The sequence below is a fragment of the Rhinolophus hipposideros genome (assembly GCF_964194185.1).
Source record: "Rhinolophus hipposideros genome assembly, chromosome: X".
NCBI classification, from domain to species: Eukaryota; Metazoa; Chordata; class Mammalia; order Chiroptera; family Rhinolophidae; genus Rhinolophus; species Rhinolophus hipposideros.
In genome coordinates this window covers 95,219,411-95,363,589 of record NC_138046.1, presented here as the reverse complement: position 1 = coordinate 95,363,589, position 144,179 = coordinate 95,219,411, and the positions used below count along the sequence as shown (strand labels likewise).

At 44.1% G+C, this 144,179-nt stretch overlaps 1 protein-coding gene and 1 long non-coding RNA gene across 2 annotated transcripts; one reads left to right on the top strand and one right to left on the bottom strand.

Moving 5' to 3' along the window:
* Positions 1-27,457: 27,457 nt before the first annotated feature.
* On the bottom strand, positions 27,458-106,516 carry LOC308495330. Its single transcript, XR_013992975.1, has 8 exons — positions 106,384-106,516; positions 81,684-81,907; positions 66,257-66,641; positions 37,034-37,197; positions 36,554-36,660; positions 31,098-31,298; positions 29,949-30,130; positions 27,458-29,010 (listed from the first exon to the last, which is right to left on the bottom strand). It is a non-coding gene; the product is annotated as an uncharacterized lncRNA (long non-coding RNA).
* ATP6AP2 (ATPase H+ transporting accessory protein 2) lies at positions 106,297-128,086 on the top strand. The gene is made up of 9 exons (XM_081043319.1): positions 106,297-106,828; positions 113,713-113,843; positions 115,548-115,679; positions 119,986-120,081; positions 120,235-120,372; positions 121,327-121,380; positions 122,296-122,445; positions 123,289-123,408; positions 127,005-128,086. Exons 1-9 carry the CDS (start codon positions 106,789-106,791, stop codon positions 127,197-127,199), a joined length of 1,056 nt encoding a protein of 351 aa, XP_080899445.1. The 5' UTR covers positions 106,297-106,788; the 3' UTR covers positions 127,200-128,086.
* Positions 128,087-144,179: the final 16,093 nt, after the last annotated feature.

The window sequence follows — 144,179 nt, the reverse complement described above, 5'->3', positions numbered from 1 at the left end:
GTTCCCTCCCAGCTGTGTTCCCTGCAGACAGCTGAGGTCATCCTCACCTGAGAAGGGAGGAGGGATGGGATTACCGCCCTCTCTGTTGCCCTGGGGCTCTGGGCCCGATGACGTGGGGCATCCTGGCGGAGGCTGGCCTGTGTTCACAGCTGCCTGCCGGGAGCCGGAGCCTGTCAGCTCAAGCGGCAGCGAGGGAAGACGTTTCTGACACAAAACCCCAGGGGAATCCGTGGAGGAGCTGGGCTGTCATTACTTATTAACAATGGGCCTGATCCCCAGCCAGGCAGGCCCAGGGAAATAGCCTGTAGGGAGGCCAGCCTCCCCACTGCGAGGTGGATTAACACTTTCTGGGCAGGAGGAAGCTGTCTGGGGGGTCAATTGTCACATTTTTGCATGTAAGAAGGGGCCTTTTTTTCTGTTTTAGATGCAGACACATTCTTTTCCTCATCTTCCCTTTCTTCTCTCTGCATCTGCATTCTTCTCTTCAGTTCTCCTGCCCCCTCAGGTTTTTAGCCGGTAAACCCACAGGATGTGGGAGACTGTGCTCATAGGGAAAGGAAGATTTGAGAATGCACACTGCCAGAAACGCCGGTCTAATGCCTTCAGAGAGGGCCTGCGGGGGTGGGAAGAGGGAGAGGCAGCTGGAGCTAAGGTCTAGGAAAGGTCTGCAAACTAGATGGTTATTTAAGCTGGTTATTGCCTCTTTTCTCCCCTCAAGGGATCCTGGACTCCAGTGTCAGCCCGATGTGTCCCAGCTCCACAACTGCAAGTGGGCAGAGTAACCCACCAGTGATGTTGCAGGTCGGGTTTCCTGGGGAAACAGATGCTGAGACGGAGATTAGCATACAGGACGTTTTCTTGGGGAGCATTTCTAGGATCAGCACCTGGAGAAGGGAGGGGCTGGAAGCTGAAGCAAGCATAGGAGGAAACTGAACTACAATGCCAGCCCGACAGAAGCCTCAGTGGACCCCTCGGAGTGCTCGGGAACTGGGGTGACCCTTCGGGGCAAGCTCCAGTAGCCTTGCAGGGATCAGCCCTTGGGCGTGGGCTGCTCCAGAAGCTGGCATAACCCTGGGCATGGCGGTTTCTTTGGCCTTGGGGAAGAGCTGAGAGCTGAGGGCAGGCTGCAGACAGCACTCTCGGCAGCAGGTGTAAGTCCTTCCTTCCTGAAGGGGGAGCCCAGCGAACACCACCCTGCCTCCTGGAGGATGGGCGAACTGAGGGTTGTCCAGTCACAAGAAGGGCATTCCTCAGGATTCCTGCCTCCTTTCCTGCTGCATGTCCTCCATCCTTCCTGCCACCCCTCCTCCCATTCCTCCCGTCACCTCTCTTCTCACCCTCCTCCCATCCCTTCTACCACCCTCCTGCCACTTCTCCTTCCATTCCTCCTGCCACAGCCACCTCCCACTCTCCTGACATCCCTCCTCCCACTTTCCTGCTACCCCTCCTCCCACCATCACAAACATCCCTTCTACCATCCCTCTTTTCTTCCCTCTTCCCTGAAGGGGCTACACAGAGGTTTTCAAAGTTTTAAAGGCTGTCCAATCTGGTAGGCCAGTGCAAGTTTACAAGGTAGCGGAAGTGCCCTAATTAAGGCGGAAGGCCAGGGAGCCCCTCCCTCTGGCCACTGTGGTCTTGCTATAAAACACTTTGTAATCTGTAAAGAGCTGGCTGGTTGAACAAGGAGCATTTTTTTCTCTCTAATTGGGCGGTTCCAAACTTCACTGCAGGGGGTGCTAAATTGTCATAGGCGCTTCTATTTTATTTGTGTCAACAGGGGCAGGAAACGGACAGTTGTGATGTGGTCTGTAATGTAAATTCCAGTGGGTCATTTGGCATGTGGGTATGTGTGTGGTAGCTTTCAATCTGCTTTAGGAGAAGGTAGTGGGCCTAATTGGGGACATGCACTTAGGAGTGTCACCATGACCTGGGCTTCAATCGTCACCAGAGGTTTTGTTCATTAGCATAAAGGGCCTTAGAGATAAGTTCTCACTGGGCATTGGAGAGGGGTGGACTGCCTAGGAATAGGAGCGGCATCCCAGCTCTTGCAGGCACAGAGTAGGAAAATCCCAGCATGCCCCAGGCTTTGTTCTGGTAGGAATGGCACCATGGGTATGATTCCTAAGTGGTTCTGTGAGTATCTGGCTGCTGATTTGGTGGGGTTTTGTGCCCCTGGAGTTGGACTAGAAGGTTAGAAAATCCCACTGCCCATATCCCTCAGGCAAACTTTCCTGCCAGGCACTGCTGGAGCTCTGAAAAGGACAGAGGGCTGGAACTTCATGGAATTTACCAAACAGGTTATAGCCCTGCTTGGCTCCGCTTGCTCAAAACTTGACTTGAGGATTTCCTTTCACAGTGGCCTGGTGGCACGCTGTGGGGAGGCGCCCTCCGCCCTCACCCTCTTCTAATTACTAATGGCTACACAGATTTGCCAAAAAGAACCTAATTGTTTTTGCAAGACGGAACTGGCTTAGGTCAATTTGTGACAGCTGAAAACCCCACCCCAGATCCTCTATAAAACCTTAACCAGCTGTGACTTCCCATCTCCCCACATCAATAACCACCACGTACCCCAATGTTTTCTCACGGGAATAATAGGGTTCTAATACTTGTGTCTTCTGTCATAAGAAGTTGTAAGGACTAAAAATATTATTTTCTGAAACCCTTCCAAAACAGACTGGATCCACAAATTGGAGATTGATGTCTTGGTGTGTGTGTGTGGGGGGGGTGTTGGGGGAGTTTTTTAGAAATCAGCGCTCAGAAGTGTCCACAGCTTTCCTAGTACTTGTCAACGTTACAGCAAGGAAACCCCTGGCATTCATTAATCAATAGAAGCATTTATTAAAGTTATGCTAGTATGCATGTGCCCTGGGACAGGCATAATACAGAGTGAATTGCACGGATATGCTCCCTCGTGTCTCCACGTTTACAGTTCGGGCTGGACAATGCTACGGTGAAGTTAGATTAGGAGCAGTCACCAACCATACACTCATCCTGCACACAATCAGGTAATCAACGCAAAACACATTGACCAGGAGATTAGATACATACCTCTGATGGCTTGGGATGCTGGTTGCCTACCGAGGAAGAGAACTAGGGCTGTGAGTTACATTCTCCATTTGGGTTAAATCTTCTCTCCCTATAGGCTGGCCCTGAGGGGTGGAGTCAAGGTGACTCAGTCAAAGGTTCTCAGCCAGCAGTAATTTGCTCACCTGTGTGAGGTAAACCCCAGTGCTCAAGACCTTAGAGCACAACATCGGTTCTGAGTGTCTTTCGGCCCTTTTAGTTGACAAAGCATTTTCAGTGTCAATATGACCTTTGCAGCTGCGGGAAATGAGGGATGCAGGATCTCCTTTGTTCCTTGCCAACGAAAGTCCAGATTTATTCTGATATCGGCTGGCAATGTGTTCATGGAAGGTGGGCTCAACCCCAGGAGGTGATTCATAATTACCTGAAGCCAATCAAGGTACAAACATTTTCTGATGATTTAGTTTAGGGACAACCCTGTCCTGGCCAATAGAACCCAACAGGGGTCCTGGTGGGGGATTTCTCAGAAATACTTTTCTTCCCATGAAAAGAGAAATGTTTAAGGAGATCACTGCCATCATCACCCATTTACATTCTTCCTGCCTTTGAATGTTGTTAAGGATATAAGATATTGAAGCAGCAGCCGCCATTTTGTAACTGTGAAGGGGATAATAGAACAGAAAGGTATTATAGAAAGAGCCTGAGTCTTTCATGACCTCTTTGGCCTCCGAACTCAAGACTACCTGCCTCTGGGCTTCTTGTCATATATATTAATATACCCCTACTGTTTAAAATTCTTTTGGTTGAATATTCTGCTGAGAGCATCCTTAGTGGGTACAATCCCCATTTAATAATTGGGAAAGCTAAGGCTCAGAGAGATCAGGTCATAGAGCTGATTAGTGGAAAAGAGGGGCTACAGTCCGGGGGTCCAATTTCATCCAGAGCGCTCTTCTCAGCCTCTGAACTCTACGGAATCTCAGAGAACTCCTGGGACCCCCTCAAGGGCAAGGGTGCCAATGATTGGACTCTGTGTGCCTGCCTCCCTTACCTCACCCAAATCAGAGCACGTGGCTTTTATCTGATTGACCTTATTGGCTTCTCACTACCATTCTGTTGGAAGCGAAAGGCTATGAGGCTTTAAAATTCTTTACAACCACTGTTTCATCTCGTACCCTTCAATTAATAACAGTAGCCAGCTCTTTAGCCCACCACAGGGGAAATTGTAAAGAAAATGTCTTTTCTAAGAGGAAATGTGGAGGGAGGCAGTATTTTATTTCCTAGGTTTAATACCAGAAAACTAATCACTCCCATGTTCACACACACTATCTGCAGATACACACACACAAATGCACTTTGGAAGCATATACATGCAGACGCCTCACTCACCAGCTTTTCGTTCTATTAGGCTCTCTGGGATTATCAGGCACAGAGACACAATGAGGCTAGCACAGGTGCTGGGGTTTACAGAAGCCCCTGGAGGGCTGAATGTGAGCAAGAGCTCCCGCCTTGGTTCTAGAGATGGCCAGCAGCCATGGGAGTACTTGTCATTTGACCTTGTCCGTGGCTGTTCCAGACTCCGGCTACCTCCATTCTCGAGATCCAGCTTCTCTCAGTTTCCATCATTCCCTCTCAATCGGGAACCTTCCCCCAGAGCAGATCTGATTGGGTGGGCTCCTACACTGCATGGCCCCACCAGCCTTGCTTGGGCTGCACAGAGTAAGCCAGGATGCCTCCTGTCTTTCCCAGGGTGCAGATTCCTGATCCAATCAATGGTAACAGGATCACCGAGTTGCATGACACAAAACAGGTGGCAACTTATGCAAAAGGAATCTGGCTCTCCTCAAAATGGAGTTATGAGATTTGCAAGTGCCTGCTATTTAATCAGCCGCATTGTAGCCTCTCGAGAACAACTGGGAAATGCCTTTCCTCTCCTCTATGTACCCCTTTCTTTTCTCCCCTCCTACCTTTCTCTTTCATTCAATAAACATTTCTTCAGTGCCCACTCTCCCTGTTATTTATTGTCGTGTAATAAATGATCCCAAAATCTAGTGATTTCAAAAGAAGACCATTTTATTATATCTCACAATTTTAGGAGTCAGAATTTGGGCAGGGCTTAACTGGGCAATCCTTTCCTCCTTATGGCATCTGCTGCCATCATTCAGTGGTATTCGCTGGCAGCCTGGCTGGTCTGGAAGGTCAAAGTGGATCATGTCTGATGCCTTGGCAGGAAAGCCTAGAAGGCTGGGCTCCCTGGGCTTTAGTCCCTCTTCATGTCCCTCAAGGCCTCTCCACCTAGTGTCTCTAGTGGGTGAGTGGGACTTTTTACATGGTGGCTGTCATGTGGGGTGACATGTGGAGCCTCTGGTCCTGCTCCCCACATAAGAATGCAGGATATGGTGAGGCCAGAAAGGAACATCCACGGAGCCATAGGTAGGGGAGTCACACCACTATAGTCTCGCTGGCGGATGGGGTGGAGACACAGGAGGCAGGAGCCACACTATCTGCAACCTGCCATCCACTTCTCTCTGCCAAACAATCTCACTTGCTAGCTGCCATCCGCGCTTGCTAGCTCAGCCACCATCTTCTTGCTAGGCCCCATTTTCTGCTAGCGTAGCCACATCAGTTATATTAGCGGCCAATGGCTCACTGGTTACAGCTGACGGCCAACTAGCCACAGCTGATGGCCATCCATCCACAGTTGATGGCCATTTACTACCTGAGCCAGCACCTTTCCACGTGAGGGCGAGAGCCCGGAAACTGCACTCCTGGCTCTGTCCCCATAGTGGCCCTAAGAGTGAGTGTTCCAAGAGACAGGAAGCAGAAGTAGAAGCTGGTAGCCTCTTAAGGCCTTGGCACCAAAATTGGCACAGCATCCCTTCTTCCATATTCAATTGGTCAAAGAAATCACAGAGCCCATCCAGATTTAAGGAAAGGGGGTGCCTAGACTCCCTCCTCTCAATAGGAGGCATGTGAAATCACTGGTAGCCATCTTTGATCTGCTACTTCTGCTGGGAATTGCTAGAGATGTGGTTAAATAAAAGAGTAAATAATAGGAGTACTGCCATTTTGTTCCCTTCTTACTTCCTCTGGGCTAAGTCCGTATCTGGGAGCAGGCTTTCACATTTCCTTAAGTTACAGGCAAAAATTGTTTGACGTTGTGATGGGCGTGAGAAGAGAGGCAGGATGGGAGACAGAATCTGGGCAGGGCAGGCCTGCTCTCAGAAGGTAACATTGACTGGGGGTGAGTCCAGGAGAAAAGAAACTGTAGCTCAGACTATTGGGGCTGGAGTGTGGGCAGAGAGCAAGGTGCTGTCAGGGGATTGTTCCCCCTAAAAGCAGAACATGAAATGAAGATTTAGGTGCAGGTAGTTAATTTGGGAGGTGACCCCAAGAAGCATGGGGAGAGGCTGAGGAAGTGAGACAGGGAGGGGAAGGAAACCAAAAAAGCGTATGCTGAGGAGCAGGTGGGCAGCTGGGGCTTGATTGTGCTGGAGCCCGGGAGACTCCAAGGGACCTACTCCGGCCCTGTCGCCTGAAGAGCAGCAAAGCGGTGCTGTTCATGTACCAACTTTCTCCCCTCATTGATCAAGAGTTTTTCCTAGGGTGTTGATCTCCCAGCACTTTTGCCCTACTCTGCACCAGTGACCACCCAAGGACAGTCATTATGTCTAGGAGCTGCCTGTTGGTGGCTTCCAGGGTGGCTCGGAGGATCTGGGCGGAGCCCTGACAGTGTCTGCTGAGACAGTTTATGATGAGAACTTTTATTCCCTTTGCAGTGGGATATGCACAGGACCTCTGCCTCACGCACCTCCAGGGGGCGCCTGTCATGTTGTATCCCATGTGAAAGATGCCCCTCCGGCTATGCAATGTAACCCACGTCCTCCACCTTCTCACAAATTCATCACTACAACCTGCATGGCCCAGGAATGCTTTGGGAGCCTGCAGATTCTCTCTGGGGTACTTGAAGAATGCTGAGTCCTAAGTCAAGGTCAGCTGTGGGCCAAAACAAAGTCACAAGCAGGGATAAGTGGCATGTGCAGTTACCCTGTACATATTTGTCTTCTTACAGACCAGAGACAGGAATAAGGGAAAGGAGGCACCCTCAGAAACATGAGGCCAACCTCTGGGACTCACTCTTGGGTCTTCCAAGGCGGGGGTCAAATATATGATGATGGAAAGAGAACTGACTCTGGGTGGTGAACACACAATGGGATTTATAGAGGATGTATTACAGAATTGTACACCTGAAATCTATGTAACTTTACTAACCACTGTCACCCCAATAAACTTTAATTTTTAAAAAAAGAAACACAAGGAGGTACTTGTGGTCCACTGAGGCCACCCGAAGGTAGCAGGGTTGTGCACCCTTTGTGGGATCCATTTTGTCAGCCAGCCCCATAGCCCTCCTGCCTCCTGACAATGTGGGGAGCAGCAGGGGCACTGGATGTCAAGCCCTGCACCCTAGTTTAGAAGGCTGCCTCTGCCATTCCCTAGCTGTATGACCCGGAGTAAGTAACTTGACCCCTCTGAGTTTCTGTCTCCCCATCTAGGATCATCGCTCAGGTCTCTTAAACCCTCGCAGGCTGTGATTTGTGAATCTGAGGCAAGAGTGAGATGATACGTTTGTCAGTGAACACTGAAGAGTGAAAAGCACTATACAAACTAAAAGCTTTCCCAGGACTGTGGCTGTTATGGCACTCCAGAGTGCTCTGTGGAAAACAGCCTGTTTCTTGGTTTATTGTCCTCACGTAGGAACTCCCTCCCCTGCCCTGACCCATGCACCCTTGCCCTGCACCCTCCCAACCCCCCAGCAGGATCTCCCTGTCCTTAGTTACTCCCTGAAACCTATGTTGAGAGACTGCTTTTTTAGTGGTTTCTTCTTGACAGGGGGAGGAGATGCCTCAGCCAGGAGTGGACACAACAGGGGATTGCCATTCACCAGTTCATGCCCACACCCTATTCTGTATAGACTCTGATGGGTGATTGTGTGTTGAGACAGGCAGGCCTTACTGCTCCAGCTGCCCTCAGTTGGGGGTGGGGGTGCTTTTCAACTGTTCTGGTTCTAAAATTATCTCTAGCCTGCCTCCTTAGAGTGCTTTTGGCTGCAAGTGACAGAAACCCCCAAGATGGTACTGCAAAGCTCCTCTCTTCTGTGATCCTCTCAGCTCTGCCTTTCTGGGTATGTGTGTTGGTTTCAGCCTCCAACTGGTCCCAAAAGGGCTGCTGTAATTCCAGGCATCACATGCAGACACACAACCTCTAGCAGCAAAGAACTGTCCCTTCCAGCCAGGGACAATATTTCAAAACATTCAGTAACCAGCACATCAGGGCACTGACCAGTCAGAAAAACTTTTCAAAACCGAACTCGTATTGGCCTGCTGAATATCAGGAGTGTTTCCAGGATTGCCTTCCCAAGAGTAAGGAAGCCCCCAACAGAATTAGCTTACACATCGCTTCTCGGCCTTTTGGCTAAGATCAAGTGTAGAATTAGCTCACAGCTCATTGGCCAGCACTGGATCCCATGACCTCATCCTCAGAACCAATTTCTGGGGGATTTCCACTGATTGGGTTGGAACAGTAAAGATTTGCTTCTGAATTGGGGATGGAGTCCTCTTTCTTAAGAGTGGACATGTGAATTAGATTCAGGTTCCTTTAGTAGGTTGGAAGTTGGGGAGCCCATCAATCTCATCCTCTTCCCAGGCTCCCATCTCCCCCGCCACACTCTGAATACATAGGCTCCTTATGCCAGTCTCAGATCTAGTGTTAAATCTGACCCGAGCATCTTGTTTTTGCCTCCTTGCTTCTTTTAGCAACTATAAGAGCTTTATGCCTTTTATGAAATCTATCTTTATATGAGATAAGTTCTATTTGGTTCAGTTAGGCCCATTTCATGGATGGACAAACTGACCATTTCTAAATGAATCTTTTGGGAGAGCCTAGGATAACGTCGTGACAAACCGGTACTTTATGCTCAACTGCCTGCCTGTTCCCCTCTCTTTCGCTCACACCCACTCTCCTCGAACTTAATTGATAGGCAAATTATTGAGGGGTGGCGTGGGGGGATGGAGGCTGTTTCTAGCCTGTAGATCTTGCCTTTTAGGTAAGGTGGGGATAAGGAGGCCAGAGCCATCAGATAATGGGCCTCTTCCAGAGACAAAGGCAATGGATTTTCCTCTGTCTTTGATATCTATGCTTTGGTTAGTTTGCATTTTATGCGGTGCCTTTCCTCTCGGCAACTCAAGGCCTTTTGCAGAGTCTTATGTAATGGAAAATAATTCTGCAAAGTAGGCAGACAGGACAAGGCCAGAATCCAGAAACCGCATTCCTTATAGACACGCGCAGCAACCCTGCTGGGGCCCATCTGTGCTGGGGCAGTGACATTTGTGGCACTTCGAGGCCATAAGAGAGCCCAGACACAGACAAAGGGGACACAATTGCCTTTGCTAAGCTCCAAGGAGGCCCCTCTCCCTGTGCTTCGTGACTGGCTTTTAAATAAGAAAAAGTGGGACTTTAAGAAAAAAAGAGGTAAGAGAGGGAGGAATGCAGCAGTGATTAAAAGGAAAAAGTCAGTACCGTGTTTCCCTGAAAATAAGACCGCGTCTTATATTAAGGTTTGCTCCAAAAGACGCATTAGGGCTTATGTTCAGGGGATGTCATACTGAAAAATCATGCTAGGGCTTATTTTCTGGTTAGGTCTTATTTTCGTGGAAACACGGTAAGTGCAAAAACAGGTGCTCAAGGACCTTGGTCTTCTGGGAAATGTAAATTCAAACCACTATGAGATAACGCTATGCCCAATAGAATGACTAATACATTAGAACAAACCAAAACTAAGAAAGTGCCGGTAAGGATGTGAAGCAACTGGGACTTCATATGCTGACGACGGGATGTAACTTAGCATAGCCATTATGGAAAGCTGTACAGTAACCACTAAAGCTGAACAGATGCTTACATTATGGCCCAGTAATTCCCCTCCAAGGTAAATACCCATAGATAGCACATATGTTCACCAAAAGACCTGCAAAATAATGTTCATCACACTATTTGATTTGCCAAAAACTAGGGACAACCTAAATATTTATCAGAAGTAGAGTGGATAAACAAATACTGGTACATTTATACTGTGGAATATTTTGCAGCCATGAAAAAGAACAAATGACTTCTTCGTACAATAAATAGACATACAGAATGTGGAGTGAAAGAAGGCAGACGCAAAAGAGTGCATTCTGTATAATTTCATCTATATACAGTCCAAACCAGGACTAAAGTAATTTATAATGATAGAAATCAGAAAAGCAGTCACCTACTGCTGGAAGGCAGAAACGTGCCATTTGGGGTGCTGGTAATGGCCTATATCATGATCTTGTTGCTGAATACACGTGAATTTATTTTGTAAAAATACAGAATTGTATACCTGAAATGTATGTAACTTTACTAGCAATTGTCACCCCAATAAACTTTAATTAAAAATAAATAAATATATAATTTTTAAAAATTCCATGAGCTGCACATTCATGATGTGTTCACTTTACCAGACATATGAGGTATAATCAACAACTATGGAGAATGCCTCTGCCTAGTGCCATCCAACAGAAAGGCAGGGAGCTTCAATATGGGAAGTGGCGTGTTGACCCTTAGTAAGTGTGTGACCAATTTCAACTTGTTCAGTGCAGTCAGTCGGGTGTGAGCTACGGTTGAGAGAAGGTGTGTTTTAAAGTGTGCTGTAAATCATGGATCACGAACAACGCATTAACATGAAATGGGCAACCAGTTTCATCCTCCATTATGATAATGCCCCGTGTCACACATCACTTCTGGTACAGCAATTTCTGTCAAATAAAAACATTACAGCGTGTCCTCATCCACCTTATTCACTGATCTGGCACCGTGCAACTTCTGGCTCTTTCCCAAAGTCAAAATGACCATGAAAGATAAATGTTTTGAATCGATTCAGGACATCAATGCAGCCACAACAGCGCAACTAAAGACACTCAAGAAAGAGGACTTCCAGCACTGCTTCAGAAAATGGCAAGAACGATGGGATAAGTGTGATCAAAGCGAGGGAGAGTATTTTGAAGGGGATTAATGGCAATGTGTCTTTTACTATAATACATTTTTTTAAAATTTAAACATTCACCATATGTTTTGACCACAATGAAGTAGGAATATTTTCCTGTGAGTCCCCAAATGATGTAAATGATGTTGGATCTGTCGACAGTTTCTGGGTGTGGGCTGGGATCGGTCTCGTGACGCTGAAAAACGGAATCATGGACTCAGGAGAGGCAAAGAGTTATAAAGGAGGATAGTTTATTAGAGGCAGGAGAAGAGGTTGTAGCTCCTGAGTGGGAGGGGGTTCCGAATGGGGGTGCCCGTGACTGAGGCAAAAGCTCTTGCTTTTATACCTTCCCTTGCCTGCTTGGGGAAGGGGGCTGGAGCCTTCTAATTGAATTCATCTATCAGGTCTGTCCTGTTTGCCCATCCTGAAGGGATTAATGAAATAACCCATTCCAATCTATCAAATTTGCTCCTTTGTCCAGCCGAAAGGGATTTGAGATAATTTATTCACCTCAAGGTGTATTCTCGTGTCCCTGTCCTGGAGTGAAGGAGACATTTCAGGACCTGGAGTTTCAGGATATGGCTGCTCTTTCGTTTATTCCGCCAGGGACCCCCCCCCACCACCACCACCTAGCAACATGCTAACTATCCTGTCTCAACACCTCCTATGTTACACTTCAAAAAAGATTTGTAATTAGGAGGGGAAGAGGAGGAGTAAGGGAAACACAAACATGCCTCAATTTGTGAACAGGTTGGATTCTGACTGTCCTTGAATCCATTTGTTCATTAATCCAAAAGGACCACCATGGATTGCAGATTAGTGCAGCCACTATGGAAAACAGTATGGAGGTATCTCAGGAATCTGAAAATGGAACTACCCTATGATCCAGTAATTCCACTCCTAGGCATCTACCCGGAGAAATCCAAAACTCCAATTCAAAAATCTGTATGCACTCCTATGTTTATTGCAGCACTTTACACAATAGCCAAGATATGGAAACAACCGAAATGCCCATCGGTAGATGACTGGATTAAGAAGCTGTGGTACATTTATACAATGGAGTATTACGCAGCCATAAAGAAGAAAGAAATCTTATCATTTGCAGCAACATGGATGGATCTAGAGAACATTATGTTAAGTGAAATAAGTCAGAAAGAGAAAGACAAGTACCATATGATCTCACTTATATATGGAATCTAAAGAAAAGACTATGTGAATAAACTAATCAGAAACAGTTTTGGGGACACAAAGGAAAAACCGAGAGTTGTTAGATGGGTGTGGGGGGGGGGGGTTGGGGATAAGGGGAAAGGTGAAGGGATTTGGAAGCAGCTGGTAACCACAAGATGGCCTCAGGGTTTTTTTGAAAATTAATTTGGGGAAGGTATTCAATAATGTTGTAAAGATTTTGTTGGGTATCCGATGGACATGCGTCCTATTTGGGAGACCACCTCAGGGATACTGTGGATACCTGATCATGGCATTGTACACCAGAAGCTAAACATTAATGAATGCCAACTATAATTTTATATATATAATGTGATGGTTCAGTGTGAGGTCGGAGGGATAGTGGATGGGGGGAGGGGGGTTCACAGTGTGAGGGATATAAATGATGAACGTCTAAGTATTACCTTGTCTTGTACACCTGAAACTAATAAATAAATAAATAAATAAATAAATAAATAAATAAAAATTAAAAAAAAAATAAAAAGAGTTCAAATAAAACAAAATGAAATCAAAATATTAAAAAAAAAAAAAAAAAAAAAAAGGACCACCATGCATTCCACCTGTTCATGGCAGCAGAGTTAGTGTCCATTTTTCTCTGGAGCTTAACTTTCCACAAAAATTTGTGGGCCGAAATTTCACAAGTAGAGAAGCTTCTATTCAGAGTCAGGCCAAAGGCATTAGAGATTTATAACTTCATTCGTTCACTCATTCGTTCATTCTTTAAGTCATCAAAGACAGGAAGAATTATTATTAATTTTTTTTGTTTATTTTTTTCCCAATTTTTAGGAAGAATTATTTATTATGTGATTCTAGAAAATTTTGGCCAGAACTATTTATTTCTAGATATTCTCTTATCAGCAACAGGACATTTCAGCCCTTTTTGGGGGAAAGTCAAAGCTGGAGTGGGGACCACCACTGCTATAAAAATTGCCTCCACTCCCTTTTCCCCTAGGTTCCTGGATAGGGGTGCTAATTTCTGCTAGAACGGAAAGCGACAGCCTTGACAGAGGGTGTATTACTTTCCCAGGGCTGCCATAACTAAGTACCATAAACTGGGTGGCATAAACAACAGAAATGTACTATCTCACAGTTCAGGGGGCTAGAAGTCCAAGAAAAGGTGTCGGCAGGGTTGGTTCTTTCTGAGGGCTGGAAGGGAGAGTCTGTTTCAGTCCTCTTCCCTAGCTTCTGGTGGTTTGTTGGCCATCTTTGGCAGACCTTGGCTTGTAAAAACATCACCTCAGTCTCTGTCTTCAGCTTCACGTGGCAGTCTGTGTGTGTGTGTGTCTGTCTCCAAATTTCCCTTTTTTTAAAAAAAAGCAAATTTTCAATTATAGTTCACGTACAATGTTATATTCGTTTCAGGTGTATAACAGTGATTAGACATTTATATACCTTACTATAAGTCTAATACTCCTCTGACACCATACATAGTTATTACAATATTATTGACTATATTCCTTATGCTATACCCGACATTCCCATGACTACTTTGTAACAACCAATTAATACTTCTCAATCCCTTCCCCTTTTTACCCATGCCCCCAACATCCTCCCATCTAGCAGCCATCAATTTGTTCTCTGTATCTGTGAGTTTGTTTCTTTTGTTTTTTAGATTCAACATGTAAGTGAAATCATATGGTATTTTTCTTTCTCAGTCTGACTTATTTCATTTAGCATAATGTTCTCTTGGTCCTTCCATGTTATCACAAAAAGATTTCATTCTTTTTTATGGCTGACTAATATTCCATTGTATATATGTACCACATCTTCTTTACCCATTTGTCCATCAATGAACAGCCAATTTCCCTTTTTATAAGGACACAAGTCACATTGGATTAGGGCCCACCCTAATGACCTCATTTTAATTTGTTTACCTCTGTAAAGACCCTATTTTCAAATAAGGTCATATTCTGAGGTACTGGAGGATTAGGACATCAACATATATTTTGGGGGGTACATAACTCTGCCCAAAACGAGAGGGGAATGACAACTCCAAGCTCTGTCTCCCCCCTACCACCACTGTGCCTGGGGCACATCAGCTAGAAAAGGCTGATGAGGGACCAGCAGCTTCTGAAGCACATCGGGAGGGGAAAGAAGTTGGCCTGAAGAAGAATTAAAGGTTTTCCCAAGATCGAAGAAGAAGCTATGGAAACATAATTGTGGCTGCCAGCACAGGCTCAGGAGACAGACAGATTTGGTTCAAATTCTGATTCCACCCCTGGACCCCCACTCTCATTGTATAACCTTGAGCAAGTTAAAGTTAGGTTCTTTAAGCCTCAGTTTCCCCGTCTTTAAATTTAGGACTTTAGTTCCCACCTTCCAGGGTTGTCATAGGGCTTGGCTTCAATAGTGCATGTAAAAGTGGATTGTGCTGTGCTTGGTGCGTGGACAGCACATAGGACATGTAAAAAATTATTGCTTGGTCTTGGAAGAAACTCACAGGGGCCAGAAACATTAAGTCAGAGTTTGAGTAGCTGTAGAGAGAACAGCTTTACAATGATTAACGAGTTTCTCAATTATTTCCGTCATATGTGAATATGGGTTTTTAAATGCAAACACTGTACACAGGTTCAAGGTGAAAAGTACCTCTCTGTGGTAATGCCCTAGGGCTCTAGGCCCACATCCCTAGAATTTTTTCAAACATATCTATAATATCTATATATTTGATTATTTTTGTATACACTCATGGGACCACAGCAGATGCTGCTGTAACCCCTCACATCACCTGCGCCACCCCACCCACCCCCAGAGGCACTTGCAGACATTTGGTTCAAAACTGACCTCTTCCTGAATCTCTCTGTATGAGCATGCTCTCTGGCCAAGGAGACACTCACTGGAACGCCATGCCAGCCAGAAGTGCCAGAAAATGAATGTCCCTCAACCAGTGAAGGGCCGGAGTTGGTAGATCAATTCCCCTGCCCCTTGGCAGCCTGAGGCATGCTACACACAGGCTTTCAGCGGGTCCTCAAGAGACTGAGCCCCAGTTGCCTACAGTGGGAACCCACTCACTGACAGCCTTTATTGGCCTCTGCCTTGCTCTGTCTCACTTCCTTTTCTTTCCCGTGCGCTTCCTGGATCACCTCCCAAATAATGACTTTCACCTGGATTCTTGTCTCAAGGTCTGCTTTGAGGGAAACCCAACTAACTGGGACAATACTGTCACACACTGCTGTGCACCGAACCTTTTATCAGCCAGCAGTAGGGCTCGCAGATCTTTTCCTATGGGCACGTATCGAAGCACTATATTATTCCACGCTCTGGGTGTGACATACTAAATTTAGTCAGTCCTCTTCTGGTGGACATTTAGGTTGCTTCCAGGTTTTTGCTGTTATGCACTGTGTAGCAAGGAGCAGCCTTGTGCTCATCCCTATCTGCAAATGTGCCAATAGAGCAGAAGGAGAACTTTCTAGAAATCCAATTGCTGGGTCAAAAGCTGAGGGAACAGTTTTGGTCAGGACCCAGGGGTGGCTCTGGAGCTCAAGATTGGAGGTGACAGGCATAGAGTGGCTGAAGCCTGAGGACACTCTTCGCAGTGAGGAGCCAGCATGCCTTAAGAGAGCCTACCCGCCCAGAAATTATAAACAGGAGCCTCTGTATTTGAGGGGCCCTTCTTGGTGCTCTGACTGTGTGCTGGGCAGACGCCCGACTGCATCAGAAGGGCCTTCCCCACAAAGTCACTGTCTTTAAGGAGAACCCTCACATTCCATTTCACATGCCCACACCCCGCTGCCACGTTTGTGCTATAGATGGTTGTTTTTCAAGCAAAAGTCTCCAATTTTCAGATGAAAACGAAATTGTTTTAAGAGTATGCACTCCTGAGATCTTTAGGCTCTTCCTCCAGGCTGACTGTTGAGAAGAAATTGATGTTTAGGGTAGGAGGACTTGATGAGGAAGCTGGGAACAGGTCCACGGTGTGAACAAGGAGTGTCTTCCCTGTTTTGGTTGCTCTCCTCGTTCATGGATACTTACAGTGTTCATTTGATCATTCAGCCCATTCCGAAAACAAATGTAAAAGCATTAAAATACGTCTTCGTTTCTCTCTCGAGTTATTTGTTGTCTTTTGGCTGCCTATTAGATATTACCTTAAGATGCAGAGAAAGGTGCTCTGACCTTGCTCGGGGCACTTGAACTATTGGGGAGATGAGATAACAAAGGCTGGAAGCAGCAATGGCGGCAACCACCCAGAAAGTCCAGGTTATTGACCAAAAGGAGGGAAGGGATTCTTCTTTCCCTTTCTTTTACTTTTTCCTCTTTCTCTTGCTTTCCCTTTGCATCTTATTTTCCCCTTGTCATTGGAGATGGGGATCAGGGGCAAAAACTCCACACACACACAAAGCACCAGTTCAGGATCTGAGCCTTATTGACCATCTGAAGCCCACACCCCATCTAACTCCAACTCCAAGGCTACCATGGGTATCAAGCCAGGAAAAGCAGGACAGTTTGTCAGCCACCTCAGCAACCACACTTCCGAGGGGTGGCTCAGGAAGAGGTCTGCCCTCCCTGCTGTTGGGGAGGGCTCAGGACTCACCTGGCCTCCGGGGGTGTTCTCTGGGCTGCATGGGGACAATCCCATTCCTGGAGGTATGAGTGATGGGGTCTGGAGAGAGATGTGGCAAAGGGCGCTGGTCCCCCCAGGCACCTCAGCAGAAGTAGGACGCTGAATTATGACCTTGTTGCAAAAGGTGTGCAATTCAAAGGAGGGATGTAGTCAGAAGCAATTAGAAGGAGTAGTGATGCTGACCAGTGTTCCCATTTATTGAGCACTTACCCCATGCCAGGCCTGGGTACAGATAGCCCCAAGGTCTCTTTCTTCATGTCCGGGTGAGGCTCCGGTGCCTGAAAAATGCATCTGAGGATTCTCAGACATGCATGGTATCCAGGTAACTGCAAATCACCTCCCTTCCCAGCTCCTATTGGCTCCATCCCCTCAGTACCTCCTGCCCATCCTTCACACTCCTGCTTCCCCGGTCTCAAGAAGCAGCATAACAGAGTAGCTGTGAGCAGGGACTCTGGAGCCAGAAGGCCTAGGCTGGCATCCCAGCACTCCCAGCTCTGAGACCTTGGACAAGTCACTTAACTGCTCTGTGCCTTGGTTTCCTCATCTGGTTGTTGAGAGAGTCAATATTTGGGAAGTGATTCTAATAGTGCCTGGTACATGGTCAGCACTGAATACATGTTTGTTAAATAAAAACGATTGCGTGCCTCCCTTGCCTATGGAAGGTAGCAGCCTTTTACTAGAGGTTTGGAAGTGATGGTGGATAATTATAGTCAGTTAAGGACAAGAAGCAACTTCAGGAGGCAGTCCAACATGGTGACATAGGAAGATCCTGAACTCACTTCCTCCCACAGACACACCAAATCTACATATACATATGGAACAATTTCCACTGAAAAAGACCTAAAAACTAGCTGAGCAGCTCCTTCACATCAGCAAATGAGAAAAAAAGCCACATCGAAACAGGAAGTAAAGGCTGAGACACGGTCTTACTATAAAACCCCACCCCCACCCCTCCAGCATGGTGACCCATAATCAGGAGGGAACTCAAAGCCATAAGCTACTCCCTGAGGAGCGAAAGATTTGAACCTCACCTTTTAAGACCTGCACCTGCGAGACCAACCCGCAAACATGTGGCTTTGAAAACCAACAGGGCTCATGTCCACAAGACCCAAAGGGCTATAGCAAACTGAGAAACACCTCTTTAAAGGGCTTGTGGTAAGAAGCAACTACAAATTGAACTTCCTACAATGTTCTGGCTGATTCCCCTCACTAGGCATCCATTCTGGCCTTCTCTCATCTAAGTCTCCAGGAGCCACCATTTTGCAATTTCCTTCTTCTCCCTCTTGAGACCTTTCCCCCTTTAATTCTCTTGCCCCAGTCTGGGGAATTCTCAGCCTGCCCATGGAAAACTTAAAATTCGTATTACTTTGTTCCCAGAGCCAGTTATCACCCTTTGTTCCAACCTTTCTATTCTGGATGCTGCCCTGCTGTAATCCTTCTTCGTGAAAACATTGATGTGTTTTCCTGAACAAAAGAACCATCTACTCTGGGTCTCCAACCTTTGCGACCTATATGTGATCTTAATTTAATCCTTAAACAGCCCTGTGAGCTGAGTATTGCTAGTACCCATTTCATAGCTGAGTAGATAATGTCCTCAAGAGATTGTCACAAACCAGTTGGTCTTGGAGCTGAGATTTGAATCCAGCTCTAACTCCTCCTAACCACTACCCCATACTGCCTTCACATACAAAAAAAAAAAAAAAAAGCTATTTTAAAGGAGACCAGAATTTCTGTGCCTTACTCTCTGAATGATCCTGCTCTAGGTTCAGCTAAAAACACTATTGCTTCTGCCACTATAGAAAACAGTATGGATGTTCCTCAAAGAATAAAAAATAGAGCTAGTGTATGATCCAGCAATCCCACTTTCGAATGTTTATCCCAAAGAATTGAAATCAGAGACTCGAAGAGATATTTTTGACACCCGTGTTCATAGCAGCATTATTCACAGTCTCCAAAAAGTGGAAGCAGCCTGACTGTCCATCAATGTATGAATGGATAAACAAATGTGGTATATACACGCAATGGAATATTATTCATCCTTAGAAAGGAGGGAAATTCTGACACATGCTACATCATGAATGAATCTCGAGGACATTATGTTAGTGAACTAAGCCAGTAACAAAAAGGCACATACTGCCTGATTCCACTTATATGAGGTCCCTAGAGTAATCAGACTCATAGAGACAGAACATGAAAGGGTGGTTCTGAGGGCTGGGGGAGGGGAAAAAGAGGAGTTGTTCTATGAGTACAGAGTTTTTGTTTTTGAGATGAAAAAATTCTGGAGATCTGTTGCATAACAATGTGAATATATTTAACACTACTGAATTGTACACTTAAAATACTTTAGATGGTCAATTATATATTGTGTGTGTTTTTAGTACCATTTAAAACTTTTAAAAATTAAAAATTTAAAAACACGATTGCTTCTGAAACGCTCACTGTTAAACCCACTCTCTGACCTTCCATGATTTTTAAATCTCCTTTGCAGAATATAAGCCCTGGACTGGTAGGTCCGACTCTACCAGGAAATTGCTAAAGCTTCCCCAAGCATCCCTAAGCAAGATGTTTCTTTATACCTCCTCTCCCTAACCATGTGGAGTTTAGAGACTCTTAATGCTTTGGAAGTCTCAGAACGCTTTTTAGAATCTGATAGAAGCTGCCATGCTCTCCCCACCTCCACACCTTGCACATATTCATTGACACAAATCATTTTCCTATGACTTGGAGGACTCCTAGATACCCTGGTCTCTAGTCCTCTCCATGGTCTTCCAAGGACCCCAGAATGAGATTCCCTATAGACTTCGAATAGCAGAGCTTCCCCTGATTGGCTGAAAGATTGTTGTTAGCCATCTGCTTTCCCTCCCAGGGAAATCAAGGAAAGGGAGAGCTTCTTATAAAAAGGCCACATGTGGTGCCTCATCCTACCAGAAGGCTGATATATGATCTGTGTGACAATTCACTCTAAAACATCTCTATATGTACAGAGTGGTGTGTGTGTGTGTGTGTGTGTGTGTGTGTGTGTGTGTGTGTGTGTGTGTGCTGACATGAGGGGCAATTAGTTAGCATTTGGAGGAAACTAATCAGGAACCCACACTCCAGAAGTGGTTACTCAAGTGCTTCAAATATCTTTATCTAAATCAACACCAGAGGGTCCCCTAACTAACACAGGTATCTTAGAAATAATCTTTAAGATACATGGTTTAAGATTATAGGCTCCTTGCCCGGGCAGGAATGAGGCCAGTGCAGACACCTGGCACTCTAATCTGGAGCTTTGTTTGGTCCTCTATCATCTCCCCATTTTCTGAGGACTGTGGTGCCTGATTTCCCCCAGAAGTTTGGCTGACCCTGTCAAGAGAACATCGCTACATCTCAGAGCAAACCCTGCATGCAAATTGCCTATCGGGGGGCCTGAGGATGGGGTCAGACACTATCAAGTCTATAGAAACAGGTTATATCACTGTCCTTGTACCTGCTTCCTAATAAATGATCACACAACTGTTTGGATTCCATCTGAGATTTGCTTTCATTCTAATATGCCACCTGGCAGTGGGTGGTGGGGAAGGACAGATAGAGTCCCAACCCATTTCCCTGGCAGCAGGATCAGCTCAGGAAGGCCCACAAGCCGTCCAAGTTGGATGAGGCTTTCCTGTATTCAGGAATTAAACTGTGTCATTTGCACTCACTTTCTCCCTCTTTCCTCTTGGCACTGATTTCATTCTTAGGCTCCCTGGTGATGGCAAGATGGCAGCAGCATCTCCTCATATTCAGTCTGGTTCAAGTTTGGCATGGAAAGTAAAGATCGTATCTTCCATAGAGCTCTAATACAAAGTCCCCAAAGTGAGTCTGATTACCATTTTGACCTCACTTGGATCATGTGACCATCTCTGATCCAATCACTGGCGCTGGGGAAAAGATGTTCTGATAGGCTAGGCGTGGGTCACATGCCACTCCAGGTAGAGGTGTCAGCTCCACCAAAACCACATGGCTTGAGAGTACTTAGGGGTGAATGGTGGATTCAAGATGGTGGCCACAAATTCTTTGCCATGCCTCCCATTGAGAAGTAGAGTCCATTTCCCCTCCTCTTGAACCTAGGGAAGCTTTGTGCCTAATTTTGATCAAAAAAAAAAACCCGGTAAAAAAAAATACGGTAGATATGGCACTGTGTAAATTTCAAGGCTGGACCTTAACAAATCTGTGGATTCTTCTTTTGTGTGCTTGGAACACAAACACACCCTCATGAAATGCTGAGGAAGCCCAAGCAGCCACGTGGAGAGGCCCATGCAGGGAAGAATCGAGGAACCCTGGCCAATACCCCTAGCTGATCTCCCAGCTGACACCCAGCGCTATCTGCCAGCTGTGTGGGTGGGGCCATCTTAGACAGTTCAGACCAACTGGGCCTCCAGACACCACGAGGAGTAGAAGAGTCACCTACCTGAGCCTGGTCAACTCACAGAACCGTAAGAAATAATGAATTGCTATTGTTTAAAGTCATGAAGTTTGGGGATAGTTTGTTACACGGCCATAGATAGGTAATACAGAGTGGCTTCCCAAATGAAAATCAGAAGGTTTTCCTGGAAATTAAATTAGTGAATACTACATAGACAACAACAGGAGTTCACCACAATCACCTACTGATAGCAGCTCAAGAAGGCACAGAGTTTTCTGTAGTAACATTCCAGTGTCCACTCAACAGTTTTGCCTGTGTCCAGAGGCAGCTTTCTTATTCCAGGCTCACAGATCTAGCAACAAGTTTTTAATCACAGCTACTCCATTGGTGGCACCTGGTCTTCCTGCATGTAGCAAAGATGGTGGCAACCCTGGCAGGCCAGTCCTGCAGGGTTCTGAGAGTCATTCCCGGAGACCCAGCCTAGAGTCTTCACAACAGCCCTTCTGTAGTGGGTTGAGTGGTGGCCTCTCAAAAGCTATGTCCACTTCCTAACCCCTGAAACCTGTCCATAGGGCCTTACTTGGCAAAAGTAAGATGTAATTAATTTAAGATCTTGAGAAGAGATCACCCTGAATTACCTACGTGGGCCGTAAATCCAATGACAAGTGTCTTTATAACAGACAGGAGAGGATAAAACACAGAAAGGAGAAGATTGTGTGAAGACCGAGGTCGAGACTGGAGTAATGCAGCCACAAACTGTACCGACAGCCACCAGAAGACGCAAGAGGCAGAGGAGTCTCCTCTAGAGCCTCCAGAGGGAACATGGCCTGACCTTGATTTCAGACTTTTGACCTCCAGAATGGTGAGAGAATCCATTTCTGTTTGTTTAAGCCACCCCGTTTGTGGTCATTAGTTATGGTGATCAGGGAACAAATACACTTTCCAATGATTCTGTAAGCACCGACTTCCCTGTATTAAATCCCTTTCTGCTTAAAATATCTGGAGCAGTTTCTGTATCTTGCACTGAACCCTGAATGGTACAACTCCTTTCCCACTCTGGAAATGGAAGACCAAGCAAGCCAGAACACATATTGCGAGTAGGACCCAGGGACATACTCAGATTTGAGGCTTATAAAATGGTACCATCCATGGTTCTGCTGTCAGCCTCACAAGCAGAAACACTGGTCCTGACAGTCTTCTTATTGCCAGTGTAGCAGCAAGAGTTTATTTTTACTTTAAGTTATTCTGCAGCCAGAACCCTGGCTCACCTCTGCCAAGAGCCCCTATCTCCACAGTCTGGGAACATGGAGTCAGGCAGGCCCCAGTGACACCCACCTCTTGTCCCTTTATCCCACAGAATCCAAAAAAAGAGCTGGAAATCACCAGACAGGATTGAGAATCTTGACCGCAATATTAGTGAGAGGCTCCTGGCATGGTCACTTCCGAAAGAACAGGTTGTCTTGGTCAGCTTTCTTTCTGCAAACCAGGATTCTACATTTTTATGGAGATGTGGGTGATGTATGTACATGGGTGTCTCTGAATCCATGTTTCTGTGTTTCCGTGTGTGTGTGTGTGTGTGTGCATTTCTGTTTGTGTTTGGTGTTTGGATGTGTGTGTGTGCGTTTCAGTGTATGTGTTTCTGTGTGTGATTTAATTGTGTGTGCGTATTTATGTGTGCGTGTGTATTTATATGTGTGTGAAGAGAGGGTGTCGGCAGAAGTGAAATGGCTGTGGTTATTGCTAATACCATAAACTTGAGCTATTGTTTTCATCTATAGGAGGCTGGAGACGGTCTCTTGCTGCTCTTACCACTGTGCTGTTGAAATGCTATCGCTGTGGAAGAATCCTTCTTTCATTCTGCAAGCGTAACCACATAAACCAGGATGGGTAAATTCTGCTCTACGGAAACCCAAGCGGGATCTGTTTCATCGGGGAGTTCCTAAGCCAGAGTGCTATAGCACCTCGTGGCCTTTGTGTTGGGAATCAAAATCAAAACCATGGAAATCTCTGCTAGTGAACAGTGACATCACCGCAGTGCTTCTTGATAAATTCCCGGTGGTGTCTGTGTTGATGGTTATTTTTCTTTTCTTTTCTTTTTTTTTAAAGATTTTATTGGGGAAGGGGAACAGGACATTATTGGGGAACAGTGTGTACTTCCAGGACTTTTTTCCAAGTCAAGTTGTCCTTTCAGTCTTAGTTGTGGAGGGTGCAGCTCAGCTCCAGGTCCAGTTGCCGTTGTTAGTTGCAGGGGACACAGCCCACCATCCCTGCGGGAGTCGAACCGACAACCTTGTGGTTGAGAGGACTCGCTCCAACCAACTGAGCCATTGGGGAGCTCAGCGGCAGCTCAGCTCAAGGTGCCATGTTCAATCTTTAGTTGCAGGGGGCGGAGCCCACCATCCCTTCGGGGACTCGAGGAGTTGAACCAGCACCCTTGTGGTTGAGAGCCCACTGGCCCATGTGGGAATCGAACCGGCAGCCTTCGGAGTTAGGAGCACGGAGCTCCAACTGCCTGAGCCACCAGGCCGGCCCCCTGATGGTTATTTATTAAGCATGCTGTGTACACCTGGAGCTGTTCCTACCACTGACTTTATGGAGAGAAGGCCATCCCCATTTGGGCCCTTGGGAAACTCTTGACCTGGCGCGATCAACATGGGGCAAGGCAGAGGACAGAGAGTCATGAAGCTGCTGGTGGCTCAGGCGTGCTGTGTCCCTCCTACCTTGAGTCCAGCTCTCTGGGAATGGGTCTTCATGACCAAGCCCCCACTTTGGACCTGGGACCCTGAACAAGTTCTGTTTCATTCCCTGGCAACTTCCAAACGGTCCACTTTCTGTGCGACTTCAGAATCCTGATCCTGGACCCCCTCATCAGGCCTGGGGCCCTGCTGCCACCCGCCCTTCTACTTCCCAGTGGGACACCCCTCCGTTGGCCAGGCCACGCCAGGCGCCTGACATCTGTCTGTCTGGCTGTCCCAGTGCTCACTGCTGAGGTGGTGGCTGAAAGTATCTAAAGCTTGGGGCCTGGCCACGCTCACTGTCCCATCTGGATACTCCCCAGCTCTGGTTCTGACAGCAACATTGGCAGAGGTTCGTATAAAACTTTAGCCTTCAGACTCCTTCAGACTCATGCCCACTAGCCATACTGCTCCCGAAAGGACAGTGTTGCCTGGAAAGCAGCCCCATGACCCCTGAGCATTACCCAGGACCGGGTGACCACCGTGACCCTGGAACTCAGCCAGGAGGTGGAGAAAAGCCAGAGTTTCCAAGGGAGTTCAGAGGAACAGAGGCAAAAAATAGAAGCCGAAAGCTCGGGTGGGGGTTGAGGAAGATGGGGGAGCCCACCTGGAGCACCCACAGCTCCCAGTCCTCCAGAACCTCACCTCCTGTGGGAAGGACCATTAGTGGCAGTGGCTTCGCTTGCCGACTGCTCAACGTGTATTAACTGCAGGATATGCAGCTTCACACCAGGCCTCACAACAGCGTGAGTTACTCTTGCTTGTGAGGTGAGGAAACTGAGACGTACAGCTTGAGTGACCTCCCCAGTTAGAAAATATGGTTTGATTCCCATGTGCTCCCTCAGACCACCGTGGCTGACGCTCCACTACAGGTGTCTCAGACCTGCTGATGGTGCGGGTCCCCCACTTACGTCTGGACTGATGGGGTGTGGGGACAAGCACAGACGGGTCTGTGCCTCTTCCACCTCGGTCTCCCCTCAGTGGCACCTGGGTTCCGGCCCTTTCTTACCTCCCTCCTTGAGGCTCGGAGCATTAAGGTCGCCATCAGGGCTAGGTGCCCCAGAGCCCCTGTGCTGATTCCTCTGCCATTCATCAGGGGCCTCTCTTGGACGTCTGTGTTGAGAAACAAATGTTCTGCCCCTTTAGTAAATGATGTGAAACATCACACCCAGGGACAGCTGGTTAGAACACAAGCTACCACTTTTCTACAAGGTGAGGAATTGAAGGCACAAAATGTATGCAGGGCTGAATATGGGCAGTGCCCAGCCTGCCAGCTCAGCACATCCTGGCTTCTCGGTGCGTGCCCCTCTGCCTCGGGCTCCAGGCCAACTGGGTTCCATGTCTCCCTCCCCAGTCCTTGAGGAACAAGGTCATCCTTCCGGCTGGGTACCTGGGCATAGGCAGGCTGGGCAGACACAGCTCCTCCAGGTGCCTCCTCAACACCTCAGCTTGATTGGCCTCTCTTTGCTGGTTCTTGAAACCAGAAATCTCACCAACGTGACTCTTGTCAGAAGCGGGGGGGAGCAGGGAAGAGTGGTGGATAAAGCAACACTGGGCTGTAGACTAATCACATTATAGCCCCTGCCCTTTGGAGTGCTCCGTTCTCTCTATCTTCAGGCTCCCAGACCCAGGCTCCCCTCCTAAGAAAACATACTGTTTGGAATAAACCTCATGTGAGTCATTTACACCTTAGTATGAATTTAAGTCAATGAAACAATTTTCTCTCCCAGGAGGATTTGCATTTAAATCTTTCTGGATGGAAATCATTATGCAATGAGAGACTGTCCCCATTAAGGGGATTTTGACGCATAATCTCATAAAGCAGAGAGGGATTTTAGGGGGTACAGTGCTTCCACAGACTGTAAATCCCACAACTTCATCCACCAGTCTTGTTTCTAAACTGTCAGTATAAGGCTATTTCTTCCTTCTATGTGCTCTTACTCTCTCCAGTCTAAAATGATCCCAGGGTTTGAGAGTTTCTGTTGACTCACCTTTATGATTCATCTAAGAATCATAAGATTTCAGGTCTGGTGGGAACTTGGAAATCAAATAATGCAGAGAGAGAGAGAGAGAGAGAGAGAGAGAGAGAGAGAGAGAGAGAGAGAGAGAGAGAGAGAGAGAGAGGATGCCCAAGATCCCACAGCAAGTTAAAGCAAAGCTGGGACCAAACCACAGATTTCCTGGCTCCTAGCAATGTCCTTTGCATTATGCCACACCAAGACCCATAAATAACTCTCAATCAAACACTAGCACTGTTTGCAAAGTGAAGTTCAAACAGAAGTTCTCTGCTTTGCTAAACTCAGAGCATGAACTTGTATGAGGGGTCTGGCCCTTCCAGGGTTAATAACACAGGCAGCCTTTGTGTAGCGTGGGAGTAATGTTCCTAGAAGCATTTGATCTAGAAACGGAGGTCCAGGGAGCTCCCCTTATGGCTACAGGGTCTGCAAGGTATAGAGGCTGAAGAGACCTGAGCAAAGCTTGCTGTTTTCACAGTCCAAACAAACGCCTTTCCTGAATTTTGCAACAAGAGGCTTTAGTTTTATTTTCCAAGCAGCCTGAAGCCCCTCATCCTTCAAAAGCAGAGCTAGCATTGACCATACCCACCAAGCCAACTTTCTTAGTTACTTCCCTCCCCAGCCAGCACAAGGGCTTCTTACCTATTTGAGATCAGCCTTTGTCTAAATTTGATCTGAATTTATCCCAGAAGTATAGGCCAAAGGCAAAGGACCAAAATCAATATGTGGTCTAGTATTAACGGGCACTGGAAACAGACTGCCTGGGTTCAACTCTCATCTCTGCTACCTCCCAGCTCTGTGTCTTTGGGATGTTTACTTAACCTCTCTGTGTCTCAGAATCCTCATTTGTCAGGTGGGGATAATTCTGGCACCTGCCTCCAGGATTGTTGTGACAGTTAAATGAAGTCAATACAAGGAAAATACTTAGAACAGTGGCTGTACATAGTAAGTGCTCACTTAAAGTTACCCATAATGCCATTGGCGCCTCCTTTCAGAATCTCCCAGATGTCTCTTCACCTCTCCCCCTGAAACTAAGCACTAAGACCTCTGGTTTAAAAAGGGGGTACATGGGGGTGGCCGGTTAGCTCAGTTGGTTGGAGCGTGGTGCTGATAGCACCATGGTTGATGGTTCGATCCCTGCATGGGCCACTGTGAGCTGCGCCCTCCTTAAAAAAATAAAAATAAAAAGGGGGTACATTAAAAAGACCATGTGTGGAAATTTCTGAAATTTATCTGAAAAGCTAAAATATACTGGTCATACCCACTTTAGCCTGACATCAGGCTAAATCAAACCATGAAAACTAGTAAGACAAAGTCCTAATGAGGGGTGTGTGTGTGTGTGTGTGTGTGTGTGTGTGTGTGTGTGTCAGAGAGAGTTGTGGGTTTCTCCCACCCTGCTTGAAATTAGCATTATTCTAGATCAGGTCATTATTCCATAATCTTTTTTTTTTTTTTACATGTTCTTTGTTTCTAACATATAGGTTAGTGTTGAGAAATAAAAAAATGAGGAAAAGAAAGTAGAATCCTCTGAGGGAGCCAATCCCACATAAATATTTCAACTTCCAAACAGACTTGAATTCTGTAGGTACCACTCTCTTCATTCTCACGCTATAAAGCACCAAATCTGTGTAGCTCTGACCTGGACACCAGCATGGCCCAGAAACATCCCCTCCTTCCCTTCTGCATCATCTCGGTACCGATTCTCAGTAATGGCTGAGTAACCACTTTGTGGAACCTGCTGTCCAGGATGCTTTTAGAATCCCAGTGGCTACAGTTTGGTGTTTATGGGCTCAGGGTAGACTGAACAGCCAGCTGTCTGCAGCAGGAAAAGTCCCTTGACCGAAAAATATATCCCCTACTGGCCTGTGGTAGATGCCTGAAATTCCACCATTAGCAATGCATTCCTTTGGTTATGCCACGCCATTCTCAGGCCACAATTTTCAAGTGAAAATGCCCCTCAGGGGAGTAACATGTGAAGACCGTGACACTTATGATGAATGAGTGTTTCAGATCATTCCTGAGAGAGGAGGTAAGCGTTGGCTGGGGGCAGGGGAGAAGGAGTTATGGAAGAAGGGGTGGGGGCATGGAGCGCTGAGGGCAAACTTGGACAGCTGGGCCATTGTAATGCTTTCAAAACATGGCTTTAATTTTTTCACACTCCTTCCAATGAAAGGTGGGGTTTATGGTCTCTCCCCTTGAATCTGGGTGGGCTTGTGACTGCTTCAACAACTAGAGGATGGATGAAGCACCCTATGTAATCTCTGAGGCATTATGGTCATAAAAGGCCATGCAGCTTCCGTCTGGTTCTCTGGAACACTCACTTTTAGAGCCCTGGATCATCACGTGAGAAGTACAACTACTCTGAGACTACATGCTGGAAAGACCACTCAGAGCTTTGCCTGCCAGCCATCCCTGTCAAGGTTCTAGACATGTGAGTGAAGCCTCCAGAACAATCCATCTGCCAGCTGAATACCACTGAAAGACCTCCCTCAATGCCTGGAGGAGCAGAAGAGTTGTACAGTCAAACACTGCCCGAATTCCTGACCTATGAAATTGCAAAATATAAGAAAATAGTTGTTTTAAGCCACTCAGGAATGAGGTCGTTTATTACGCAGAAATAGATAACTGGAACAGCCATGTGCCCAGAACTGGCCTCACAGATGGATGATATAGATACTTCTGGGAATTGGGGGTGGGCTTGGGAGGGGCTCTGAACTCCCAAGTAAAATAGGCTGATCCATAAGAAACAAACTACCTGAAGTCTCTGGGAATAATGCCCAGCCCACACGTGGGGTCTGCACGTCTGGCCCACCACAGGTCACTTATCTGCCAGCCCACAGCATCCTCCGTACATCCACAGTTGGAAGTAGAAGACTTCGGGGAGTCCTGCTCATCTTCCTTTACAGATAAGGACGCTGAGCTTCTGAGATGAAACTTGCAGCTCCGCTGGGGTCCAGGGCAGGTCCTGGTGTTCCACTCTTCCAATCCCTAAGGGGCAGTGTGAGGCTCTGTAAGAAAATCATGGGCATGGGCTCAGAAGCCAGCAAGGCCTGAGTTCAAGACCTGACTTCTTCATCTCTTGGCTTTGGTTGAATGACTCAGTTTCCTCATCTGTGAAATGGGGACAACAGATCCCCGTTCATCTGTTGGGGGCAGGGGAGAAGGAGTTATGGAAGAAGGGGTGGGGGCATGGAGCGCTGAGGGCAAACTTGGACAGCTGGGCCATTGTAACGCTTTCAAAACATGGCTTTAATTTTCCAAAATCTCTGTTTTGGAAAAACAGAGATTGTTCATAAGAGAGAGAGGGTTAATGTGAGAGTTACATGAGATGGCATAATGGGACAGCCCTGGCAAGCACAAGAGTCACCTTCACCCACTCCATGGCCATTTCCACCTCACCACACAGGACCCCCTCCAGGGAGTACCCTCTCAATCTCCCTCTCATACTTCCTCACGTTCTGTGCTGTTGCTGTGGTAGGGAGGTGGAATGAAGAGGCCTGTGGGAACACCGGAAATGAGGCTGAGTTACCCTTCTGGGTGCTCCCTGGGGTCCACGAGCTTCTCCTTGCTCATCCCCTAGCCCTGACCGGCTCCCTTCAAGTGCCCTCTTATCAAGAGCCACAGGGTACAGGCCTCTGATTGGCAGAATTAGCAAGTAGTGTTCTGGACTCTGGGTTTTCCATTTCTTCCCTGGGCCACCGCTGAAACAGTTGTCAGATGGGGCTAGGACAGGAAATAAAGTAAAGCAATCAAAAGTCCTTCAAACAAACCACAACCAATCTTGATGGTGGCCCCTTCAAATCTGTCCTCCAGATGGCCAAAGACCACAAATTGGGGAGGGCCCCTCTCGTGTAAGGAATCTAAAAATTCCAGATCTGTGAGAGGGTGGAGGGGTGGAGGGAGCAAGGAAGGGCCTGAACCATAGGGAAGGCCCTGTCTCCCCTACCTGCTGGGTGCCCACCCTGTCCCAGGCCCAGCCCAGGGGTGTCAGCAGTGTGTGGCAACCAGAGACACTTTCCAAGCTTTGCTGGGCAGGCAGGGTGGAATTGGGTGGGCCTGCCTGGAGGCCTGCTGTCATCAGGAAATCTTTTCACTCACAGATGGGTAAGTTCTGTCAGCACATTGTTCCTGTTTTGGAAAAACAGAGATTGTTCATAAGAGAGAGAGGGTGGAGTTAGGAGGTTGCCGATTTTTTTTCTTAAAGGAGACTTTGATGGACATGAACATAACACAACATTTTTTTTCTTCTGTGTAAGTGGTAGCCACCAGGTTTACGCTCTTCCTGGAGTGTTTTCCACTCCCCGTTTCCTTGTTTCCCCAGATCCTCCTTTCCATTCTGACCTAGTTTGGGCTCCCTCAGAAGTACACTCGGAGAACAAAATTTGAGCATAACAGGTTTATTTGGATGAAACACAGTGGAGTAGAGGAGGTGAGAGGGGAACGGGAAGGAAGCTTTATTAAGAAAGTTATCCCGCGCCATGCCTGTCTCAGTCTCTTAACCTGGGGGCAACGGAGCAGAGATAATTATCTTCAAACTCATGTCATCTCAGGCCGAGTCTGGCCTGCACGCAGGCCGCTAGCAAGCCCTCCAGCGGAGGTCACCTGAGCTCACAGTTGGACCTCGTGGGCACACACAGAAGCTGGGAGTGCCAGAGACATCTGCTGCAGGTTCCCACCCTTCAGACCTGTCTCTCTGCCTTTTCTCTCAGCTCTTTATTCACACATGATCAGCTGAGGAGTCACTTGCCACAATCGACATCCATTTCTCAAGAAACTCAAAATGAGCAAAAGTCGCCATAATCCCCCAGATTCTCCTTCTGAGTTGCTGGGAACAAAGGAATGGAATCAGCCTCCCTGCCTTGGAGAAGGCAGAAATAACTTAGAGAAGGGCAGACCGTTCCTTCTTGTTCGTGGATAGGACTCCCCTCTCTCCCCTGTTCCTGCCTTTAGAGGAGGCAGGCCCTGGCTGCAAGCTGCCCTTGGCTGTCTTTCCGGAACGTCCCTGCCCCATTCTGCATTCTCCCTGCATGCCCTACAGCCCTAGGGTGGGCTTGGCATTCCCTCAGCCTTCTCTTTGGCAGGCCCCAGACCTCACCTCGCTTTGTTAAGCCTCCACGCTCTGCCGAGTTGGGCCCAGCTGTCATTGCTGTGGCCAAGCCTTGACACGGAGCGGTGAGGTTTGTTTTTATTTTCCGTTTCCAAGGCTCCTTCTCTCCCAGGAGCAGGAGGTGCTGGGGAAGCCGTAATTTGCTAAACAGGCATTAATCTTCTCATCAATCCCGAGAGGCAGGTAGAGCTTTTCAGTCAAAACACACAGGGTTGTGATTAGATGAGGCTGGCAGGAGAATGCGCAGGGATTTGCACATCCCTGGCCAAGTTCTGGCTTTCAGAGGGCAGAGCTGTCTGACCTTGCCCCTGGGCTGTGGCCCACAGAGAACATTCTCTTTGCAGAAGGGCAAGAGAGCCAGGCATCAAGGGCCATTCTACTGCTCCCTGGGCTCCCTCAATCTCTCCCCAGCTTTCCCCTCTAGGACAGGATCTAGAGAAAGTGGCGTGACCTTGGAGGAAGACAGACCTGGGTTTGAATCCCTCTGTCACTTTTCTCCATTCAACAAACGTCAATGAGTCCCTATTATGTTCCTGGCACTTTTCGGTTCTGGGATACAGTGATAAATGTTGCGGTTTCAGGAGGGTCAATTAGAAACACTCCTTTCTTTTCTTCCCAACCAACTGAGAAGTACACATAGATGTCCAAAAGGTAGAGTTCAAAATGTCCTTTATTACAGAAAAGGTTGCATTGGCGGACGTGTCTCAAGATCTGTCACAACAATTGTCTTGCTGACACTTGACCCAGCATTGATCTGACCCACTCAGCTACAGGCAGAGCTGAGCACCGCAGGGAGCTGACATGATGTGCTTTTCCTGGGCAGGCTGCTTCCCCAAGGGGGTCCAGAAAGGGCTGAGCCCCCTGGGCCTGGATTCTTTGCCCCAGCTCATCAGACAAGCCACTTGTTTCATCTGGGTTCCTGAAGGGAGCCCCAGCGATAAGCTTGTGAGTGCAAGTGGGGTATTTGGGAGGGGATCCCAGGAAACATGTGGCCAGGAGCCCAGAGTCACAGTCTGGCAGGTACTAGGTGCTTAGTAAACAATCATTCTCGCTCACCCCTCATTCTGCAGGTAGAGATGGGTGATCCCGGGATGTGGCAGTTTGGCTGCCCCTTACTTGGGGGATGGGGTGGGGACAGGTGATATTTACTAGCAGTGGAGATGCCGGTACTTCGGCGCTCCCATCTCTAAACAACAGTGACATGGCAAAGCTGAAGGGAGAAGAACAAAAGTGAGGTGATCAGAAGGAAGCAGCCCAGGCTTGTGACTCGAGGGGGAAATAGAGATAGAGATACAAAATGACTCTAGGTTCCGCACTGCAATGTTTACCTCTAGTTCCTAGGCCTGGAGATTTCTGATTGTGGTCCAAGATTAGTCTTCTCTCAGTAGCAGAGATTTTAGTGTAGATGGGCGCACATGTGCACACACAAGTATATACAACTACAGACACATGCAAACTTATATGTACACACACACAACTATGTCTGCATACAACACACAAATTACCCACATTCACACATATGCAACACATTTTCACACATACACAAACACACAGGCACCCACACCCACACATATACATAGTCATTCACCCACACAAACTCATTTCTGCTGGGTTCTGTGACCCCATCTGGCAGGTAGGGTCTTAAAAGACAGCCCTGGGAATGTGACCTCTTCCACAAGAATCATCCTTGCCTGTGTGGAGGTCTGTACCCTCCCTTCTGTTCATGCCTCCTCCTTCTCACCCCCAAGAGCTCGTCAGGAGACCTGGCACTGGTTTGTCATCTCTGCTACAAATTTATAGCTCAGGAGGCATCCAAAGTGAGGGTTTTCCCCTGGAACATGACCCGGTGGCCCAGCGGTGGTGGTGGTCCCTTTCCTCCACATCAGGGGCTCTCCGCTTAAGAGGCAAAGGTGAGAAGCAGGCTCAGGGCCAGGCCTCTTCTGGGCTAGGGTGTGCTGCGAACTCCAGGCCAGTGCTCACCAACCACCTGTATACTTCTTCATAGGACATTCAGAGTTAACATGTGTGCCCACCAGACATGGACAGTGACGGTGGCTTTAGCACAGGCAAATGGTGCCAGGCACACACCCGCCTTATCCAATGGGTAGGTCAGCCTTGCTCAAAAAGCACCTGCGGCCCTTATTGTCAATTAGTCTTCAGTTCAGGCCAGAAATGGGCATTCTGCGGGCTGGCAGTTCTGCGGCTGGCCAAAGGTCAAAGGAAGAGATAGATCCTGGTAACTGAGAGGAAGAGAGGCGAAGGATAGTTGATTTAGGACCCTGGACGTTGGTGTCTCATCATAAATGAGAATGGAAGGAGCTGTCTTTTCTAGATCCAACTGTTCTAGGTTTCCTCCTATTGGATGGCCGCAGTGGGGGAACACTCTGTTTTTCAGGCTGACAGCCGGTGGAGAGTAGAGAGAGGGTCTAGAATGTGTCAGATTGGGCCACCTTGGGGCAAATGTCCATCAGGCCGGCAGAAGGGTAAGTCACCAGTCTGTGCACTGGTCCAATACCTGGCTGCCTCCCAGGGCAGAGGGTCTGCTCCATTGTTTGCATTAAACTCAACCCCAGGGCGGTGTCCCCATCCATTAAAATGAACTTACAATCTGGAGACTGACCTCAAATTAGAAATAAGAAGGTCAAAGGTTTTTGAGTCCCATTCATTAGTCCCCATCTTCAAAAAGCCCCCAACGGGAGTGGAAAGTGAACCTAGTTTTGCTGGCAGAGCTTCAGAGTCAAACGTGGGACCTGTTCTAGGCTGAGAAGCGGCCCACATAGCCCCACCAGAAGCTCAGGTTAGGGCTCTTCATGGGGACCACCAAAAGCTGAGACAGTGTGTCAGTAAACTTTGGTTGTGAAACAAAGCCCCCCAAAACTTAGTGGCTTAGAACAACCACCATCTGCTTGGCTCACGTGGCTATGATAGGTTATTTGGGCCGGACTCAGCAGGCTCCCTCAGGCAGAATGAGGGACAAGTGAGAAGGAGTGTTTACTGAGCACCTAGTATGTGCCAGACTCTGTGACTCTGGGACTGTGGCCTTTCTCTAGCTTCCAGGGCCTGGGTTAGTCTAATGGCGAGTTCATGGCCCCCAGGAACAGTCCTCAGTCAAGGACTGAAGGGAGTTGGGGGATACGTAGGCAACCCCTGAACCCCTTAGGGGGATAACTCTGAGGCATGAGGTCCTTTCTGTCCCCCAGGTGCCCCCAGTGGGGACCTGCTCAATGGTGTTTTCTTTATTGACTGCTTCCTATCCTGGTCCATGGCCCATGGTCAGTCAGAAAACTCTGCTTCTAGGGACTGCCTGTCGGGTGCAGCAAAGGGCTAACGGGGCCATGGCTGTCATCTCCAGCAGGGTGCCTGGGCTTGTTCACCTGCTGGGCAAAGATTCCAAGATCAGCAGGTGGCCCAGCACCTCCATGTAAGCCCTTTTCAAGCCTCTACTTATGTTTGTGAGTTGCCAAAGCAAGTCAATGGCCAAGTTCAAGGTCAGTGTGGGAGAACACGACCAAAGGGCAAGGAAGAATTTGAGACCGTTTTGCAATATACCACAGGCAGTGTGGCAGGCATTGCCACCCAGCTTGTCAAGGAGGGTCTGCTGGTACAGTCTTCCCTGAGCCACACCTCGGAGCAGGTTGTGGGCTGATACTGGACAGGGTCCTGTGGCACTTATATCCCCAGCCTCAGATCCGAGCACCAGGCAACCATATCGAAGAGGCTTGTCAAGTGTGAGAACGGACATTGAATACACATCACTTCTGGCAGCAAGGTGGGCAGCAAGAAGATTTCAGCTTCATCCTGACTCTCCAAAGCCCTCTGTGGCCTAGGGGGTTGGGGGGGGCCATCATCAGGTGTCCTTGTTCCAGACCAGGGACACCCAGGGCTCATGCCAACAAATGATTGCTTTCACCTCTCTCTTTTGAAAAATGGCCCATGTTTAAGGATTCATAAAACTTACAGAATGCATCACTGAGCCTATAACGCCGTGAGAGGCCCATGTAGAGAACAACTTAAAAAGAAGATTCATCAAACTAATTACTTCTTCCCCCACCCCCGCCCCTACCCGGCCCTCTTTCCACTTGGCCTGCTCAGAAAGATGTACAGCCTCAAAGGCTATACTGCGAAGCCAAACCCCCGGGGCCTGCTTGTGTGGGAGGGGCATGAAACACCCCGGGCCTCGATCTTTCTCCGACTTTCTGGGCAGACAAGAGTTTGTCCTGCTGATTCATTTATTCCAAAGGCTGAGGCAAGGCCAGGGTACCTAAGGAGTCAGGGGAGGGAAGAAAGGGAAGGAAATATTGGGACGCGGGAAGGCTCTCTGTCATCTATCTCTCTGAGGAAGATTCTACACAACCCCATATGTTGCCTCAAGCCTTGTTCCCTGGACCCGCCTCTGGGTTCACCCGCAGCTGCAGTGGACAGTTCCTGAGCCTGCTGACTGCTTCTCACATAAAGTGACTACCTATCCTTTTCTGACTTCCTGCCTGGGGCTTTCTGTGGATGCATGGGAGCTTGTTTGGTACAGGGCCAGGCTCAGTGCTAGGGTTTGCCACTGCTCGGGGCAACCCTAGCCAATGAGGGATGAGTGTCTGTGGGGAAATACTTCTGCCTCACATCTGTCATGGGTTGAATGGTGGCCCTCAAAAGATTTGTCAATCCAGAACCTATGAAGAGGACCTTATTTAGAATAAGGGTCTTTATAGACATAATCAAGTTAAGGATCTCCAGATGAGGTCACCCTGGATTATCCAAGTGGATCCTAAATCCAAAGATAAGTGTCCTTAAAAGAGAAGGGGAGAAGACACACAAAGGTGACATGAAGATGGAGGCAGAGATTCGAATGATGTGTCTACATCCAAGGAACACAAAGGATTGTCAACAGTCACCAGAAGCTGAGAGAGGCATGGAACGAATTTTCTCTCAAAGTCTCCAGAAGGAAGCCACCCTGCCGACACTTGGATTTTAGACTTCCATCTTCCACACCTGAGAGGCAATACATTCTGTTGTAAACCACCCCGTTGGTGGTACTTTGTTATAGCAACTCTAGGACACTTATACGTCTACCCTCAGTGGGGTGATTCTCAGATGTGTTCAGAACAGTTCCTAAGAGGGTCCCCAATGGGATTTTGCCCCAGTTTCCCACAGGAGCTACCAGGTTATTTATACACCTTTATTGGCTTTTTGCCCTTCTCTGTCTCACTTCCCCACTGCCCTACTGGGGATTCCTGGGAACACTACCAAGTAAATCACCTGTACCCAAGTCCTTGCCTGCTTTGGGGAGCACCCGAAAGAAGGGCACACTGTTCCATACCACTCGTTCCTTCATTAATTCATCCCATCACCATTTATAAGAGAGAAAGCACAGAGAGTTGCTGTAGTAGACCAAATAATGGGCCCCAAAGATATCCTCATCTTAATTCTCAGAACTTGCAAGTGGTACGCACCTTACATGGCAAAAGCGACTTTACAGACGTGATGAAGTTAAGGATCTTGAGATGCGGAGATCATTCTGGCTTATTCAAGTGAGCCCGATGTAATCGCCAGCGTCCTTCTAAGAGAGGCAGGAGGTCAGAGTGGTAGGAGGTCCTGTGACCATGGAAGCAGAGGATGGAGCAAAGCAGCCACGAGCCAAGGAATACCAGCAGCCCCCAGAAGCTGGGGGGAGCAAAGAGTAGATTCTCCCTTGGAACCTCCAGAAGGAACCAAGCTCTGCCAACACCTTCATGATAGCCCATCAGGTTAGTTTCAGACTTAGACCTCCAGAACTGTAAGATGAGACGTGTGTGTTGTTTTAAGCCATTAATTTGTGGTAATTTATTATAGCAGCCATTGAAACTCGTATAGTGGTTAAGAATACAAGTGTCGGGATTGGGCATGAGCAGGTTCTGCCATTCATTGCTATGGAGCTTGGGCAAGTTACTTACCCTCTGTAAGCATCAGTTTCCTCAGTTGTCAACTGAGGGTAGTCACGGAGTCGCTTCCTGAGGCAGCGCTGTATGTACCACAGGAGGCAGTGCAAGGGGACAGCGGTCAAATCAAAGCTGATAGCTCATCAGACAACTACTATTAGCCAGTCACTGTGCTCTACCTGTTGGAATACAAGGTCAAACAAGACACAATCCTTGCCTTTGGTACACAAAATACAATACTGGTCTTTAAAGAAATCATAGCCTAAAAGCATGAATGAGATAACCAATATCTGCAGAAAGGGGATTCCTGAGCCACTGCCCCAAATCGGACAAAGGTGCTCCTTGGCACCTTTGGCCACAACAGTTAGAGCCTCAGAACTGCAGCTCCTCCATACACAAACCCACCTGGGTGCGAAGGCTCAGGAGTGACAGTTGTCATAGTTGTGATAGCATGGTAACAGTAGTAATAGTTACTACAGCCACAACTCTGATAGCGCTAACGCCGCAGCCCTTGAGGTCCAGTGTTCTGGGAGATGCTTGGCCTCGCATCTCAGAAGACCTCCTTGTTGTTCCAGAGTCACTCAGAATTCCAGCTATTTGGAGTTCCTGAACCCAGTTCCAATGTGTGTGTGTATGTGTGGGGGGTCCCCTATATCACCAAAGATCAATGCTCCAGACACCAGCTGTGTGTCCTACAAGACAACTCAATTCGACACTATCTACCCAGAGAGAGCAGCAGATCCCACAGGTTAAGGGCTCGGTTCTACAAGACTGCCCCCTCCCCACTTCAGACACCAGTTGCAAGCCCTGTATTTCTGACCAGTGGCTATAAATCAAAGGTTCCTTCGACCTTCTCCTTCCTTGTGTTTGATTAATTTGCTAGAGCAGTTCACAGAACTCAGAGAAACATTTACTTACGAGATAACCGGTTTATTATAAAAGCATATGACTCAGAACAGACAGATGGAAGAGATGCTTAGGGCCAGGTGCTCGGAAGGGATGAGGAGCTTCCATGCCCTCTTCAGACGCGCCACTCTCCCCAACTCTCCACGTGTTTACCATCCTGGAAGCTCTCCGAACTCTTGGGTTTGTATAGAGGCTTCATTACATAGGCATGATTGATCAAATCATTGGACCTTGGGGATCGATTCAACCTCCAGCCTCTCTCCCCTCCCCAGAAGTTGGGCCTGAAAGTTCCAACAGTTTAATGGTATGATTGGTTATCCTGGCAACCAGCCCCCATCCCTATGGTTAGGTTACCTAAGGGCTTTCCAAAAGTCACCTCATATAACACAAGATACCTTTATCATCCTATCACAGGAAATTCCCAGGGTTGTAGAAACTCTGTGCCAGAAACAGGGTCAAAGATCAAATATATTTTTCTTATTATAAATCACAATATCAGAGCAACCATGCTCACTGCCAAGGCTGGACTCCCTAGAGCCCTTGAAACTCTGCCTTGGCTGGTGGATAAGCCCTGTGTGTGGTGTGGGGGGTACATAGAAGGTTCCAGATGGATTTTAGAGCTGTTCTTTCTCTCTCCTCCTTCCTGCTCTGGGTGAGATGTCCACCTCCTCCCTGAGTCTGCGATGTGGCTGGCCCCTTGGAGAGCTGGGCTTGGAAACTACAGGTTACAGAGTGATGTTTGCCTTTGGTAAATGAAATGTGATTGTCACCTTAGGAGCTAGATCAGCCTAGAAGCAGGAATAAGACAACCTCACCAGTGTGAAAAGGGGTTCCAAGGCCTAGGCCAGAGGGACCCCTTCTGTCTGGAATAGGGAAGGCTCCATGGAGGAAGTGGCATTAGCACCAGGAACACGCGGGAATGTTAGCTGGGGGATCTGAGGGAGAATTACAGAAACAGAGGCAGTGGCGGGAAGGAATTTGCAGAGTCCCAGTAAGGAGTTGTCTAGGTGACCTCCCTGTGTCTGGTCACAGAGGAAGGCCCCTTGTTACCAGTCCACAAGTGTGTGTGCCCAATGCTTCAAAAGGCCAAAACTGAAATGTCAGAGTTTGGAGTGAGGAAAGTTTTATTGATCACAAAGGAGCCAACCGAGAAGATGGGCACCCTAGTGGCTCCCCAAATCCATCTTACCAAAGTACAGAGTTCAGGCTTCTTTTATGTCAAGGGAAGGGGAAATGGGAGGGCAAGAGGTGATTGACCACCGCAGACATTGGGCGCCAGCAGGGGTCTGAGGGAGACTGTGCTAGTTGATGTGAGTCTGGTCACGAGCTTCCTGCAAATCTTTGATAAACAATTCATACTTCCCTTATCTCCTCAAGCCACAAGTAGAATTCCTCTAATGATTAGCATGTCAATACGCGCACGACTAAGCAGAAGCTATTAGTCTGTAGGCCATGGGAACAACGCAGGCTTGAACAAGATGGAGTCAGAGAGGCCGAGCATTTCACTCTGTTACAGCCTGAGCCCATCCCCAATGCTGGCCTTGCATGCCCAAAGCCCTGGCCATGCCCCACCATGGTGGCCCAGACAGGACAGTAGTAGGTCTGCAGGCCAGGAGGAGGACAGCACCCCAGGCAGCCACCTCCATTTTGCTTGGGGCTGGTCTGGCTTGCAGGGGCCAGCCAGGGAGGTCTTCAAGAAGGGGGAGACAGTGACTGGAGGACAGAAAGGAGACTGGAGGTGTGCCTGCTGCCCGTGTTCTTTTCCCTTCACCCTGGTGGGAGGGTAAATACACACGAGCTTTCTGGAGGGCAATTCGGCCATGGTTCAAAAGCTTTCAGATTAGCCCAGCAATTGTCAAAAGTCCTCACAGTGGATTACCTGACACAGGTGAGCTCATCACAGTGTAGTTTGTAATAGTGAAAACTTGCAAAAGACCTAAGTGAACCATAGGAGGTACATTTAATAAGCGAAAATGTTCTCATACAACAGAACACTGGGAAGCCATTAAAAAATTCAATGTAGATTTATTTTTATTTAGGAAAATACTCACAATCCATTGTTAAGTGAATAAAGCAGTTTCTGAATTAGCTCATATGGCATACCGTAATTTTATTTAAATAAATATGTTTATATGTATATTTGCAGAGGTTTAAATATGATTAAATTAAAGGGGAGCAGAGTTTGCCACCCCAAAATATGCCTCCTTTAGATATGATTTTAGATGGGTAAATTTTAAGAAATAGCAGACCTGGGAGAAGCTCTGAAAACCAGGTAGTAGTTACCCTTTGTAAAAGGACATTTAGATTTGTAAGGAAATCTCCATCTGTAAGAGTGTTTCCCTCCCTGTACCAGGCCTGCCTTCACCAACAATGGAGAAGGTGGGGACTAAATCTGCATAACAACCTGACCCTTGTTTACTGCGCTTTTCCTGGTCACCTCCCATAAGTGACTTTAGCTGAAGGTGGTATTTAAGGCGATGGCTTCCACCATTTTGGTGAGTTACTCAGTGTTCCTGGGTCTCTCCCATGTGTACAAGAGGTATAAATGTTATTAAACTTTAATTTGTTTTTCTCTTGCTAATCTGGTCTCATGTCGATTTGATTATTAGACCAGCCAGAGGAACTCAGAAGGGTGGGGTGAAAATTATTTTAATGGACCAACATTAACATGTCATTATTAACATATCATTAACATTATGTCATTTAAAAAGGAAATACATCACCTGTATTTCCTCACCCATGATATTATTTGGATTCTCCTATCTGGGCCTGCATGAGCTCCCTGGGAAGAAATGCCCACCGTGGGGACCCTGAGAGTCCTGGATTGACAAGATCTTTGGTCTGAACAGCCCATATAGACCACGAGACAAAGCCCTACAGTGTGTTTCCCAGAAAATAAGACCTAGCCGGACAATCAGCTCTACTGCTTCTTTTGGAGCAAAAACTAATATACGACCCAGTCTTATTTTACGCATTAGAACTGATTGTCTGGCTAGATCTTATTTTGGGGGAAACACAGTAGCTGTAGTGAAGGAGAGTCATGGTGGTCACTATTGTCTGAAGGGGAAGGCCGGGCTGAAAAGCACAGAAGTCACATTGACGAGCTTAAAACTGATTCCGCTCCCTTAAAGCAGATTGGTAATTAATACGATCCTTGAGTTATTTTACAGAGATGGTACTGAGCATGTGCCACCCCTATTCTCCATTTGCACCCAGAAGCAAAAACTCGCCCCTCCCCATGGAACCAAAGGATCTTGACATGACTGGAACTTGAGAACCCAAACCATTTCAGGTGAGGGGTCCGTTGTCCAGGAAAATCTGGTGCTGAAGCCCCTTACCATAAATGGCCAAGTTCCAAGGTCCTCCAATTAAAACTCGCCCCGCCAGCACTTCCACATACCTATTCTCCCTAACCCCCTAAAACTGATTGGAAGCCTTAAAGTTCAGACTTTAAGCACTACAGCTTCCAGTTCTCCTTGCTTAGCACTTGGAAGATGAAGCAATCCTAATTTCTCCATTGAAAAACTCGGTGTTCAGTGTCTGGCTCTGCTGTGTGTGTGTGTTTGTGGGGAGTGGGGGGGGGGGTGACAACAACGCTGAACTCTCTTTCTGCTCTATTGCAAAGCCATAAACTCAGAGGGAGTCCTAAGGGCAGAAGGTAGAGGCTATAAGGGAGGGCAGGGCAGGAGGACAGAGGCTGTGACCAACAGCGCGGGACAGAGGTCTCCACGTCGTGCCCAGGTTGCCCTGGGGAGCTGGAGGCTTCAAGCAGCCACACAGGCCTGGGCACAAAGAGCTGCTCCTTGCGGTTTGAGCCTGGCACCCTCTGTAACTCCAGGGTGAGAAAGAAGGAGTTAACATCCAGAATCTTCCAGTGGAAGCTGCTCGGAGCTCGAAGCTGCGTTTGTGAAAAATAGGCTCAATTTGATATTTGGAGAGCAATGAAATTGAAATCATTTCAAATTTTAAATGCCCAACATATTGACTCCCACCCTCTGATAGATCTTCCAAATTAGTTTGCAAGCTCTCCATGCCTAGCTCTAGGAGGGGATTCACTTCTTTGCCAAAAATGTTCCTCTCCTTGAGTTGGAAAACAAGAGGCTCCGCCAGGTTGGCGGGTCTCCCTGAGCCCGAGCCCTGGGTGCGCTACCGCAAGCCTTCTGCACGGAGCTGAGGAGGGGCGTGTTTTTCCTCCTCTCTTAGGTAATGAATTTGATCTACTGGGGCTGTCTTAATGACCAGATACCATGGTGATAGGCACCCCGTAAACACAGGTAGAGAGATATATAGAGGTGGGTATCCTTTGCTTTTAAGTGCCTTTTCACCAGTATAAATAAAGCAAGAGAATAAAGTTGTTGGAGACACTAATGTGAGGAGGAAATTAAGCACTAATTACAGCATTGAGGATAAATGAAAAGGCCCGCGCGGTTCATGTGCGCTAGGGGGCAGGGGTGGGAGAGTTGAGAGGAAAGGTCTGGGCCTGTATGGCTGCACCCATCTCCCGGATCTCTGCCCAGGAGGTCATCTGCTGGCAGACAAGTTATTCTATGGCTTCCTGTGTCTTTCTTCCAGAAGGCATCCCCCAGGCCAGGGAAGCATGCTTGGTGTGGGTTGGGGACTGGGAAGCAGGTTGTGTTAATGCCTCACGAGTTAGGAGTGACCCTCAACCAGTGAGGAATGGGAAGTGAAGGATAAATACCCCCAACTTCCTGGCCTCTCAGTAGAAGGATGTTTCCTGTATCTTCTACACAGTCCTTCGGAAGGCCCCAGGCAGCACTGCACCCCAGGCGCCTATTAACAGATCTGAACGGGCTTTTCCCATTTCCTTTTCTCACTTCCCCACCCTCAGATAACAACTTGCGCCTACATCCTTGTCTCAGGATCCCTGGTTTTTCGAGGGGAACTCAAATCAAGACAGGGAGTTTTACGCCAGCTGACCAGTGAGTTAGTCTAAAAGTACAGCTTGAAGCCCGCGGACAGTGTCACAAAAGCACAGGGTCCGCTCTCCGAAGGGCCCCATGCTTGGTTTAATGCTTTGCTGTCTGTCTGCAAATTCTTCATAATTTTACATATGAACCTGTGTTTCGTAAGTAACATCTGGTAGGACAATGGAGCATGCACGTGAGCAGCAGATACACTGGGTGGCAGCTTGGGCTCTGCACACAGTACAGCCAAAGCATTCCCTGGCAACCCAGGGCGCACATGCATGCCTGGGGCAGTCAGGGCAGCGCAGAACCCCAAGGCCCAGATTGGCAGTGGTCATGGCAGCAGAAGTAGCAGCTGAGGCGCAGGAGAGAGGAGTGGCTCCACATGGGGTTAGCACTGGGAGCCGCAGTGGGAGGCCAGCTTACCCATCAATGCCTGGACCCCATCCCTGTGACATCTGCACAAATATTAACTCTCCAGCCTGAGCGCCTGGACAGAAACTGCTGGAGCTCAGACAGTATACTTTTGTCAGGAAATTATTTTTAAAAATCAAAGCGTTGCAACAAAGCATATCAGGGAGTTGGTAGAGCTTTTCAGAGTTTAGAATCTTGGATTTTGAAACCTACAGCAACATTGCATGACAAATATCCACAGGCTTAGAAATGGGAATTAAATGTAAAGATCATCAAATTCAACTGAAAAGAACACTATTTTCATCGGAAGCTTCAGATGAACCAATTATTAACAAAGAAGACAATTTTTAAAATTGATTTTTCCTTGTAATTGAAGGTACAGTAATAGAATGCATAAGCGGGCATTTTGATTACATATAAATCATGAAGCCACTTTCAATTTCTTCTATGACCTCCACAAGTTATAGGAAATGTCAGAGAAAATATTTAAATGCCATTGTATAAATTTACATTTAAAATTAAATTCAGACTTACATGAAACTGATTTGTACAGTTAAATTTTTTTTAAATTGTTTCGTGAGAATCATTAGCTTCAGATATACTAAAAAATTTTAATTTCAAAACAATGTGTTTTAAAATAATCTGTTAGAAATTTATCCCAAGGTTGTCACAGCCTATAAAAATACTCTTAAGGGTGGCTGGATGGCTCAGTTCAGTTGGTTAGAGCACGAGCTCTCAACAAGGTTGCCGGTTCAATTCCCGCATGGGATGGTGGGCTGTGCCCCCTGCAACTAAAGACTGAAAACGGCGACTGGACTTGGAGCTGAGCTGCGCCCTCCACAGCTAGATTGAGGGACAACGACTTGGAGCTGATGGGTCCAGAAGAAACACACTGTCCCCCAACATGCCCCAATAAAATAAAATTAAAAAATACTCTTAATAGCTCTAATAACAGTTGCATCCTCAGAAAGAGCCTTTTCAAAATTAAACATTATCAAAGTTACCTGCAATCTTGCATTTGCCAAGAGCGACTGATGTCTCTTTCAATTTATATTGATTGAAAACTATTATAGATGATGCAATACAGAATTGTACACCTGAAATCTATGTAATTTCACTAACAATTGTCACCCCAATAAATTTAAAAAAAAAGAAAATTAAATTGCTAAAAGGATAAATTTTGATGACCTAATAAATGAATTTGTAGATAAGTGAATCAGAAAAAAGTGATCAAGACATCACATTAATAAAGTATTATTTATTGTATTACATAAAATAATAACACCAAAAATAATTCTTCTGCAATTTGTAACTTTCTGTTGTTATTCATGTATCACTATACCTCTATTGTGTTTTACAAGTAATTAAACATTTTTAAAGGAAAAAGCTTTATATTTTAGTACCGTGTTTCCACCAAAATAAGACCTAATGGAAAATAAGCCCTAGCATGACTTTTCAGGATGACATCCTCTGAACATAAGCCCTAATGCGTCTTTTGGAGCAAACCTTAATATAAGACCCGGTCTTCTTTTCGGGGAAACATGGTAGAGCAAAACGCTCCTAATACCAACATGGGCCAATGAGTTGTGTCCTCCACAACTAGCCTGAGAACAAAGGCTTGACTCGGAGTTGGGAGGAGGGGAGGGTGGGGGCGGGAAGAGACACAGGTGTGAGCCATCAGCAGCTGGGAGCTGTGTGGGTTGGCCCTGAAGAGGGATCTGGGTAATACATGACAGTGTCTACTGCAGTCCACCCCTTGCACCACTTCATTCACTTCCTTCTTGTAACAAGTTTATTCCACTTGAGAAGAGCTTGTTCAGGATTTTGGAGTCTTGTTTTCTGGGAAACTTCAAAGACACGGATTAGTTATAGCCCCTGTCACTGCTGCAGTGGATTTTGAAGCCATAATAGATACTCCTCCTCCACTACCTTTCTTAGATTCCCCTCCATTAGCACCCCTGTTATCTAGTTGCCTTTCCTGGTGAGGCGATAAAGAGACTTATCCCTGAAAGTTCTGAACCCAGGGTTGCCATGGCCTTCTTAGGCTGTGACTTATCCACTTCCCATTAACACTGGGCATTAAGAGAATCATTTGGGAACCAGATTCCTCATTGTCCCAGTTGTGTAGCAGGAGCTCTAGCTCCTCCTAATGATCAGAGGTCCATTACCACTGCCAGGATGGTGACTCCTTTCTTTGCCTTCTGGTCATTTGGCACAGGGAGCCCAAAGAGACTGGGGTGGGGGGTACTGAATCTTAAAGTATAATGAAAAACCTGCTGTATCCCCTAATGTTAGCAGTCGTCCTCTGAGAACAAATACTTGTAGATTCACATGACGGCGGCCAGAAGCACAAATTCCCCAAGTGGAGCCATGGGATTAATATTCATTGGGCCACTCCTATTTCTACCTCTTTGTTTCTGGATCCACATGTCCTACTATTGGGGCTGTAGCACCATATGATCATTGCTGATTTAGTGTATGTACAATATCGTGGAAGATGGCATCCCATCCTTACAGGATATTATCTCCAAGTTGGTGTGTCAGTGGCACCATTAACAGGCCATTTCTCCACTTTCTCATGCCAACAGCTCCTGAGTGGTGCAGTATGTGACAGAACCAGAGCATCCTGTGGTCATATGCCCACTGTCATGTCTCATTTGCTATAAAGAGGATCCTTGTGTCTGAGGAGATGTTATGTGAGATCACATGTTAGTGAATCTAGTGCTCTGTAAGCCCTGAGGGAGTGCTGCTAGCTGAGGCCCAGTGGACAGGAAAGGTAAACCCATACCATAAACATGTATTCATCCCAGTCAAGATGAATCATTGCCCTTTCCAGGGTGGAAATCAACTTGCTACCAAGTGGACAACTGGTCGCCTTGAGGAATGGTGCTATACTGGAAGTTCAGCATTGGTCTGTTAATGACAGAATGGACATTCAACAATTCCAGTAGCTAGATCAGCCTTAATGAGGGGGAGCCCATGTGGTTAGGCTCATGAGTAACCTCCATCACTGTTGCTGTGACTACTTCCTTCACATACCTATTATACCATTGTGCTTTGGGGTGGCCAATGACAGAGGATGGCTGATGTCAGTTGGCAGAGTCATTTTGTCGACGTGGTTGTTTAGTGCCTCTTCTGTACCAGCTGCTCTCTGGTGGATATTTACGTGTGACACAAAGATCTTCATACTTTGTGCGTACTCCCATAGGTCCCTCCATATGCCTCTTCCCCAGATGTTTGTCCCTGACCTTCTAATCTTTCTCCTTCCTGTTCCCTGACCAAACAGCCTAGCCATTTGCCACTGCCTTTGAGTCTATATATTTTATTACTTCAGACCATTCTCTTTCTGCACAAGGTAAATTATCATGTGCATCATCTAGATATCCACCCATAGAGAGCATTTCTCCTCAACTCTGTCTTTCAGGCCCATCTCCGATTGAGGCTGTAGTGTGGCAGCAATCCATTTTTGGCTTGCACCAACGTACCAAGTTTACCCATCTGTGATTCAAGCTCAGCCTTTCCCCTTATTCATCATGAGGGGGTCATGAGGGACCCCCCCAAAATGTCGCTATTTGAGGTCAGATGAAGGAAAGTTGCTGCTGCAACAGTGGTGGGTGACACGGGAATCTAGGCCACCTGTTTCTACAGCTTACTTGTACTCCCTGGTCCTACTTTTACCCAATCCAGAAGTACCATTTTCATCATACAATGGATTGCTGCTGAGCCTACCCAAACTTATGATTTGGTAGGTCTTACAGTTCCAGCTCATGATGGGCAGTTATGGTCACATGGTCACTTGATACCCCATATTTAGATGCTCCATGCAGAGAGCTGCTTTCTGAACAGCATGCATGGCCTTGCTCCAGAAGCTAGATTCAGGCAGCTACACTGTGATACTTCTATTCACATTGGGGCTTGCCATAAACTCCATCCAGTATCTTTTCCCACTTCACTTATCTCAAGTATTAGGCCACACAGCCCATGCCACAGGGCTGCTGGCACTACAACCAGGACTTTCTGCAGAGTTCTCTCCTGCTCTGGGCCCCACTCAAAGCTGGCGGCCTTCTGTATCACCCAGTTAACAGGTATCCCCAAGTGCAGAGCATGCTATTCCAAGACCCTGAGGAGGCTTACCAAAGACGGTGCTCCTTTTTTAGTGCTGGGATGAAATGCAGTAAGTTGTTTTTTTACTCAGTAGGGGATGTCCTAGCATGTCCCAGCCCACTGGGCCTCTCAAACCTTCATTGATGTGGTTGGGTCCTAATTTTCATAGGGTTTATCTCCCACTCCCTGACACTCATATGTCTTGTCAAGACCTCCAACACTTCTTGCTCATCTGGTCCGATTAACAGGATGCCATCAACCTGGTACATCCATGTGATGTTTTGCAGAATGTCCAGATGGTCCAGAGGCTTTTCGATTATGAGAGAGGGTGGGAAAGTTAACATAGCCCTGGAGCAAGACCATCCATGTCCACCATTGTCCAGCCCACAAAAATGCAAGCTACTAGAGATGGAAAAGAAAAGTATTTGCCAGATCCATGGCCACATGCCATGTGCCAGAAGCAAAGATACCACATTGGGCAAAGCAGCTATAATTGAGGCTTTTGCTTGACGAAGTGATCTACTTTCATTCACCATGATCTATCCAGTTCTTTTAGAGGCCAGACTGGTGAATTAAATGGGTATATGTTGGGGACCACCAACTCTGCATTTTTTACATCATTGAGGGAGGCCCTAATATCTGCCAACGCCCTAGGATGTGATACTGCTTAAGATTCACTCTCTTGGCTTGGTGTGTGACGAAGGTATTCCAAAAACTTCCGCTTCATCTTCTCTACGACGGTAGCCTTTACTCAATAGACCAAGGAACCAGTATGGATGGGGGTTCTGCTAATCACTAAGTGTGTCCATTCCAATAGACATTCAGGGACCAGAGAAATGACCACTTGGTAGGTTAGGTTCATGGACCCAATGGAATCACCACCATTTATTACCTGGCCCCCATGTGCTTCCCATCTTAATAAGGGGGCCCATGGTTTAGCATTGTGGCCCTGGTAGCCATGTCTGTACCAACAATCCTTGAAAAGTCTGCATAGTCTCATTTTTCTAAGGCTCTGTTACCCACACAAATGGCCATAGGACTCTTTGGAATACAAATGAGCCTTTACCAACAAGAGGTGGGAGTTGATGGCTAAGTACCCCAGCTTCCTTGATCATTTGGGAGAACATTCTGCTCCACATCATCTCCCAGAGAGTCCCCAGTGTGATTGTGCCCCAGTTGCCCACAGAGGTCGCCTGCTGTTTAGTTGACCCTTGACTGCCCTTCCTCCTTTCCCTGGCTCACTTCCCTAGTCCATCGCCACGCCTCTTGGGACCTCCTCCCAAGTGAACTACTTGTACCCACATCCTTGTCTCAGGGTCTGTGTCTTGGGAAACCCACATTAAGACAACAGTGAAGAAATAAGGTGACTTTAGAAGCCATCCCATCTCTTCTTAACTTTTGGGCACTTCCAGTCTGTTTGCACAGCTATGCGGAAAAGGTTCCAGCAGGCTCCATGGTAACTCAGTGTAACATTCAACTCTCATTGCCACACCTTGGTGTTTTGTTCTCAACCCTCGGTTCCTCCTGTTGGAATTTAAAACCACTTCATCATCTTATGATTTCGTTCTCTGAGAAATGGAGAATAGCTGACCACCAACTGCAGTGTGAGAACCACCTACATATTTAATCTTTACTTCTGCAGGCTGAATAATCCAGGTTCTTTTAAAGAGGGCCCATCAGTCCTGTTTTCCAAGCTTTTAATCATCTTCACAGCTGTGAGCTGTCACCCCCAGCTGCTCACTGTAGACCAGCCTGCAAGCTTCTGGAGACCACCAAATGCATGTTTTAACCCAAAGAAGTTCACAGGAGGGGAGGTGTCCCAGCTGCTGTAAATCACCCTTTCCCTTGCCTCCTTCCCAAAGCTGGAGAGAACAAGCCCTAGCTTGCTGTTGAAGACCATAAAACCTCTCTTCTTTAAAGGGCCTCTTTGTTGGGCATGTTCACTGTAGCAGGCGTGCAAGTCCACCAAGGGCCCATAAAACTTGCCCAGGCTTTGTGCAAATGACCCCACCGGCCTATGCCTTAGCAATCCCACCCTTAAGCCACAATGAAAATGTTGCTGGGTTCACCCAGAAACAGACCGGACTCAATTTGCCTTGTGATTTGTTTGTTAGCTTTACAAATGGCTTTTGAGGCCAGACAACCCTTCCTAACCCTGACTACTTGATCAGTGGAAGCTCAGGGACTTCTCAGGAAACTGGGGGGGGCTTTCGGATCTCCATGGAGATTGCAAAACAATTTACCTCAGGGGGAAAACTGTTGCTGTCCTTGAAGGGTGAGCCAGCATTCAGATGGAGCTGGGCTGTTCAGTCTCTGGTAGGCAAAGGTGATTTACCTCTTGCCCTCACCAGCATGGTCCAGGGCCCACTCCCTGAGAAACCTTGTCATGCAGGGTCTCAGCTCCCGCTGCCCGCACAAGAACGCAGGATATGGTGAGGCCAAAAAGGAACAATGGAGCCATAGACAGGAAAGTCATACTACTATATTCTCGATGGTGGCTGGTTGAGACACAAAAGCAAACACCCGCCAGTACCCCAACAGAGGGTCTCCCTGAACCCCAGTTTCGCTGGCGGCCAGGCGAGACACAGGAAGTAGGACCCACACGATCCGCAACCTGCCATTTGTGCTTGCCAACCCCACTTGGTAGCCACAATCCGCCATCCGCTTCTCTGCCAACCAACCAACCCCCAAGCCTAGCCACGGCAGTTATATTAGTGGCCAATGGCTAACTGGTTACAGCTGATGGCCATCTACTACCCGAGCCAGCACCTTTCCACGTGAGGTCGAGAGCCTAGAAACTGCTCTCTGGGACTCTGTCCCCACAAACCCCAAGGCCTTTGCCTGCTCCCTGATGATGAATCCATTCCAGCAATCCTACCAGTCTTGGTAAGTGTCATCCACACAAAGGGAATCAGCAAGAAAATGACACTGATGTCATACATAGAGTAGTGGTTAAGAGCACAGGCTTCAGGGGTGGCCCGTTAGCTCAGTTGGTTAGAGCGTGGTGCTAATAACACCAAGGTCGCTGGTTCGAGCCCAGCATGGGCCACACTGTAAGTTGTGCCCTCCTAAAAACAACAACAACAAGAGCACAGGCTTTAAACAACCCAAATGTCCATCCACCGTGGAATGGATATCATATAATGGGATACAAAAGAATAAAGCAGAAGAGTAGCTCTTAAATTCTCATCACAAGAAAAAAATTTTTGTAACTGTGTATGGTGACATGTTAGCTACACTTAATGCAGTGATCTTTCGCAATATATACAAACACCAAATCATTATGTTATACACCTGAAACTAATATGTTACATGTCAAGTATACCTCAATAAAAAAATTAAAACACTAAAAAAAGAACAAAGCATGGATACACAAAACCACATGGACTAATCACACAGACATTCTGCTAAATGAAAGAAGCCAGACATATAAAAGTAAGTACTACACCCTTTCATTTATATGAAGCTTAAAAACAGGCAAAACTTAATCTACGGCAGTAAAAGTCACAATAGCAGTTACCTCTGGGAAGCAAAGGGGATTGTATTGACTGGAAAGGGACACAAGAAAGCTCTCTGGGGGTGATAGAAATGTGTTCCATACCTTGATTTCAGTACTGATCACATAGGTATATACACAGAGAAAAAGGAATCGAGCTATCTACTTAAGATCTGTGCTCCTCCCTGCACGTAAATTATACTTTAGCATAGTATTGGGGGGAAAGCCCCAATTTCTGACCTGTAGAATTATGAGCAATAAGTGGCTGTTGTTTTAAGCGGCTAAATTTGTGATCTATTACAAAGCCCTAGAAAACTAATACATCTCAGTTCTAATATTGATCCTGCCTCCAATTAACTGTGTGACCAAGGGTATGTCCCTTTACCTCTCTGAGCTTCAGCTGCCACAGTTAATGAAAACAATAACTCATTTCCTGCCTGCAGAATTAATGTGAAAATCTAATCAGTTAATGTATGTGAAAGTGCTTGGAAAATTATAAAGTGGCTTATAAATGGAAATTTATTATTGTCATATTAAAAATAAGCCCCCAACTTTTGACCACAGGAAATGATTTTGAATCAACCAACCCAGGGCTGATAAGCTCCGATTATGTTATAGGCCCTCAGCTGTAATGTCAGCTGGAAGTGGGTGTGTTCCACACTGGATCTGGGGACCTTGGGGAATGAATGATGTCAAATACACTCCTTCTGAACACTGCCACCTGCATACCATTTTGTCTCTGTCATGAATTTGACACAGGCAGATGCCTTCACATTTATTTACTACTGTTTTTTTTTTCACCTCTGTGGGGACAGCATCCCAGGGAGCAGTTTCCAGGCTCTCGGCCTCACGTGGAAAGGTGCTGGCTCAGGTAGTAGATGGCCATCAGCTGTGACTAGTTGGCCATCAGCTGTTACCAGTTAGCCATTGGCCACTAATATAACTGCCATGGCTACACGGGGGTTGGTTGGTTGGTTGGTTGGTTGGTTGGCTGACGGAGCGGACGGCAGATTGCGCATCATGTGGAGCCTGCTTCCTGCATCTCCAACCCAGCTGCCAGTGAGAATATAGTGGTATGAACCCCCTATCTATGGCTCCGTGGGTGTTCCTTTTTGTCCTCGCCACACCCCGCGTTCTTATGCGGGGAGTGGGAGCTGAGACCCTGCATTACACCTTCCCAAAGTAAAACACATAGGAATTTTATTTTTCACTTCCTGTAAAGTTCCATGCCTTCTAGAGCCCTGCAGCTCTCCCTCTGACAGGGAAATATTGCTCTGTCCAGGAGACTCTGAGCTAGCCCCAAATCCTATGATTGCTGCCCTCTTAAAATATTATCAGTATATCTTTTTTTTTCACAAGTGTAATGCAGGGTCTCAGCTCCTACTCCCCGCACAAGAACGCAGAATATGGTGAGGCCAAAAAGGAACAGCAACGGAGCCACAGGTAGAGGGTTCATACCACTATATTCTTGATGGCGCTGGTTGAGACACAAAAGCAAACATCTGCCAGTACCCCAATGAGGGGTCTTCCTGCACCCCAGCCTTGGTGGCGGCCAGGCGAGACACAGGAAGTAGGATCAACACCATCCGCAATGTAATGCGCTTGCTAACCGCACTTGCTAGCCGAAATCCGCTAGCTGCTTCTCTGCCAACCAACCAACCAACCAACCCCCTTGCTAACTGCAATCCTTCCTTGCTAGCACGGCAGTTATATTAGTGGCTCAAATGGCTAACTGGTAACAGCTGACGGCCATCCAGCCACAGCGGATGGCCATCTAATAACCGAGCCAGCACCTTTCCACGTGAGGCCGAGAGCCTGGAAACTGCGCTCCTGGCTCTGTCCCCACACTCCACCCCTACAGGGTCTCGCCTCACAATGTACGTGGCAAGCATCTTCCACGAGGGGCCCTGTGTGAGGAGCCTGGAGGTGAATGCAATATCCAGGACACAGCCAGACTCTGGGCACAGCCAGGATTTCTCAGGGCACCACCAGTCCTTCTGGGCACAGCCAGACTTCCTGGGCTTCTTAGGGTACCACCAGTCTACTCCTGCCTTCCCAGCAGGCGGTACTGTCGCACTGTAACCATGCGCTGGGGCTGTGGCAACACTTGAGGAGGGTGGTGAGCATGCCCGCGTGTCACCGCTTTCACTACCCGGATCCAGAGACGGAACTCTCCTACCGACGTCTGTAAGCTGAGGCCATGTAGCACGTCCACCCCTAGAATATACTCCGGAACGGGGCGCTGGGGTGGGAGACATAAACCTTGTAGATACGAGGGGGAAGCCTTCCTATACCCAGTGGTAAGGAAACAGCTTTCACAGTCACAGTCTTTCCCCCATAGCCATCAATGCAGATTGCTGGTCTGGGGAACAGTTCTGGGTTCCCATAAACAAGACTGCAGTCTGCGCCAGTGTCAACTAGGGCCAAAACCCACTGCACATTAGGAGACCGATGTATGGACAGTTCCATGTGGGACCTCCAGTCCCTGCTCATCCCCTCTGACCGGGTACCTTGGCCCCGCCCCTAATCAAGCTGAAAGGAGTCGTCCTCAAGCAGCTGCATGAAGTCCTGGAGGGACACGGGTCGCACTTTCCCAGGCTTCTCCTTTAGGCTTCTCCAGAATTGCTGTTCCGTACACAACTGTTTCCAAAGTTCCAGCAGGAGTGCATTGGGTTGTCAGTCTATTTTCTCCTGATCAACCCCTGCTGCCACGAGATCACGCCACATCTGTGCGTGTATTACTCTCTGAGGCCCGCAACCTCGCCCCTTTACTTTTGATTTGGGCTTCCAGGTCTCCACTGCTCGGATCTCCTGTCTTAACTTCTTTTGCCTCTGGCTTTCAACATCCCCTCGGGTGGCCATGGCAATTGTAACTTCATGGATCCGCCGCCCCACATAGGGCATAAGAATGGCAACCAAGGATCCAAAAGCACTCACAGGTGCAGTATCCAAAACCAGATCTCTCATGCTGGCTGTAAAATGCTTGTCATCTTGCCCCCACATATTAGGGTTAAAAATAGCATGTCTCATACCCATTTCACGGATGATTTGAGTAAGTTCCGTGTATGACTGCCATTTACTCACAGTGTCTGGCAGCTCGCCAGCCTGTCCCCATACTGTGCGTACCGCAGCAGTGAGCCACTCCATTAGAGTGTGGTTGCCCTGGTCTTGAGTCAACCTATGGCAGTTCTGTAACCTTTGTCACAGCGATGGATGCACTGTCACAAAGGCTAGCTTTTCCATGTCGCCTGGGGTGCAGAGAATGCTGTCTGCCCCCTCATCCCATAAATGTAGTAGCCAAGCCGAGACTGGCTCTCCAGGGCGCTGTCTGTACCGCCTCCCCAGCTCCTGCAACTCAGTGGGAGTGTAAGGGGTGTAGGTTGTGAATTCAGTCACAGCTGGGATGCCGGCAGCAATGCCCCTGGGGCCCAAAGGTTGCTCACGTTTTAAGATTGGCCGGGCTTGGGGGTTGGGAGCTACACTGTCTCCACTCGCTTCCTCCGCCTCTGCCTCAGAGTCTGCACTGTGGGACCCCTCTTCTGACAGGCGGACCCGAGCTTCCAGCGCTTCCAACCGGGACACCTGGTACGGCACCTGGGCCATTTTAAGCACCTTTTCTGTGTTGAGACTCAAGGCTGTGAGGAACATCCAGCCCACGAGGCCAACTGTAGCCTTCGCCTCCTCTGACAACCGCTCAGCCAAAACCTGCAGGGCCCTCTCCACACTGGCCAGAGAGCCATCCATGTCCTCCCACCCCTCTTTGGGGGTCCAACTCCTGAGAACAGTGGCCACCAGGCACCATACACTGTGTGGGGGCCACCTGCCCTCCTGCCTACCTGGACGGAATCTTCCTTGCAGCGCCAGGCGTCCGATTGGGTGGAGGCCTCGGTGTAAGATGTCCGCAACCCTTGGAGCCTACAGCAGCAGTCTACCAAAAAGCTGGTGGTGCCTGCTATGGCCAACAGGGCGGCATGCCATTGCAGGGACTTGAGAGGCCCAGCAATTCACCGAGGGGTCATGTCTCTCCCAGGCAGACTGCGCTCCCCGTCTCTGGCGCTGCTCCTCATGGGCTTCGCGAGACTGAGTTTTCACACGCACAAACTGCTCTACCATTCGTCGGAGAGCTTTGGCCGGCGCCATACCCTGCTCGCTGCGCCATTTGTCGTGCGAGGCGGCCTGCGGGGCCTCTAGTCCCACTCCCCAAATAAGAACGCAGGATGTGGCTAGGCCAAAAAGGAACACCCACGTAGCCATAGATAGGGGAGCCATACCCCTATAGTCTCATTGTAGGCTGGAGCCACACGACCTGCAACCTGCTGTCCGCTTCTCTGCCTGCCAACCAACCGACTGACCAACCAATGCAGCCGCGGCAGTTATATCAGTGGCTAATTGGCTCACTGGTTACAGCTGGTGGCCAACTAGCCACAGCTGACGGCCACCTACTTCCCGAGTCAGCACCTTTCCACGTGAGGCCGAGAGCCTGGAAACTGCTCTCTGGAACTCTGTCCCTACAGCCACTTTATAACTTTCCAAGTGCTTTCACATACATTAACTGATTAGATTTTCACATTAATTCTGTAGGCAGAAAATGAGTTATTGTTTTCATTAACTGTGGCAGCTGAAGCTCAGAGAGGTAAAGGGACATACCCTTGGTCACACAGTTAATTGGAGGCAGGACCAATATTAGAACTGAGATGTATTAGTTTTCTAGGGCTATGTAACAGATCGCCACAAATTTAGCAGCTTAAAACAACAGCCATTCATTGCTCATAATTCTGTAGGTCAGAAGTCGGGGCCCTGTGTGATGGGATTCTCACCTCAGGTTCTCCCAAGGCTAAAATCAAAGTGTCGGCCAAGGCTACAATCACACCTGGAGTTCAGGGTCCCCTTTCAGGTTCATTCAGGTTGTTGTCAGGATTCAGTTCCTTGACATTGTGGGACTGAGGTGTCCATTTTCTTGCTGGCAATTGGTTAGGGGTCACTGTTAGCTCCTTGAGACGAGATCACTTTCAGGTCCTTGCCATGTGGCCCCCACCATTCAAAGCCAGGAATGGATAATCTCCCTGACACCAAATATGTCTCCGGTGTTGGGTCCTTTTCATTAGGAGGAAACTAGTCCCTTTAAAAGAATCACCTGATTAGGTCAGGCCCACCCAGGATAATTCCCTTTCTTCGAGTCAACTATGTAATACAGCATAACCTAATCACAGGAGTGTTATGCCACCATATTTATAAGTCCCCCTCACACTCAAAGAGAATGGAGTCTATGAAGTGTGGGGGACCCCGGGAGCCATCTCAGAATTCTGCCTACCACAGGGAATGTGCTGGAAAGTGCATTCTCCCCACCGTAGACAAGGCTTCCTTGACCACTCAATTTGAGAGCTCCATGCCCATCCCAGGTTATAAGAAAAAGACATATTCTAAAAATCTGCTTAAAGGGATTGCCTTTGGGCTGCTGCATTATAGCGAGGCTGTTGAGATTGTGGAATAGGTCTGCTTCAGCTCATTACAACAAAGATTTATAATATATTCTGGGTTCCTTTCTGGCGGTTGCAAATTTTGATAGCCTGAGTTTCTTAAAAGAATCATTCACCAGAATTAAGCCAGCCACAGAAAGACAAATACTGTATGATTCCACTCATACGAGGTATCTAGAGTCGTCAAATTAACAGAAATGGGAAGTAGAATATTGGTTGCCCCGGGGCTGGGAAGAGGGGGAATGGGAAATTACTGTTTAGTGGTATCCAGTTTCAGTTTTGCAAGATGAAAACAGTCTGAGATCTGTTGCATAACAATATGAATATACTTAGCACTACTGAACTGTACACTTAAAAATGGTTAAAATAGGAAACTTTATGTTATGTGTTCGGGTTTTTTTTTTTTTTTTTACCACAGTTAAAAATGAAAATAAAATAAATAAAAAAGGAATCACCAAAACTTTTTGTGATCTGAAGTACGAAAGAGCTCTTCAAAGCAGCCTTGGGGGTAGGAAGTTACTAGAATATTATAGTAAACATGGAGGATTTGCGCTCTTGACATCTGTCCTTCTCTGTGCCTTCTTATACTATGGAGCCTACAATGCTAGGGTTCTGCATGCCAATTGGATTTTACCAATAAGATGCTGTTGTGTGCGACTCGGAGGATGGCAGTGAGGCCGAGGCCATGTGCCATTGACGAGCGTGGTTTCTGCAGCAGTTTGCCAGTGCCCAAACTAGCCTCAGGGGTGTCAACTAGCTGTTGCAGTAACAGCATCAGTCTTCCTGAGCCCCGGATCACAGCTAAGGCAGCATGCTCTTGGTGCTACCAGTCCCCATCAAGCCTTCTAGAGTCCTACCTTCTTGGTGAACGTAGCAGTAGAGGAGCTGCCCTCAGCAGGCCAGTAGTTCTGTGGTGTCGCTCTGAGTCACTCCTGGAGGGTCAGCCCTAAGCCGGATCCTCCCATCCTTACAACAATTTTGCAAATACTCAATACCCTGAACTAAATCCCTTTCTACTTACAATAACTGGACTGATTTTTTTTTTCCTGCAACTGAACCCTGAGTGTTAATCATGCGTGATGGTCAGGCCAGTCAATGCTTTAGAATTTGATCATTTCATCATGGGACCTTTTGGTGGAAACTCCTAGAGCCCAGCCTCTTCAACTTTTTCTAGGGCTGTGCTGGGGCCTTTTGTGTAAACGGAGACTTTGGCAATTATTCCCATCTGCCCACTTTCACCCTGCCTCCATATGCTGGGCCTTGCACCCAACTGGACCCCTACTGCCGTTAGGCAATGCTCTTTTTCTCTCCTTCCCCTTTGACAGCTATTTGAAAACTGTTTCCCTCTACTTGAGCTCCCAACCTGACTATAGCAGACCCTAGGGCTGTCTACTGAAGGCACCCCCTCACCTCTTCCCTGCAAGAGAACCCAATTTTGTTTGGGTATTAGGCAAAGATCTCTTAATTTGGGGGAAGATGTTCTATGATGGGTTTGTGACCCACTCCTGGCTAATAAGGGAGCCTCCTTGGAAGCTTTTGAAGAGAATTTTCTTCCTGAGAAGAGGTGGGAATGGGGAGTTTTCTCATTGCCTGACTGTCCACGACTTCCTCTCCTAAAGCAGGTACTTGATGCCTAAAGCTACAGCAGCCATCTTGACATCATGAGGTGACAAGAAAGAGAAGAAAAGGATGGCAGAGCAGAGAGGCTGACAGAACCAGATTCTCCATGCAATTAATGAACCATGGACAAAACCTGGAACTGCCTGCCTCCAGACTTCTTGCTAGCTAAGCAGTAAAGGTCCTTAAGATTTAAACCACTATTGCTTGGATATTGGGGTACTTGAAGCCAAAAGCCTTCTTAACTGACACACCTAGCCCATTCCTGGTAACTCTCAGCAGATGCCCTTGCCTTCAACTTTGCAGGGAAAATGGAGTCAACTTCCTGCCCCTCGCTCCCCTGACACACACAAGTGTTCTCCTTCTCGTCTCACAGCCAATAGCCTCTTTTTTTTTTTTTTTTTTTTTTAAAGATTTTATTGGGGAAGAGGAACAGGACTTTATTGGGGAACAGTGTGTACTTCCAGGACTTTTTTCTCCAAGTCAAGTTGTTGTCCTTTCAGTCTTAGTTTGTGGAGGACGCAGCTCAGTTCCAGGTCCAGTTGCTATTGCTAGTTGCAGGGGGCACAGCCCACCATCCCTTGCAGGAGTCGAACCAGCAACCTTGTGGTTGAGGGGACGTGCTCCAACCAACTGAGCCATCTGGGAGCTCAGCGGCAGCTCAGCTCAAAGTGCCGTGTTCAATCTTAGTTGCAGGGGGCACTGCCCACCATCCCTTGCGGGACTCGAGGAATTGAACTGGCAACCTTGTGGTTGAGAGCCCACTGGCCCAGTGGGAATCGAACCGGCAGCCTTCGGAGTTAGGAGCATGGAGCTCCAACCGCCTGAACCACCGGGCGGGCCCCACCAATGGTCTCTTATCGGATCTGAGGCTTATCTCTCCCTTGCCTCCGGACACCAGCCCCGCCCCTATGCAGAGACCTCGGCAGTCATCTCCTTTCTCTCCTGCATCTTCCACTCTCCAGGGGCTCTTCCCCAACTGTGGTCTTGAGTTAACACCCAAGGCTGCGTGTACTGCACTGAGTGGACGTGTGGAGTCCTAATCATCATTGCATAGCTGCTTCTCAAGAGTCCATTCCCAGTGCCCTGGGCGAGCACCTGGAGGTGAAAAAAGCAAGAGGTTAAGGTCTTGGAACTACTCCCTGACCAGAGTCAGGGTTTGCCCAGGACTATGTGTGGGTACTCATGCCAAAGCCTGCTTTCCACTACAAGGCTTATTTTCCTTCTGCTTTTTCTCTTTATTTTCATTGAGGGCATATTTTCTTTAAGCCTTTTATAGCTTTGTATATCTGCCTCGTTTTGGTATATTCTGTTGTTATGATTTATGCTACTTTTACCGGCTCTTTACCCTAGCACATAAACATGTTTAAGTTTGCCACAACTTAAAAACCTGAAATAAAATAAAAACCCCTTCCTTGGCCCTGCGTTCTTGTTGAGTTTTGGCCTTTTCTCTCTCTCCCTTCTCTTCACCGTGAGCTCTTTGGAAATTGCCTGCACTCGTGGTATTTCTTCACATCCCACTCAATTCTGAACTCTCCACTCCAACACTAGAAGCTCAGCCCAGCTTCGCCTAGCCCAATGGGAATTTCACCGGCAGGATGCTGGGACTCTTACCCGATTGTGGGAAGAAAAGGAGAAAAGGGATGCAGCTGGGCCATCAGGACCCCTGGGATTTTTTTTCCCTTGGCCCCCATACTCTCCTCCCAGCTTCTCTCTTTGGAGTGATGTCATTCTTTCCATCACGTGACTCCCATCTGCTCCAGAGCCTCCTACCCAATGGTTCCCCTTAGCTCCAGTTTGAAAATTGAGGGGAGAATTCTGATTGGTCCAGCCTTGGTGAGGTCTCTTTCCATGGACCAGTCAGCCATAGCCACAGGAGGCAGTCATAAGGCAGAGACAAAGCCTCAGAGAGGGGATTACAGCTCAGCTTCCTCCTACACCTGACACATCCCAGGGGAACTCAGTCACTCCCCTGGAGTAGATCAAACACTACACAGGGATGACCCACAGTGTCTCCTACCCAGCTCTCTCTCTCTCTTGAGCTCTGGACTCAGATATCCAACTGCCTCCTGGCCTTCTCTACGTGGATGTCCCACAGATGCTTCAAATCAACATGGCAGGACTGAACTCATCATCTTTTTCTAAGCCAGCTTCTCTTCTTACATTCCTCTTCTCAGCAAATAGTATCACTGTTTGTTGTCTCCAAAGCCAGCTCTCTGGGATTCACCCAGCCTCCTACCTGTCTCCCCATCGCTACATTAGCACTTTCTTGTCCTGGTGCAAACCCAACCCCCACCGCCAATCAGTCTCCCCACTCCCAGGCTCTGCCCTCCACTAACCATGTGACCTTGAATAACTCATCGAATATCTCTTGGCCTCAGTTTCTAGTTCTGTAAAATGAGCTGTTAATAAAAGCACCTACTCTGTAGAGCTGCTGTGAGGGTTAAAAGATTTTGCACATATAAAATGCTTAGAAAAGTATATGGCACATAGTAAGTACTCAATGACTGTTAGCTTTTTATTATTGTTTTTGTTGTTGTTTATCTTTACCCTTCTTAAGGCTCTCATCAATTTCCGTCTTGTACTGTAGCTGCTTAGATGCTATCTTTAAATGCCCTCCTGGTCAGCAAGTTTCTTGGGGGCAGTGTTGTATCTTATTCATCTATCTTATCTGTTTATAACCAATGTCCTTTTATACCTACTTCCTGTCAGCCATACTTCCCCTCAGATCTAGTAGCATTGAAGCAGATAAGAGAATTTTTTTATATCCAGCTAAGGGGAAATTGAGTTAGGATCTATTTAATTTGGGTTTAGTGGGATATTTTGTGTTTGTCAGATGTTGCCAGCTATCCCAGTGTAAGAACAGCTTCCAGGAACACTCTCACCACCCATGGGCTGAGTCCCCAGATGACGTAACCTGGAGATTCAGGCCCAGAGGTTGTATTTCAATGTAAAAATGTCCTATGGTACTCGGAACCAGAAGCATATGAGTAGTGGAAGAGAAACAAGATTTGAAAGTTATGGAGTCAGAAGCTACTCTGTGGAAAATTCTTCCAATCATCAGACATGAAAAATTATAAACAGGGGATTTAGTTCTTATTCATCCCTAGACAAAGGAAATTCTCTCCTGTCAGGAATATATTCAGCAAAGCAATGTATCTGATTATGAATGTACCATATATTTCCTTTTTCTTTCTCATGGAATGTATGTGGAATAGAATTTATCAGAATTCCTGGGTTGTAGGGCACAAACCTATAACAGTATAACAAATAGTGAGTAGGTCTGTCTGTGAAGTCACGTGTTTTATCCACCCCAGTGAATTGGACCATATCTGTATCTGATGCCTCTTGTTCTGATGAAGTCTGGCAGTGCCAGACGAAACGGCAGGCAAAATTGCCACTGACACAGCAAAATACCCTGAAGAAGCATATTTATCAATGAGTCAATTTTTATCCCATAAGAGTAATTCGATTACATAATTATGTAGCCCAATACCATGTAGTGGCAATTTAAGAAGGCGTTTGAATTGCTCTCCTAATTTCAGATTAACTTTATATATATATATTTTTGGAATTATTGATCAAACCAAAAATCGATCACCGAGTATGCAGCCAAAAGTTGTAAGATAAAAAGTACTATAGAGGTGTGTTAAGCAGTTAAAAATATATATTATGTCACCTTGGCTGGATTTTCTGAAGTGTATTTATCAACTGTTTAAAATTCAGAATTTCTTATGATTTCTCATTATAGTAACTAATTTTGTACCTGTAATCTTATATTCTCTTACTTGACAGAGGGAAGAAAGGGCCAAGTAAAAAAGCTATGGTTCTATCATATAATAGAGCTGGGACTTGGAAATGAGAGAGGGGAAACGGTGGGACAAATTCAATCAGCCGACTCCCACTTTGGGGATTGAGGCACAGGGATGTTTGGCATATAGAAAAAGGCGGGGGGGAAGAAGACTCAGAGTATCCTGCAGTTCTGTGTTTAACCACGAGATGGAGGTAAAAGAGTGGTCCCTCCATTCAGCCAAAACTCATTAAGAGCTAATCAAGGTAAAGCAGGTTTTTCATGTTTCCCGCCGATGCCTTCTCCCCTTTGCCAAGCCTCAGTGCACTTACTATTGTTCCATTCTTTTTGGTTAAAGTCGTCACAAATCTGCATTTTTGTTTGTTAACTCAGCTGTAGCCCACAGTTCGTCTTCTAGACAACTTTTCCTGCTTCTTATGGTTAAGGGTTATGTTCTTATTAACTATTATTACAAGAATTTTCTGACTCAGAAGTTTCAGGACTTAAAGCTATAGTCTTAGCTCAATAATTGCCTGATTATTTGCTGCTGTGCTTGGAACTTTCATTACCTGGCTTCTATTTCACGTGCATTTCTCCATACCCCGAGTTAGCACTCTGCACGGAGCGCTGTCTGAGACACCACCCCCGACCCCATCTGTCTGAGAGAGATATGGTTCCATCTAGTTTTACTGGGGGCCCTGCAAAAGCTAAATTACTCCTATGTTAACCACAGGAGAGACTTGCATAAGAAAGACAGTGATCAAAACAGTCAGGCTTCCTGGATCCAATCCTCCATTTTCCAGGCTGACACTGGACACTGTCACCCTCCGCCCCTGCAAGGTTTTGGCAGGCCTTCAGACCTTTGGGCCAACACCATTAGCTCAGAACTTTGCACAGAAAGCACAGACAGTGACCAGAACTGATCACCTTCTTGACCTCTTTTGAGAACTTTGCCGTCACCAAGGGTCCTTGACCTGGACATGTACTTGGCATACTGGTGGGGGCTCTTGCTGGAAAACCATGCTGACAATGCCCAAGAGCCACCATGTCGCTATCCTGAGTGCTCAGATGCATGAGCGCCTGCTTCTCCAGCAATCGAGACTACAGTTTGTCTTTGAGGAGCGTAAGCTTGTCTTATAGTGATGACGCTGCTGGCTGAGGGTGGAGCGTACAGCTGTGTAACAGGATACGGCAAAGCTGACTGGCCCATCCTCACAGCAGCTTTTCGCTACACTCTTGGTAAATCACCCCTGTTCCTTGATGCTCCAGGATTGACATATCCCACGTGACAATGGGCACTGTTTTGAAGCGGGTAGAGGGAGAAGAATCAGAATCATGGCCTGTTTCCCCCGCAGAGTGTTTCTGGCTCCAGATCCTGGTTATTCTGTTTTGCTCTGTGGAAGAATCTCTCTCTGGTTGGGCAGAACAAGAGAACTAGTGCTGGACAAGGAATTAGGGGACCTAGATTCAGATGCCAGCTCCGTGACAGTGGCATCCCTGGAAAGCAGTTTCCAGGCTCTCGGCCTCACGTGGAAAGGTGCTGGCTCAGGTAGTAAATGGCCATCAACTGTGATTGGATGGCCGTCAGCTGTGGCTAGCTGGCTGTCAGCTGTAACCAGTGAGCCATTGGCCACTAATATAACTGCTGTGGCTACGCTAGCAGAGAATGGGGGCTAGCGAGAAGATGGGGGCTGAGCTGGCAAGTGGCGGAGTGTGGATTGCAGATTGCAGAGAAGCGGATTGCTAGCAAGTGAGATTGTCTGGCAGAGACAAGTGGATGGCGGGTTGTGGATCGTGTGGCTCCTGCCTCCTGTGTCTCCAACCCAGTGTCCAGCGAGACTATAGTGGTATGATGCCCCTATCTATGGCTCCGTGGGTGTTCCTTTTTGGCCTCTCCATGTCTTGCGTTCTTATGCGGGGAGCGGGACCAGAGACCCCGCAGGCCACCCCGCATGACACCTCTTTCCACACCCAGCCGTGGGGAGTGCCACCAACGGACAACCCCCAAGCTATCAGGCCCTCCACCCAAGGCTACTTCTTTTCCCAGAGTAGCCTACCTCCAATGACTGATTGACAAGGGGGTATTAAAGCCCCGCGCTTTCGGCTTACCTTGAGACAGCTCCAAAAGTAGGTCATTCTATCTGTCAAACTCCCATAGAATTGGTTAAGGCTTCCCTGAGGACTACAGTGCAGCTCCACGTCTCCCTCTGCCCACTCTTGTGTTCTCTGCTCCCTTCCTCAGGGGTGGATCCCAAGGGCTCTCCCTAAGAAACCTCCTGCACGCTAAGTTCCATCTCAGAGTCCTCTTCCTGGGGAGCCCAGCACGAGACAGTGATGTTGGAAAGGTAAATATGTTTTCTGAACCACGTCAGGCTATCCAAAGCCATGGAGCTATGTTTACCGCCACGCCCGTGCTCCCTTTGTGCTCATTTTTTGTAGCTGCCCGCTACAGGTTCTATCAGCTCTTGGCAACTACACTCAGCACACAACCCAAAGTGTTGGAAGCCTGAGAACCGATCACAAAGATATGTTCACACACGGAAGTGGCTGCTCCTGAGGCAGGCTAGCAAGCAGCGCTGGGATTCTGTAGCTCTCAACCCCAATTCAAAGAGTGCTGTTATAGTGGATTTTTGAGCCGACCTGCTGTTTAATTCTATGGAATAATTTCCCCACTCAGTCCCTCCATCCTGGAGACAGGCCCGGGAGGTTGTCCACTCCCATTAGAGGTTGTCCAATATTAACCTTTGCTATCTCTCTTCCTATAGGGCAACCTTGTCCAATAGAAAGAAAATTCAAGCCATATATGTCATCTTAAATTTTCTAATAGCCATGCACACAAAGGTAAAAAGAAACAGGGAAAATTGATTGCAATAATATACTTTACTTAACTCAATATATGCAAAATATTATCATCTCAACATGAAACCAATATAAAAATCATTAACCAGATGGTGTTTTTTTTAATTTTTATTGGGGAATATCGGGGAACAGTGTGTTTTTCTAGGACTCATCAGCTCCAAGTCAAGTCATTGTTTTCAATCTAGTGGTGGAGGGCACAGCTCACTGGCCCATGTGGGAATCGAACCGGTGACCTTGGTGTTCTGAGCACTGCGCTCTAAACAACTGAGCCAACCGGCGGCCCTAATCAGGTATTTTAAATTCATTTTGTTCATAATACGCCTTTGAACTCTGGCGTGTATTTGACATAACAACCTCTCAATTTGGACTCGTCACCCTGGAAGCATCCAGCAGCCACGGTGGTGACCGTACTGGACAGTGTAGGCACAGATTCTACGTGAAGAGAGTTGCAGAAGAAGGCATATGAGAGTCTGGGACTCTGAAGCTGAGCACTTCTGCTTCTAGGGCTGATGAGTTTAAGCCTGAACTCAAAGGTTCTTACTGGCACTCATCTCTCATTTCTCCATAAATTAGGGGGAATGCTGTACCAGCCTCATAACGCAAGCGTGAGACTATAACAAGGTAACATCCTTAAAGCCCCGGAGATGCCTGTAGGCTTGCCAAAAACAGTGGCTTTCGTACCATTCCCCCAAGCCCACCAGCAGTTAATGACATCAGCCAGATCTGAGGCTCATAATGTTCGAAAGCATTACCAAAGACATCTTTATTTCGAGTTGCATGTGTGTGTCTCGTACAAAGTCTTGACCAATTTCCTAATCCCAATCAGGAAAGGAAGCGTTTGGAGAGAGGTCTAATGCTACGTGTGTCTTTAGAATGTAAAACATTTAATTAAGTGCCAAGGATTGAAAATCTTGATTCAGAGCCTGAAATGGCTAATAAGGTTTTATTGTTGCTATTACTTAGAGTTTTTATAGAACTTTAGGCTGGCAGAGTGCTTTTCAATCACTTGAGAGAATCTAACTTTGTTAACAGCAAGATGAAGAAAAAGGTTCTATTCATCAGGAGAGACAACATATACACTAATATTTTAAGTATTTAAGAATTACGACCCTGCTGTGAGAACTACTGAACTTACCTGCTGCGTGGATGCAAGAGATTCTCGTTACAGGCTCAGGACATTAATGCAGACACCAAAGTTGTTACCCTGTTGAGAACACAGGGGCGAACTTCTGCCAGGAAACAGGGAAGTTTCTAAAACAAACATTAGCTGGCTCTAGCTACACATATGGGGCTTTTTGTCCACACGTGATTTTTGAACATTTTTCTAAAGGAACTCTTATGGTTTTATGGGTGATCGTATTATAAAATCATACACAGTTCCAATACAGCTTAATTTATGACTGCTCTGGGCCAGTGAAATCTCCCAGGATTCTGCTGTTGAGACCGCTGCAACTGGAGACAAATGTGCACAAACATTGTCAGTGGGCAGCATTGGCAGGAAAGCATATGAAAAATAGATTTCCCTTCCCATATGCACTAAAGTCAAATTCAGGCCCTCTCACCTTTTGGATATATCAGTTAGCTTTGGCTGCAACAATACTGCCTAACAACCAACTCAAAGCTCAGTGGCATACAACAATAAGTACTTACACATCCGGATGGCTGGCTAGGGAACTTGGCTGATCTCAGCTGGACTCACTCAGGGCTGGTTGGTGGCTGATCTAGGCTGGCCGTGGCTCCGCTCCGCTCTACATGTCTCTCAGGGTCCAGCAGGCTAGCCCGAGCATATTATCATGGAGATGGCAGATGCCCAAGAGAGAGCAAGCTCCAATACACAAGCCATTTCGAGCCTCTGCGTCACGCCTACTAATGGCCAGTCACGTGACTGAGCCAGTGTCCACAGCTGGGGTAGATCAACCCACACACTGGGAAGGCAGTGCAAAGTCACATGGCCAAGGGCACAGATGAAAGGAGGGGTGAGAATTGTGGCCATCTGTGTGGGCTACCACAGGTGAGAATGGATTAGAGTAATTTTCTGGAAAAGAAAGACAAAAACAATAAATGTCATCAATGCATACATCCACTTTGAGAGAAAAGGTTTTCAACTGGCAACACCAAGCTAATGTCAACTCACTTCCTATCTTCACCTCTTGGAACAGTTCCTAGGTCAAAGGTCATGGGAAATTTTTGACTAGCTCCAATGGGCAACTTTTGACAACAGTGTGAAGCAAGAATGCTTTTTTAAGCATATCCCTTTATAAACAACATATAGGTGGGTAGCCCACAGCACCCTCCTGCCTGTCTTCTTATGGTAACCTCCACTTACAGCCTGAAGCACTGTGCAGAATTCCACCTCATAAAGCAGAAGGACAGGAGTTACAGGCCCCTGTGGCCCTGCTTTGACCAGGTTTGGGTGGTGGCCACACATGCTGAGGAGAGACTCTGCTCTCTACCATTAGGCCGAGCAACAGCTGGCCCCATGCCAGGCTAGCATTCGTGCCCATCTGTCAGGGTGGCACCTGGCCCTCTTCTAGAAGCAGATGGTTTCAATTGATCTTTCCTTGCCAGTCTTTCCTGCATTAACACTCCAAACCTGCCCTGCTTCATCCTGGAACTTAGTGGAATCCTCACATGCTCTAGTTTCCTGTATCTTTTCCCTGGTTGCCAAATTCTTTTTCCTTTTTCTTTTTTAAGTTTTCAGTTTTCTGCAATAGTATGATTATAAATGGATTTGTATATACAGAGGTAAAAATCAATAGTCTGTATTTTTGAGGACAAAATATAACCTAGAAAGCACTGACAATTATAAAAAAAAATCATTTGTTTTTCCATTTCACTGATCTTCACATACAGCTCACCTCATAGTCCTAGACCAAACTGACTTTGGCCTTCCTGGATGTAGGAGACTTGGCCTAACAAAACCTCTCAAGGTGAGACAGAAAATATGAAGACCCACGACACCCGAAGGTTCAGGCTGACAATTTAGTGGCCCAGAGGTCAATACAGATTTTAAAGTTGTTTTGTTTTTAAAGGAAAGGCATGAGTTAGGGCATATCCCAAAAGCAAGACTGCACCTCGGCCCTGAGGCTCCAGCTGAGGAGGGGACAGGTGGCCCTGGTGACCTCTGGCCCAAGGACAAAAGGACATCTCCCCTTCCCCCACCCCCTATGCTGTGGCCTACTGATCTCTGCCTGTAACACAGCCGATGGAGGTTTAGCTTTGGCCAGTGGGGCTGCCCAACAGCACCCAGCAATGTACAAATCACAGCCTTGGTTGGGTGTTTCTCCTGCTATATTCTTGAGATGTCACCATTTCGGTAAATTAAAGGAGAAGGAAGATCTATAAGCAAACACTTCAATACGCATGGAACAGCTCTGGTCAATAGAAATATAGTGCAAACCACAGATATAATTCAAAATTTTTTTAGTAGCCACATTTAAAAAAAAGTAAGAAGAAAGAGGTGAAATTAATTTTAGTATTTTATTTAACACAGTATAAAAATATTATCATTTTAACATATAATCCATGGGAACAGTTATTAATGTCACATTTTACATTCTATTTTGTGTACCAAGTCTTCGATATCCAGTCTATATGTTATACTTATGGCACATCTCAATTCGGAATAGCCACATTTCAAGAGCTGAATAACATGTAGCTAGTAGCCACCATATTAGACAGTGCAGGCCTAAGGTATTTCCTGAAGAGGACTCCGGAAGCAGTTAACAGGGGTTGCCTCTCAGGAAGAGATCTAAGAGACGGGGGAATAGGGATGGCAACCTTACTTTTAACCATAAACCCTTTTCTATTGTTTGAATTATGTACCAAGTATATGGATTGCATATTTAAAAAAAGAAAGAAAGACCACATACCCTGGTAATTTTGGGTGATAATAAACAGGTGTTGGCAAGCAAAAGGAAACAAGGCACATCCCTATGCTACTGGTGGAAGTGTATGCCCACATCACTGTTCCTGGGGGGACTGGTGCTTTCTCTGGAGCACCAGAGAAACAGAACCAATAGGAGAATATTTCTTTAAATTACGTTTAAGATATCTGGTCAGGATGGCAGAATAGGTAAATGTTGTGCTTACCTCCTCTCACAACCACATCAAAACTACAACTAAACTACAAAACAACCATCACTGAAAATCACCAGAAGTCTAGCTGAACCAAAGCCCTACAACTAAAGACATACAGAAGAAGCCACCTCAAGACTGGTAGGAGGGACATAAACATGAACAGGCTGGTCCCACACCTGCATGTGACTGTTAAAAATTGGGATGGATAGGGGGCTGGCCCGGTGGCTCAGGCAGTTAGAGCTCCATGCTCCTAACTCCGAAGGCTGCCAGTTTGATTCCCACATGGGCCAGTGGGCTCTCAACCACAAGGTTGCCAGTTCGATTCCTTGACTCCCGCAAGGGATGGTGGGCATCACCCCCTGCAGCTAAAATTGAACACGGCACCTTGAGCTGAGCTGCCGCTGAGCTCCCCAATGGCTCAGTTGGTTGGAGCGCATCCTTTCAACCACAATGTTGCCAGTCTGATTCCTCGACTCCCGCAAGGGATAGTGTGCTGCGCCCCCTGCAACTAGCAACGGCAACTGGACCTGGAGCTGAGCTGCGCCCTCCACAACTAAGACTGAAAGGACAAACAACTTGAAGCTGAATGGCACCTTCCACAACTAAGATTGAAAGGACAACAACTTGACTTGGAAAAAAGTCCTGGAAGTACACACTGTTCCCCAATAAAGTCCTGTTCCCCTTCCCCAATAAAAAAAAAAAAATTAAACATAATGGCTAAATTAATTATCCTAAAAAAAAAATTGGGATGGACAGTTTGGCTGCAGAGGTTCCCACCCAGAGGAGCAAGGGATCCCAGCCTCACACCAGGCTCCCCAGCCCAGAGTTTCAGTACCAGGGAAAGGAATTCCCATAACTTCTAGCTGTGAAAAACAGTGGAGATTGTGGCTGAGTGAGACTAGAGCAGCTGCAGTTCTAGGCACTCCTCTTAAAGGGCCCACACATGGACTTATTCGCTGATAGTCTCACTCGATCTGAGCTCCAGCACTGGAGCAGCAGCTCAAAAGACACCAGGGACACATGGGGAGGAACTGAATTGTCTGGTTTCAGGGCGAGGGTTGGAGAGGCAGCTCTCTCCCAGAGGGAGGAGCTGGCAGAAGCCATTATTTGATTGTTGAGCCCTCCCCCTCCGGGCATACAGACATAGGTGGCCGCAATATCTGAGTCTCCATCTACTTAGCCAACACTGCTCATTTGCCCTGATTCCCTGAGACCACGCTACACCCAACTTTTGGTCCCACTGAAGACACTTCTACTGGCTTTTCTGTATAAATGGCCTGTCTTGGATCATACTACAGAATTTCCTAAAATCTCTCAAAGTTTCACAAAACCCAAATAGGCAACACTGCCTTTGGTGTAACCTGTAACTCTGGCTGAGCAGCCCTAAGCCGGGCACTAGTGATAGCTGGCCTTGGTTCATAGCTTGGCTTCTCAAGGCACCTCCAAGCCCAGTGCGGGTGGCAATCATCTGCAGATTGCTTTGTGGCTCATGCCAGCTGGCCCCAGGCAGGGCACAGGCTGTGGCTGAACTTACAGTGGGGCCCCTCCCAGAGGCCCTGGGGCTGGCTTGCCCAGTGGCCAGCTTTGGACCCAGCAGAAGCATCACTTGGTTGCCTTCAGGGATGACACCCCCAAAGGGCAGGCTAGGCAGGCATGAGAGCCCTGCTAATGCAAATCCTGCTCTGCAGGGTCAGCCCCTGCACAACAGTTCCTCCACTGTAGTCACGCCAGTCCTCACAACCAATCAGCCCGACGGTCAATGCCACTGATTGACATGCAAACAGCAACCAAAGCTCAACTACCACAGGAGGTCACACACAACACACACAAGGAACACACCTGGAGTACCCAATTCAGGTGAGCAGGAAGACTGAACCACTGAGCCCCACAACATACCTACTACATAAAGACACTCTACTAAGACCAGCAGACATAGAAGCCCTACCTAATACATAGAAACAAGTACAGAGAGACAATCAAAATGGGGAGACAAAGAAACATGCCCCAAATGAAAGAACAAAACTAAGCTCCAGAAAAAGAACTAAACAAAATGGAGATAAGCAATCTACCAGATGCAGAGTTCAAAACACTGGTGATAAGGATGCTCGATGATCTCAGGGAGAACTTTAACCAAAGAGATAGGAAACGTAACAATGGAGACAGAAAACATAAAAAGAACCAGTCAGAAATAAAGAATACAATAACCAAAATGAAGACTACATTAGAGAGAATCAATAGTAGATTAGATGAAGCAAAGGATCAAATCAATGACTTAAAAGATGAGGTAGCAGAAAACACCCAAACAGAACAGCAAAAAGAAAAAAGAATCCAGAAATGTGAGGATAGTTTATGGGGCCACTGGGACAACATCAAGCATACCAACATTTGAATCATAGGGGTACCAGAAGGAGAAGAGAGAGAGAGCAAGGAATTGAACACCTATTTGGAGAAATGGAAAACTTCCCTAACCTGGTGGAGGAAATAAATACACATGCCCAGGAAGCACAGAGTCCCACACAAGATGAACCCAAAGAGGCCCACACCAAGACACATCATAATTAAAATGCCAAAGTGTAAAGACAAAGAATATTAAAAATAGCAAAAGAAAAGCAGTTAGTTACTTACAAAGGTGCTCTCATAAGACTGTCAGCTGATTTTTCAACAGAAACTTTGCAGGCAAGAAAATATTTTATTGGCACAAAATATTCAAAGTGGTAAAAAGCAAGCCCTACAACAAAGATTACTCTATCCAGCAAAGCTATCATTTAGAATCAAAGGACAGATAAAGAGCTTCCCACACAAGATAAAGCCAAAGGAGTTCACCAACACCAAATCAGAATTACCAGGAATCTTAGAGAGACTTCTTTAAGACAAAAAAAAAAAAAAAAAGAGAGAGAGATAAAAAATATGAGTAATAAAATGGCAATAGCTACATATCTATCAACAATTACTTTCAATGCAAATGGATTAAATACTCCAATCAATAGATAGAGTGGTTGAATGGATATGAAGACAGACCCTTATATATGCTCCCTACAAGAGATTCACTTCAGATCGAAGGACACACACAACCTGAAAGCAAAGGAATAGAAAAATATACTTCATGAAAATGGGGGAAAAAAGCTGAGATAGCAATACTTATATGAGACAAAATGGACTTAAACACAAAGGCTATAATAAGAGACAAAGAAGGACCCAGTCACCCCACTTCTGGGAATTTATCTGAAGAAACCCAAAACGCTACTTTGAGGGGATGTGTGCAGCCATATGTTCATTGCAGCATTGTTTACCATGGCCAAGATGTGAAGGCAGCCTGCGTGTCCGTCAATGGATGAGTAGATAAAGAGTAGGTGGTACACATGTATAATGGAATATTGCTTGGCCATGGAAGGAAATGGGTTCTTACCATCTGCGGGGACATGGATGGACCTGAAGGGTATTGTGCTGAGTGGAGTATGTCAGACAGAGAAAGACAGATTCAATGTGACCTCGCTTATATGTGGAATCTAAAAAACAAAATAAACAAATGAAACAGAAACAAACTCATAGATACAGAGAACATTTTGATGGTTGCCAGATGGGAGGGGGTTGAGGGTGAGTGGAAAAGGGGAAGGAAATAAGAAGTACTAATTGGTTGTTACAAAGCAGTCATGGGGAGGTAGGGTATAGCATAAGGAATACAGTCAACAATATTGTAATAACTATGTATGGTGTCAGGTGGGTACTAGACTAGTTAGGGGTATCACTTCTTAAATTATATGTCTAACTAGTATGCTGTATACATGAAATTAACATAAAATAATATTGAATGTCAACTGTAATTGGAAAATTTAAAAAGGGGGGAAAAGATGAAGAGGAATAAGAGGTTCAAATTTCCAGGTATGAAACAAAGAAGTCATGGGATGTAATGTATCACATTGGGAATAGTTTTCAGTAATATTGTGATAGCATAGTACGGTGTCAGAAGGTTGCTGGGCTTATCATGGTGATCACTTCTTTAGGTATATAAATGTTGAATAACTACTGTGTATACCTGAAACTAGTATAATATTGAATGTTAGCTATATTTTAATAAAAATATTTTTAAAATGATTATCAGCTCTGTGATAATTGTTTTTTATTTCACAAAAACCTCAAGGTGGAAAGCGTTGTGGACTCCATTTTACAACATGGAAACCAAGACTCTGAGAGGTTAAGAAACTGGCCAGCTAGTAAGAGGTGGTACTTGAGTTTAAGCGGATTCTGTCTGACTTCAAAGCTAGCAAATAAAGAAATGAACACAGATGGTCCAATAAAAGAGATTGATTATAAGGAATTGGCTCATGATTCTGGAGGCTAAGTCTCACGATCTGCTGTCTGTAAGGTGGGGACCCAGGAGAGCCAGTGGTGTAAGTCCCAATCTAAGGGCAGGAAACTGATGTTTCAACCCAACAGTCAGGCAGAGAGCAAATTCTTCCTTCCCCCTCAACAGATTGGATGAGGCCCACCCACATGGGGGTGCGGGCAATCTGCTTTACTCAGTCCTCTAATCCAAATGTGAATCTCATTCGGAAACACCCTCATAGACACACCCAGAAATCATGTTTAACCAAGTGTCTGAGCATCCCAGGGCCCAGTCATGTTGACATGTAAGATTAACCATCACATCCACTTCTAGAAATCTATCCTAAAGAAGCGACTGGACAAGAGGGCCAGTGTGTTATGGAAAAGGATGTTCATCTCAGCATCTTCGTTCTTACTGGGAAATTGAAAACATCCTAAATGTTGTAAACAGATGTGCGGTGAAACGGTACCCTCTGGAGCGGGTGGCTCTAAACACAGGCAGTAAAAGGAAATCACCAATAGTCAAATCACCCTTGAAAATAATGTAGACAATAACATACTGGAAGCTCAGCACTACATCCTACCCAGCGGGGTCACCGTCTCTGGGGGGGGAACCCTGATGGAGTAGTTTACTTGCGTGTAGGGGTCACACTGTGTGAAAAACGCATGCCCTAGACACAAGTATCACTTAGCAAGATGGGAAAGACATTTGAATTGAAAGCAACTGAGGAAATAGAAGATTCATGGCTTCCATCTCACATTCATTCTTTGAGTAAACTAGGGGACAGAATCATCCCTGTTATTTAAATTGTTTTCTCTTGCTCTGCAAAGTGTAGATGGAGCCATCGACATAGTACTTTAAGGGACATATGGCGTGACCCTGCTGCATATTGACATGTGCATAGGGAGAATAAAGTATGTAAGGGTATGCCCCCAAATGTTATGTTTTTATCTCTAGTCAGGGTAACAGATTATTTTTTTTCTTTTGTCTTCTTTTCTTGTGTTTGAGCGTGCACACGTTTATTTCTCTTTTTATGTGTTTCTCCAATGGACAGCCCGGAGGTGAATTTGGCATTACTTCTGAAATATAAAAATAATTTTTTAAGCCAGTGCTAGCCCACCATGAGGCGACCCACCCAGGTCAGAAGAGTTGCAGGCCCCTCTGGACGCCCCCTTCTGGGGCACCCTAAAATGGGGAAATGGTGGGCTCTACTTCAAGCACAGGTGCATTTTCTCTGCCACCACATTGAAAGGGATTAGGGAAGCATTAGAGACAGTGCTGGTGCTTACAGAAAGCAGAGGTCCTGCTGGGGCCCCCTGAGGAGACACAGCTCCCCCAGACAGCTCACCTGCCCTCACTCGGCACCACTAACCCCTGGGGCTCAAAAAAAAATTAGAAATGTCTCCTGCAGAGACGGCTCCCTGCTAGGGGACAAAGCTTCCCCACCCCTTCCCTTCAGGGCTGCAGTGGGCTTCTCCGGCCACCCTGTAGATTGTCACACCACACACTGAGCAAGCACAGCTGAACTACCAGCCTTGGCACAGCAGGAGGGACTCTGGCAGACACAGGACACATTTCAGAGGAACAAGCGTGGCCTGGCAGCACTCAGTGAGGTGCAGGTTTAAAGCACGAAAACAATCCCTTGCAGCAATTTGCTGTCACTTCCAGTGAGCAAGGTCTAGCCCGTAAACATACTAATGAGACTCATTCCCCTGTCCTGGTGGCTCGCCCCGGACAGGACTATACAGACAGGCTCTCATTTCATCTGCATCACAAGCCTCCAGGAAGGTGTTGCCACAACTACGGCACAGATGAAGGAAGCCAGGTGTGGGGAGGCAAATGAACTCACCTAAATGTTCTCCCGGAAGACTCTGAGGCAGAGGTGAGCGTGCAGGATGTTTATTAAGTCCCCTTGGAAAGGAGAAAGAAGCAGGGAAGGGAGGGCAGAGGGCCAAGTCAGCTGTGACGTGGGCCTACTGACAGCCTCGGCCACCCCCACGGGAAGCTCTAGAGCAAGAACGGCCCTTCTGAGTTGTTCTGAGTTGCACCTCAATGGCCAGATTTTTACATTTCAGTAGCCATTGGTCAATGGATAGGGCCCACCACAGAAGGCCATGACCTCGGTGAGGTGCTCTCTGGAGCCAAGGCAGACCCTGAAGGGGCCGAGCGCTGAGGGCTGTCTGCCAATCCCATTGCTGATAGCATCACACTTCCCTGCCTCCCCCTTCCCCTGCATCTTGCAGTTAGGCAAGGCCATGTGATCAGTTCTGCCCACTGAGTTGTGAGCTAAAATGACAGGTGTCATTCCCCAGGGGGGCGAGACTCATTGGGCATCACCAAATGGCAGTCTACCACAATGGTCAAACAATCATTCATCTACTCCATGCATACATTCATTCATCAAATCCTTTTTGAGCACTTTGCATGAGCTCAGCACTGTGCTAGGTTCTTGGGATTAAAAGATGAATAAGCAGGGTCATTGCCCTCAACGTGTTCCACATGTCACAGAGGAGGTAGGTGCAAGCAAATAAATGCACTATACTGTCTTCATTTCTATAGAAGAGGGGAGCGCTGACTGGAGGAATCCAGAGAGGCTTCCTAGAGGAAGTGACATATGAGCTAGCTCTTAAAGGGCAAGTATGTGATTACCGGGCAGACAGGGGGTAGAAAAGCCTTTCAGACAGAGGAAGCGATACTCCCAAGGACATCAAACAGTGCAGAGGTTGTGGAGAGAGGTTCAGAGTAGCTGAAGCATACGGTGTGTGGAGTATGAATGACAGGCTAAGGTATTTTGATTTGATGCTCAAACCTAAAGAACCAAGGGAGGTTTTCCAGCAGAGAAGTAGTGAGAGACAAAGTCCTTCTAGGAGAATAACTCCCGTGGGAGGGCAGATATAAAGTGGCAGGGGAAAGATTAGAGGGAGACCAGGTAGAAGGGCATTGTGTGTGTCCCTGAAAAGGGACAATGAGGCTCAAACCAAGGCCTGGGGGTGAGGATTGAGGCCAGAGAACAGATTCAAGCAGAATTTTTAGGGCATAAGGGCTCGATGTTGGGATGGGGGCCTGCGGGTGACTAATTCTGGATGATTGGCCTGCGTTCTTTATAAGGAGGCCTTAAGTGAAGGACACCAATCTATTAGGCCTCTGTAGCTTGATGGAAATTTGTTCTAATTCTCTGCTTAATAAACAGTTTCTGGTCTATAGTTTGGTCTATGGAGGAGATCAATGCTCCTGGAAGAATGTCCTCTGCAGATCAAAGGCTTGTGTTCAGGACCCAGAGAGGGATATCTAGTCAAAAACACAGGCTTCTCTTCTCTCTTACTCTGCTGCTAAGGAATTGGGTCTCAATTTCACATTGTGGCTGATGTTCTTCCTTCTGGAACAGATGGGTGCATTTCTCTCCTCTACATATAAGATATAAGGGTAGAGGTGACATCATTTGCTGATACACGTGAATGTAAGGCATGAAGGAAAGAGCAAAGGTGAAGATAACACCAGGTTTTGGGTCTGAGCAACTGGAAAAAGGGAGTTACCATTTATTGAGATGGGGAAGCAGGGGGAGGAGCAGGTGGGGGGAAGTAGGAGTATAGTTTTAGACATGCTATAGGCGAGATCCTATTAGGTATGCAGGTGGAAACATGGAGACAGCGGTTAAATATATTAATACAAAGTTCCAAGAATGATCCAGAATGCAACAAAGAGAGATGAAAAATATAAAAGAGGGACTCACTGATATGGAGGATAGACTGAGCCAGTCTAGTAAATGTTTGACTGGTGTCTCTGAAGGAAAAAAAAAATGGAAGAAAGGCAATATTTGAGGCAATAATGGTTGACAATTTCCCAAAATTAATGAAATACATGAATCTTCAGATCCAGAGCCCAACAGATTCAAATAGGATAAAAACGAATCCACATCACACACAGTGAAGCTGTAGAAACCAAAGAAAAAAACAAAGATTCTAAAGCAGCCGGGGTAGGAGGGGAGCACAATTACCTATAAATGACAACTAGAATTTCAGCATAATTTCCAACAGCAATAGTGGAAACCAGAAGACAGCAAATGATTATATATATTCCACATACCATGCAATTCATTGTTTTAAAGTGTGCAATTAAGTGGCTCTTTGTATATTCACAAATTTGTGCAACATCACCACTATCTAATTCTGGAACATTTTCATAACCCCCAAAAGAAACCCACTACCCATTGGTAGTCACTCCCTATTCCCTTCTCCCCCCAGTCCCTGGCAAGCACTAACCTACTTTCTACTTCTATGGATTTTTCTCATTCTAAACATTTCATATAAATGGAATCGTACAATATGTGGTCCTTTGTGACTGGCTTCCTTCACTTAACGTAGTTTTCTAGGTCTATACACATTGTAGCATGTATCAGTGCGTCATTCTTTTTTTTGGCCAAATAATATTCCATTGTATGGATATACTACATTTTATTTACCCATTTGCCAGTTTTTGGTCATTTGGGTTGTTTCTACCTTTTGGCTGTTAGGAATAATGCTGTTATAAACATCCATGTGCAAGTTTTTGTGTGGACATATGTTTTTATTTCTCTTGGGTATATACCTAGGAATAGAATTGCTGGGTCATATGATAACTCTATGTTTAACATTTTGAGGAATTTCCAAACTGTTTTCCAGAGCAGCTGTACCATTTTACATTCTCACCACCAATGTCTGAGGGTTCCAATTTCTTCATATCCGTGTCAACACTTATTATCTGTCTTTTTTATTATAGCCATCCTAGTCGGTGTGAAGTAATATCTCATTGTGATTTGCATTTCCCTAATGGCTAAATATGTCTAGAATCTTTTCATATGCTATTGACCATTCGTATATATTCTTTGGAGAAATGTGTAGCCAATTCTTTTGCCCATTTCTAAATTGGGTTGTCTTTTTATTATTGAGTTGTAAGAGATCTTTATATATACTAGACCTTGATACTAGATACTAGACCCTTATCAAGTATATTATTCTCAAATACTTTATCCCTTTCTATATGTTGTCTTTTCATTTCATTGATGGTGTTCTCTGAAGCACCAAAGTTTTTAATTTTGACAAAGTTCAATTTATCTATTTTTTCTTTTGTTACTCACGTTTTGGTGTTATATCGAAGAATCCATTGCCAAATGCAAAGTCATGCAGATTCATCCCTACATTTTCCTCTAAGAGCTTTATAGTTTTAACTCTCACAGTTAGATTTTTAAATCTATTTTGAGTACTTTTTGTATATGGTAGTAGGTAGGAGTCCAACTTCATTCTTTTGCATATTGGTATACAATTGTCTCAGCACTATTTGTTGAAAAGACTTCTTCCCTCATTGAATTATCTTGTCACCGAATGCTATCTTTAAAGTGCTGAGAGAAAATACCCGTCAACTCGGAATTTTATGCCAAGATAAACTGTATTTCAAGAAAAAGGATGAAATAATGACATTTTCAGGAAAACAAAAAGTGAGAGGTTTTACCAGCAGCCAACCCTCACTTAAGGAACTCCTTAAGGGATGTACTTCCAGAAGAAGGAAGGAAAGTCAGAGATGCCCAAAGGAACATTTCAGCAGCAGCATCTCCCTATGATGCTGAAAGAGCAACCACAGCCACAGCATTGTGCAGCTTGCCTGGCAGTCACCCCCAGAGTCAGGTTCTCTGTGGCAAGGTGGAGGCTCTCTCTTTGGGCTGCACATATTCCTGGGTAATAACAGAAAACTTGAATGACCCCTGGCTAGCACACTACGGGATCACAAGGAGGATGGCCTGCAGAGGAAGCCTGACAAAGAACACCTAGCAAGGCACTTTTCTCCAGGGAGGCAAGAAAAATGGATCAATCAGAACCCTATAATCAGAGATGAATGCTGGGTGGCCTGCCCATCCATGCAAGCACACCCTTTGAGCCTTAAGTAGTTGTAAGGAGATGTGGCATCTCTCTCTTCTCCAAGCTGTCCTGATGTGCTCGGAATCAAGCCCCAGTTCCATTTCTGGATGGTGAGACACTGCCAAGCAGAAACCCTGTGTCTGTCACTCTCTCTCTTCCCATCCCCTCCTCTTTCTCTTCCTGCTTTCTTCCTTGTTTATGATACAACACTAAACATACTCTAATTGATCACAGAATTATTCACACACCTTTCTAAAACATTTTCCATGAAATCCAATGTAGTGGAGACCTTATACAGACAAAACCATGTGAGATTTCCAGAATTCAGTTGAATATCATTTTAATATCTGGAAGTATTGAGTGGTCCTGAGACCATGAAAAAATGCAGAATTCCTGTAAAGTTCAAAGGTCTTTAGACCTAGACAGGTACAATACCTTTTAAAAGTCAAAGAAATAAAGAATCATTTGGCAGGAAGGAGATTAGGCTTGAGGTAGTGAGCACACAATAGATTATACAGATGTCATATTATAAAGTTGTACACCTGAAATTTCCGTAATACAATTAACCAATGTTACCCCAATAACTTAAAAAAGAAAGAAGAATGGCTAAATTAAAATTTTCAGAAGAATCAATTGGCTTACTTAGCCTGTGTGGGTCTTGCAGACTTAAGTGAGAAGACTGAGGACTCAGGTAACGTCAGGGGCCCATGACCACCTCTTGAAGTTATAGAAGCATTGACATAGCAACTCTAAATGTCAATGTGGGTTTCTTTGCAACTTCGAGCAGGCTGAGAAGATGGTATAATGGTTTCCTTAGTGGGAATGAGAGGAATTGTTCGGCTCTCTGCACCTCCACAGCTCATGTGTGGCCAAAATTTCTGGTCAAAAGTAACTTCGTGTCACTGGGATGATAACCATATTCCTTGGCAGGTAACATCTTTTGACTCCGGAAAGATTTGTAATCAAATTTAGAAATGTTTAGGTGTGGCCCCTATTTTCTTGTAAAACATCTAAGCAAATTGGGTATATTATGTACTTGTAATGTTTAAGAAGATTTAGCCTATTCAAGTAACAGCCATGTGACTATATGTAACTGAGATTTTCCTGTCAAGATGTTGGAGTAGGTACGCTGTGCTTGCCTCCTCCTATGACCACATCAAAATTACAACTAAACTACAGAACAACCATCACTGAGAATCTCCTGAAGTCTCACTGAACTGAAGTCCTACAACTAAGGACATACAGAAGAAGCCACCTCAAGACTAACAGGAGGGGCAGAGACACAGAACAGGCTGGTCCCACACTCACATGGGACCATTAAAAATAGGGATGGATATCTTGGCTGCGGAGATAACCCCTGGATGAGCGAGGGGTCCCAGCCCCACACCAGGCTCCTCAGCCCAGGGTTTCAGTGCCAGGGAGAGAATTCCTCATAATTTCTGGCTGAGAAAACCAGTGGAGATTGTGGCTGAGTGAGACGAAGGGCAGCTAAAGTCCCAGGCATTCCTCTTAAAGGGCCCGCACATGGACATACTTGCTGACAGACTTGCTCTGAACTCTAGCACTGGGGTAGCAGCTCAAAAGGCACCAGGGACATACGGGGAGGAACTCAGTTGTCTGGCTACAGGGTGAGGGCGAGAGGGGCAGCTTTGTCTTGGAGGTATGAACTAGTGGAAGCCATTGTTTCTTTGTTGAGCCCTTCCCCAGCCCAGCGTACAGACACAGGCGGCCATCATATCTGACCTCCACTGATTTGGCTAACACTGTTCATTGGCTCTGATTCTCTGAGACCCTGCTCACCCAACTTTTGGGCCGACCCAAGCTACTTCTAGTGGCTTTTCTGCACAAACGGCCTGTCGTGGCTCATTTTGCAGACTTTCCTAAAATCTCTCAAAGGTTCACAAACCCTAAAAAAGTAGCATCTGGCTTCAGCATGTCCTGTACCTCTTGCTAAACAACCCCAAGCTTGGTGCTAGCAGTAGCCGGCCTCGATTTGCATCTTGGCCTCTTGAGGCACCTCTAAGCCAAGCACGGGTGGCAGCCATCTGCAGATTGCTTTGTGGCTCCTGCCAGGTGGCCCCAAACAGCGCATAGGCTATGGCTAAACTTGGCCTGTGGCAAGGCCCTTCCTAGGTGGCCCAGTGCCAGTGCTGGCATGTCTGGTGGCTGGTTCGGACCGAGCCGCAGCATCACCTGGCAGTGTCCAGGGACATCATCCCCAAAGGGCAGGCTGGGTAAGCACTAGCGACCTGCTAATGCGAACCCTGCTCCATAGGGTCAGCCCCGGCACAACAGCCCCTCCACTGTAGTCACGGCCAGTCCTCACAACCAATCAGCTGCAGAGTCACCACCTCCTACTGATGTGCAAACAGCAACCCAGGCTCAACTACAACAGGGACACACACAAGGGACACACCTGGAGCACATGGCTCATGTGACTAAGGAGACTGTACCACTGGACGCCACAGGACACCTACTATACAAGGCCACTCTATTAAGACTCAGAGACACAGCAGCGCTACCTAATACATAGAAACAAATACAGGGGGGCAGCCAAAATGGGGAGGCAAAGAAACATGCCCCAAATGAAAGAACAGAACAAAGCTCTAGAAAAAGAACTAAACAAAATAGGGACAAGCAATCTACCAGATGCAGAGTTCAAAACACTGGTGATAAGGATGCTCAATGATCTCAGGGAGAACTTTAACCAAGAGATAGGAAACATAAAAATGAGATAGAAAACATAAAGAACCATTCACAAATAAAGAATACAATACAATGGTACCTCGGTTTTTGAACATAATCTGTTCCGGAAGACCGTTCAAGTTCTGAAATGTTTGAAAACAGCCAACAGCTAGGACTCAGGGTCTTGCACTCAGCAGAAGCGGTGTGACATGTTCGACTTCTGAGGCGTGTTCGAAAACTGAAGCATTTGCTTCCAGGTTTACAGCGTTCGTAAACCGAAATGTTTGTCAACGGAGACGTTTGAAAACTGAGTTACTACTGTAACTGAAATGAAAAAAAAAATTACAGAGAATCAATAGTAGATTAGAAGAAGCAAAGGATCAAATCAGAGATTTAGAAGAAAGGTAGCAGAAAACACCCAAACAGGACAGCAAAAAGGAAAAAAGAATACAAAAAGTTAGCACAGTTTAGGTGCCTCTGGAACAACATCAAGCATAACAACATCCACATCATAGGCCTACCAGAAAGAAAAGAGAGAGAGCAAGGAATTGAAAACCTATTTGAAAAAATAATGATGGAAAATTTCCCTAATCTGGTAAGGAAATTAATATACAAGCCCAGGAAGTGCACAGAACCCCAAACAAGATAAACCCAAAGAGGCCCACACCAAGACACATCATAATTAAAATGCCAAAGGGTAAAGACAAAGAAAGAATCTTAAAAGCAGCAAGAGAAAAGCAGTTAGTTAGGGAGCATTCATAAGACTGTCAGCTGATTTCTCAACAGAAACTTTGCAGGCCAGAAGGAATTGGCACAAAATATACAAAGTGATGGAAAGCAAGGGCCTACAACCAAGATTACTCTACCCAGCAAAGCTATCAGTTAGAATCGAGGGACAGATAAAGAGCTTCCCAGACAAAAAAAAAGAAAAGCTAAAGGAGTTCACCAACACCAAACCAGAGTTACAAGGAATCTTAGAGGGACATTTTTAAGATTGAAAAAAAAGAGATAAAAAAACATGAATAAAATGACAATAGCTACATATCTACCAAGAACTACTTTCAGTGTAAATGGATTAAATACTCCAATCAACAGACAGGGTGGCTGAATGGATAAGAAAACAAGACCCTTACATTCGCTCCCTACAAGAGATTCATTTCAGATAGAAAGACTTGAAAGCAAAGGGATGGAAAAAGATACTTTATGAAAATGGAAACAAAACAAAACAAAAAAGCTGGGGTAGCAATACTTATACCAGACAAAATAGACTTAATAACAAAGGTTATAATAAGAGACAAAGAAGGACCCAGTAACCCACTTCTGAATTTATCTGAAGAAACCCAAAATGCTACTTCAAGGGGATGCATGCAGCCAATATGTCCATTGCAGCCTTGTTTACAATGGCCAAGATGTGGAGGCAGCCTGGGTGTCCATCAATGGATGAGTAGATAAAGAGGAGGTGGTACATATATACAAGGTGTGATCAAACAATATGGTAAATGTTTAAATAAAGAAATGTTTTACGGGCCAGCCCGGTGGCACACGTGGTTGGAGCACCATGCTCCTAATGCGAGGTCACCAGTTCGATTCCCACATGGGCCAGTGAGCTGCGCCCTCTACAGCTAAGATTGTGAAGGACGGCTCTCCCTGGAGCTGGGCTGCCATGAGGAGCCGCGGGCTACCGTGTGCTGCTACGGGCTGCTGTGTGCTGCGGTAGGCTACGGTGTGCTGCCAAGAGTGGCTGGTGGCCAGCATGAGTGGCCGGCAGCCGGTGAGAGCTGCCGTGAGCTGCTTTGAGCGGCAGACTGATGACTCGCAACCGCCTGCCTCAGCAGGGAGGAGCAAGACGCATAACACCAGCATGGGCCAGGGAGCTGTGTCCTACACAACTGGACTGACAAACAACGGCTTGAACCGGAGTGGGGGAGGCAAGCGGAAGAAGGAGAAAAAAAAAAGAAATATCTAACAGAAAAAAATGTATTACAGTAAAAGACACATTGTCATTAATCCCCCTCAAAATACTCCCCTCGCTTTGAACACACATCCCCACATTCTTGCCACTTTCTGAAGCAGTTTTGGAATTTTTTCGAGAGTGTCTTTAGTTATGCTGTTGTAGCTGCCTCAAGGTCCTGAATCGATTCAAAACGTTTACTTTTCATGGTCATTTTGACTTTGGGGAAGAGCCAGAAGTCACATGGTGCCAGATTCGGTGAATAAGATGGATAAGGACTCGCCGCAATGTTTTTGACAGTAACTGCCGTATACCAGAAGCAATGTGTGTGTGATACGGAGCCTTTCCATTGTGATAAAAAGAAAAAATGGTGAATGCTGCTGCCGAGTGCCATCCAACTGAAAGGCAGGGAGCTTCAACACGGGAAGCGGTGCTTCGAACATTAGTAACAGTATGTGACAAGTTTCAACTTGTTCGGTGCAATCAGTTGACTGTGCGCTACAGTCAAGAGAGAAGGTGTGTTTTGGGGCAGCCGGATGGCTCAGTTAGTTAGAGTGCGAGCTCTGGACAACAGGGTTGTTGGTTCGATTCCCACATGGGCCAGTGAGCTGCACTCTCCACAACTAGATTGAAGACAACAAGCTGCCACTGAGCTTCTGGTGGGGCGGCCAGATGGCTCAGTTGGTTAGAGCACAAGCTCTCAACAACAAGGTTGCCTGTTCAATTCCCACATGGGCCAGTGAGCTGCGTCCCCTACAACTAAAGACTGAAAACAGCAACTGGACTTGGAGCTGAGCTGCGCCCTCTACAACTAGACTGAAGGACAACGATTTGGAGCTGATGGGCCCTGGAGAAATACCATATTCCCCAATAAAAAACAAAAACAGAGAAGGTGTGTTTTAAAGTGTGCCATAAATCATGGATCACAAACAACGAATTAACATGAAATGGGCAAACAGTTTCATCCTCTATTATGACAACGCTCCGTGTCACACATCACTTCTGGTACGGCAAATAAAAACATTACAGTGTGTCCTCATTCACCTTATTCACTGGATCTGGCACCATGAGACTTCTGGCTCTTCCCCAAAGTCAAAATGACCATGAAAGGTAAACGTTTTCAATCTATTCAGGACATCAAGGCAGCCATGACAGTGCAACTAAAGACACTCATGAAAGAGGACTTCTAGAACTGCTTCAGAAAGTGGCAAGAATGATGGGATAAGTGTGTGCTCAAAGTGAGGGGGAGTATTTTGAGGGGGATTAATGGGAACGTGTCTTTTACTGTAATACTTTTTTATTTAAATATTCTCTGTATTTTTTTTAATCACACCTTGTACAATGGAATATTGCTTGTCCATTGAAGGAAATGGGTTCTTGCCATCTGGGGTAACAAGGATGGACCTGGAGGGTCTTGTGTTGAGTAGAGTATGTCAGACAGAGAAACACAGATGCAATGTGATTTTGCTTGTATGTGGAATCTAAAGAACAAAATAAACAAACAAATAAAACAGAAACAAACTCATAGATACAGAGAACATTTTGATGGTTGCCAGATGGGAGGGGTTTGGAGATGGCTGAAAAAGGGGAAGGGATTAAGAAGCACAAATTGGTTGTTATAGAGTAGTCATGGGGAGGTAGGGTATAGTATACAGAATATAGTCAACAATATTGTAATAACTATGTATGGTGTCAGGTGGGTACTAGACCAGTCAAGGGGATCACTTCTTAAATTATATAAATGTCTAACCACTATGCTGTACACCTGAAATTAACATAAAATAATATTAAATGTCAATTCTAATTGAAAAATTTAAAAACGGGGGGGAGGTGAAGGGGAATAAGAGGTTCAAATTTCCCGGTATAAAACAAACAAGTCTTGCCGATGCAATATACAGCATAGGGAATATAGTCAATAATACCGTGATAGTACGGACGGTGTCAGATGGCTGCTGGACTTATGTTGGTGATCACTTCTTTACGTATGTAAATGTTGAATAACTATGGTGTACCCCTGAAACTAATATATTGTATGTCAGCTATATTTTAATAAAAATCTTTAAAAAAAAATAAGTCATTGATATAGACTTAGGATTTTAAATTTAAATTATACTATCTATGTATGGTACCAGAATATTCAGGAGAATTTTAAGTTCACTAGATTTAAAAGTTTAATTTGTTCAATTTATGTTATTTAATAAATCTATTAATATTTGAGAGTTTTGTTCATTCAAACTGATGAAATATTTTTAAAAGAAAGGGAATATATTAAATTTTGCTGCACGTAGCAGTCTCTAGAGTGGGAGGTTATGATAGACATTACTGGTCCCTTACCCCACAGCCATTCTCTTACTTACTAAACCCAGATTTTGTTCAGTTATGAAGGGCATTGTGACTCAGGAGAGGCTGGGCCTTTCCCCAGCCAGAGGTGGAGCCTCGGGTGAATCCTGAGGAATCATAGCCAATTGCAATAATTCCATTCCCCCTTGCCAGTGATTGGTGCAGGAAAGGAAATGTGAGGTTTTGACCAAAGATTAAGATGGAGAAGTCTGCTGGGAGGCTTCAAGGAAGGTTTCCCTCTCAAAAAAGGAGCATGAGAGATATGATGCCTCCCTCTGACCTTGGGGTGTTATGTGAGGATGCGATGCCTGGAGCTGCTGCAGCCATACTGTAAGCATGAGGGGAGGCACTGACAACTGCGGATGGCAGAGCAGAAATGTGTAAAGAAGATGGGTCACTGAACCTCCAAATTAACCAACCATTATAGTGTTTAAATAATACATTTTCCTTATTGCTTTCTGTTTGTTTGTTTTCATACAATCCATGTTTTAGTACTCCTCTCCCTATTTTAAGGATTCCTTTTTGCTCATCATTAAATTAGTATTACATCTTCTCCTTCCTAGATAAAATATTTGCTTATTCTTGTTGATTTATGTGAGAGAAAGGATATTTTCAAATTTCCAAAAGGATAGAGTTATATGGGTTGTTTGTTCTTGTTATTTTCTAATTTTACTGTATTATGGTCAGATAACATGGCTTACATGATACCTTTTTTAAGAATATATTCAGATTTTCTTTGAAGGTCAAGTTGGTTCATTTTTATAAATTTTCCACAATTGTTTAAATAGAATATGTATTCTCTGTTGGGCACAACATTTTATATATTTTCTATTAAAGGCTGGGGCTAGGGACATCTTGAAGACTTCTTCACTTAGATGTCTAACGCCTGGGCTGAGAAGACTCGGCGCAGCTGGCAGCTGGCGTGACTGGCCTCCTTGGGTGTCCCTCTACCCCTCTACGGTCTCTGTATAGTGGCTGCAGGGTAACTGGACTTCTTATATGGAACTCAGGGCTCTAAAGACTTGTGTTCCAAAAGGGATAGAGTCAGGCAGAAGTCATACTGCCTTTTGTGATCCAGCCTTGAAAGTCACGCATCGCTTCCACCATATTCTATTCATTAGAAGCAAATCTCTAAGGCCTCCCATGTTCAAATGGAGAGGAATTAAACTGCATCTCTTGATGTGTCAAAGGATTTTCAAACCTGTTTTAAAAGCCACCACACCAGCCTATCATGTCTAGAACATAAAGAACATGGGCATGTGTTTATGTCCCCACCTCTAATCCCTTGGCTTTTCTTTGTAATTTCCCAGGCTTCCATATCACTTCTGTAGCCAACTCTGCCCTCATTCCGAAATTCTGCCCCCCTATAGTCATGCTTGTACACTCTAACCCTCCTACTGACCCAGTTTTGCTGAGTCCTGTTAATTCCCAGAACCATGAGGGATAATAAGGATTGCTGTTGTTTTAAATTACTAAATTTTGAGATTATTTGATAGGCAGTAAGTAATAGGTCACCAAAAACCACTTTCCTATTTCGAAGACTGATTTCCTAGCACAAAGGTCAGACTAGGGATGCTATCCTAGTCAATCAGAAGGGATGAAGTCCCAAGTTTGTGTGTGTGGTTGGCGGGTATCTAGGAAAGATAATATAGGTTTCTGCAAACAGTCTAGTGGAAGCCAAGCACCAGTGTATCTTCCATACTGAGAACCATATTGTAGCTATTATTATATTGTGGGGGTGAAAAAAATCTTTCATGCCCTGTGTTAAGTTCTTCTAGCTGGACTAATAATCAAATTAACAATTAGGTTAACAAGAGAAAATGCACAAAATGTATTATGAATGTACATGCAGGGGGTGTCATAGATATGAGACCCAAAATGCAGCGAGTAGTTGAGGCTTACCTCCCATGCTGGGCAAAGGAGAAAAGGGAATTTCAAAGGGGAAATCGGCAATTCACAGGTAGCTGAGAAAGAGCAGAACATATGGCAAACAAATTCCTGCTAGGCAATCCAGGAACAATGGGACAGAGGAGAAGAAACATGCTTTGCTAGATTTCTTCCTGTCCATGGCATATGTGCTAAAGTTAATGTGCTAAGGTTCCCTTCCTGAAGCAGGTTTTTTCCTCAGAACCTCTTTAGGCAGGAAAGGGGGAGGGTCAAAGGTTCTTTCTGAGTCTTTTGTTTCTTAATAACCAGATTAAAATTTTGGACAAAAAAGGGCCCACACACTAAACCTGACAAGCTCAGGGGAGGCCAGCATGGCGGGCCCTATGAACTCAAGGACCAGAAGTAACAACATAGGATGGTCTGAACATAAAAATTTCTAACTAAAAGCGGGTCATGTTTGGTTGTGAAGTCCTAGGCCTGTAGCTTCCTTGATAAAGGTCAATGTTTACTGTAAATGAGCCTGTCTATTGTCTTTTTGCATCTAAGATAACCTACTTTTGAAATGTCAAGTAATCTCTATTTCCAGACCCCTCAGGGCACACCCAACCACACCAGAGCAGACCACAGAACCCCTCATTGTTATCTTGTTCCCCCAATACCATCTCTATGTGCTGTAAATGTTAATTATTAACTATCCTGTACCCACCAATGTAAAAGAAGTGTGTATCTCTCCATTTTACTTTTAATCCAATCCCAGAGATGTCCCCACTTTGCTTTCTCCCGCTCCCTTAATCTACCACCAATGGATTTCATGCAACCTTCCTTACGTCTCTTCCTTTGATTCTAATGTATAAAATAAGATGCAAAACTGCCACTCTCTGGAGCATGTTCTCTATCCGTTGAGATTTTGCTTCCTGCCAATTGTCAGTTTGGCTCAGACTCAGAAATTTTCTACAGGTTTGGACATTTCTTATGGCGACAAAATAAATATCCTAACAGGTACATTTTGGGTGGCAAAACTTTAGTCTCCTCAATACCCACTGGTCCCCAAGTTTACCTAACATGATTCAGCCCCAAGAGCTGCATCCACTCTGGATAAACTGATAACATCACATTTGAGGGTTTCAAAGATACGGCCTGACCCACTCCAGCCTCTCTACCCAACTCCACCTGGGGTGGGTGGCCTCCCTGTGAAACTGCATTTTTTCAGCTGCAACATTTTGGCCAAGACTAAGAAAGCTTATGTTTGCAAAAGCTTTCTTAGCTCAACACTTTTGTGGTGCTTACTGCTTATTGCAAAACTTAAAGACGCACAGATTTCTGCCTGGAAGCTTTAAAGTTGAGCCTTTTTTAAAAAAAATTGTGATAAGAACACTTAACATGAGATGTATACTCTCAACAAAATTTTAAGTGCACAATACAGTATTGTTATTTAGGTACAATGCTGCACAGCAGAACTCTAGAATTTCTTTACCTTATATAACTAAAACTTAATACCCATTGATGAGAAACTCCTCATTTCTCTCTTCCCCCCAGGTTGAGTCTTAATTGAATTAATTTTTTTCTTAACAAAGTATGGGAGAAAAGTACATCCCCATTTTTATGTTGAACAAGTATCTCATCTTCTCAAAAATAAATTAGCTGAAAGTATAAACTTCACATTTCTCATTAAGAAATCCTTGAAGTTAGAGGCTATAGAATACCAATAAGTATATGCTAAATAATAAATTTTCAGAATGAATTCTTCTGGATGCCCATTATTATTGCAAATGAGACCCCAAATTAAATACGTTTAATCACAAAAAAGATGGCAAATTTTAACTAATTTCAAAATTTTATTAGAAAACTAAGGACCTTAGAAAACATTGAATACGTTTTTAAAATAAGACAAATTACAAAATTATAGATTTTGTAATCATACTATCTCACATACCTTTATTCATCCAGGCATTCATATTTCGTAAATACTCTTTGAGTGCCTAATATTAATAATGATAATAATAAGCATTTTTAGCCTTTTTATATATCAGGTACTATACTATTCTATATAATCTTGTTTAATCCTTTTAACAGCCTTTAAGGTATATTATTTTCTTTATTCCTGTTGCACAGATTGAGGAAACTGAGGCAGAGAGAAGCTGAGTAACTTGCCCAGTTACTAAGTGGCCACGCCCAAATGTGAGCTCCAGGCATTATGTCCAGTATTCTTCCTTTTTTTCTTTTTTATTAGTTTCAGGTGCACAAGACAAAGTACTACTTAGACGTTTATCATTTATATGCCTCACACTGTGTGGACCCCCCGCCCCCATCCACGGTCCCTCTGACATCGCACACAGCCATTACATTTCCACTGTCTCTATTCCTAATGCCGTACTCTGCTTCTTGTAAGTATATACATACATATATATATATAGATATATAAGGTATATAAAATTATAGTTGGCATTCATTATTGTTAAGTGAAATAAGTCAGACAGAGAAAGACAAATACCATATGATCTCACTCATATGTGGAATCTAAAGAAAAGAATAAGTGAATGAACTAATCAGAAACAGTTTGGGAGACAAAGAGGAAAAACTGAGGGTTGTTAGATGGGGGGGGGGGATAAGGGGGAAGGTGAGGGGATTAGAAAACAGTCGGTAACCACAAGATGGCCACGGGGTTTTGAAAACTCATTTGGGGAATGTAATCAATAATGTTGTAAAGATTTTGTAGGGTATCCGATGGACACGTCTCCCATTTGGGAGACCACCTCGGGGATGATGTGATCCCTGATCACGGCACTGTACACCTGAAGCCGAAGCTGAACAATAATGAATGCCAGTATTCTTCCTTTTAATCACTGTCCTCTGCTGCCTCCATGTGCTCAGCAAGAAATTGAAGCGCTGAAATGGAGAGATGTTTAAGACAAGCTCTGCACTTTAGGGAGTTGACACTAGAGTTGAAGAGATCAGTGGACCCCAGGAACAAATAGCACAGACATACTTGGTAGACAGATTTGATCAGTTTGGGGTTAAATAAGTTCACGTGGCCTTCTTTTCAAAACACTTTTTAAAACATTTAATGTTTTCAAACTTACACAAAGAGAGAGAGTAGTATAATAAACCCCCATGTACCCAACACCCAGTGTAACTAGTATCAATTTATGGCCAATCTCAGTTTATCTATATCCCACCCACTTTTTCCTTCCCCTACCTCCTCCCTACGGATTTTTTAAAATCTATTTTTTAAATTAGTTTCAGGCGTACAGAACAACATAGTGATCAGGCATTTATATAGCTGAAGTCATAACCCCAACAACTCTACTACCCACCAGACACGGTGCATAGTTATTAGAACATTACTGACTCCATTCCCTGTGCTGCACTACACATCCCCATGACTATTGTTTTTAATTATAATTGACATTCAACATTACTTTATATTAGTTTTAGGTGTACAGCGTACTGATTAGACATTTATACAATTTATGAAATGATCACCCAAATAAGTCTACCACCCTACCCATCTGACACTATGTATAGTTTTTACATTATTGACTATGTTCCCTATGCTGTACTTTACATCCCCATGACTATTTTGTAACTATCAATTTGTATTTCTTAATCCCTTCACCTTTCTCACCCAGCCCCTCAACCCTCCTCCCACTAGTAACAATCAGTGTGTTTTCTGTATATATGGGTCTGTTTCTGTTTTGTTCGTTTATTTTGTTCTTTAGATTCCACATATAAGTGAGATCATATGGTATTTGTCTTTCTCAGTCTGATTTATTTCACTAAGCATAATACCCTTAAGGTCCATCCATCCATGTTGTCACAAATGGTAAGAGTGCATTCTTTTTATGGCAGAGTAATATCCCATTGTATATGTGTACCACAATTTCTTTACCTAATCATCTACTGACGGGCATTTCAGTTGTTTCCACAACTTGGTACTGTAAATAGTGCTCCTACTGATTTTTTGAAACAAATACCAGCCATCATATTCTTTTATCCACAAATACTTTAGTATGTATCTTTTAAAGAGAAGGAATCCTTGTAGCCATAACTGCAATACCAATATCACCCCCAAAATAATTAACGATGATATCTTAATATAATTTAGTCTGTAAGAAAGGAAAAATAACTTCCCCTCTATTCTTCTAGGTTCTTGGCTAAGAACACCCCCCACACACACCCCGTTATAAAAGACAGATTAACAGGAGAAAAACAAACAGAAATTTAATAACATGTATACCTCCTATACACAAGGGAGAGACCCAGGAAAACTGAGTAACTTCCAGAAATGGCTGAAGCCACCACCTTACATACCACCTTCAGTTGAAGACAAAAGAGGTTGGAAGTGGGGAGCCAGTTACTGGGAGGTTATCAGGCAAAACACAATAAACAAGGGTAAGGTTATTAAGCAAATTTAGGTCCTCGCCTTCTCCCAGAATAAGAATTTCTACAGATTGAGTCATCCTCCTCTTTCTGTCCTGGTACAGAGAGGGAGACACCCTTACAAATGTTTCCCCTATACATGTAAATGTCCCTTACAGAAGACTAACTTCTACTCAGTTTTCAGAGCTTATCCTATGTCTACTGTTTCTGAAAAATAATCAGCCTAAAATAATCCTGTGCCAAAGAGGCGTATTTTGGGGTGGCAAATTCTGCTCCCCTTCAAATTAACCGCTTGAGGGTCCACATAACCCGGATTAATAAAAAGTCCAGTTTCTCTCCTGGGGCCCCTCGCCAGGTAAATTATCCAAAGTGCTGGTCCAACTCCATCCCAGTCCTGCTTCCAAACACCTGGAGGAGAAAGAACTAGAGAATCTGAGCAGTCTCCCAACAGGTCCCCTCTGTTTCTGCTGCCATGACTGCCCCTGAGTTTTGCTGATGAAAACCAGTGGTCTTGTTCGGTCCAACCACCCTAATTCACTGCTAATCCAGCACCTGTCTAGGCCCCAGTGGCTCTCCAAGGAAGGCCAACTCCCTATGTCTGGGGAAACCTGGGATAAGGTACTAAGAGCTGGGATGCCAAGTGTACGGCTTTTTACTCTGCCCTGAAACAGCCTTTGTTTCCACAACACCTGGGGGTGGGGCTTGCATGCCCAGCCGCACCCCTGGCCAGAATCCACCTTCATTAACATTCAACACCAAGGTATTGAGCCAAGCTTCTTCCTTTTTGGTGCATTTACCTCAGGGGTTCCCAATTCCCCTCTCTGGTCAGCAGACCCCCACCAGGATTCTCTCAACTCATCAAGGAAAGGAGATTCCTCAAACGTGAAGGACTTGGGCCCAGTTCCTTATAATCTTAGAAGTCTCTTTGTCCCCACACAAATTTACCTTGCGACAGTCACTGTATACCAAGGCCTACTGGGAGAGGCAAGCCACATCCAGCCACAAAGGAAGGTCTTATTATACCCCTCTCCTGGGCTGTCTGTCACTGTGCATTTTCATAGCTAAGAGAGGTGGCCCAAGGACCTCTCAGAACCAAGGTCAACTTCTAGGTAACCTGCTGCCTCTTCCTAGACAGCCAGTGTCATTGTTTTGCCTTCTTTGTGTTTGTTGTTTAATTTTCATTTTGTTCATTTATTTTTTTAAACACGTAATACATTTGCATAGTTCAAAATTCACAAGATACCAAAGGATATATAAAGTCTCCCTTCCACCCAGATCCTCTCCCCAAAAGCAACCAATTTTATCAGTTTCTTGTGTTTCCTTCAGAAATATTTTGTTTACACAAGCCAATACACATATAGAGGGTGACAAAGAAAGTGTACACACATTTTAAGAAAGGAAAAAACTGTATTAAAGTTGCAATACTGAATATATACCAATAAAAAGGGGTGAATACAAGTCACGCTTGACTTCTGCAATTACAAGAGGTGCTCAAAGTGGTTACCATCAGTGTCCAGACACTTCTGATTACGGCGAACTACTGCTTGAGCAACGTGGACCAAAGTGTCCACTTGTATATATTTTTTTGGCACCCCGGTATATCTACATATATTCTCCTCCTTTTTACCTATAAATGGTAGCATATAGAACACAATGTTCTGCTCCTTGATTTTTTTTTTAACTTAACAGTATATCTTTACAAATATAGGGTTTTCTGTTCTAATTACAGCTGTAGAATACTCCAAAGTATGAATGGACTGTGAATTATTTAACCGAAAGTTTTCTGTTGGTGGACTTTCCGGTTGTTTGCAATCTTTTCCAATTACAAATAACACTGCACTGGATAAACTTATAAACAGGACCCAGACAGCTTTTAACAAGCAACTTCTCTTGCCTAGAAACAAATTAAAATTCCAACTAAGGAGGCACCCTGCTGTATAAGATAAAGAATTATAAAGTACTCTGGAGGATCAGAAAAAATAGAACTTACTTTTGGCTGGCTGGGAGCAGGAGAGAAGAGATGTGTGGAGTGGGAAAGACTGAATCTGCAGGAGGGGAAATCGCAGATGAATTCATTTAGAAAAAATTGTTACATTGAACTATGTATAGAATGTTGGGTAGGGAGGGGGTGAGTTGTTATTTCAATTAAAAAAAAAAAAACTCCTCTAACTTAAAACTCCAGTATTAAAACGTCTTTATATATACTGCTTGCCTAGGAATGTAAATATCAGGCACTCGATAATAAATTACAGATATAATGCAAAATCTGACCCAGTTCTTAGGAACACAGACTATAAAACACTATAATGAAGGCAAAAATCCACATCAAAATCTCCATTGTCTCAGAAGATGGGATTTGAAAACGTTTTTCTCTGTTTAGTGGCATTATCACTGGTAAATTAGAATAATACTCTTCTTGCCCTTTATTATTAGTCTACTGCCACTTCTTGGCAAAGGTCTCTGGTTTGCTTTCTGGTTGGTGGGTGAAAGGGGAGTATAAGGCAGTTAAGGTAGCAAATTTTCCCACAAACAAGCAGTGTACACATAATATCTTTCCACACTGCACTTGATGCTCTGAATTATTAATTAGGATGTTAAATATATTTCTCAGTGCATGAGGTTATATTTAACTTCATATACTGACAATCTGAGCTTGGCACCTTCCTGGGTTTGAAAATTAGATTTGTAACAACAGGATTTCTTGTGTTTGTTCAGAAAATCATAGCTGTCACAAGGGTGGAGAATCATTTTCAGCTAACCCAGAGAGGTGAAAAAGTCAAGCGAGGTCTGCTATGGAGTCCCCAACCAAACAGGAACTGGGAAAAGAGCAACATCCACAATTAACTCCTGGTACTTTTACTCCCAGGTTCAATCTTCCCCAAAATTCTGTCTAGAAATATTGGGAAAGACCTGGGCTTTGGCCTCAAGCAGATCTGAGTTCAGATCTAGATTCTGCCAAAACCCACGATACAAAAATAGGGGATGAAATTAATAAATTAGGGTGCATCCACACAATGAAATATTATGCAGTTATTAAAAAGATGTATGCAGACATTTTGTGAAATGGATGGTACTACAGCATTTCATGTAAAAGCAAAACACTGGAAGCCTTTTAAATGTCTGTTGAAACAGGTTCGGAAAGTTAAATTATGATACATTCATAATGTTCACAAACTGACCAAGGCCTGTTTGATCCGGTATTCTTATGAGGCTCTCTGGTAGCTGCCAGTGGTCCCAGGTAGACGAGGCCAACTTGCTCCCCACCTTGCCACCAGGTGATAACGAAAGCAGTTCCCAGGTCCAAGTCCTCCAGGTATACATTAACAAGCAGGCCTAGCAACAGTGGTACGAGCTCTTCTGTGCATGCAAAGGAGTCTGAACTCTGTCCTCGTGTGCAAGGTTCATTTGAGGGGAAGGCTACAGAATTCTAGATCCAGGATCCCATTAGTCTTGTAGGTGGCATCGGGCAACTAGAATGTCCAAATTCATGGCTGGACAAAGGCCCCACTAGAGATCTAGCCCCAGGTGCCATTGAGCACAGGTTATATGTCTGTCTAAATTCAATCATTCTGTTTGTGCAAATGTGAGGAGTATCTCTGAAACAGTTCAGCCAGTCCATATACCTTGAATACTTCTCAAGTCAACAATAAAAGCCCATTTTGAATATCACTGTGCATATTCACTTGACCAATCATTATGGCAATTAGCGAAACATCTGATGTTGATTGGAGATAAAAGTGGATGAAGCATTTGGAGGGTGACTTTTCTGATTAAAATTAGCTGACCGCTCCTGGAGTGTGCATTCCTGTAAAGGACAACTGACTGGTAGCTGAAACTAAATAACATACACATTTCTAACACACTGCCCGTCTCAAATAAATCACAGACATCATAACACAGACAACAGAATACTATGCACCTATTAAAAAGAGTATGACACATCTCTACCTCCTGCCATGCAAGATAGGTGAGACATTTTAAAGTAAAATAAGCACAGTTACCCCCACATGTCAACAGTGATGGGACCCCTGGAGGTTGCCTGACCCCAGGGGGCTTCTCTGTTTCTCTCTTCCGTAAAGTTGGAATGTGAACACCAACACTGAGCTGCCTAGCTTGGGGGCATTAGACACCAGCTTCATTTTCTACCCTGTGTCCCAGCTTGCAGAGGATAGAAGAAGGACTCACTCAGAGAAAAGCAGGAAAGAGAGAGACCCTGTAGCCTTAAAAGAGAATGAGGGTGGGCCCGGTGGCTCAGGCGGTTAGAGCTCCATTCTCCTAATGCTGAAGGCTGCCAGTTCGATTCCCACATGGGCCAGTGCCAGATGGCTCAGGAGGTTGGAGTGCAGGCTCTCAACCACAATGTTGCCGGTTCAACTCCTCGATTTCCGCAAGGGACGGTGGGCTGCGCCCCCCTGCAACTAACAATGGCAACTGGACCTGGAGCTGAGCTGCGCCCTCCACAACTAAGATTGAAAGGACAACAACTTGACTTGGAAAAGTCCTGGAAGTACACAGTTCTCCAATAAAGTCCTGTTCACCTTCCCCAATAAAATCTTTAAAAAAAAAAAAAAAAAGAGAGAGGAAACTCCTTTCCAATTTTTCTTTCCTGTTTCTGATGCTTCTCCTACCCCTTGGTTCTTCCTTGAGATACCCTTATCATCATCCTCATCCTCACCATCATTATAGCTGAGGATAACTGAGCGCTCACTATGCCAAGCACTATTCTAAGTGCTGTATGTGTATTAACTGTAATCCTCACATAACCTATGCGGTTGACACCTTTATTGTCATTATCCCCATTTCACAGATGAAGAAACTGAGCCCTGAAAGGTAAAGTTACTTGTCCAAGGTCACACGGGTAGTTGGATAACTGAGTCAGCGCTCTTATGAGCTCCTTAGGCAACACCGTTGTTATATACCCTTAGGTCCTGCCAATACAGGATCCCTGTTTTTGTTAAGGTCTTAAGGTAAGTGAATGAGTCACTTGTAACCAAATTATTTCTGATTAAGCCAAGTATGTATCGAACTATTTCAGTTCGGTAGAAATTGACTTAACATGAGTACCAGAGGGAAGAACGCGACAGTTGCAGGAAACACTGTGACAGCACAGGGTGCGAGTGTGAGGTCAGAACTGCAGATGGCTGGGGATTCCAGGACTGAGAGGCTCCTCTGCTGGTGCTGCCATTGCGGGGGGGGGGGGGGGGGGGGCAGAGAGCACCATGCCCAGACCAAGGCAAGTTCAGGAGCAGAGAAAGGAAGGAAATGAATTAAAACTCCAGATGGATTAGGTAAAAACTGAGGGACTCTGAATAAAGTATGGGCTCTAGTTAATAATAATGCACTACTATCGGTTCATTCGTTATGACAAATATAAACCATACAAACATATTAACAATAGAGGAAACTGGGTATGGGGTATGTGGGAACTCTATACTGTCTTACAACTTGTCTGTAAGCCTGAAACTATTCTAAACTAAAAAGTGTATTACAACAAGCAAACAAGCAAACTGCAAGTGGAAGGCCGATCTGGGCACCAAGAGACAGTCTGACAATGGTCAAAGAGAACAAATGTCAGACCAGACTGAACAACAGGTGAGTTACCAACAGGAGGCTGAGTCTGTTCCAGGCTTCTTTCCTCAACCCCAGGCACAGGAAGCGGGAAGGGGGGGTGGGGGGGGGAATGCCAGCAACAGCCCAAAGCCAGACTGAGACGCTGCCCTCTCTGCTCTCACTAATCTCACTAATGGCTGGGTCAGTGCAAGGCGCCCCCACAGGCTGCCGTGTGCAGAGTTCCTGGGGTGGCTCTCCCAAGGGTAAGGGAGGGTATCTGGAGAAGGGAGATTTTCATTCATAAGAAGGGGAAGTAGCTGTCAGAGGTGATGAGAGAAGAGGGAGCACAGTTGGTTTCCTGATGCTGGTAATGGATCGGTAATCACCAATGCAGCTCCCAAGTGGAGACTCTTTCCCCTTAAGGTCAGCAGGATGGATGCCCAACAGCTGGCTGGGGCGAGGCATGTAGTCTCCTAAAGGGGGAGACGCGGATAGGGGCTTGAAGACATTGCCGGAAGCTTGAAATAGCTGTGGGGGCAGGGGAGGAAGGGAGGAGGCCGCGACAAGGTCAGGAGAAAGGATGGTCAGGAAGGTTTGGGGGCCCAGCTGAGAGCCAACCTGTGGGGATAGAGGCGTTTTCACAGCAGCAATCAGCAGCCTATTATAGGAAGAGAAAGTGGGCAGCCATATGGTTGCAGGATCAGGGTTTTGCCCAGTAATTCTAAGAGAAGACCTGAGAGAGAAGGGAATCAGGGTGTGGTTAAGAGAAAGAGTGGGTAGGCCATGGGGCCAAAGTGGGACGGGGAAGGCAGAAGACAGAAGGGGAGCTGATGGGGGAAGTAGAGGGCAGAGGGCCTGCTCAAATGACTCGGACTTAAAAACAGTTGGGGCTGAGGCATGGTCTTGCTCTGTTCTTGACCTTGTTATTATCTGGAAATTGAACTTACTGTGCTCACTTCACCAGCAGGTTCCCTCCATTTTGTTCTTCATGTATGAATAGAAGCCATCATTTGTTAATTTGTTCATTCATTCATTTGTTCATTGATGTATCTATCCAATGTGTGTTTACAATGTGCTCTGTGATCACTGGCCCCTTCTAACTTGGAGGTGAACCGTATGAAAAGAAGCTTTTCCCCTCTTTCTCCCCTCAAATGGGACATAAACGCTCAGCTCTTTTTTCGAGCTTCAGCTCTAAGTTAGCAGGGCCCAGAGTTCACAGAGCACATTGTAAACACACAACATTGGATACCTGAATGAATAAATCAGTGAGTGAATGGACAAACTAAAACACATGACGGCTTCTATTCATGTTAGTGTAAATATGCTCATCCACTAGGTGCAAATTGATAATACTCTACTTTTAAAACTTTTTAGGCGTAACTTGCATATGGTAAAATGTACGAATCTTAAGTGAACAGCTTGTGTTTTCATCTAGGTATATCCCTCCATGTAACCACCATCCAGATCAAGATACAGAACATTTCCATAACCTGAGAAAGTTCCCTTGTATCCCGTCTCAGTTTTCCTCCCTCACTCTCAGAGATACCAAATATTCTGGGTTCTATCATCATAGAGTCAGAGGACACTGTGCTTTTGATTGGGTTTCTGGTGGGGGGGGGGGTTGGAGAGAACTATCCCAAAGTCACAGAAGTCAGTATCCAGTGGCTCAGTGAGATAAAGTGCCCACTGAAACTTAAAAATAAGATTGCCCTCTGTCTCACTCAGGCTTTAATCAGGAAAAGAAACATGCCAGGGACCAGGGAAGCGACTGGGAAGCTCTCATGAATGGAGAGGTATATGCAGTCACCCCCAAAAAGTGGCTTATTCCCGTGCCCCGTCAGTCTGACACAAATATCCGGTCTGCCTGGGGTGGGGGAGTAGTTCCAGCGGTGCAGGTGCGTACAACAGAGCCTAACGCATTAAATATTTGCTCTGATTTTATACCCACCAAGTTAATTTCGAGTAAGTAGGATTCCCGTGTCACTTGCATTTGGGGAGACAATACACTGATTAGGTTGACATGAATATGTAGACTACCACATACTTATACAGCTCATCGTAAATTAACAAAATGCTCTTTGCAACATTAAGATCTTATGAGTTTATTGTTTTGGGTCAATGCCATGGAGTCAGAGTCACTCTAGGACCTGATGGACCTGGGGCTTTCCAACTGGAAGGCTGAGGCCTGGACGGTGCCCTGTGGTGAATTCCCATGGTAGATCCCATGCCTAAGATCTCTTGGAAGACAGCTGTTAACATGCCAACCACAACACTGGCCTTTGGACACTTCCACACTCACTGAAGACATGTTTTGTAAAACAAGATTCTCCAAACATAAAATGAAATCACATACAATAGTAGTCAAAGGGAGATATGCCTTCTCAGGATACAAAAAAACAAACTAGATTTTTAAAAACCTTATTGTAAAATATCACACACAATGAACATCAATGTTCAGAATATGGATAGTTATGAAATGAACACTAGGGTAATGACCACCACCTCCGCAATGACCAGCATTTCCAAACCTTTCTGCATGTCCCTTTCAGACACATCCCCCTTTCCGCCACCCCCCAGATTTTTATGGTAATCATTTCCTTGCTTTTCTGTATACTTTGACCACCTATGCTATAGCCATAAACAACATAGTTTCTTTTTGCCTGTTCTTGAACTTTATATAAATGGAATCACACTGTTCATTTCTTATTTATATTTATATATAACATATAATATATAAGTGACATATAGTATAATCGAGATGATATATAATGTATGTGGTATTATGTTATTTATACTTATTCCTTTTCATTGTTATAGTATCCCATTATATGAAATATACCGTAATTTATTATCCATCCTATTGTTAACGGACATTTAAATTTCTTCCAGTTTTTGGCTATTATGAACATTCTAGTACATGCATTCTGGCTCATGTAAGTGCATATTCCCGTACTCTTTATTCCAAGGAATGGAATTGCTGGGTTATAGAATATGTGTATCTTAAACTAATAAGCAATGCTTTCAGAAATTATTGTACCAATTTTTACTCCTACCAGCATGTTATGAAAGTTTCAGCTGATTCATACCCTTGCCTATACTTGGCATGGTCAGACTTTTGCCAGTCTAGTGGTGTGTTGTGGTATCTCATGGTTTCAAATTTGCATTCCCTTAACTACTAATGAGGTTAAGCATTTTTTTATATATTTACTGGCCTTCGGGATTTCCTCTTCTGTAAAGCACCTGTTCAAGTCTGCCACCATTTTTCTGTCAGGTTGTCTTTTTCTTATTGATTTGTAGGAGTGATTTATATATTCTGGACACAACTTGTCTTTTTCCATTTTGTGGCTTGTATTTTCACTTTATGGTACTTTTTTTAATTGACTGTTTTTTAGACTAGTTTTAGATTTACAGAAAAATTGAGAAGCTAGTACAGAGTTCCCGTATACCTCACACCCAGTTTTCCCTATCATTAACATTTATATATTAGTATGGTACATTTGTCACCATTAATGAACCAATGTTGATACATTATAATTAACTATAATAGAATCCATACTTTATTCAGATTTCCTTTTTCTGTTGCAGGACCCCATAGTACATTCAGTTGTCATGTCTCCTTAGGCCCCTCTTGGCTGCGACAGTTTCCCAGACTTCCCTTGTTTTTGATGAACTTGACAGTTTTGAGTACTCGTCAGATATTTTGTAGGATGCACCTCAAGTGGGATCTGTCTGATGTTTTTTTCATGATTAGACTGGGGTTATGGGCTTAGGGAGGAAGGCCACAGAGGTAAAGTGCCATTTTCATCACATCATATCCAGGGTACATACTATCAATATGGTTTGTCACTGTTGATGTTGACTTTGATCACCCAGCTGAGGTAGTGTTTGCTAGATTTCTCCACTGTCAAGTTACTCTCTCCTCCCCCTCACTTTTCCGTTCTGTATATGGTGTCTTTTGAAAAGAAATAATTTGAATTTTGAGTGGCAGCTGCATGGTCTGGGGGCATGACATGATCTTGGCCTCCACAGGACTTCCTGATGGCCAATTTGCAGGGACCAGGCTACCTTACCATGCTCTATCTGAGATCACTCAGAATTTACTGCTGGAATTAATGGGACGTAGGCAGGAGGAGAGTTAGGGAAGCAAACTGAATTATATACATATTCTTTCAGATCTTATATCTGAACCTCTGCTTTTGAATTCAAGAGCCAAGAATTTGACATTTTTGTTTTGGGGTTCTTGAGAGTCCTCCCCTCAGGGCAATGGATGGCTCAAGTCTTGACTATTTGGCTTAAGAGGAGAGGTGTGGTGAGGGTGGGGGAGGAGGCTTCTTTTAGGCTAACATATGGGTCATTCCTTCAAATATTATCCTGCCACACACATATCCACCTCTAAATGTTTCAAAGGAAAAGTTAACCACACATCACCAATTGTTTACTGAGAGCTGTAGAGTGAATCCAAATGGCTGCATTCATAAAGCAGAACTACTGATGATTCAGAATACGACTTTTTTTAGTTTTTATTTTTACGATGTTATTTATTTTTTTTCTTCAGTCTTGACATGGGTTATTCTGTATATCCTTAGTTACAGAATGTGACTTTGAGTACATATACCTTCCTCTAGGTTTCAATCTCTCAATCTATGAAATAAGGAGAAAGCTTCCTACAGTGTTTATCTTGCTGGAATCCAAGATTATAAAAAGCAACATTGCCCCTTTAAGACCTCAGGCAAAAAGGGGCTTTAGATTTAAACAATAAGCAATTCACCCTCAGCTCAGAAAAGGATGTTATTTCTCAGGACATAGAGTATGAAAGATTGTGAGATTTTGAAGTTTTCTTGGAGGGGAAAGAGGAGGGATTTATTTTTTTATTTTGTTTTTTCAACATAAATTTATTTATTCAATTTTATACAGTTCCCTCTTAATTATGAATAGATAATGTGTAATCTAGATTTCTTCAAATCACTGAGAAGTTTGTCTAATTTCAGAGGAGAGATTTATTTTATTCCAACCTATTTACAATATTTTTGTTCTTCTTCAAAATAACAATATCCTAGAACTCTCAAGAACAGAAAAATTCACTCCCTTCTGTTTCTTTAGGCTGGATGAAACTGCAGCTCTGCTCTACTTTTAGCTGATTATGCCCCTAAATAACGTTTATTTAGACAAGCTCTTTCAGGGCCTTTGGTCTAGAACCTGTTCTAGGATATGCGGCAAGATGGACAAAGAATGAAATTTTAGTTGATTTGAAGAGAAATGACTCTATCATGCTAAAAAATGAATTTTAAAAAAATGATTAAATTCTTGATATTTATTTTTTTCAAGCCAGTCATTTCAGAATTGATGTTTTGAAAATTAGCTGCTCGCTTTGTTTACGGTGGCCAAGACATGGAAACAACCAAAATGTCCTTCGATAGATGAATGGATAAAGAAGTTGTGGTACATATACACAATGGAATACTATTCGGCGTTAAGGAAAGATGATATAGGAGCATTTGTGACAACATGGATGGATCTTGAGAGTATAATGCTAAGCGAAATAAGTCAGACAGAAAAAGCAGAGAACCCTATGATTTCACTGATATGTGGTATATAAATGAAAAAGAACAAGACAAACAAATGAGAAACAAAAACTCATAGACACAGACAATAATTTAGTGGTTACCAGAGGGTAAGGGGGTGGGGGGTGGGTGATGAGGGTAAAGGGGATCAAATACATGGTGATGGAAGGAGAACTGACTCTGGGTGGTGAACACACAGTGTGACATATAGATGATGTAATACAGAATTGTACACCTGAAATCTATGTAAATTTACTAACAATTGTCACCCCAATAAATTTAATTAAAAAAAAAAAAAAAAAGAATGGGAAGGAAAAAAAAAAAAAAAAGAAAATTAGCTGCTCTTGGGCCAGCCCAGTGGCTCAGGTGGTTGCAGCGCCGTGCTCCTAGCGCTGAGGTCGCTGGTTCGATTCCCACATGGGCCAGTAAGCTGCGCCCTCTATAGCTAAGATTCTGAACAATGGCTCTCCCTGGAACTGGGCTGCCGTGGGCTGCCATGGGCTGCTGTGTGCTGCCAGGAGTGGCTGGTGGCCAGCGTGAGTGGCCAGCAGCCAGCGTGAGTGGCCGGCAGCCAGCGTGAGTGGCTGGCAGCCAACGTGGTCTGCTGTGAGCAGCCAACCGATGACTGGCGACCGACTGCCTCAGCCGGGGGGAAGCGCAAGACTCATAACACCAGCATGGGCCAGGAAGCTGTGTCCTACACAACTAGACTGAGAAACAACAGTTTGAACTGGACTGGGGAGAGGCGGAAGAAGGGGGGGGTAAGAAAATTAGCTGCTTTAGACATTTTTGGTAACCCAATAGTTTCACATTCCTAATGGAAAAAAATCCTTTCCCCTTTCAGATTTCTTTAGAGTCACATTTGTGCAAATTCTCCTCTGAAAGAACAAGTTTGAAGTTGAGTGAGGAAATTCAGATTCCATTCCTAAACTGAGAGTGGCTTTGGTGAGCACAGTAGGTTCTAGAAAGTTCAAACCTGAGTATTTGGGAAGTGTTCTTCTAATTCCATTTTTCAGTTGGGCAAGCTTTTGCTAGGATAGGTCTGCTATCTGAGAAACTCCTGGGGTCACTGTTTTCAACCCACTCTGCTTTTTCTCCCTCAGTTAATCCCAAGAAAATGGAGAGCGGAAACTGAGGAAACAGGGCATTCTTTCCCCAACAAGTCTTACATTTGTGCACTGAACAACGCTTAAACATCTTCAATGGCTCCCATTTTCCTACCAAATGAAGCGTAGTTTTTTTATGTAAAATTCAACATCCTCGAATTAGAGTTTTGGATTTCTCCGGGTAGATACCTAGGAGTAGAATTGCTGGATCATAAGGTAGTTCCATTTTCAGATTTTTGAGATACCTCCATACTGTTTTCCATAGTGGCTGCACTAATCTGCAATCCCACCAACAGTGCACTAGCGTTCCCTTTTCTCCACATCCGCGCCAGCATTTGTTGTTTGTTGATTTATTGATGATAGCCATTTTGACTGGAGTGAGGTGGTATCTCATTGTGGTTTTTATTTGCATTTCTGTAATGATTAGTGAGGTTGAGCACTTTTTCATATGTCTGTTTGCCATCTGTATTTCCTCTTTAGAAAAATGTCTCTTCATGTCCTCTGCCCATTTTTTAATTGGGTTGTTTGTTTTTTGGAGTTGAGTTGAGTGAGCACCCCTATGTTTATTGCAGCACTATACACAATAGCCAAGACATGGAAACAACCGAAATGCCCATCGGTAGATGACTGGATTAAGAAACTGTGGTACATTTATACAATGGAGTATTACTCAGCCATAAAGAATGAAATCTTACCATTTGCAACAACATGGGTGGACCTAAAGAACATTAAGTGAAATAAGCCAGACAGAGAAAGACAAATACCATATGATCTCACTCATATGTGGAATCTAAAGAAAAGAATAAATGAATGAACTAATCAGAAACAGTCTCCGAGACATAGAGGAAAAAGTGAGGGTTGCTAGATGGAAGGAAGGGTGGGGATAAGGGGGAAGGTGAGGGGATTAGAAAGCACTATCGGTAACCACAAGATTGCCACGGGGATACGAAAGTCAATGTGGGGAATGTAATCAATAATGTTGCAAAGATTTTATAGGGTATCCGATGGATACTTGTCTCATTAGGGACGTGTAGATGCCTGATCATCCTCAGGGAAGATGTAGATGCCTGATCACTGCACTGTACACCTGAAGCTGAAGCTGAACAACAATGAATGTCAACTACAATGCTGTACAAGAAGTGGAGTACAGCATTAGGAATGGAGGCAGTGGCAATGTAATGGCTGTGTGCGATGTAGTAGATTGGGGGGGTTTATCACTGTGTGAGGGATACAAATGATAAATGTTTAACTATTACATTGTTTTGTACAAGTGAAAAAAAAATTCAACATCCTCAATAAACATGTCCCTGATTGAAATTTTCAGCTTTATGTGCACCCTCCCCCATAAATCTCTTTTTTGGTGAAACAGTTAACCCTCAACCTGACAAGGCTTTCTCCGTGCCACAACTTTGTTTTTGCTACCATTGCCTATCCTTGCATATTGAAACCACATCCATTTTTCAAGGTCATCAGCTGGGGCATCACTTTCTGACCACAGATGCTATACTGTGTCACTTCATTCCTCAATCATGGGCAAAAAATGATGAGCTGTGGGAAGGGAGGATCCTGGTTTAATTAGTATGTCTAGCCCTCACATAACACTGAGTGAATCGATAGAAAAAGTAAGTAACTAATGTTCTTGTCACCTCACTCCTGGTAGATCGGAAAGTCTTAGGGGGTAGGGTTGCCAGATTTAGCAAATCAAAACACAGGACATACAGGTAGATTTGAATTTCAAACAACAAATACCTTTTTTGTTTTTTAGCATAAGTATGTACCATGAAATATTCACAATGTATTTATACTAAAACTTATTCGTCGTGCGCTACTCGGAGGGCAGGGGTTCCCCGAGGCGCCTGGCTTCCTCCCAGCACGTGCTCAGCATCAGTGTAGTTGTTAGAACGAAACTCAAACCAGCCTCGCAGCTTCCACAGCTACACTCGGGGCGGGGCGGAGCCACGCGACCGGGAAAGACAGACACCTCAGTTGGAGACCGTCACCCGAGACTGGCTAAAGGGTCCTTACCTGGGAGGCAGCCCCACTCTGCCGGGTCGCCGGACCCCTCGACAGGATCCATCTTCCCCCGCCCCCAACATCCGTCCTACCCTTCATCTCGTGACCGGTCGTCACTGGCCGCGGGGCGGCAGGGCCCGGCTCCGTAATCCTTGCCTATCGTTGGCAGGGCCTTCCATCCATCAGTTAGGCTCCGCCCCCCAGGCTGACGTTACCCTGGCTACGCCTCTCCCGCCGGCCGCGGCGTAGCTGGCGATTGGTGTAGAAGGCGGCAGCTGTCCCAGCGGAGGCGACGACGGGGCGGTCTCAGGGAGTCGGGACGAGCCAGAGCGCGTCACCCCCTGGTGCTGCGGTGGTCGCTCGTGTCTTGTGGGCCCATTCGGTGTTGCCCTGCACTGCTGCTGCCGCCGCGGAACCATGGCTGTGCTCGTCGTGCTGCTGTCCTTGTTGGTGGCGGGTGAGGACCCGGGGGCGGGCGGGGTGCGCTCCGAGAGGCCCTGAGCTGCAGGGCTCGGGGTCGGGGGCGGCAGTGGGGCGGGTGCCGCAGTGCGGTCAAGCGGCGGCAGCCTCGTCGCCTCCCTGGCGGCCTTCTCCCGACCGGCCCGTGGCGGCGGGGCCTGGCGGGGCCGGGCGGAGCTGGGCTGCGTGGGGGGCACCTGAGTCGGCTCCACCCTCCGCCTCTTCGTGGAAGGTGCGTCCGCCCGTCTTGCCTCCAGCCTCCGGTCAGCCCGGCCTCTTCCGGCTCCAGAGGCGCTTCGGAGGATGGGAATGCATTTCTCAATTATCTGTTGAACTGCAGCCCTCTGCAAAGAATGGAAGGCCGGTTTCTTAGCTGCCGTCAGCTGCTGCATGTCTTTGCATTTTTCTGGTGTCTTCGTTTCTAGCAGTTGTCATCAGTGATTGGTGAAATTCCCTCCCCTCCTTCTGTGTTTCAGGATACAAAAGTTGGAGGTGGAGTAATTGTTTTTGTAAGATTATTTCTAAAGGCGAATTCAAAGTACCTCTCAGTAGTTTGTCGTAGTTTCCCATTTTTAAGGATTTGGAAACTATAAGACGTGAGTCATGTCCTTAGGGTCACATGTCAAATAATGGAAGCTTTCTGAGTGGAACCTAGGTTCCCTAGCATTCAGCAAGGGGAGTGCAAGTCACCTAATTAATTGTTGACCTCTTCCTGTGTGTCATGCCATTCATTTAATTTTCCAGCAGTCCTTAGAGGATATCATCCTCTTTCTACAGAATGATCAAGCCTAAATAAATTACCTAACACCACACAAGTAGTAAGCAGCAAAGCTGGAGTTGAACCCAGATCAACTGGCTCCAAAGCATGGGCCTTTTCTATTAAATATGTTGTTTGAGGTATGGTGGAAATGCTACTCCTTTCTCAATGAGAATGTGGGAACGTTGGGGGCTAGGACGCGGGCACAGAGAGTGGCCAACAAGAAGCCAAGTTGAGAACAATTTGGAGGAATGGGACTTTTCCCCAGTGTGTTGGTTTAAAGCCTATAGGTTAAAAATGTATAGGAGGCCTGTGCCTCTGCTGTGTGAGGTGCTTGGATGTCCCGCTTTTGGACTGGTGGTTTAATTGTGCAAGGGGGTGTAGACCACTGACACTGAAATCTGCAGGTCTTCTCCAGCCCTGGGGTGCCCGTGTTATGTGTTGATGATATTTACACTTATTTTTATGCCCCCCCAAATTTTCGGGTTCTGTTCCTTCTGTTTTTGTCTCTGGAAAGTCATTCTGATCTAGGAAGTTACTTTGGGGGAATTTTTTAATTTTTTTAAATTCAGCTTTTGCAATTTAAAAATCTTCCCTTTGATACTGTGATTTAACTGAACATCTGCTGAAATTCCATGTTTCATGTTATGAGTGATATTATTTTGATTCAGTGAGGTGCAGGGGTTTTTGGTTTTGGTTTGGTACATGGTTTGAACACGCTTTCCTAACTAGAATAGTCTAGTTTGTCAAGACCAAGAATCTGATCCTGTCAGCTCTGCATTGCTTGGTCTCGTCAGCTGAGGTTACATTACTATTTTCCATGATGACTAAAAGTGATTTCATGGAAACCATCTTTAATGGACTTCTCTATTTGAGAAAAAGATGTAAGTCCTTTAAAATGGTGTTACCAAACCAGAGAGAGATTAGAGGAAGGGAACTAAGGTTATGAATACCATGCCATGAGGAGTATTTGAAAAAATGGTTTAGCCTGGGGAGGAAAGGCCAAGGGCAAACACGTGAAATTCGAAGGGATATCATGTTGAAGAGGGATTCAATTTGGGCACTGATGCCTCAGAGGTGAAAGGTACGACCTATTTATTTTGTCACTTATTGATTCCATCCATCATTCATACATCACTGCATAGTATGGTGGGAGCTCCCAAAGGGTGGTGGACTTAGCCTCTAGCCCAGACTGCAGAGGCTGTGAGAAATTTCCCCCGGGGATGGGGGTGCCTCATGGGACAAATGTGAAAGGGTGGGGTGGGAAGAAAAGGCATTTTCGACAGAACAGCATGTGTAAAAGCACAGAGATATGAGAGCAAAGAACAAAGAGTTTGGTGGGGCCAGAATGTATAGGGGTTAAGTTGGGAGATCTAGAAGTAGGGTTGCTGGGGTGCCTTGGCTGTTATGTTTTGGATTTTTGTCTCAAAGACTCTGGGCAACGAGTAAAGGTGGTTAAGCTGAAGGATGAATGAACAGAACTGTATTTTGAAAAGATGATAGGAAGGCTGGATCAGAGAGTAGCATGACGGGTCATAAGGTGGTAGGTCCAGCAAGCCTGGTGAGGGCCTTGATGAGTGTCCTGGACGTGGAGGGTAAAGAATTTGTGCGATAATTAGGAAAAAAGTTCAACAGAATTCAATGGTTGATGAGCTGTGCTGCTGAGGAAGGATTTACCAATTCGAGCAGCTGGGTGGAGGGTGGTGTCGTCCTTTGAGAGAGAGAATACAGGAGGAGCGTGTGGAAAGATGGTAAATTTAGTTCTGAACCTGTTGAGTTTGAAGGACACATGGGACTTAAAGGAAAAGCCCAGCCAACTGTTGGGCGTGTAGGTCTAAGGCTCAAGGGAAATCTAGGAGCCATCAATATGTTTGTGGTGTTTGCAGCCTTACGAGTAGATGGGCCCAGCCAGGGAGAGAGTTGTAGACAGTGCAGCTCAGGGATTGAGCCCTTAGGTGGCTGTAGTGTGGCATGTGCTAGGTGGTCTGCTGGGCTGCCGGAAGAAGGCATTAGAACCTCCATTTCTATCTATTTTTTTTTATTTTTTTTTAAAGATTTTATTGGGGAAGGGGAACAGGACTTTATTGGGGAACAGTGTGTACTTCCAGGACTTTTTTTTTTTCCCCAAGTCAAGTTGTTGTCCTTTCAGTCTTAGTTGTGGAGGGCGCAGCTCAGCTCCAGGTCCAGTTGCCATTGCTAGTTGCAGGGGGCAGAGCCCATCATCCCTTGCGGGAGTCGAACCGGCAACCTTGTGGTTGAGAGGATGCGCTCCAACCAACTGAGCCACTGGGGAGCTCAGCGGCGGCTCAGCTCAAGGTGCCGTGTTCAATCTTAGTTGCAGGGGGCACTGCCCACCATCCCTTGCGGGACTCGAGGAGTCAAACTGGCAACCTTGTGGTTGAGAGCCCACTGGCCCACGTGGGAATCGAACCGGCTGCCTTCAGAGTTAGGAGCACGGAGCTCCAACTGCCTGAGCCTCCGGGCTGGCCCCACTATCTATTTTTTAATCTTTCACTTTTGTGTTTTGTATGGTAATGTTCCTCAGTTTGGGTTTGTCTGATATTTTCTCATGATTAAATTGGGAAGAATACTACACAGGTATCTCATCCTTTTTAAAACTTTCTATTTTGTGTGCTTTGTAATATATCACGAATATATATAATCGATGATACTATACAAAGTGCATACAAGTATACTCGTACAAGTGTATACTTTATAGATAACTTTATGTATAGTGGGACTGCTTTCAAATTTTGTACTGAAAGAGTTGAAATCTAAAAGGTCGGGACATCACGGATTTCCAGGATGGGAGGGGAAAGAAACTGAGGAGAAGCAGCCAGGGGGATTAGAAGGAAAACCAGAGGGCTGGCCTCAGGAAGGCCAGGGCAGGAGATTTTCAAGGAGGGAGTTGCCAGTATCAGACGCTTTGGGAGGGTAAGTAAGTTAAGGGCTGACAATTGTCTTTTGGATTTGGTGAGTCGTTTCAGTGGCATGGTGGGGTCAGACGCTACGAGGTAGGTGGTAAGTGTGACATGATGTAGAGAAGCAAATAGGGCCGACTGCTCGGCCAGGAGTCTCCTTAAGAAGGGAAGCAGAGGCTGGTGGAGGTTAGGACCAAAGAAGGTTTTCTGTGGCGATGCTTTTAGAATGGGAGCACCCTCACCGCATTTTTATGCTGAAGTGAAAGAGCCAGTTGAGGGGGAAATTGTTAGTACAAGGTGTGGCTTCATTCATTCATTAGTTCGACAAGTATTTATTGAGTACCAGTGTGTCACTGATTGCTCTCCAGCCCTGCGACGTTCCAGGGTTTGTGTCTTGTGTGAACAAGACAAAGTGAAACCCCTGCCCTCATGGAGCTCGTGTTCTGCAGGGCTAGCTTTGTATGCCTACAACCATGTAGGCACCTAATTCTGGACAACGTTGTCTGTCCCAGAATAGTGGCTTGGTAAACATTAAATGCATAATTTAATAGGTGAATGAATGAATGTTCCTAAGAAGGCCGAGCCAGGGGATTGTTTTAGACTGGAGGAGGGGCACCTCTGCCAACATCTGGAGGGAGAGGAGATAAGGCTAGGGGTGGTGCAGATAATTGTGGTGGGGAGAGGAAGCAGGTAGCTGGAGGAATTCCTCTGTTTTCTCTTGAAGCAGGTTATCTGGTGAGACTGAGTCAGGAGTGATAAAACAGGAAGTTGAAAAAAATAAGGAAGCCCATTGCAGTTCACTACAAGGGGAAACTTTGTTCAAAGGACTACAGTGTTTGGACAGTGGGGATGGTTGCTGGCAAACATAGTGTTTGTAAGTTGAGGTGGTATCCCCCCTTTGCTGGTGTCCCCCTTTGCTGGTGTCCCCATTCAGGTAGAGGATGGGTGACTGTCTGCCAGGTATCCCGGAATACCTGCATTAAGCAGCAGTTTCTTGATATAGGAGTCCACGTCTGTAAGCTTTTCTAAGGCCCTAGACTCCTGAAGGACTTGTGCAGGCACGGAAGTGGAATCGAACTATAAAGTTGGGGCAAAGTAATTTAGTATAACTTTGCTGGGGTTGAGTGAGCAGGGCCATGTCTCAAAACAGGGCTGTCTCCAGATCCACATATGGTTCTTTAAATGTGGATGATACTTGGGAAGTATGTGTCTCTTGCCACCCCGTTTTCCTTAGAGTTTGCAATAACTACTACTTTAGTGAGCCAAGATGTCTATCGGTTACAAACGGCCGTTCCATTCTGCTAATTTTTTTTGGTCTGCCTTCAGCTAGAACAATGCGGAAATTCCTGCTCTGGCGGCCGTGCTGAATTGAAACTCATAACTCTTCATGTTGTATCAGCACCATCCTGAGGCCTTTTATTTACTGTCAATACTGCAACACCAAAACATTTACTGTTGCTTCTAACTTTATTCCCATACTCAGTAAGTGGTACTTTCCTTAGGTCAGGAGAATAACAGTGATGCTTTATTAAAGTCTAATTTCCCATACTAGGCATGAACAAGATTTGTTTTGGACTTGGAGCTTATCTTTCCGTAGGAACCCGAAAGTTTCCATTAGCTAGTTGTCCTTGTGTAGACATCATTGGGTTAACACAGGATGGGTGAAGAGGCCAGATAGCTCCTCCATAGCCTTGGAGGGCCCATAAAATAGTCCCCTTATTCTCATCCTTCACTTTTTAATCCCAGGACCCATACCCCTAGACTAGTAGACTTTATTATTACAGAATACCTTTTCTGACCCTCTTGATATGTCCATTGGAAATACTACTTCCTGGATTTCGTTTCTAAAGTCTGAAGTGTTTTATATTCTGACTGGTAACATGTACCCGGTTGACAGTCCTCACGTCCCTAGGTTTGCTTGTGGGATTCAAGGAAAGATATGGTCTAGCCTAAGATACAAGGTGTGATTAAAAAATCCGGTGAAGTTTTAAATAAAAAGATTTATTACAGTAAAAGCCACATTGCCATTAATCCCCTTCAAAATCCTCCCCCTCGCTTCAAACCCTCTTATCCCATGTTCCTGCCACTTTCTGAAGCAGTGCTGGAAGTCCTCTTTCGTGAGTGTCTTCAGTTGTGCTGTCGTGGCGGCCTCGATGTCCTGAATCGATTCAAAACATTTACCTTTCATGGTCATTTTGATTTTGGGGAAGAGCCAGAAGTTGCATAGTGCTAGATCTTGTAAATACGGTGGATGAGGACACATTGTAATGTTTTTATTTGACAGAAATTGCCGTACAAGAAGTGATGTGTGACACGGAGCTTTTCTGTTGCGATCACAAAATACAGTGAGCGCTGCTGCCAGGTGCCATCCAACAGAAAGGCAGGGATCTTCAATATGGGAAGTGGCACATCGAACCTTAGTAACAGTGTGTGACAAGTTTCAGCTTGTTGGGTGCAATCAGTTGGGTGGAGCTACGGTTGAGATGAGGTGTGTTTTTAATTGTGCTGTAAATCATCCTCCATCATGACAACACTCCATGTCACACATCGCTTCTGGTACAGCAATTTCTGTCAAATAACATTACAGGGTGTCCTCATCCACCTCATTCACTGGATCTCACAGCGTGTGACTTCTGGCTCTTCCCCAAAGTCAAAATGATTCAGGACATCATTGTATTACAGTCTTTTACTGTAATACTTTTTTTTATTTTATTTAAACATTCACACGTTGTACACTAACCTGCTAAAGTTTTGAAGTGAAATACTAGGAATTTTATGAATTTGTATTTTGAAGAGAGGGTCGATGGCAGAAATAATTTAGAGAGCTTAAGTTTCTTCCTTTTTGTAGTCTGTGACAGGGTTTTGGTTTTTAAATTCTGGAGAAATGCCACTGATTTCTAATTCTTGACAAATTGCCACATGCCTCTGTTTAAGGGCCTTTCGTAGGAAGGCAACTAGATCATTAGGAGAATTCTGTTTCATGGTTGTACCTTTGTTACAGCAGAAGGTATGGACTTAAATTCTTAAAGAGTGGTACCTTGAAAAAGAATTCATCGATGTTTATTTAGGATTCAGCATTTTGTCCAATCATAATTTAGTATGCTAATCAGTGGGAATCGGGAAACATTGTAGTTCATAATTTTCAACATGGATGCAAAAGATTTATGATGCTGTCATTTACTTACTAATCTGTTTTCTTCTCAGGTGTTTTGGGGAATGAGTTTAGTATATTAAGATCACCAGGGTCTGTTGTTTTCCGGGATGGAAATTGGCCTATACCCGGAGAGCGAATCCCAGACGTGGCTGCATTATCCATGGGCTTCTCTGTGAAAGAAGTACGTATATTTTTGAAAATAATATTTGGGGCTGCTTCTGAAAGCATTTGTGATGATTTCTGCTAATAGCCCAAGAAAGCAACAAGCAAAACATAGCTATATCTGGTACAGGTGTATCTGGTACAGATTACAAAAGTAAAAAATGCTCATTTGTAGTTTGGAGATTTTGGATAAGTGCTTCAAGCTTGGCTATGAAACCAAATCCTTATAAATCATTAACCGTGTAATAGTTTATTTATAGTAGTAGTGAAGTCCTTTGTATATAAGAGAATGCATTTGTCCTTTTAATAGGATGTATAATTTTGGCTTTTTTTTTTTTTTTTTTCAGTTACGCATGCTAGATTTGTGTCTTAGTTCAGGCTGCTATTACAAAGTACCATGGACTGGGTGGCTTATATACAACAGACATTTATTTCTCACCATTCTGGAGGCTGGCAGTCTGAAAGCAGGGTGCCAGCATGGTCAGGTTCTAGTGAGGGCCCTCTTCCAGGTTGCACACTGTCAACTTCTTGTGTGCTCACTGGTGGAGAGAGGGTAAGAGCTCTCTAGAATCCCTTTTATAAAGGCACTAACCTCATTCATGAGGGTTCCATCCTCAGGACCTAATTATCTTCCTAGGACCCCCATCTCCTAATACCATCACATTGGGGGTTAGGATTGCAACATATGAAATGGGAGGGGGGACACACAAACGTTCAGTCCATTACAATTTGTTGTAAATGATAAAATGTATATGCATCTTGCCTGAGTTTAGGAAGATAGTGTGGTCAGTAGCTGTGGGATCGCCTAGCACCTTGGTTTCCTACAGTTAAGGTGTAACCTGTTATACGGTAGTAACTGGCTGCTTGTGTGATGGAGCGGAAGAAGGCTAAATCCAGTCAGTATGTGAGAGATCTAAAGCTAAAGGTTAGAAGAAAGGGGATGCAGTTTGCTCTGTCTTCCTATCATTATCTCCTCCCGTTTTACAAATTTGGTGCTTTTGATATGGTCTCTAGATATCAGTCACTGCAAGGAATTTTCCTCCGAGGTCCTGATGCCCTTGAAACCAGAAGCAGTGCCAGGGACCTGTCTCTGTTGGGCCGATGGGAGAAGCCCCTGAGCTCCTGGCGTGAACTTGACTGGTTCTTTACATTTAAGGAGGAAATTTGTGCTTCGTTCTTTACAGACTTCAATTTGACTGCAAATGGCTGTTAAAATAACCTTTAGAAATAATTATTAGTAAACTAATATGAGTTACTTTCAGCAGGAGTTTTGTTTTAGTTATAAAGAGCTTAGTGTAAAGAGAAGGTTTTAGTGACAGTCTTGCTATGTCACTGAGAGAGAAGAGTGATGCTGTAAATCAGGGCAAACGATGGGGGAGAAGGCGTCCCGGGTACATGAAGACGAGAGTGTTGGTAATCCGGGGTTTGAAAAGTACCTATATTTTATGTTTACTTGCCTGCTTTTTACCATCAAAGGTATGAGATGACTTACTATTAAACTTCGTTATTCAAATCTGTAGAAGCTTAAGAAAAAGAAGGTAGAAATCTGCATCCTTGATGAGCAGATTGCAACTGCTGCCTTAAGTAAAACATTTGCTCTCCCTGTGAATTTTCATTGCCGGTGTCATCCCAGAGCTCCCTTAACTCTGCTATATTAGGTGTTCTGGGGGCATGAGGTCCTGAATTGATAATTCAGCACCATTTCCTGTTTTTTCATATTTAGGACCTTTCTTGGCCAGGACTAGCAGTGGGTAACCTGTTCCATCGTCCTCGGGCTACCATTATGGTAATGGTGAAGGGAGTGGACAAACTCGCTCTGCCCCCGGGCAGCGTCATTTCATACCCTTTGGAGAATGTGAGTATTTATTATAAAAAATTGAAGGGGTGCGTTTTTAATTTTGTTTTGTCAGCTGTCATTGTGAATTATGTTCTAAGCACACTTCTGTATTTCTTAAAAAAAGAATGTGGTTGTCAATTTATTGAGACTTGTCTGTTTCCTACGGATGGGAGTACTTTCTAAAGTGGAGAAATTGCCCCACTTTCAGAGTAGTCAGAGGATTGATAAAGAGAAACCAGTTGAGTGTATTCAGCTGACACTTTCCCGGGCATTATATTCTTACTTTCCCTTCAGAATTTTATGTCATTTTTGTGGAAGAAGAAGACTGAAGGCTGTCTGGCTGGCTCACTTACTCCTTCACTAGCCCTTCAAGCAGTCAGGCTGACAGAGTGATTGTGAGAGGCCCCCCTTCCCTGCAAGCCGATAGCAGTCAGCAAAACATTTTTATATGCATAACTCAACAAAAGCAAGGAAGGGATATACACAAGGGCCAGATTTGAATAGAGAACTCAAGAGCCACAGTGGTAAGCAGGAACAGAAGCTGGAATTGTGTTCCCTGCAGAATGCTGTCTTGTTCTTGAAAGGAGGACTAGTAAAACCCCAGCTGCCCCAGGGTTACCAGAGAGGAGCTGGCTGCGCGTTGGCTGTGGGACCCTTAGCTTCCCCTAGAGGAATCGGAACTACAGGCTTGTGTTGTGCTCCACGTTTACGTGACCCCCCCCATGTGGATACCTCCACAGCCCAGGTTCCTTTGGTAAGGAAACTGAAGACGAGTCGAATTTACAAAGCACTCTGAGGAAAAACTGCCACAAGAGTCGGCAGGTGCATTAAACAATTCATCCCTCTAGCATCACAGATAACAGACTAGTCTCAAAGAGATTTGAAAATACATACATTAAAATTGTGAGAGTTAAAGGAAGGCATAGAAACTGAGGCATTTTGATACGTGGTGCTTTCGTTGATATTCACTCGTAAATATTTCATCATTTATGTTCTGATTTCTTTAACCCGTGAGTTATTTAGAGGTGTTTAAAGTGTGGGTTATTTAAAATCTTTTTTAATTTTTCGATTTCTCTTTTCATTGCATTGTAAAACTGGTCTGTATGATGCTGATTTGGGGGGAATTTTTTTCAAACTTTCCTGTGGTCTAGTATAGATTATTTCTAAGCACACATGACATGCTTACAAAAAATGACCATGTACTAGGCCACAAGGTATATCTCAACAAATAATATACAATCAGTATCATATAAACCACCCGCTCTGACTACCATGCAGTTACATCTGAAAACAATAAGAAACGATAGCTTAACAATGTGTTAGGAAATGGTATTAAAAAAAAAAGAGAAAAAAAAGGACTTTTCTTTCAGGTTTACAGTGCACTGAACACCCGATAGGCTATGGCCAAATCAACACCTAGCCATATTGAAATTAAAGAATCATCAAGGACACTGAAAATCTTAAAAGCTTTTAGAGAAAAGACATTTGTCATTACAAAGGAATGAGAGTGGAATGATAGCAGATTTCTTATCTGTTGCCATTAAAAGACTAGAAGAGCAAGAACAGAAAAACAGTAATTTGTATAGTATAAGGCGAGGCTGAGAATACTGTTTACATAGTCATAATATTGAAATAATATTGATCTGGTGAAAATTATGACAACTGTTGGGAGGGTGGATAGAGAAATGGAGTGCGTGTATGGGGCTGTGGGAGAGCTAAATCCTCATTTTCTATAATTGGAGATAAATAGATAATGCCTAAAATTGAAAAATCAAGAGTTAGTAATATAACCATAGAGATGGTGGTAAAAGGAAAAGGGGACACAAAGGATTTGAAAGTGAGGACCAGGAATTGAGAGGAGGGACAAATTTACTTGTTTATAAAAAGCCTTTTTTTTTTCATTAGTTTCAGGTATAAAAAAGTCTTATAGAACTATTTGTCTCCTTAAACCGTGTGTATATATTAACTTTTTTTCTATGTAACTCTTGAAAAAATTTTTCGGAAAGATATTTGGAATCGATGCACTCCTAAGTAATTAATGGGTTGAGGAGAAAATCGCAGTGGAAGTTTCAAAATGATTTGGACCTGAATATCAATGAATGTACTGTGTATATATAAAAAAATTGTGGGGTGTAGCTAAAGTGGTAAGAAAAGGGAAATTTATAGCCTTCAGTGTACACGTTAGACAATTTAAAAGGTGGAAATTTATGAACTGAAGAAACCAGAAGAATTCAGAATAAATGGAAGGAAGGGAGCAAGACAGGTTTAAAAAAAATAGTTTTTTAAAATTTTCACAAGGATTATTTATCAAGTATGTGATTGTGTGATTTCTGAAAATCACTGTAGACAGTACCTTTAAAATAAGAATATAAAATTCCAAAATGTTAAGATTTTCATTAGTATACAATCCAAAACTAAACATTTTAAAACAGACTAGCCTCATTTTACCTGAGTAGAAGCTGTGAAAAGGCCTCATGTTGTTATAGCTTGACTCTGATTGACTGCTCCTAATACTTTTCTTGGCAGTAGGTGGTAAGTGAGATAAAAGGCTCAGAGGGCAAAAACCCCAAAATATTAAAAAAATTAGAATTCCACCTAGTGAAGCTTCTGTTTGATTAGCTAGCTGTTTTCATTATAATTTCAAGTCACACAGATACAGAAATTCCATTTTCTCCAGGACAAACAATGCGTATCCTTATAATACAGTGAGAAAAAAACCAATCACTAGATTTTAAGCAGCTGAGCTTTTTCGTTTTGGAGCTTAGCGGTCTATAGAATTTTTTCTTTTCCTTCATATTATAGTTTGATGCTCATCTGACTCAGTAGCTTCTCCAGTTTGATTGCTAGGGAAGTGTTACCTTTAATCTTCAACTTTCCTGCAATGAGTGCCATTTCACTAGCTGAAATGAGGCTGGAGAGTTTGTGTTACATGTTCTCCTATTCCTTCCAAAACCTGAGGAGGTGAACTGTATAATTGCAAAAGGAGTCTTGTGGTTGACTCAGGAAGCTGGTGATAGGTTTGTTTTTTTATATGATACTGATTGTATATTATTTTGCAAGTTTGAACTCTTTCCCCTTCTTCACTCATTAACTCATTTTAAGAGAATTTTGGGAAGAGTTAATATGCATTTTGAGTAAGAGAAGAAAATTGGTTTAATTTTATAGTATCATGAAATTGAGAAACTTTAATTTTGATGGTGATATTTCATCAGTAAGATTTATATAATCACATTAATTTCTGCCTGTACCATGTTAGCATTAATTGCTACTTATAAACATGAACCTTTTAATAGTTCTGAAAGGAAATTACTGAAAAAAAAGGGAATTACTGAAAGGGAAATACTGGGGGGAAAAATCTCTAAGAAATCTCTGTTACAACCATTACTATACTGCTTATTTTAATACAATATTGAGAATAAAATAATTTTTGAGGAGAAAAATTACCATAATTTATTGTTAAAAATAATGTGGGGTATGTAAATTTACTAACAATTGTTACCCCAATAAATTTAATTAAAAAAAATAATAATGTGGGGCAAAAACAGATCTATGGGGATAGAAATCAGAATTTTGGTTACCTTAGGGGTAGAGGGAGTGGATGGGGTGGTTTCTAGGGTTCTGATAATATTCTGTCTTGATCTGGATGGCTTATATGAGTGTCTCCATTTGTACACATTCCTTGAGCTGTTACGCCAAGATTTGTATGTTACACTTTAATAAAAAAACTCAAGGAAAAAATAGATTTAGCACAATTGGTAATTTCAGTTTAGTAATATCATGTGGTCCTAAGATAAAGGCTTCAAAATTCTGTGACATTTTATGCCTTGTCTAAGAGTCTTCAGCCTGTTTGAAGACAAACCCTAAATCTTATTAAACATTTTTAAATTTTAAAATGAAAAATGAGGTCTGTTTCAATTAAATTTAATTTTTCAAATTCTTCTGACCTCTTACATTCAAGTTAATACTTTATTGTAGAATGTACCTTCATTGTGGCATGTTTAATATTGAAACCAAATGTACTGCTGCTTAAAATGCACGAATGACCACCAGAAAATGATGGTTTGTGCAAGATAGTGGTGTGTCCTTCGTGTTTGCAACTTATTTCCTAGGTAGGCACGTTGGTGGACTGCTAGGAGGCTGTTTCGTCTTCTGGGCCCTCGAGAGGGCTCTTTGTGTTTGGATATGATTTGGGTCTTTGGAATTTCTATAGAAAATGCTGGTGCCTTTTTTTTTTTTTTTAAGTCTCCTTTTTAAATACTATCGGAATGATTTTTCTTCCTACTTTGGTTCAGGTAATAATTAAGGTCTTACTCTTAAATTTTAGGCAGTTCCTTTTAGTCTTGACAGCGTTGCAAATTCCATTCACTCCTTATTTTCTGAAGAAACTCCTGTGGTTTTGCAGTTGGCTCCCAGTGAGGAAGTAAGTGATACAGTTTTTATTTAAGATGCTTTGAAAATAAGCTTTCATTTTTAATGAAAATTTAAAACCAGTTATATGAAAAATGCTGTCAGACCTCTGTATATTGGAATTAATCTGTAGAATATAACTTATAATTTTGGATTCTTCTTGCAGAGAGTGTATATGGTGGGGAAGGCAAACTCAGTTTTTGAAGATCTTTCAGTAACATTACGACAGCTCCGCAATCGCCTATTTCAAGAAAACTCTGTGCTCAGTTCTCTTCCCCTCAATTCTCTGAGTCGGAACAATGAAGTAAGTACAGTTATTGAATGAATACATTAATATTACTAGTTTCCCATTTCTTGTGTTCCTGACTTTAGAGCAAACTTGTATTTTAAAAGATGACAAGCTTTACAGCTTTATTTCTGGAGTAGATTCTTTTTTCCCTTAGTGTAATTTTCTTATGACTCTCTTGAATACATTGACTCTTTGTGAGTTGAGCTATAGTAGTGTAAATAGTACTACATTCTGACATGAGCGTTGCCACCAGTTAATCCTGACAAACCAGAAATCACAGCATTTACTTGGTGGCTAGTGGAGCTCTGTTGATCTGTTATATTGGTGCAAAAGTAAATGTGGTTTTTGCAATTTAACCATTTAAACCGCAGTTACTTTTGCACCAACCTAATAGTAATGTGGGAGCTGTCGTTCACCGCCACTTCTGATGTGTTGCCTCATTTTTCTCGTTCATCCTTGACAGTACAGTGGAGGAAGCCACCCTTACTTTTGACTGGCAGCTTCACCACCTTACTCATGCACCCTCTTAACCACATGGCATGCCACCTTTCTGGCACCCTCCCTTCTACCTACTGTGGTTGTCCAGGACCACTGTCTTTTGGTCTCCAATGTGGAACATGTACAAAGGATGTGAGCAAACTAGGCCATTGACGACCTCACTGCAGTGTGCCAGAATATTCTGATGCCCTGAGGGAAAAAACACTGTAGAGTTTGGATGTTTTATCATAGCTTTACCGGGAATGTGGCTGTTGAGTGGTAGTCACTGCTGGGGAATGACCATCACCTTTTAGGAAAGAATGTTTTATATGCATTTTCAACTGAAATGAACCTACCAGATGGAGGACAGTTGTGGCATAAATTCACTTACGTGCTTAACATTTGTAATACCTTTGCCTTACTTGATACATGGAAAATATAGATCTCTGGTGCATATATAAAGTAATGCTCGTTTCTTTCCACGCTCTGCAGGTTGATCTGCTCTTTCTTTCTGAACTGCAAGTTCTACACGATATTTCAAGTTTGGTAAGTAGGCTGCTCTAATTTTTAAGTTCTATTTATTTTGGTTCCAGAAGACATTTCTAGAGAATCTTTGAATGATAGTGAAACCAACTGAAAAGTTTGATCAGGTATGTCCTAGATTTATGATCCCATGAAAGTTCAGGAATTAGTGATGGTGTTGGGAATTTTGAACTCGTCTCATGTTACAGTCAAATTATTTTGCATTTCTACTCGTAGGAAACAGTAAGTATATCCTCTAAGAATTCAGGCCTTGGGTGGACCACCCTAGCTGTAGCCCCAACTTGGCTGTTCATTTCCTATCAGACATTAAGACTTAACTCCTATATCTAAAATAGAAATAACAGTTTGGACTAATAATGCTATAGCCCAAGTCAGGAAGGGAATAAATCTGCCTGAAGGGGTTTTTTGGTTTTTTATTTCTGGTGAATTATTTAAAAAAAAAAAAATCCTCCTGTGACTGAAATAGAAAAGCTTACCGGTTTGCTCTCTACTGAAGTTGTTTCCCAACTTTTTCAGGGGGGTTGGTTTGGAAGTCGGGTAGCGCAGTGCTGGGGAAAGGCGAAGAGCTCTAGGGGGCATGTGGAAGGGGTCTGCTCTGAGCAGCAATGGCTCATGTTCTCCTGCTATCAGACTGGGCCAACCATCTGTTCTTTCTTACCCTGGCCTTTATCCGAAGTTTTTAAACTAAGGAATTTTTTTAAAAGCTTTTATTAAATATTCAGGGAGTCCTATAAGGGCTCTTAAAAATGAAATTGGTGTTGCATTTGTTGTATTGGAAACTTTCATTTGCCACCATTTGTAGACTATTTGTGGACTGTGGCGCACTGGTGTGGCTCTGCTCATCCTCGTTTAGTGAGGCATCAGACTTCAGCCGGCTGCATTTGACGTTATTTACTTCCTTTTGTTTGTTCTCTTAAGTTGTCTCGACATAAGCATCTAGCCAAGGATCATTCTCCTGATTTATATTCACTGGAGCTGGCGGGTTTGGATGAAATTGGAAAACATTATGGGGAAGACTCTGAACAACTCAGAGATGCCTCTAAGATCCTTGTTGATGTTCTGCAAAAGGTAAATTATTCATGGGTTATGAGAGGTTAGCGTATGACCATTTCACTTTCAGCTTCTTAATGGAAAAATCTACTTAGTGAAATACTATTGATTGAAGTCTTGCTCACTTCTTGGGAGGACCTGTGATTTTAGTGACCAAGAATGAAGTAGGCCAGTGATGTATGTTGGCATGTCTCTAGTGCTGGCAGAGGCAGCACAGGAAATGATGGATAACTCCAGCGCAATACTTTTTTCTTTTTATCATGGTAAAATATATATAACATAAAACTTACCATTTTAACCATTTTTAAGTGTACAGTTCTGTGGCATTATGTACACTGATGTTTTTGTGCAGCTATCACCACCATCTATTGCCAGAACTTTCATCTTCTATAACTGAAACTCTGTCCCCCTTAAACACTATAAAATAACCAAAGGGGAGCACCTAGCACAGTACCAGACATTTAGCAGATACGTAATAAATGATGATTTTCTCCTGTCTTTGAGGTTCTGACCTGCAACTCTTCACTGAGGACGTACAGTTAAATCTTTGTAGATGTTTGTGATTAAGCAGAGACTACTTAGGAAGGTTCGTTTCCCTTTCCTGCTTCCCATCTCCCAATTTATATGCCAACAAATCCAGGCTCTTCTGAGAGTAATTTTATGTCGAACATTTCGATGTTTGTTGATGCTTAACAGTTTTCTGAGTATTTTAATCAAAACCTTTAAGACTTGCCTATTTTAGGACAGTGTAGTTCATGAGTCAGCAGGGAAGTGTATGTCGTTCTTGTAGGTGCACAGAAGCTTTCCAAATAATTGTAATAAATAGGCATCTGCGATTCATAGTAATGCCAGTCACTTCAGTTTGCAGATGACATGTATAGTCTTTATGGTGGGAATGCAGTGGTGGAGCTGGTGACTGTCAGGTCATTTGACACGTCCCTGGTGAGGAAGACAAGGACTATCCTCGAGGCAAAGGACCAGGTGAGCACATTTGTCGATCTTGCTTTAAAATTGTGAAAATTAACTTTTTAAAAACCCAGTAAGTCCTGTGTCACCTATGGGCAGCATGAATGAGCAGTCAGGAAATCTGCCAAACCACGCCAGTTAAAACAAGCTTTCCTAGTCACGTAGGTGTGTGCGTTTTGCCAGTGCTGCTCAGTTCTGTGGGGATGCAGTCAGGTAACGCAGGGGTTCTGAGTTAGGATGAGAGCAAATCTGTCGAAGCCGGTAATGTAATTCAGATATTGGTGTTACAAGCCGCCATCCGAAGTGAATGTGACGGAGCGGTGCGGCGCTCTCAGCCTGCAGGTCTGCTTTTCCAGGAGGGAGCTGCTCTGTCTTTGTGTACAGCCCCTCAGTTTCCAAAATCCACTGTGTGCACTCTATCGTTTGATTTACTTCTACAATTTTTTGGCCTGGATCTTTCTTTGATTTTAAGCGTTTAGAGGATTATAAGCAAGGGTGCTGGCCATGGTTCAACACGTGTGTGTGTGTACACACGCACATACACAAGAGCGGCAATGTAGATACCCTAAAGCATCTTGAGGCAAACAAAGAATGTTGTTTATAGTTGGCCTCGCCTCTTGGAGCAGCTTCCCAATCATTTATACACACTCCCCTTTGGATCCATTTGCAGCCCCACCCTGCCCGGGTTTACTGGTTGCGGTATGGGACTTAGAATGAGACTGTCAAAGGTAATGCCTGCTCCAGATTATCCAGACGTGACTAGTTTGAGATTGTTTCGTTCTAAATTGGAGTGGAAGGACCATATCAGGCTAGACAACCTGAAAATTTTTCCTACTATAGAGCATCCAGAAATGCTGGATACAAATAAACACCCTTTTGAGTGCAGAGTTTATCTCTCTAGAAAGTAAGGGAAATTCTTGAGGAACTGGAAAACTGTAATAATGAGGCAGCCCTAGGGACATTTCTGTTTGGGTTATCAAATGACTGGAAACAAGGTCTTTGGTCCTTGAATGTGGTGGTGGTGAGGGATTTGGAACTGACACCTCCATATAAAGCTGGGACCGTGAAAGGAATGTGCCCTCAGTAAGAAAATAACCTGCCCACCAACAAAGGGAGACAGGCAGCGTGGGCTCTGTGTAGTCACAGTAGGTACTGGGGGTGGGAATGTCTCCCAGGAAATTCTTAACCACAGGACCACTCTTGTGTGGGTTTGGGGCCCAATTTTGAATTTCCTGCAAGTCCCAGGCCAAGAAATTAAACACATATCCTCCAACCCTGGTCCCAGGCTGGTAAGACCTGTGGTGCCCAGAAGTAAACATAAAACCTCTCTGGCTCCACACAAGCCAAAACCCTCAACCCTCCACACAAGCCATAGTGGAGAGGGGACCCCCACAGTCTCCCCAAATGTGAGCTCAGAACATTGTAAAACACAGGTAGAGCCAACTACCATGTGAGGTAGCTAAAGCATCAAATGGTAGAATTAGACCCCCAAGAAGTTCAAGTAATAGAATATGGGTATAGGGCATAAAATAATCATTTAAACCGATTTAAGAAATTAAAATGGAGTCAAATGAGGAAAAAGAACAAGATACAAATTTGAATTTAGCAGGATACTTTTATTAAACGTTAATACTAGATTCTTTCAACATTGACCGTGTTAGGGCTTGTAGTGTATGTGAAGTGACTCCAGAGGGAAGTGCAGCCGTCCGGAGAAGGTACCCTTGTTCTGGGAGTTTGACAAACCAGTTTTGCAGAGCTGAATTAGTTGGTCTTCTCAGGGGTGTCAGGTTGAATTTATGAATCAGCGGCTTTAATGGATAAGTTGAGTTTATTAGAAAGTTTCTGAAATTATTGTATGAGGTATGATCAAAGAACACAGCGAATGTTTAAGTAAAAATGCTTTGTTACAGTGAAAGACACATTGCCATTAATCCCCCTCAAAATACTCCCCCTCACTTCTAACCCATCGTTCTTGCCACTTTCTGAAGCAGTTGTGGAAGTCCTCTTTCGTGTCTTTAGCTCCCCACATATAAACGCACACGTCTGTGTAGCTGTCCTCTCCAGTTGAAATCACTGTCTTCCTTTAGTTTAAAGAGAAACAGGAAGTGCTTGCAGCATGCCAGGTGCTGGGGCTGTGGGGTTACAATCTCCTTCATACTCGCTGCCCTCATTTCTCTCACCTCACTAACTCAGCTCCCTGCTTTCCAGCCTGCCCTTCCAGATCCTTCCTGCACATGATCATCCAAGTTTTCTTATGACAAACCTGATCGTGTTACTTCCTGATTGAAACGTGGTCAATAGCTTCCTGTTGCCCATAGACTGAAGACCAGGTTCTCCATAGCTTCCCTGCCTCTAGCTTCAGCTCCTGCTATTTTCCTACTTGTTTTTACTTGAATGAACTAAGTTTCTCAAACACTGCCTTTGCCAGAAAGGATTACATTTCTCAGTGCCTTTGCATGGCCTGGAATCAGCTGCACCTCCACCAAGGCCCAGCACTTATCTTTTCAAAACAGAGATGTGGTTGACTGAGCCATCATTTGTTTCCCTTTTTAAAATGAAAGAAAAAACAATTTTAAGTAGATCATACATAAATACACTCATGCGCCACTTGACGACGATACGTCCTGAGAAATGCGTCATTAGGTGGTTTGGGCATTGTGCGAACGTCATGGAGTGCGCTATACAGACCTGGATGGCACAGCCTGCTGCTCCTAGGCTGCCAGCCTGTACGGCACGTTACTGTACTGGATACTGTAGGCTGTTGTACTGTGTTGTGCTCTGACGTTAAGACGGCTATGAGGTCACTAGGCAATAGGATTTTTTTCAGCATCGTTACAGTCTTACGGGACCACCATCGTATATGCCGTCCATTGCTGAGTGAAATGTCATTAGGCAGCACATGACTGTATAACATGTAATACTGATTAAAGAATAAAAAGAATTTGAACACTATATAGATGAAGAGAATACTTGTTCCTCTGAAGCTCTGTCTTCTCCGTCTACTCTCCCTGTCTAGAGATAATTGCTGTCCTGAATATTGTTAATCATTCGCTTGGTATTCTTTACAGTTGGGCTACATAACGTATTTGTCCCTAAACAGTGTTGTTTGCTTTTGCGTGTTACTTGAATTTTGTATCAATGGAATCACACTATATGCATGTTTTGTGTTCTTTGCTCAGTATTCTTTGTAAGAGTCCTGCAGACTGATAAACATCTGTAGCTCAGTCGTTTTCCAGCCACGTGTTCTGTTGCGTGGATGCGCCACAGCGATCCATTCTGTTGTACGTACATCCTTGACCATGTCTCGTGATGCACGTACGGAAGTTTCCCCTACGGTATGAACCTCCCGGATCATAGGATATGCACACGACACACCTTCAGCTTTGCTGGTATTGCCACATTCTCTCAGGCAGTTGAACTGGTTTATACTTCGCCAGCAGTACACATTATCTTCTCCATGAAGGCTGCCCTTCTCGATGCCTCCTAATAAAAGCTCTTATGCCACTTATGAATAAATGTTCGTTAGATAAATGAATCATAGCTACTACTTTGGGATAATTTCCTACCTTAAAATTCTTCCCTCTTGATTTTCTTCCTTTTCTTCATTGTAGAAGAACCCACCAAATCCCTATAACCTTGCATATAAGTATAATTTGGAGTATCCAGTGATTTTCAACATGGTACTTTGGATAATGATCGGCTTGGCCTTGGCTGTGATTATCACCTCCTACAATATTTGGAACATGGATCCTGGATATGATAGCATCATTTATAGGATGACAAACCAGAAGATTCGAATGGATTGAATTTTCCTTATGACTAAATTAGAAAAGGGGTTTGGAAATTGGCCGTTTTGTTAAAATAAAACTTTTAGTGTAGTTTAAAGTAAATAGTATACTTTAAATTTTTTTAAAGAAGTAAAGTTTGTTCTCTATTTTGTGTGTGCCTGTGAAGTTGTTTTAGAGTAAATTATGCTATTGACAGTAATTGATTTGTGTGGTGTAGATTCCATAATATGCTCAAATATTATGATATAACCATTTAATATAATTTCATTCCATTTAATATTTGGAAATCATGCACTGAAATAAATGTAAAACATTTAGAATAGCTTGTGTTATTTATGTTGGGAAAATGCACTGAATTTATTAGAGAAACATGAATGCTTAATTTCCTACACAGGATAGGTTAAAATGATATTTGAGCTGTTATATACTATTAACCATTTGTAAATGTCTTAATTTGATGTAAATATCTCTGAAACAAAAAGTTTTTAATTTAGAACAGCCCTAAAATATGAATGTGCATAGACGGTCGCTTAGATTGGCACTGCATATGATTGACAGAGGATAGCTCTTTTCTAACCTGTTCTGAAAGTTGGATGGTCTGAAATGGTCTAGTGTGACTATTGGTCTAATGGTCTAGTGTAAAAAGACTACATTGATCTAAGAAGGAACTAGCTTCGTGGAGTTGTAGATGCTCATAATTATACACACAAAAACAAATATTTGGGGGCTATCTTGGGGCATGGATATAAAAATCTTTTTATTTCAATAACTTTCCCCCCTGTGTAAGTTACTATGGTTTGTGGTACATCATTCTATAGAATATTAAGTGAAAGTAGATGCTCCCTACTTTTCATGTGGAAGTGGACCAATGTCTATAGAGTCACAAATAAAGTTAATGATTCCAAGTTTGTGTCATTTCAATATTACATCTATGTTGTAAAACCATCACTAAACAGGGTTTTATTTAATCAGAATTGTCTGTTTTGTTATACAACTGGTTTCATGCTTTTTAAAAAAATTGGTTGATTTTTCTGGTTATTTTTTAAAATAATTTTTAATTTGCCAATTACAGTTGACAAACAATATTATATTAGTTTCAGGTGTACCACATAGTGATTAGACATTTATGTGACTTATGAAATGATCACCCTGATAAATCTGGTTCCCCATCTGACACCACACATAGTTATTGCAATATATTCCTTATGCTATACTTTCCATCCCCATGATTACTTTGTAATTACCAATTTGTACTTCTGTATCCCTTGCCCTTTTTCACACCCCCCCCCCAAAAAAAGACCCCTCCCATCTGGCAACCATCAAAACGTTCTCTATGAGTCTCTTGTTTGTTCATTTATTTTGTTCTTTAGATTCCACATGTAAGTGAAACCATACGGCATTGGTCTTTCTCTGTCTCACTCCACTCAGCATAATACCCTCAGCACAGTCCATCCATGTTTTTGCAGATGGCAAGATTTCATTCTTTTTCATGGCTGAAGAATCTTCCAAGTATACATGTACCACCTCTTATTTATTCATTTATCCATTGATGGATGCTCAGGTTGTCTCCATGTCTTGGCTGTTGTAATAATGCTGCAATGAGCATATGGACACACACATCCCGTTGAAATAGTGTTTGGGATTTCTTTGGATAAATACCCAGAAGTGGGATTACTGGGTCCTTTGTCTCTTGTTATAGCTTTTGTTTTAAAGTCTATTTTGTCTGGTATGAGTATTGCTACCCCAGCCTTTTTTTTTTTTCATTTCCATGAAATACCTTTTTCCATCCCTTTACTTTGAGTCTGTGTCTTTTGATCTGAAGTGAGTCTCTTGTAGGCAGCATACGAATATGTAGGGTTTTGTTTTCTTACCCATTCAGCCACCCTGTGTCTTTTGTTTGGAGCATTTAATCCATTATCTTCTTAAAGAAGTTCCTTTAACATGTCTTGTAATGCTGGTTTGGTGGTTATGAACTCCTTTAGATTTATCTCGTCTGGGAAGTTGTTTACCTCTTCAATTTTAAATGATAGCTTTGCTGGGTAGAATAATGTTGGTTGTGGGTCCTTGCTTTTCATCACTTTGAATATTTCATGCTAATCCTTTCTGGCCTGCAAAGTTTCTGTTGAGAAATAAGCTGGCAGTCCTATGGGAGCTCCCTTGTAGGTAACTACCCCGTTTCCCTGAAAATAAGACCTAGCCGGACCATTAGCTCTAATGCGTCTTTTGGAGCAAAAATTAATGCAAGACCTAGTATTTTATATTATATATTATAGACCAGGTCTTATATTATAGTAAAATAAGACTGGCTCTTATAAGATTGCTGCTTTTAAGATTGTTTCTTTGTCTTTAAGCTTTGGTATTTTAATTATTGTGTGTCTTGGTGTGGGCCTGTTTGGATTCGTCTTGTTTGGGATGCACTTGTTGGGTTTGTATGTCTATTTCCTTCACCAGGTTGGGGGGACGTTTTCCATCATTATTTCTTCAAATAGGTTTTCAATTCCTTGCTCTCTCTTCTCCTAGTAGCTCTATGATGCGAATGTCAGTATGCTTGATGTCCCAGAGGCCCCTTAAAACTGTCTTTTTTTTTTAATTACTCTTTTTTCTTTTTTGCTGTTCTGGCTGGGTTTTTTCTGCTACCTTATCTTCTACATCACTGGTTGGATCCTCTGCTTCATCTAATCTCTTGATTCCCTGTAGTATATTCTTCGTTTCCATTATTGTATCCTTTGTTTCTGACTAGTTCTTTTTTGTGGTTTCTACCTCCATTTTTATGCTTCCTATCTTTTTTTCTGTTAAAGTTGTCCCAGAGATCATTGAGCATTCTTATAACCAGTGTTTGGAACTCTGTGTCTGATAGATTGCTGATCTCCATTTCGCTTAGTTCTTTTTCTGGAGCTTTGTTCTGTTCTTTCATTTGGGACACATCTGTCTCCTCATTTTGGCTGTTTCCCTGTGTTTGTTTCTGTGTTTTAGGGCTGCTATGTCACCCCATCTTAGTAGAGGGGCCTTATGTAGTGGGTGTCTTGTGGGGCCATGGCACAGTCTCACTGGTCACATGAGCCAGGTGCTCCAGGTGTGTCCTTTGTGTGGGTTGTGTGCCCACCTGTCATATTAGGGTGGTGCAAAAGTAATTGTGGTTTAAAAGGTTAAAAATGGCAAAAACCGCAACTACTTTTGCATCAACCCAATAGTTGAGCCTTGATTGCTGTTGGCATGTCAGTCAGAGGGACTGATCCTCGGGCTGAGTGATTTTGAGGACTGGTCATGAATACCGTGGAGGAGCTGTTGTACAGGGGTTGACACTGTGGAGCAGGATTTGCTTTAGCATGGCTTTGGTGCCTGCCCAGTGTGCCTTTGGGTGTATCATTTGTGGAGGTGGTTAGGTGGTGCTTTGGTGTGTTTGGAGGTGTGTTGGTTCTGGGGCCTCTTGGGAGTGACTCTGGTGCAGGCCAAGGTCAGCTACTGCCTCTGCCCTGTCCTGAGCCACTGTGTATGAGCTACAAACCATCTGAAGATGGTTGCCATTTTTGCTAGGCATGGAGGTACCTAGGAGAGGCTAAGCTGCTGAGGCCGGCTGCTGCTAGTGCCAGGCTTGGGGTTGCTTAGCAAGACGTATGGGGCATGCCGAGGCCGGATGCTGCTTGTTTGGGGTTTGTGAACCTCTGAGATTTTAGGAAAGTCTGCAACATGAGCGGCTTGGGTGGCCCGCAAGTTAGGTGGGGTGGAGGTCTCAGGGAATCACCAGGGTGGGGCGAATGGTGTTAGCTAGGTTGATGGAGACTCATGGTGCCCACCTCAATAAAAGAACATTAGCTTCTGCCAGCTCCTCTGTCCGGGAGAAAACTGCCCCTCCAGCCCTTACTCTGGAACCAGAAAACTCAGTTCCTCCCTGTTCCTGGCACCTTTCGAGCTGCTGCCTCAGTGCTGGAACTCAGAGCAAGTGAGTCCATCAGCAAGTATGTATGTATGCAGGCCCTTTAAGGAAAACACCTGGGACTCCAACAGCCCTCCGTCTCAGCCACAATCTCCTCTGGTTTGGTTTTCACAGCTAAAAGTTATGGGGACTTCTCTCCCTGACACTGGAACCCTGGGCTGGGAGCCTGGTGCAGGACAGGGATGCCTTGCGCCTCTGGGGGGACCTCTGAAGCTGAGATATCCCTCCCGATTTTTAATCACCACCCGTGGATGTGGGACCAGCCTGTTGTGTCTCCACCCCTACTATCAGTCTCAACATGGGTGCTTCTGTATGTCCTTAGTTGTAGATTTCAGTTCAGCTGGACTTGAAGCGATTCTCAATGATGATTCTGTAATTTAGTTGTAATTTTTTTTTTAACTTTCTCCCCTTGTTCCACTTCCCCCCCTCCAGCCCCCCACTCCAGTTCAAGCATTGTTTCTCAGTCTAATTGTGTAGGACACAGCTCCCTGGCCCATGCTGGTATTATGAGCCTTGCGCTCCCCCTGGCTGAGGCAGTTGGTTGCCGGTCATTGGTCAGCCTCTCACAGCAGCGGACAGCAGCTCTCGCAGGCTGCCGGCCGCTCACACTGGCTGCTGGCCACTCACGCTGGCCGCCGGTTGCTCATGGCAGCAGACAGCCACTCAAGCTGGCCACCAGCCGCTCCTGGCAGCACACGGTAGCCCACATTAGCCTGCGGTAGTTCACAACCTCCAGCTGCTCACGGCAGCCCAGCTCCAGGGAGAGCTGTTCACAATCTTAGCTGTAGAGGGCGTAGCTCACTGGCCCATGTGGGAATCGAACCGGTGACCTTGGGGTTAGAGCATGGTGCTCCAACCACCTGAGCCACTGGGCCAGCCCAATTTAGTTGTAATTTTGATGTAGTTGTGGGAGGAGGCTAACAGTGTTTACCTACTGCACCATCTGGACTGGAAGTCTCATGCTTTTTTTTTTTTTACCTTTGTTTATTCTCACTGCCTCCTGAGATTGTACCAAATAAACGGTAGACACTTTGGGGGCGGCTGGATGTCTCAGTTGGTTAGAGCACGAGCTCAATTCGATTCCCAAATGGGCCAGTGAGCTGCGCCCTCCACAACTAGATTGAAGATGAACTGCCACTGAGGCCAGATGGCTCAGTTGGTTAGAGCGCGAACTCTAAACAGTAAGGTTGCCAGTTCAATTCCTACATGGGATAATGGGCTGCACCCCCTGCAACTACAGATTGAAAATGTCAACTGGACTTGGAGCTGAGCTGCGCCCTCCCCAGCTAGATTGAAGGACAACAACTTGGAGGTGTGGGCCCTGGAGAAACACACTGTTCCCCAATAAAATAAAATAAAATAAAAAAGTAGACACTTTAATTACCACTCCTATTGAATTTATACAGAATATATGCTAAATTCACACTAAACTTTAAGTAGGAAAGGCTTAAATTTCCCTGTAGCATTTTAAAAGATGAATAAGCAACTAATTCATTAGAATATGAAGGACTATCTAAGGTAAAGGCTTAAAGGTGTTTCTCCTCGTAAAAGTTTACACATTAGAATTTAAAATTCCATGATTATGTAGCTAAATTATTTTAGTATGAGAATTGTGCTGCCCTGCCTCTAGGAACCCTGCTTGGGTTTACTATTAGCTGTTTCTGTGTCTTCTTTGGAAAGCTCATCAAATCATTTCTAAGTAACACTGAGGTTTGAGAAGACGGAGTCTGTTTAGCTGTGTTTTCTACCACTGTACTACAAGATACCCTTGACAATTACAGTATTAACATCCATAGAGGACATTTTTCTTTTCTTTTTGCCTCTCATTGAACTAAGTAATAGTGAAGCTGATAACTCCACAGGGAAGAAAAACAACACTGTTCTAAAATCATTCAAGTATTCTCCACAGCTACCCACTGCCAAGTTTATGGGGTCAGGGTTTTGCAGTTTCCTAGCCCCGAAACACTAACCCCCATAGAACCCAACAGGGCCTATGTTTGGGAAGCAGGAATCTAGAATGCTGCAGAGTGGTTAAAACTCATTCTTTCACAAGTTTCTTCTATAAACCTTGCCGTAAAAGTTAGATTGTTAAGATTAAATATGAAGTAAACCAATGCCTTTGTAATTTAAAATTGATGACACTTTAAGTTCTAGGGGAAGAAAAAAAATTAATTACACGACAACACTAATCCTTATAGGGTAAATGGCATCAGCACCCTTCTATCTACGTTAGACAGAAAGCAATTAATTAAAATAAATGTTCTGCCAAGATTATTATACCTGTTGCTGATGATTTGCTCTTAAATTAAGTCTAATTTGTTCAGGAACATAAATCACAGTGTGTGAGAGGCAGGAAAGCAAGACTCATGGCCTAGTATTCCACTGACATTGAAAGAGAAAACCCAATCACTTTATATCTAATTGGTAGAACATTCCAGGTTTATAAAATATCTGAGATTTTACATATGGTAGATAGTGCTTATGGCCTACTTCTATTAAGAATAATATAGAATCCATTTTTCTCTTGCTATGTGTTTTTTGAAAGATGATGTTCTCAGTCCATTTTCATTGGTGCCAAATAATGTGGAAGCCATGATCTTACTTTTTAATGGATGATCAATAATTTCCAAAGTACGTAGGAAGTGGGGTCAGTGACCACGCCGTGGCATCAAGCCTTCTAATCTTAGCCTTAGGCAAACTTTCTTTCTAGCCTTCTCATGATGGAATGACTATGCAGTGGTTTCTTGGAAAAAATAGAGTTGTTGGAGAAGGCCCATTAGTAAGAAGCACTATAACTAAAATGCATCAAATCATACAAATGAATTCAGTTCACTGCTTCACCATTTACTGGCTGAATAGTCTTGGGCAACTCCCTTAATCTCTCTGAATCAAAGGTTTTAATTTGTATAATGGGGATGGTAATACTCCAGGTTTGTAAAAATTAGCATTCAATGGGTAACACGTTCTAAGGTTTGTGAAAGCTTAACATGAACTATAATAACAGAACTAAATTCAAGGAACTCTGCTTGGATCCATCACTGTGCTATTAATGTATACTAGCCCGTTTCTTTGTTGCAAACATTAGTAACAAAATTTGGTTAAATTATGTTAATTGTCCTGCTAATGACCTTTTACTGGATCAAGATCCAATTCAGGAGCTCACGTTGCATTTAGTTGTCTCCTTAGTCTCCTTTAATTTAGGACAGTTCTCTTTCAAAGAGTAAAGGCCAATTATAGAATGTCCCTCAATTTGGGTTTGTTTGGTACTTGCTCATGATGAAATTCAGGTTATGTGTTTTGGAAAGAATACCACGGAAGTGGTGTGTCCATCTCAGCACCTCCTTATCAGGAGGCATATGTCAGTATGTCTCATTTTCGTGATGGTAAGTAGTTAAGGTGGTACCTGCCAGGTTTCTCCCCTATAATTATTTTTTCTTTTGTAATTAGACACTTTAAGACTATATTTATATTCCATTTTTCAACCTACTTTCACCCATTCATTTTAAAAGCATCCATTTATGATTCTTGCCTGAAATAATTATTACTGTGGTGTTTGCCAAATGATGATTTTTCTCATTCCATTAGTCCTTGTATATTTATTAATTGGAATTCTGTAAAGAGCTTTCCCTTCTCTCCAATTAATTTATTCCATTATTTATATCACATGAACTCATGGATGTTTGTTTTAGTCTCTGTGTTATAATCCATTACCATCATTTATTTTGTCTCTCAGTTGTCCCAGATTTGACCAATGGGAGCCCCTTTTGTTGGTTCCAGTGTCCTTTTGACATGTCCCCATCATTTTTTGAGCAGTTGTTTACTTTCTGGCACCACATGATATTTATGGACTAAAATTTCAAGTTAACCACCTTTATGTGATATCTTTATTATGATACCTTTATGTGATGGGGGAAAGATCGGTGGGGGTTGGGCAGGTAAGGAAAGAAAAAGTGGTATCATTTGAAATATATAAACACAATACATGACAAAATGAGGAAGGAATTAGGGGTAAATGTTCTTGTCACTTCAAAAGATAACAAGGTCATGGTTGGTTATTATGAGTTTTTTGTCTACCACTCCTTCAATGTTCCATTGACCTTCAGCTGTCTCTGAAGATTGAAGGAGTCTTCCAGCAACTTGCCAGTGGACCAAGTAGGCTGATCACAGACTGGTGCCAGTTTGTGGACTGTTATCAGTCTGCAATGTGACTGACAAGTACAAAAATCGAGATCAGTGTTGAGAAATTTTTATAGCAATTTGACATTACATGGTATCCAAACACATGGTCAATACACTCATCTCATGAAAAAGGCACAGACCAGTTTGGGTGTTGCAAGGCTTTTGTGGTGAGTCACATATAGAACAAGTTGTGTGCTAGTCATGCGCAACAAAACCATATCATAATAGGATATAGTTTAAGGTGAGTTTGCCAGCTGTTACCCAAAAGTATATAAAATTCAGAATTTATATCTAACTTTACATCATAAATTGTTAGAACATGTTGGAAATAAATCATCACTTTTATTTTGGATGAAAATTAAAAATGAATATCCTGAGCTTGCTGAATTACTTTAAAATATCTCCTTCCTTTCCTGTCAACATAACTCTGTGAGACTAGTTTCTCTATTATAAATGTTCTTAAGACAAAAGATAGAAGTATTAATAGTTTAGCTATATATCATCCCCTACATGTAGCACTCTTAACAATTCAACCTCAATGAGCTAGGTTAACAAGCAAGCAAGCTTATTTGTCACGTTTAAAGCTTTAAATATCAATATACACGGTTTTTGTTCAAAGTGTGCATATAGGCATTTAATGTGGGGGACTGCTTTGACTCGTAACTTTTTATTTAGTTACAATTGTGGAATGATAGTTATGAATATAGTAGTGTTTACTAATTGCCTATCTATTCACTTTCAATGAATGCATAGTTTTTATAAATTTTTCTTATGTTTCTTATTATAATTGATTAAAATGCAATTTTATCTGTTAAATATAAAACAATTGGGCTTATAGTTTTTGTCACTAAAAAAATTCATTTTCATTGTATTTTACAAGAATACTGGTCCACCATGGATTTGAAATTAATTAAAAGCTGGTCCTTTAACCACAGCACAGAGGCACTCCCAGAGGGGCTCCCCAGTGGAGCCCCTACCCATCCCTCCACCCCACTCCCATCTTGTGTGTCAACAACGCTGTTTATTCTTTGGGAAGAAGAAAAAGGTGTTATTGAACTAGGAACTCTACCCACAAAATGCCTCGGAGTAGGAAAAAAAAAAACTAACTCAATGCAAAACTACTTTAAGAAGAAAACAGAAAATAAAAATCAGCTAACGAAAATTCTCCCCATAAAAGCCAACCATGAAAAATCAAACTGAATTAAATCCACATAAACACAGTTTTTAATATAAAAAAATCCTAAAATCAGAAATGTAAAATCTAAGAATGGAAGTGGACAAACAGGTAGAAATGTAAGAGAGTTGACTACTCAGGAAATAAACTGAAGTCAGAGTAAAAGACAACCATGAATAAATGAATTACAAGACACCCAAGGGAGAATCAGTTCAAATAAAATTTTAATAAAGGATACTGCATAAAGATGGGAAAAACCGAAAAAGTGAAAAGCAGGTAAAGAACTAAAAAGGGCTGAGAAAAAAGTGGTTGAAATGAAAAATATGCAAGAAAATTCCAACACAGATATAATTTGAGTCTTGAAGAAAAGCAACAATGGAAGAGAGCTAATTTTTAGAAACTAATCCAAGAAAACTTTCCAGAAATAAGAAAAATGTACATATTGAAAGGGCCCACCACGTACTTGGGAAAATTGACCTGAATCTATCAACTCAGACATATCTTAATAAAATTTTAGACTTCAGAGACAAAGAAGATCTTCAGGGCTTCCAGGCGAAGGTCAAGTTACTTATATGAAAAAGTAAATTGCCTGGCATCAGACCTCAAGAATAATACACAAAGTATTCCAAGAGTGGAACAGCATTTTCAAGAGACCCAAGGAAAGAAAATGCAAGCCAAGAATTTTATATCTAGCCTGGCTGCCCTTTAAGAATAATATATGTAGAAAACACATTTCAACTTTGAAACACTCCTAAAAGACACAAAAATAGGCTTGGCAAATGAAAGACATCTTTTTGAATATGAAAATAACATATATAGCAGTCAGTGTGCTCCGAGAGATGGATATATGTGTGTGTGTGTGTGTATGTGTGTGTGTCCATTTATTTTAAGGAATTGGTTCATGGGATTGTGGGGGCAGGCCCCAGGCTGGAAATTCAGGCAATATTTGTTACAGTCTTGAGGTAGAATTCCTTCTGATAAGAACAAATCATATTGGATTAAGGACCCACCCTACCAGTATGACCTCATCTCAACTACATAATTACATCTGCAATGACCCTATTCCCAAATAAGGTCACATTCTTTAGTACCAGGGGTTAGAACTTCAATATACCTTTTTGGTGGATGAAATTCAACCCACAACAACATCATAAGAATGTCCGTTCTCCCCAAGTTAATTATCAAATTTAATGTCATCCCAATGAAAATAAAAATGTTTATTGAGCTGGACAAGTTGATCCTAAAGTTAATATGTGGAAAACGAAGAAAACACTGAAAAGGAAAGGTTACATGGGTGAACTAGCCCTACCAGATATTAAAACAGTCTCTCTGATTAAAACAGTATGGTACTGGTGCATTAAGACAGATGTATACCAATGGAATAGAATAAAGTCCAGAAATAGACTGAATGAAGTCCATTAGAAATTTAGTATATGATAAAGGTGGCTTCTCAAATCACTGGGCAAAGTCAGACTTTTTAATAATGTTGGGGCAACAGGATACCCACGTGGGAAAAGATAAAACTTGATCCCTATCTCCCAGCACACACAAGAATACAAATGGATGAGAGATCTCGATTTGAAAGAAAGAAACCATACAAATACTAGAAGAAAACAGGGTGAATTATTTTATAGTCTGAGTGTGGGGAACAGCTTTTCTAACTTGACTCAAAGTTCAGATGCAATAAAATAAAATGTTGATAAATTTGACTTAAAACTTTTAATATTTTTGTGGAAGAATATTTTAGATATCATATAATGTATCCATTTCAATGATGTTTTAGTCAATTTACCAAGTTGTGCAAGGTCACCATAAACCAGTTTAGAACATTGTCTTCAGCCCAGTAAGATCCCTCATGCATATTTACTGTTAATCTCGTTTACCACCAGCCCCCAGGCCCGGGCAACCACTAATCTACTGTCTCTACAGATTTGCCTTTTCTGGACATTTGATATAAATGACACCATACAGTATGTTGTCTCTTGTGTCTGACTTCTTTCACTGGGCATAATGTTTTTGAGGTTCCTTTACGTCATAGCATGTTTCCACAGTTCGTTCCTTTTTACTGTTGAATACTATTCCTTGTATGGATATATTCCTCGTATGGACCACATATTGTCTGTCCATTCACAATTTGGTACTATTATGAGTAATGATGCTAAAAACGCCATAAAAATGTCAAAAGACAAATGACAACTAGGAGGAAATATTTGCAACATATATCACAGATAAAGTACTAATATCTCTAATATATAAAGAGCTTTCGAAATTTGAAAGAAGTCCAAAATTTGTGTTTAGAAATAAGCCAAAGATATGAATACAGTTCATCTAAAAAGATATTAAAATGGTCCTTAAATACATGAAAAGATGTTCAAATTCATTCACAAAAATGCAAATTAAAACTATACTGAGAACACTGACTAGCGTGGCTATAATAAAAGACAGATAATAACAAGTGTTAGTGAGGAGGTGGAGAAATTAGAAGCCTCATTTCTGGTGGGAATGTAAAATGTTGCAGCCACTTTGGAAGACGGTGTCTGGCAGTTCCTCCAAAAAATTAAACACAGTTATGTGGCCCAGACATTCTGCTCCTAGGTATTTACCCAAGAGAAATGAAAACATACAGCCATACAAAAACTTGTACATGACTGTTCATGACAGCATTATTCATAATAGCCAAAAATAGAAACAACCCAAATGTCCATCAACTGATGAGTGAATAAACAAAATGTGCATTCACGTGGTGGAATAGTATTCCATCATAAAAAGGACTGAGGCGCTGATACATGCTATGCCATGGATGAAGCCTGAAAACATGCTAAGTGAAATACTTTTTAATAAATGTTAGACACAAAACGTCATGTTGTATGATTTCATTTATATGAAATGTCCATAAGAGGCAACTCTTTTAGAGTCAGAAAGTACTTTTGAGGTTGCCACGTGCTTCGGAGAGGGGAGAATGAGGAATGACTACTAATGGGTACAGGGTTTCTTTTGGGGGTGATGAAAATCTTCTAGAATTGATTGTAGTGATGGTTGCACAGCTCTGTGAATATACTAAGAACCACTGAATTGTATACTTTAATTGGGTGAATTGTATGATATGTGAATTATACCTTGATACAGCTGTTATTAAAAAACTAGTGAGATACCATTTCTCATCTATCAGATAAGCAGACTAGCAATAAAAAAAATATAGAAGATCTCTACGAAGTGAAATGGGGTGGTTTCTAGGATATATTGTAAAGTGAAAAAGTATAAATAGTCTGTTTTCATTTGCGTAACAAAGGGGAAATTAGTAAATATGCACATGCCTCCTTATTTTTGCAAAAGCAAACACAGGAAGGATGAACCAGAAAAGAATGAAGTTAATTGCTTATAAGGTGTGTGTGTGTTAGGAGAGGAGGGGTGGAAAGCATGGAATAAATCGAGGAGGAAACAGCCCTCGCAGGCTATATTTGTTTGTGTAGTTTAATCCTGAAAGGTCAGAGGAGACAGCTTCAAGGGGTTCCCGCTGTCCAAATATGGGCCAATTGGAGCATCAAAATTTTGAGGACAATAAAGGATTATCCCACTGAATAAACCAGAAATCCATGAGACCGCATTAATAATAAGTAGGTAAGTATATCAATGGGAAGAAGGGAGGTTCTTTCTTACAGCAATGCTGACTGACATATATGGAAGGACTAGTAGAACTGGAAAATTGTTGCTTTGCATCCATCACAGTAAATATTGATTTGGAATTAATCAGATGCTAAATCTACAGGAGAGAAAGTCTGATAAGAAGCAAGATATTTATATAGTCTTAAAGTATCTATACGGATCGTCTATTGGCTGCCAGGGGCAGGGCTCTAACTCTACACTGGAGAAACCGGACAATGCCTTGACTAGGTGATCAAAAGCTACATACAGATAGACGTGTACTTCTGAATGTGTCCCTCTGAGAAGGGCACAGATCACTTTGAGAGTATTTTGGCTGAGAAAATATAACCTGAACCTAATTGTGAGGAAGTATCAGACAAACTCCAACTGAAGAACATTCTATAAAATAACTGGCCAGTTCTCTTCAAAATAATCAATATCATGAAAAACAAAGGAACTGTTCTGAGCTGAGAAACTGTTCCAGGTGAAAGGGGATGGAGAAATACCCTGCACGATACTGGACTGGAACCTTACTCAGGAAAAGGAAATGCTGTAATGGACATTGGGATAACTGACAAAATTGAAATATGGATTATAACTACATAAAGTATTGTATACAATGTTCTATCACTGATAAGTACTGTGGTTACATCAGAATATCTCTGTTCTTAGGAAATACATACTGAAGTAGTAAGGTGTGAAGAAGAAGGTATGCAACCTACTCTCAAATGGTTCCGATAAAATAAATAGTAATATGTGTTTGGAGATACATGTATACTGGACGTGCCAAAAACATGTATACACATTTTGAGAGATGTTATCTGTATATTACTTTTCGAAGCTGAATTGAACTACAGTAGCAATGTGTATCTAGTATGTTTGCTCACAAGATGGCGTTAATCAAATGAATGCTAGCGTCATTCGTTGTATTACATTTCAATAGTTTTTTCCTTTCTTAAAATGTGTATGCATTTTTTGGCACCCTCTGTATATCCGTATCCCTCAGAGTTATTGCGAGTTCAGTTGTAGACCACTGTAATAAAGTGAGTATTGTAACAAAGTGAGTCACATGAGTTTTTTGGTTTCCCAGTACATATAAAAGTTACGTGTATTAAGTGTAAAAGTTACAGTGTATTAAGTATGTGATAAGATAGCATTGTCTTAAAAAAACAATGTAAATACCTTAATTTAAAAATATTTTATTGCTAAAAAATGCTAACCATCATCTGAGCCTTCAGCGAGTCGTAATCTTTTTTTTTTTTTTTTAAAGATTTTATTGGGGAAGGGAAACAGAACATTATTGGGGAACAGTGTGTATTTCCAGGACTTTTTTCCAAGTCAAGTTGTTGTCTTTCAATCTTAGTTGTGGAGGGTGCCATTCAGCTTCAAGTTGTCCTTTCAGTCTTAGTTGTGGAGGGCGCAGCTCAGCTCCAGGTCCAGTTGCCGTTGCTAGTTGCAGGGGGCGCAGCCCACCATCCCTTGCAGGAGTCGAACGTGCAACCTTGTGGTTGAGAGCCCACTGGCCCATGTGGGAATCCAACCGGCAGCCTTCGGAGTTAGGAGCATGGAGCTCCAACCACCTGAGCCACCGGGCCGGCCCCGAGTCGTATCCTTTTTGCTGGTGCAGGGTCTTACCTTCAATTTGTAAAAAAACGCACTATAAAGTGCAATAAAGTGAAGCGCCATAAAATGAGGTGTGTCTGTATATTACACAGTAAATAGATACACACGTACATATTACATATATGGGCACACACATATACATACTTATGTACATAACATACACATATACATCTATAAAGAGAACGATAAACATGGCAAAGTATAAAATTGGTAGCAGTGGTTTGTACTGGCAGCCGGGCTGAGCTGGAACCATGCTTCCCAGAATTTCCTCCCCCTCATGGCTCCAGGTAAGAGTTGGCTCAGAGGTTATTCTAAGAGATTTGGCACTCGACTCTCAGAAGGCACTCAGCATTAAATGCAGTGGAAGACGGAGGCAGAGATGTTGGCAGATTCTCTGCTCCGTGGCCAGCTCTTCTTCCCGACTGCTGGTCTTACTGACCAGCAGTGCCCCCTCCCCAGGCCCATCACCAGACTCTTGACTGCAGGGATCTCAAAGGCAACCCCCCCAACACACCCCAACCTCCACCACCAACCTCTCCGCCAGTCTCCCTTGGGCCCCAGGCCCCACTCTGGCTGCTAAATGGGCCTGGCTCCTCACATTGACTTGTTGGTGACTCTTTTTACCCTCCAGCTTCTCTTTCAGACACCATCAACTTCCCAGCACCCTCCACAGCTCTGTTCCCTCTATTCCCTGTAACAAATCTTTCTCACTCACACTGGCCCTGCTTCTCTCACAGAATCCTGACATTTGTGAATCTGAGGAAAGAGTATATGAGAGTTCTCTGTATTCTTACAACTTTTCTGTAACTGTAAAACATTTTCAAAATAAAGTTGTAAAAAGACAAAGTTCTAGATTTTTATATATTTTTCTACATTTATATGTATTTTTATGTATTTTATAAATTTATGTTATAGATTTTAAATATTGGATGATGCTCTCACTAAAAGGTTTTTTTTTTAAGTTTTTTTTTTTCCTGGTACAAAAACTAAGGAGGAGGAGTAGGCACTGACCTATTTCCTATAACAGGACCCCCTCCACATGAGGCACTGGCAAAAGAGTGGGTGGAGGAAGGCTTTGCAGGCTTCTGCTTGTTTCACCATTGACCTGATCTGAGGACAAACGAATAAGGCAGAGATGAAACAAAAGATTGGGAGAAAGCGGTTCACTGGAGTCTAGGTCCAGCCAATCCCTCCTGCCACTTGATTGCACTGAGGGACCCAGACCAGACTATGACGTAAGGGGCATTTTTTAAAAAAATTTATTGGGGTGACAATTGTTAGTAAAATTACATAGATTTCAGGTGTACAATTCTGTATTACATCATTTATAAATCCCATTGTGTTCACCACCCAGAGTCATTTCTCCTTCCATCACCATATATTTGATTCCCTTTACCCTCATCTCCCACCCCCCACCCTCCTTACCCTCTGGTAACCACTAAACTATTGTCTGTGTCTATGAGTTTTTGTTTCTCATTTGTTTGTCTTGTTCTTTTGTTGTTTTTGGTTTATATACCACATATCAGTGAAATCATAGGGGTCTCTGCTTTTTCTGTCTGACTTATTTCGCTTAGCATTATACTCTCAAGATCCATCCACGTTGTCACAAATGTTCCTATATCATCTTTTCTTACCGCCGAATAGTATTCCAGTGTGTATATATACCACAACTTCTTTATCCATTCATCTATCGAAGGACATTTTGGTTGTTTAAATGTCTTGGCCACCGTAAACAAAGCTGCAACGAACATTGGAGCACACGTGTCTTTATGTATAAATGATTTCAAATTCTTTGGGTGTATACCCAGGAGAGGGATTGCTGGGTCATATGGTAATTCTATTCGTAATTTTTTGAGGAACCTCCACACTGCCTTCCATAACGGCTGGACCAATCTGCATTCGTAAGGGGCATTTTATAGCTACAGAAACTGAGTTACAACACCCTAAACTGATGTTCTGGTAGCTCCTGGAAGATGCTGGATGACCACCCAGCCTTCCGCCACTGTATTCACATGAGGAAAAAAACAACGTTAAGAAGGCAGAAGATTAGAATCAGAGCCACAGATGACTCTAAAATTACTCTCAGCAGTAACTGAAAATAGCAGAGCCAATATATCTGCCTATTGTTTTATTCATCCAGCTTTTGAGGCACTATGCTATTTATTCCCATTGGAAGAATTTAAGAGCAAATATTCCAAGGAAATCGGCATAGGATATGGCAAAAAAACCAACAACACAAAAAACCATAAAATACCCAAATTAAATAATTAAATGTTCAGTTTTCACAGCCCTAATTTAGAAAGTCTTACGCTGTGTAAACATTGGCCAGCATTTGAGGGCAATTTTAATGAAATATATTTCTGACTTTTGTTTTAAACCACAGGACAAAAAATAATTTAAAAAATAAAATGTTGGGCCTGCCCGGTGGCTCAGGCGGTTAGAGTTC

Coding starts and splice junctions, on each gene's coding strand:
- ATP6AP2 (XM_081043319.1), top strand. CDS start 106,789: ATGGCTGTGCTCGTCGTGCTGCTGTCCTTGTTGGTGGCGG. Junction 106,829..113,712: donor GCTGTCCTTGTTGGTGGCGG/GTGAGGACCCGG, acceptor TTTTCTTCTCAG/GTGTTTTGGGGAATGAGTTT. Junction 123,409..127,004: donor TCCTCGAGGCAAAGGACCAG/GTGAGCACATTT, acceptor TCTTCATTGTAG/AAGAACCCACCAAATCCCTA.